This window comes from Paramisgurnus dabryanus, chromosome 4 (genome assembly GCF_030506205.2).
Source record: "Paramisgurnus dabryanus chromosome 4, PD_genome_1.1, whole genome shotgun sequence".
Classification (NCBI taxonomy): domain Eukaryota; kingdom Metazoa; phylum Chordata; class Actinopteri; order Cypriniformes; family Cobitidae; genus Paramisgurnus; species Paramisgurnus dabryanus.
In genome coordinates this window covers 17901481-18028633 of record NC_133340.1, presented here as the reverse complement: position 1 = coordinate 18028633, position 127153 = coordinate 17901481, and the positions used below count along the sequence as shown (strand labels likewise).

Here is a 127153-nt window from a genome sequence, read left to right as displayed (position 1 = left end):
CACTTTCACTCGTGGTCTCTCTCTCTGACACACATACATATCTCTCCCTCGCTCTTTCCCTCTCTGTCTAGGGATTTGAAGGCTTCATACTATAGCAAAAAAAGAAATTTTGGAGCATTAATTTCACTTGCAGTGTGCAGTGCTGTTGACACACATGCTGATGATGTCATATCCTGTGGAGTGTTGAGTTGCACAACAGGGATTGTTGGACATCTGCTTAGACAAACACACTAAACTAGCTTAAAGTTGAACACTTTAGGATGGGGTTTGATTTAATCCATAGAGAATTGATTTAATAGTGAACAGTGTCTTTATATAAGAGGTTGTTGGAAGGATTGAATAATAATAGGGTGTGTAATACATCCGAGATGAAGAAATCCCGATACCATGAAGAAACCTTGAGATTATGAAGCAAAAAAAGCTTTACAACATACACTATCGAGAATACAATGCAAACCCTTACAAAAATGAACCATGTTTTTTGTGGTAAAAGTTTAGTTACAAAAGTTTTTTGGTGTATTGATTACTTTTCGTAAACTATGGTTAATTTTTGTAAGGGAGTCAATCTTGAAGTGTTGCGATTATCAGAGTTAAAACTGAATAAATATAATAAATTTAACTATACAGGAACACTATCTGTAAACGAGCTCCTGGTGGTTTCCAGTTACAATAATGAAACTTCATTCCACACAGGCTCTGTTGTGATGGATATATGGGAATTGAAGCTGTGCCCTGCATAGACACACACAACGCTGGGTCATGAGAAAGTTCACAGTTAAATGCACACAATTTCAGTTCATTTTAAATCATCATTATTACATCACTAATTTGATTTCGACATGCCTGTGTGTGTAAGAACTAAACAGATTAAGAAAGAGATAGAGACTTCTTTAAAGACACATTAAAGAAATAATCTGTTTGACAGGAAGGTCACAATAGCATAAGTCAAGACATTTTTCCCACACAAACAGATCGTTGACTGACAAGAATGCATGGTTTTGTATGTATGTGTGTGTGTGTGTGTGTGTGTGTGTGTGTGCATTACGTTACCATAAACCGTTATTTTAATTCAACCCTCCGCACTGACTGCCTGTAAACATTTATTTTCGTGTCGGGGTAATGTATGCGTGACGCAGATTTCGTCATCAACAGGGTACGTACTGTCATGCGTGCTGCCCACATTTTTACTGAGCATGCTCACCGCGTCATTCGTCACCTGAGCGTCCCCACGTTGAAAAGTGAAATTTTAGATCTAACTTTACACAGACATTGCTGGTAAGCGAGTTTGTCACACTAAAATCATGTTGACTGGCAATTAAAAAATGTGGCATTGAAACGACGTTTGTAAACAACTGGTAATTTAACTGGATGTATAAAGTCAGTTTGCAGCTGACTAAACCTAAGTTTAAGGTGTAAATCATAAAAAACACAAAACATTACAATGAACAATAAAGTTTCTGTTGTTTTTAAAAAGCTGCATCATGAATCTAAATCAGTAAGCCTATATAAAAATGCTACATTTGAAAACACATTTGGTTTAGTTGTTGGTAGCCTAATGTTTAAACAAGTAAAACTGGTTGAAAAGTCAGCTGCGTTTGTGTACAGCAGACTCTTAATGACATCAATATCTTGTGTTTACATAGAGGACTTGAGGAGGAAAGAGAATGAATCACTTAACCGAAGATTTTAAAAGAGGAACAAGGAATTCACATTGTGTAATTGTACGTAAGCACAATGTTAACATCATTCATATTGATCACGTCAAAACTACACTTGGACAGAGAACTAACAGACTTCCTTTTTGTAGGCATTTGGTAAATAAGCAAACCGGACCAACTGTTGTGTAATCTGTACAGGTAATATTTTTGGGATATGGGGTTTTACTCTTTTGTGCAAATGTTGACAAACCTCATTATTTCCAGGTCACACGTAAATAGTGCAAAACTGTTTACAAATCTGTGTAAAAATGACAAAAAAGTTTACAATTCCTTTTAGGTAGAAAACTCAAAGACTAACAAATCAAAATAGCCCCATTCAGACGGTAATTGTTTCTTGTGGAGATGTAAGGTATTTTCATCATTTACAGGGGTGGTCAGTGTGATCTTATTGCTGTACAAATTCAGAATCTCTGTGTTTTTCTTCGACCATCCACGTTAAAGTCCCCAGATGAATTATCTACTGTTTTTGACAAACACCAAGGTCGTGTGGTAAAATTCTGCACTTCCTTTCAGACCACTGAAAAGCACCGTATGGTCACGCGATTCATGTTTATTCTGCACTAGTGAAGCGTCTTTCTTTGCGTGCATTTTAAACATTGACATCTTCATAACTGAAATGAGAAGTATGGGCATAAATTCGTTTTTGCACTTTTACAACGAGTTGGAGCTGATATAAATAAAGACAAGAAAATCACGTTTCAATGTCTATTATCAACAAGTGCTGAATACAATTTTTAAATGTATTCAATTACACAACAATATTCCATATCACACATTTAACCAGACGTGCTGCACATTTCCAGGTGTTTTGGATTACAAACTCACACATCCACCGCAAAGTTATCTTCATCTGGATGCATTTATTGTGGAGGAGGCATGCAAATGTATTTTTACAAACATCCTCATAAGAAACAATAACCAGCTGTATAGGTGTTGTAATAAGTAATTATTACAGGGTTATATGGCTGCTGGACACATTTTTATTATTATCTGTGCCTTGTCGCTGTCATTCTGTTTGTGCTGTGGTAGCTTCTGTCACCAAAACAAATTCCTCATATGTGTAAACATATCTGGCAATAAAAGCTCTTCTGATTCTTTTAAAATGTGTTTCACATTGGCTCTTTCTAACAAATTAGAAAATTGGCCCTAATCCATCTGAAGTCAATCATATTTTTAAATGTATTTATTTAGCAGACACTAAATCAAACGCAACTTAAAAATGGAAAGGCATTTAACATTTTGTCAATGAGCTAACATAGAGTGTGGCTTACAAATCCAAATTTTTTCAAGTAGAGATTGACACCGAAAGGTGAACAACATAAGCGTTGTGATTGATTTGGTGCTTCGTTGTGATGGAGCAGTTAGGTGTCGGGCGTATATTAGGGGATGTCATGTATATCTGTAGAAGAGAGTTGAGGTAAGAGGGTTAATTTTCTGTTATTGTCCTATAGATTGCAGGAAGTTCAGCCAATAGGGAAGTGCAACCGATCTTTTATGACAAAAGCCTGGACCAAGAGCTGTGTAACTCAGACAGGTACACAGACAGGAAAGTACCAGCATGACTGAGCTGTTGTTGTGATGTGGGTAGTAAATGTCAGCTTTTAGCTGGTCAGCAATCAGCACCCCTAGGTTCCTCACTCACAGACTTGAAAAGTTTTCTGTCTTGGCATGTTTAATTTAAAGATAATGTTTCCTCATACAGGAAGAAACCGAAATGTAGCTGGCTATTGATTGTTTGTTATGTAAAAGAAAAGCAGATAGTTGGTTAAATACAATACGAGTCTTTGAAAGGAATGGTAGGAATGAGACGTGTGAAGAACACAGCTAAATGTATTTCATTATTTGCTGAAAATCTTTCTTTCCATTAGTGGTTCTCAAATCTTTTCAAAATGTATTTTGTTCATGATAACTAAACTGAAATCCACAAGTGATTTTGGAAGAAAGCAATAGTGTGTGTAGATCTAGAAAAGTTTTCCATAAAACTTAACAGTATAAATGACAAATAAAGGAATAGTTTACCCAAAAATTAAAATTTGCTCATTCACTCACCTTAATGCCATTCTTGGGTGTATATGACTTTCTTTCTTAAAGTTATTATATTAAATAATATCTGAATAGTAGCCCATCCATCATCAGAAAAATGCATTTGGGAGGGGGTTTTAATATTATAATTTTTTTTAAGCAAAAGTTTATAAGAGATATGGATTGAGCATATGTAGTGATCAAAATGTTGTGTTTGATTGTAAAAGATCTCAAATGTTGGCTCGTCAAAAATAATGGCACGCAGGCTCCATAAGAATCGCGAGAACCAATGATTACCTTAATCTCTGGTGTGGAGCTGGCATGCCATTATTTAGATGTGTTTACAATCAAATGATGGGTTGATCATTATATTTAAAAACCTACACTGTAAAAAGTGAAAAGTTGGATTAACTTAAAAAATTACTTTAATTGGTCACACCTAAAAAACTTTGTTTATTTAAAATTAAATTTCACTTTAGTTTCACTTTAGTTTTTTTAGGCATTACCAATTCGAACCAACTTTTCACTTTTACAATGAAGAGCCCAGATATTATATAATAAAACTTTACATGTATTCTGCTAAAAAAGGAATTTGTGTACAATCAGGAGGGCATTAAGGTCAGTAAATTCTTTGTAGAACAGTTGAATGACATTGCATACAGACTAACTAGCCACATTCACTTCCTCTGTTTTCGTCTGCATGGCGCCAATAGGGGAAACAGTTACCATGGAAACAGAGGGGGCCCGTCACTGAAGTATTCGTGAGTTCCTCAGTTCATTTAGGTCTGCATGGATTAAGTAAAGTTTCACCCTTGTAGATTTTAAAGGGGGTTGGCACTGCTCTGTACGAAGCCCTGCTTTAGAGATTTGTGTGTGAATGTTAAGTGAGCTAAACAATACTTGTCTCATTAAATATTCACATGCATTGTACATGCTGTGTTTACTTTCAAAGGCTGGACTTAAATGTGTTGAATGAAAAACACATTCATAGTTTTTGTTTTATTTATAATGGACAGATTAGAATTACATGGTTACAGATGGTCAGATGCTGTATGTTGTTGTATGTTGTTTGCCATTTTATTAATTGTAAGTACTTTCATGTTTCTTATGTAATTTGTTCTGTGTGGTTATTACATTGCTTCAAGTGTTAACCATGCTAACACCACATATACGCTCTTCAGGAAATTATTTATACAGTCATCACATCCTGATAAGAATCAATTTAAACAAGTACAAGCGTCATAAAGCAGTTTAAAGTCCAAAAGCACAAACAAATAATGCAAAATGTTTATTTTTGGTGATAGGAGAGGAGGTTTAAATAAAAAAAACATACAATATAATCTTTACAGTCAGAAGACAACAGGGAGAGTTAATAGGCTGCATGCTGTGGTTATATGGTAAGCATTGATAAATCAAAAGAGAGTGAAAGTGTCTTTATATCTCTTTGAGAAGTGAGGGGGTGGTATTGCAAACGTGCAGATGCTTCCGGCTCTTCTGTGTAATAGATTTGCATCACTAACTGTGTGTCTATAGCTGTTTTTTACCATCTGTTCGAACGGTTCTGAGCATGGTGAGGAATGCTATGATTATATCTAACCTTACACAGCCATGCTGGTGAAATTTAAGTTCATTATTGGCTACTAGTTAGTTGCCAAGGTTATTCAGTTGTTTCTCTGTGGTTTGCTTATATTTGGGTGAACTCATGTGTCATTTCCCTTGCAAGTATAACCTGACCTTTGATCAGCAGGAAGTAACCAGACTGTGACCCATTAGGAGACAACTTAAATACATTTCCCATCTGTCAATCAGAGTGAATGATCAAATAAATTCTTCAAATCAAATCTTTTGCAGAATGAATTAGAGAGATATATATTTTACATCAGCTTTAACTGAAGTCTTTAGTAGAGACTTCATGTGTATGTATAAATAAATTCTGTAAGCCGTACTTTAGTGGAGTGGAGGTTTAATTTAATGATCTCTGTCCATATTTGCTTTTAAAACACGCTCTTTGTCTTTTGGGAAGGGAATGGGGCTGTTAAGTTGACATCATTACTCAACATGTTTCCATTTTAATGGAAAAATTTGAAAGAAATGGTGCTTTTAGTCGATTCGCTGTAATATTCCAGACGGTGATGTCACGATGCCAAACATTCCATGAATGCCCTTTCAAATCATTGAGCTTTGTGTTTACTGTTCCGATAAGTTCATAGTTTCAGTCACACTCATGCGAACAAGCTTTCAAGCATCTATCTGTTGCTTTATATGACATATATCGCCATCAAGTGTTTAAAACACACATGCTTTTACATTTGAGATTTTCTATACTGAAAACATACAGTTTCATCAGTGTCTGCATGATCATCATTGTAATCCTTGCATTACTTTAAGCATAAACTTTATGGGGTGGTTTCCCGGACATGGATTAGTTTAAGACTAGGCCTTAGTTGAATTAGGAAATATAACAAACATGTCTTACTAAAAACATAACTTATGTGCACTTTGAAACAAAACAAATGGCACTGATGAATTTTAAGAGATGTCAGTGCAAGATGTTTTCAATTTATTTTAGTCTAGGACTAGTCTAATCCCTGTCTGGGAAATTGCCCCTAAATATTTGTTGTTTAATGCCGATTAATCACCTTGATATTGCAATTTCGATTAACGGTACTATTGACGGTTATTATATTTTACATTGAAATTTTGAAATGTTTTATAACTTTCTGTAAAGCAGCTGCTTGGTAAAACTAATTCAAAATTAAATAATATAATATTAATTACAAATAATTATGTCAGTTATGTTGTTATGTATGACTTAAGGACGCATCAACTTTTCTTTGATTCAACACTGTATTTTGGTGCCCAAACATACTGCTGAAATGCACAAATGGACCGCTGTAATTGAGGCGAATATGTTATTGTTTCAGACATTTCGATTAATTGTGCAGACCTACTGCACTTTACAATACTGTACAAACTCTTAGTTTCATGGATAATATGAGTTTTAGATGTTCTACAGTATTTAATTTTTTTTTATACATTAAATAAGTTTTAAGTTTAAAAATCTTCAGATTGATAGTTATTGAATGGGGAACAGTTAGATAACGATGTTATGGATACCTGATGATGTCATATCTTCTGCTCAGTGTCCCATTCCTCTCTCTCCAATGAAAAAGATCCATGTGTCTCAATTCGTTCCCTAGCTCCCCAGGTCGTGAATCAGTATATCGTGTACACGGGTTCGGCACTGGAAAGGACCCTAGCTCACTTGACATTGGGACACTGTTCACTTATTCTCCTGTGACGTGGCTGCTTAAGCGCCTTGTGATTATTTACTGTTACTCAACAACCGCCAAAACCAACATCTCTCTTAATTTTAAACAGTACATTGTGAAAAACTGTCATTATTCTCTTACATATTCTCTTACATATTCTCTTACATATTCTCTTATATATATATTATATAGTCACTTACTGTCTAGCGATGTGTGTTTATATTTAAAAGTAAAACATTCTGTCACATTTCATAAAGTTTATTGAGTTGGATCACTGTTGGTGAGCTTCAGAAAAGGTCATGTGATTTCCGGTAAGGGAACACTGTTTTTTGCGATGCATTGTGGGAATTTTCAGGGAATGTTCCAGTGCATTGAAAGGATTTTGCGGTTGAGAAAGCCCTTAAAATGACTCCCTGATCAGTGCCCTGACTACTGAACAAGGGGGGTGATTGAGACACACCCCAAGTAAAATATGATTTCCTGACAAGCACCAATGTTTTATTTAGGAAATGCATATTCAGTTGTTATCATTTACTGATAAATGACATTTGTAATGTAACTTGTCCATTGACTTTGGAATCTTCTGCAGTTAAATTTGTTGTGGAAATGCAGAGGACTTCAGTTTTAGTATCTCACTGTTAGCAGGAATGTGCAGATCCACTAGATATAAACACTATAAACACACAGTTCGGAGACCTTTATTATGTGTTTGTTTGACAGAAAGGCAGATTTAAAGCATATGATCCCGCTTACAATTTGAGAAATATTTAAAGTAACATTATACAAACAGAAAGACCAAATATCTTCCTGTTTGGATGCTTTGATCACCTGAACATCATCAGGTTATTTTGTCTCTTCTTGGCAGATCAGAAGTCAGTAATGTCTGGTAAGAGGTTATGGTGACCTCATAATTAATTGAGATTTTTCAGAATCTGCATGAAATTGTTGAGCGTCTGTAGCTCTGAAATTAAGCTGTTAGGAGGGGTAAAGGAGAAATATGAATTAGAAGCTCATTTTTTATTATAATATAATATATTACTTTGGAGCATGTATTAAAAACTTCTGCCCACCTTTAACAGTGACTTTTGCTAGGACTTCGCTGGATCCTACGTGATTGGTCGCAATGCATTTATACGTTCCGCTGTCTGTCACTTTCAGCTGACTAATCTTCAAAATGCCATCTTTGGTGGTCTCCGCCCCCGGAGACATTTGTCCAGAGACACGTGTCCAGCGGAAGCGGATTGGATGAGTGCCATGGGCGAGACACTGCAGTCGCAAAGCTTCACCGCGACGGGCAACGATTTCATCGTTCAGAGTGGTGGCGTAGGGAGGTGCTGAGGAAAGAGGAGTGTCAGTCAGCGTCTATACACTCAACCAGGTATAAGGTTTTAGTTATTTGAACATCTAAGTTATATTTCACCACAAAATGAACAAGCAAAATGAGAGAGTTTTTCTCTTTTAGAAAATTTGTAGGCCTATAACAACATTTCTTGTTGTTTTATGCCTCAAATATTAAATTATATAAAATAATATTTGTCATAAAAAAAATCGATTTTGTGTTGAAATGTGTCCTAGATGTGTTTTTGTGAGATTCACAATTATTGATTATTTTGCTGCAGTCCCTCATTATTCAAACACAGCTCTTTTACCACACTCCCTAACTGTGCCTCAGTCCAAAGTTTACATGGTCAGTGTTTAGTGCTCATGTCAAACAAACACTTCTGTTGTATAAATGATTCTCTTGTATTTACATTCCATTTAAGTGGCAACTCCAGACACTGATGAGTCTTAACATTCAAGTTCAGAGACTGTAATCTGGGTTAAGCTAAGATTTCTTATACTATTGAAGCTTTGGTTTACAGCTAGCTGTCCTCACTGACTGTTAATCAACATGCATGAAGTCTTTAAATGTAGGTGTCTACCTCCCACAACAAAGTCAACAGAGATAACAGCATGTTTCTGTTACTCACAGTCCACCTCCAGCTGCACGTACGCTTCGCTGTAGCCCATTGAGTTTGTAGCGTTACAGATGTACTGGCCTGAGAGAGAGAGAGAGAGAGAGTGAGAGAGAGTTATAGAGTAAACACTGCTGAAACCCCCTATAGAAACCCCCTATAGAAACCATCACAGAAAATCTAATGGTTTTAATGGAAATTTTATTGGTCCCTCTACTGGTATATGTTGGGATCTATTAGTGGGATGTTGTCTGGTGGATGGGTACCAGTACAACACCATACCATCCTACTGGAATAAATCCCAAAACACACTACATGAGGGAACTGTGGGTTTCAATGCTTTTGAAGTTCTTTTCAGTTTTGCTGTTATACTGCCTCATTCTTCTGTAACTTTCTGTATAACGCTTTGTTACATTGTGAGAGATTCAGAGCTTAAAACTGTTGAGATTACACTGAAATGATGTAATGTTGTTATTTTTCAAAATGATTTGGAATTTCAGTAATTTCTGGTTTTGGTCTGGTTTTGAAGTTGAGTTACAGTATGTTTAAATGCAGCATAAAGTTTAAAAACAACTTGGTTTTGCTAGTCAATTCAACATACTGTTTTAAGTTTTGATTAGTAAGTAGTTGATATAACTTAAAAAATTAAGTTAAACAATTTTAACTTGTTTTTATAAGTTAAAGAAGCATTAAAATATGTTTCTTTGACAAAATGTTCTCCTGTAAGTACAGCATCTGATATCTTTCATGCACATAATGATCTTACCAGAGTCCTGCCGTCCCACATTATAGAGAGTAAGACTTCCTCCGGTCACCTTGTGTTGCCATGGCAATGGCGCCCGCAATTTAGACCAGGAAATTACTGGAGTGGGCGAGCCTGAGAAAAAAAAATCAAATTTAATTAATATTTTAATGATAAAAAACTAAATACAACTAAACAATTAAAAAGTCATAGGGTAGCTGTAAGTGATTTGATGTATGCATGTAGAAGATGAATTTCCAAAATGATTGAAGTAGTCAACACACATTTAAATTACTGTATGCACTGTAAAAATTCCTTGCTGCATTTAAATGTTTAAGTTTAAACTACTTGAAATAAGTCATTTCAAATGTAGTTAAAAGTTGCTATAAATTATAAAAATAAAGTTGTAAGTGTGCTTATCACCATTTTTATTTTAGGGTGAACAATCCCTTTAATTCTTTAAAGATATAAAATAAGTCTTTGGGGTCCCCAGAGTGCATATGTGAAGTTTTAGCTGAAAATATCCCACAGATAATTTATTATAGCATGTTTAAAGCAACACTATGTAGTTTCCATGTAAAAATGACTTACAGCTCCCCCGTGTGGTTGAAAAGCGCAACAGTGCCTGGTATCAGACACTCTTCTGCTGGCAGGGGGAGGGGCGGGGCTGTGTGCTCTACCCTCCACCGCCACTTTCAGAGTGTGCTTGTAGCAGCTAGGAGGCTGCTCAGGTTGCAGCAACAGTACAATTTGTCCAGTTAAAAGTTGTTCTATCACTGAAATAATTTTAGAGACATTAATTTAAGGTAAAAAAACTACATAGTGTTGCTTTAAATTGCCACTTTGTAGGTGTGAGCAAAAATGTGCTGTTTTCGGGTGTGTCCTTTAAAATGCAAATGAACTGATGCTATGCAAACACTGATCGCCATAATGGCGGTTTGTTGATATTGAAATGCAATTGTGCTGTCAATTATCTTTTCTCTCTGCAATAAATGTCAGTGCCATGGTTGGATAGTGCAGATTAAGGGGTGGTATTATTGTAATTGGTCTTGCTACCTACATCACAAAATAATAATCTAAATAATTTTTTACATGCTTGCAGAGAATGGTTTACCGAAACTAAGTTACTGGGTTGTTCTTTTTCACATTTTCTATGTTGACAGAAGCACTGGGGACCCAATTATAGCAATTAAACATGGAAAAGGTCAGATTTTCACGCTATGACCTCTTTAACATGCACATTGTCAGTAAATCACACGCAGAAATGTTCACTCCAATCAGCACTTTTTTTTTAAATGATCCTTTTTAGTATTTTTGGCTCTTTGTAACATATGGAGGGCTCACAGGGACACATTTCCTTTTACTAACTGATGTCTGTTTGTTAATAGCAACGTCTTAGGTAATCCCCAATTACAGCACTTACAGCACCTTTAACTTTCAGTTCGATTTCTTAAAGCGATTTACCACTAGATTGGCAGTGCATAGTCACCGTTCGGCCCTCCACAGCTGTGAGGTCCGTGTCGGTTACTGAAGCCTCTGGCATGGTGCCAGTAGAGACTCCGCCCTGTATCTTAAGCTCCACCCTCTCCTCAGCAGTCCCTTCCTTGTTCTGAGCACGACACACAAATATTCCAGCATCCTCTGCTGTCATCACTGTCACCTACAGTTACATAAAGAAATAAATGTGAGGTTAGGTTGAAAACTGTCTTGTAATGGGGGATTCCTCCTCTTTTTTTACTGACAGCCGCACTGTTCGCCGCATGAACCAAACCTGGTGGTCTGTGTTCTCCAGTAGGATCTGAGGATGTACTGACGAACATCTCATGTGCTTCAATGCACAAAAGGTCAGATTGTTTTGATTCCAAAACAGTTAAAATGCTCCATGTCAAACAGTGCTGGGATTTAAGTGTTTCTCAGAATTGAAGTAACGTTTATTTGTTTTAAAAAGTAATGAGACTTAAACTTTATAATAAACTTTAATCTATTTCATTTTACCTTTAATTTTAAATAACATGAAAGATTTCTTTAAGGTTTTGTACCAGTGTGGATTGTTTATTACCTTCATACACACACGCACACACGCATGCACACACCTGTAGAACAGCTTTGGTTTCTGTTGTTGTGGATATGAGAGCAATCTCACTTCCTCCTTCCTGTTTGAACCAGCTGACGGAGGGGCGTGGCTTCCCTGAACCGATGCATTCTAGAGATGAACTCTCACCCGCCATGAGGATCACTGGCCCTGATGGTGTGATTCGAACCTTCGGAGGCTCTAAATGATATCATACGTACACGCGTGAACACTTACAGTACAGGATGATACAGGTGACTGGTATCAGGATTACTGTCAAATCATACCAGTGTCATTTTAATTCTGATCTGTATCTATATTTTTATTATTCAAGTTTTGAGTTTATTTCATTTCAGCTTTAGTACCCTGTTCCATCTGCCTGTGATATAACATGCAACACTTTAAAATCAGCCTGTTTATCTCAATAGTTAATTTTTGCCAGAATTAAAGTCTGGATTTCACTAAATGAAAAAATAATAATTTAGACTTGTGTTGCATTTTCCTTCATATTTTAGCCAACATTATTAGTTTGAATTGTTTGCTTTTGTACATTTTTATTTTTGTTGATTACAATATTTTTTCACTTAATATTAATCAACTTCACAAGCGCTGGTGGCGCAAAATCAGTGCACATTAAACTCACGCTTGATGGTCAGAGAGGCGCTAATGGTGGCTTTTCCTTGTGCATTGGTTGCGATGCAGCGATAGTTCCCCTGGTTATTGGGTCGGACGTTAGTGATAGTCAGCACAGCACTGTCAATCTTAACATTATCTGAAACAGAACAAACAAATCAAATTTATTTATGTATCACACAACATTACATTGTTTCATATAAAACACATTTACCATGTAAACCACAAAAGCTTTTAAACTCATAATTGTAAGGTTAGATGACATCTGTCCCCAACAAAACTGACCAGAGGAACATTGTAAATCTCACAAGATTAAATAGCGTTAAAATACCCAGCAAGTAATTTTCTGCTTAAAAGACGTCTAATAGGCGTCCAACCACAGCCCAGACATCTAGCCTTAAACAAGGCAAAATTGGGGCTTTCTGTGAAAAATTTATTAAATAATATAAATAAATGAGAGCAAACACCTTGTAGTATCTGTTGACTTTGCTTTTATAATGCTAATATCGCATATTATTTTGCCAAAAACGACATGTAATCAAATTCATGTTGATTTTGGCTAGAAGCGAGTGACTAATAACTGGACTATATTGGGTCTAGTAGGGATGCACCGATACCACTTTTTTGAAATACGAGTACGAGTACTTGCATTTCAGTACTTGCCGATACCGTATACTTAAAGGTGCAGTGTGTAAATTTAGCGGCATCTAGTGGTGAGGTTGTGAATTGCAACCTTTAAAACACATAGAGAAGCTACTGTAGCCACCACCGGACAAATAGGTCATCGTATGAGACAACTTAGTAAAAAAAATTGTCTGTTAAGGGCTTCTGTAGAAACATGGCGGCCCAAAATGGTGACTTCAATGTAAGGGGACCCTCTGTGTATGTAGATAAAAACGTCTCATTCTAAGGTAATAAACACATAACGGTTCATTATGAAAGGTCTTTATACACCACAGATAATATAGTTTTGTATATTATTTTGCATTTCAGTCAAGAGATCCTTCTAAAAATTACACACTACACCTTTAATAAAAAACATGATTTAAATTTACAGGTAATAGCTTTAGTCATATAATTTAACAAAAAAACAAGGGACTAGTTTTCCAGTTTGTTGTAAACTCTGCCTCTTTGGACAACACAAGAGGCATTAACCCCTTACACACCGCTCAAACATAGACATTTCTCAGACCGTGGTATCGATCCCTGGTATCGGGTGACTTTTAAGGAGTACGAGTACTTTAGAAAATGTGGTATCGAGGCCGATACCCGATACCAGTATCGGTATCGGTGCATCCCTAGTCTATAGTTAACCTAGACAGTAAATTGGCTATTGCTTACTGGGTATTAACTTTGTATCATGTATGCACTCTTTACAATAAATGTCCCTTTCACAAAAGGTTTTTCCTTTTGTGGTGCAAGGAAAGAAATGGTGATTTTTGACTGAAAGTTTCTTTGGGAAACCAGAAAAGCTCTTTTGCAAAATAACCCTTTTTACAACCTTTATTTTTAAGAGGATAGAAAAACATTGACATTAAGGGGGGTTTCCCAGACAGGGATTAGACTAGTCCTAGACTAAAATAAATATAAGAGCTGTCCAAACTGAAAACAACTTGCACTGACAGATCTAAAAATACATCAGTGCCCTTTGTTTTGCCTCAAAATTTACACAAGTAATGTTTTTAGTAAGGCATGTTTGTAAAAACTAATTATATTTGATAAATTAAGGCCAAGTCCTGGTTTAAACTAATCCCTGTCTGGGAAACTACCTCAAAGAGATTATTTCTATTAGAAAGCTGGTAATTTGATGTAAACTCACCTCCAAGCGGTTGGTTGTTGGTCTTCTTCCACTCGAACTGGAAGGGCTGTGAGCCGCTCGTCACCCTGCAGTGGAAGGTCACCGTCTCGCCCGGTTTAACGGCAGCCGTACGAGGTCGGACAGACACAGCTGGGTTCTGAGCCCATACTGTTAAAGTTCACATGAGATTTGCTGTAGTTTTGCTCGATAACCTGATTTTAGACACCTAAGCCAACAGACTAAACATTTTTCCCTATGTTAAAAGGTAATTACCCAAGCTTTTATTAATCGTCATAGGCAGATGGAACCATTTCATTGACTACGTTTACATGTACACCAGTAATATGATTATTAAGTCAGGGTAAGGACTTAATCGCAGAAAGATGTTTACATGACTTCAGCAATTTATTTGCTAATAGTTGTGGTTAATTTTTACATAGCCCAATGCACAGCACAAATAATGTTAAAATAATATAGTTGTGTTACTGGTCACTGTTTTATTTTATTTACGTTAAATGACAAACACGTTCTTATGGACGTATTTCATTATTCAGTGCTGTGATGAAGACAGAAATATTATGACAATTCCTCTTTATGGTTTTAAAGAGCTTGAAAAGAAATCCATGATCATATATATTATTGGTAAAGTTACGTTTAGAATTTTTTTATGTGGGAGGTTTTGTTGTTGCTGTAGGAAGCCAGTGTTGTCCACCAACCAGAGTAACATTAAATACAGTATTGGATGCATTAACAAATATGACATTTAATTAATATGACAGAGAAGTGCATCTGTATCTAAAATAAAACAGACAGTCTCATCCAATTTACATGATGTTTGCATTCGGCATGAAGCAGACTTTCAAATAGAGATTTAAAAAGTGAGGAAGGAAAGCGTGAAGATTTGTCATTACGTGCATCTTTATATGTGTAGGAAAAAAAAGTAGGCTATAATAATGTATAATATAATGTATATAATAACAATATAGATCATGAATATAATTATATAAAATACAGACATATTATAATATAAGATTTTATGTATCAACATTATTGTAAACATTATAATTATAGCCTTGTATTTGATTATAACGTATGTAATTATTGCGTACGAGTGGTTTTAGGTTTTCTTAAATTTTTGCGTACATTTAGAAGAAATTTTGATACGAAAGTTTTAGTTGAATCATGATTTGTTCGTGCAAACATCCTTACGTACATCTCGCACATAAATTTGTGTGCATGCATGCTTAGTGAATGAGACCCATTGTCTTTACTTAAACAATGACGTAAACATTACTTAATATTTTGTGTTTTGCACATACTTTTAAAGAATCTTAGTACATTTAACTTTTAAGCATATAAATAATTTTTTAAGTTTACTTACATGAACCCTGTTCTGTTCAGCACATTTTATAGTTCTGCACAGTACCAACAATTCATGTAAAAAATTCAAAGACTGACGTATAGTCAGTCATAAATTTTGTATTACAAAATACTGTTTATAACACTAAAAGTAATAAAAATGATAAAACATAGAAAACAAGTAAGTGGAGATGATGGACAGAGCAATTGATATTAAAATTTATTTCAAATTAAATCAACTTAAAATTAAGTTTGATGAACTTGGTGAGTTTTATTTCAATTACTAGAAATTTTAAGTGAAAGGTACTCTTCTTTTAGTTCACATTACTTTTTTTAGGGCAACAACTTCCCTTAAATTTAACTTTTTCCGGGTTTACAGGGTACTATTAAAATTGTCACATGCCATGTTTTATCACGATAACACTTGCTACGATTATAAGCTTAATAGCATTATTTTGATTGAAGTATTTAGTTTGCATAAGATGAAGTGTCTATCACAATATTTTCAAAATCTAATTATAATCGCATTATAAGGGTGCATGAAAACATAGTCAATGATGTGCTGTACTGACAGCTAATTTATACAAGGATATTCAAATGAAATGAAGTATATGAACTAAATGAATCAATTAAAAAAAATACAAATTTGAGTACATTTTCTAATACTGTAATGAGCTTAAGATAAATTCACCTGTGTGCAGAAGAACAGAAAGGACCAACGCTGCCGTGTAGAGCTTCATCATGGACTGACTGGAGATCCTTCTTTCTTTCTCTGAAGAACTGTTTTACCTCTCTCTGTCTACCTCTCTGTGTTTCTCTCTCTTCTCTCTCTCTCACACAAACACACTTGCACACACAATGTAATTTGCATGGAGAGGATCTTTCCACATCAACACACACACACAATCACACACACACATTACTAAAGAGAGCTTATCTGCTTTTATTGAACTCAAAGTGAATTTCACTGATTTTAAGGAAACTGATTGTTGTACAGTACAACCCTAAAATCTATTCATGTTTATGATGTCCACTTGGGAAAACAGCTTCAGAAAGAGACTTGGTAATTAGGGCTGGGCAAAAAAATCGATTTTCCGATTAATCGTTTTTTTAAATGTGGTCGATTCAGAATCGATTCTCAAAGAGCAGAATCGATTTTTTTCTTTCATATTTATTTCTGCAAACATTGAACGAAAGGTTAACGTTAATCGAATTACTAGTCTTCTTCACTAGATGTCACCCTATTTTTTGCTTTGCGCGAGGTTACCAAGGAGCGAGAGGCAAGCCATTCATTAATTCAGTGGTTAAAATGGCGGTTTCAGGTGCTTCATCGATTTTAATAATTAATTACCCACTTGAAACCTGCTGTTCACTGTTCTTTTTATTAGTATAGTATTTGTATTTAATCTATATTTTTTGAGTTGAATCGAGAATCGAGTATAAAAACTGCCCTGAGAACCGGAATCGAAAATTGAATCGAGAATCGAAATCGAATCGATTTGACAGCTTGTGAATCGAAATTGAATCGATCTGGAAAATCTGAATCGATACCCAGCCCTATTGGTAATGCCTTATTCCACATTAATAGATGACAAAACATGTAGGCTTAGGAAACTCTAGTAAAGAGCATTTATATATACATACACATTAGATAGTAATTAATGTTGTTTCAGAAATTGCATCTTTTGTTTATCACACCACTTAATTCACATTTCAGAAATAAAGGTTCATGTGAGTTTCATTTGAACCGTGTGTCTGATCTTCTGTTTGACAAGAGTTTCGTCATCTGCAAACAGGAGTTCATAGTCTGACTGTGATGAGAGGGTTGCATGAGTTGATCAAAGGAAAGCACTTTTAAATGAAGAGCGGAGGCGCACGTACATCTATACAAACACACACACACACACACACACACACACACACACACACACACACACACACACACACACACACACACACACACACACACACACACACACATACAGACAGGAGCGTTTACAGTACGACACAGTTCAGCCAAAAAGCTCTTGGTCATTTACCTTCTCTGAAAACACAATGTAGATAGGCTCTGAGGGGACAGATCTTTCAAAACCTCCCCTTACACATCAAAAGAAGGCCGATGTTCTCCAAGCCTATACGTATTAGTAAATGTGCTGAACATTCCTTAGATAAAATACAATTAGATTCAGAGGAGACATTTAATGATGTCACACAGTATTTAACCTGAACAATAGTTGCTAGGAAACACTGATCAATTTAAACCATAAAGCTCTATATATAATGTTTATAAGAAAACAATACTAACTTTCAAGTTGAATGATTGATACTTACTGTGAGTGATATTGATAACATTTCATTTTATCCAAAGAGACTTACCGTACAAGGTATAGATTGATTAACCAGCATGTGTGTCCCTTGGGATCACACCTTAGTTTTGCACTGCTAATGCAATACTCTATCACGCACACATATTGTATCTAGCATTTTGCCTTTTAATACTAATGTTTTTTATTATTTTAAAAACAATTGCAGTTTAATATTAAGAACTTCACAGATACACAGTTGTGTTAGGGCCCATTTTTTGTGATTACAAAGCACATTGTTTTGTGTATTTGGTGTAGTACAAATTATTTGCATGGTTTATGGTTAAAAAAAAAACGCATTATTTTCCACATACCGTACATTTTTTTAGCACCTCTCAGTCCCATCGATCTGTAACAGGTCGTTTTGGTCAAAGCTCATCGTTCTGAGAAAGCGCGGTGTGAACTGATTGGTCAACTGTCCAATGCGTTGTGATTGGCTGAATACCTCAATTATGTAAATGGAAATGTAATGCTCCTTGCCATGTTTTGAAAGATGAGCTCCCAAAGCAATAGTGAAAGCCAGGAGATACTATCGTCTTTACTACTTTATCAACACGAGCCTGAATTTGACCCAGAAAACACAGATGAGCAGTATGGTAAGGCTGGTAAGGTAAGGATACTAAAACATAAAACCATGTTTGCATTTGTGATTATAGAAACAACAAAGAAGCACAAATCTGCACTGCTTCAAAACTCGCGTTTGAATCGTCAGTAGGAAATTCTTTAAAGGAGCATTTCACCCATAGAAACATTAATCTTTATTGAAAGTGCGTCATATTTGTAGTTGAAATGTAACATACATTTCGAATTTGTTGCCTGTTTGACTGAGAAAAGGGGTGTTTGTAGTCTCACCCCCTCAACAAAGATATTGGACTTCATTCTTTCAATGATGCAAAATGATGATTTTTACATCATTGAAAGAAGGATGTGCAACACTGAAATCTGTATTTCTCCTGTCTCAGCTGCAACTGAGGAAATGATGCATGACCATTCAAAAACATGACTGGGGTTCTAACTATACAAAGCTTAATGCAAATGGGTGAAGTGTCCCTTTAAATATGAAACCATCGGCTCCTTACAGGATGTCAGTCAGCAGAACCAACGTAGTTGCAAAGTTGGAATTGCTTCACTTTTTTTAGACGAAGCCTTTGTGTACATCCAGCCTTGTAACTCCCCCGAGTTTAGAAAGTAATCCTTTTGTAAAATGTGCAGCACACAATTGAACATTTGAGATGTACTGTTCTGAAAGAGTGTTGTAAATAAAACCTAACCCCTGGTTTCTTAATGTTTACTATGTTGGAAGGCCAAACAAAGTAATTTTGCAACGAAACAAAAACACTACAGGGTTATTTAAAGTAACACCGTCTATCTTTGCGTTAACATTAGGGCGGTGTTATTCAAATGTTCAAACCAGTATGACGTCTTAACTGCAGAGGCTTCACTTTTAAAGAAAAGATTAATTTTTGAATCATTTAGCACTCTAAAAAAAAGGAAAACATGACATCGGGTCATATGACTCCTTTAAGCACAATATTTTGATGATTTAGCAGCGCTTCAGTTTACGGAAATAACTCAAAATGTGTTTAATTTACATGAAAGAATAGGGTAATTGCTCATTTCTGATGGAAATAAGCAAAACATTTGGGTACTAGTACCACTAACATGCAGCAGCAGCTGTTATGAAGATAATTGGGATAGTTCACCCAAAAATTCGGTCATCATAAAAAAGATGTTTTGATAAATAACGATAAGCATACGGTTTATGGGACTTCTGTATTTGTTTATCCTACTATGCATATCAATGGGAACTATCAACTGAATGCTTATCCTGATTTATCAAAATATCTTCTTTTGTGTTTACAGAATAAAGAAACTTAAACAGGTTAAACATCAGAGTGAGTAACTGAACACAGGATATACATTTTCGGTGAACTGTCTCTTTAAGACAACTTGTATGCATCAGTCCCATTAGGACTAATTATATGGCTGCACATTGTTTTGTTTCTGTCGTTATGTAATCCCTCCTGGCTTTGTGAGTAACCAAGGTGGAACAGGTATGACGGGATTTTAAGTTCTCATCGATGAGACAATGAAAAAACGCTGAGTCTTTTTATGCTTTACGCATTTATGAAGCTATGCAACGTTATCAGATATTCATTTATTTAAAGTGGCATGATCAAAATGATAGCATTGTGTAGTTTAATTAAAACATTTGTTAATCCAGTGAAATTTTTTCCTTTTAGTCATTTATTAAGAAAGAGGGGAAGCAAATGTTTCGCCCATTGTTACAAAATACATCTGCTGCTGAATTTCTAGTAAAATGGGCAGTTCCATCATTGCTACTACAGGAACAATGCAATTTGATTATAAAATTGACTTGAGAAGTGAAAACTTATAAAGAAATGCAGCAAAGTTTAATATGCGCAGCTAAAGTAATCTCAAATGCTTTCAAATGGCAACAAAAACTGAAAGCGCATGGAAGAAAACAAGCAACTTCTGTTAAAACAGATTGAAGAATAGTTAGGAAAGCAACAATTCAGTCTTTCATCACCTCTAGATCTAAAATGATTTGTAAGTACTGTGAAAGTCAGAAGACATCTGATTGAAGCTAAGTGTTTGCAAGAAGCTCCTGTAAAGCAACATTGTTGAAATAAAGACGTGCAGAATCACATCAACTGGCCCAAAGAAGCATGGCGTAACATTTTGTGGCCTGATGCCAGATGTTGGTTAACTCGATTTGACACAGATGTGCAGCAGCAGTTATCAACAGAGGTTATGCATCTAAATATTAGTAATTCAATAGTTTAAAGTGAAGTTTAATCTTAAAGTCCTTCAGTTTATAAGTGTCTAAAGAGAATACACTGCTATTTATTTAATATTCTTTTTTTTTTGCTTCCCTTAAAAGAACAAGACAGACTTGGACATTTTGTTAATATTTTCATTTGGAATTGAATGTGTAATGTTCTAAATACATTTGAAATAAGGAAATAATATCTATTTATAACATTTGTGTATGTTTTTTCACTTTTATTATTACACTGCTATTTTTTTAACACAACTGTAGGTGGTTGAGATAGACTGCTTGTCAAATGGTTTATTTAAGCCACTGCACTGATTTTGTTATGTTCTTCTTTTTGTCATTATTAACAAAGTGTTCAACAGAGTTAATAGTTTGAAAGCTTTATTTGACAAACATAGTGTGATTTATACAGATTAAGGAAGGGCAAAATATACAGGTCAAAAAACTTGTTGGTATGAAATTAAGTTATGTGACCCGCATGTTTTAACTAGATTTTCTGGTTATTGTTTTGAATAAAAACTTGCATGTAATATGTAAAGTTGAATGACATTTAGCATATTTATATAATAACATCTTACAGTTAACATGTTTTTATATGAACACTGCTGTTCTTAATCTTAAATATGTTTATTTAAGTTGATTTAAATATATAAAGTGTGTGGTAATTTTAACAAGTAACCCACACTGCAAAAATATATATATTCAAATATAAGTTTAAAATATTATTTCAAAATATAAAAAAAAAAATCATAAATATATATTTTGGCCATATTTGATATATTATGAAATATATTTTTAAAAGAAATATATTTTAAATTGTTTATATTAATGTCGCATTGGATTTTGGAAGAAAACTTTACATACCTGTAAACATAACATGCAAAAATGTACTTTATAAAATTTTATATTTCATACATACTTGACTTTTTTTTTGACCTGGAAAAAATATAAACTTTGCTGTATAGGTTGTAAAATTAGAAATGTAGGCCTATTTGTTGCCCCAGAAATACATTTTGATTAATATATGAAGGTTAAAACTAAATATATTTTCAAATTCAAAAATGAATTAATTAAGCTTTACTGTCTACTAAATGTATTCAGCATATGTTTAAAACATATTTTTGAGAAATACAGACCAGAGAAATATATTTCTGCCGTATGGGAAGTGCCTGTGATGTACGAGACGCTTGGTGGGCGGGGTGCATTCTCAAACCGAAACTGAGAACTACTCCCTACACGAGACATTTTTGAGAATCGTCGAGTAACCAGACAAAATTGTCTGCTCGTAAGTTTGTTAAAATCTTTATCCGAACATTTTCTTTTATTAAATACAGAGTCTCAATACAGAGACCATCGTAAGACTACAGAGTGACGAATTAATGCACATGCTGTATTTTCAAATGCAAATATTGTGACGCATAGAAGTTGATGGTCGGTGGGGAAAACGTACAGAAATGTTCTCAGGAAAGGAAATTTATTCAAATGTAAACAAAAAGGCGTGGTCTGTACTGATCCTGTTGAGAGCATGTATATGGAAGGGGTTTCAGAAAAGTAGTTGTCAGTCGCAATTAGAGCTTTTTTTAGCCGCAAATCTGTTTCGTCTAATGTACGCGCATTCATGTTTTTGATAAACCCAGCAACATGAAGTTCCTATAATGTTTTTGGTTCCCTTTTAATTACTTTTGGAATCAAATAATGACGTTCTGGGAACATTCTTTGTAGGTTTTATTTTCAACCAATGTTCCCACAACGTTGCAGGGTGGATAATTTAAAATAAAATATTTAGCAAGTTCAGAAATACCATTAAAACTCGAGTAATATACAGTTGTTCATGCAGTGATGTCTGGTGGACTTGTATGCTATGTGTTGTGTTTTTGTGTGCATGGACGGTGAAATTGTGTCTCATTCAAAGTGTGTGTTTACAGACCTGATGCCTTTCTAAAAATGAGTCTCAGTGAAAGGACAATGGTGGGGTCTTCTGTTCAATCCAGGAGTGAAACACCGGACATCAGCTGTTTGTCTATGAGAAGTGAAAAATCAATGCAAGGTCCCCCTTATTTCAGTGATGAATCCGTGACCTCTGATGCTTTGTAAGTATAAATGTGTAGATAGTGGTTCAACCTTTTAAAAATTATAGATAGTGGTTAAACTTTTAAAAAAATAATTTGTTTGTGTACTGCATTACATTTCCATGTGATCTACATTACGAGAAGACATAGGACTTGTGTGGCTGTCTGTATACATCTTTTTAAAGATTTGCAATATATTCTACATTCTGTATTTTATTATTTTCCTTGAGGTGGAGAATGAGCATCTTTTTTACCTAGACCCATGATTTGAATAATCTGAAGAAGCAGAAAATGCGCGTTTGACATTACAGTAATTGTGTGCCATGTAAACACCTGATTACAACATTTGAAGCTATTTTTAAATGCCTGCCCCTAGCCTGTGTCCCCCAGAAGCAATGTTAGATGGACTTCTTTATTAATTTCTTCACAATCTGCTTAATTTGGCTGCTTATCTGCCTGGTAGTTTCCGCTTTTTGTAGGCCAGTTACATCACATAAAACAATATTAATTTTTGGAACAGCAATGAAATGTTATAGCTGCAGTCAGTAAAGCTATGCATCTTTCACCGTTTAAAACATTCCTCATGCACTTGACATTTGCCTCAAAACTAAAAATTTGATCCAAACATAGTTATAATAACGCATTATTATATTCCCTGTTTATTCAACAAAAATTTGCATATCAAAATCTCTTTTTAAGTCTTTATTCAGTTGCCTAAATCTGACACAAAATCAAAACCAACCGTTTTAACACCCTTAAACATGTCACCTTTTAGTTTTTTAGGTGTTTAGTGCTGGTTGGAACTTGATTATGTAAGGGATAATGTAGAGGCAGCCGGTAGTTATTGGGAAATAAGCCCCGACAGTGTGATCAGGACCCGACGCGAAGCGGAGGGTCTTGTATCACACTGAAGGGGCTTATTTCCCAATAACTACCGGCTGCCTCTACATTATCCCGCTTATTACACGGCTACTTGCCACATAAGAAAAAAACTGGACATGAATATGAATTTGAAACATTTTATTGGCATATTTGTTTTAAATTAACATTTTTATCCTTCCGCGAAACTTTGCACAGATAAAAATGATCGTAATACCTTATTAAGATCCTCTGCTTCATACTTGTCTGTCTCCATTTTTTTCTCTTTTAGCCAGTCTTTGAGAAGTTTTAATCCCCATTCTGTATTTTTGTGTGTGTTGGCTTCGTAGCTGTCATGCTCTATTTTTTCAAGTTCAGTCTCAGTAAGCTGTCTGTGTCTTGTCGTGGTTGTCGAGTGTTTGTCACAAGATGGCGCCAAACAGACAGTAATCTTTATTGATCTTTATTGGCGCAGAGCGATTTTACTCGTGCAAGTAGTCCGGCTATGCGTTATTATTTTGGAGCGGTTATTATTTGAAAAGAACGAACCTGCAAATGTCTCAACTGACCAATCAGAATCAAGCATTCCAGAGAGCCGTGTAATAAGCTGATATAAATTCTGATATAAATGCTGTAACACTGTTCATGGTATTATTGGAAATTCAATATGTATTTTTTTATTTTTAGGGGCCATTTCCATGTTAGATAGAAAGGCATGTCTAGTTGAATGTAATACTTGTCATTTATCAAATGAATTGCTATAATTTAATATATACTATATATTTAATATAGTTTCTCTGTTTTCTGTGTTTTTTTTTGTCTATAAAAATATAAACTGCTATATAAATAAATGTGACTTGATTATTGGCTTTGAAGTACATGATTAAAAAAAGTCAGGACTAAGGTAAAAACATCATCAAATTTTCATCAGCGAAGTAAATCATAAAAAACAGAGTAGTTAACAAACACTTATGCAATATGCATTTAATAACATTTAACAAAGTATTAACTTGACTGTTATTCTACATATTTGTTTTATTCCAATTATACAGTAATGCTATTAGATATTGATAAAAATATTTCTCTAAAAAAATTGAATCATCATTCTGTTTGAAAACCACTACCTTTCAACATGAAGTGAATTCAAACAGGCCACATTGGCGAAAGTTAATTTGTCTCTATGCTAATGGGTCTGGTGTGGGTATGGGTGAATTTATTCAGCTGTCACTGAAAATGACCCAGACACTTATGCTTATGGCTCAGCCCACCTCTCACTTCAAACACTGCTGTTCACCTTTTAACACCTAAACCAGCCAGGAAATATCCAAGACCAGGGCCAGCTCGTGGGGCTCTAGGCAAGTTCATGTAGATAAGTCCCAATACTGTAATTACTCAGATCTTATTCTAATACTTAATCTTTTTAATAAAATAAACTATCTTCTGACTTCACAAAACTTCTCACATAATGGATGCTTTCCCCTTCACATTAAATTGGCAAGGCTTAAACAGTGCCTGTTCTGCAAACTGATTCTGTTAACTCTGATGTAGGCCTATATTTTGCAGAGTTGTATAAAGCATTCATGCTCTTTAAAAAAAAGCAATTAGCTCCACCTTAAGCTTATTGTAACATATCTCATTCTGGCTCAGTCTTGTCCCTGTTATTTACTTTTTCTACTTTTACAGTTGAGTAAATATGTTCCGTTGTACAAAAATATAAATCTGGTAATTGTCAGCTTGACCCTTTACAAACTCATTTGGTTAAAGCTGGGTTACATTTCCATTCTTCTTTAATCAATGACATTATGCATATAGCGGCAACCAATAACCGCTCAGGGGCGAAGTATCGAGAAGAAGCATTTGCTGACGCGTTCCAGTTGTTCTTTGATGATATTTATTGTAGAGACATTCATGTATACAAACAAACGAAAACAACAAACTCATAAACAAAAACGCATACGATGATGCAAAACTCTAAGTACAGACATACTTTTAACTGATGATGAAGTCCATAAAGTCACATTAAAATAGACCAATAAAGTTTACGGTAACCTACGATGTTTTGACGTCCAAGTTTACGGTCAACAGAAAGTAAGCTTTCCCGCTTACTTCCCCCCTGTTCCAATACACACTAACAAACAGGAAATGGAGTGAAATACTTATACAGGTGAAACCAGTGAAATACCATGACCCGGAAGTGAATACTCAAAATTACAAAATAAAGGTTCAAACATACAGTGCACTTACATTCCAGCCCCTGATTATTACACAATACATCTGTAATAATCATCAAATATAATTAAGAATAAATACAAACATTTACACTGCAGTATGGCACATACATTTTCATTGAGTTTTTTTTTTTTGTTCTCCCTTTTTTTTCTTTTTCAATAAAAGTTTGTTTAGTTCATCTTTGTAGATACAAAGTTTGTCCTCAATAATATAAGAATTGTCATGTCCGTTGAGAGCTCTCAAATGTCACTATAAGTTGTTAGTCCGTAGATTCATGATGTTCCTCAGCTTCAAGAAGACAAATAGTTTTTGTAATTGGTCTAGTTAAGAGGGAACTCTTAGTCTTGATTTTGACTTGTCGTACAAATCCTTTTTTGTCCTTTGTGGTGTCCACAATTCTACCCATATTCCAGGAGCTCCTTGGTGCATTGTCGTCCACTACAAGCACAACATCTCCCAACTGAAAGTTGCGCGTTTTTACAATCCACTTCTGTCGTTCCTGTAGTAGAGGTAGGTAATCGGTTATCCATCGCTTCCAAAAGAGATTTGACATGTATTGAACTTGACGCCATCTTCTACGCGTATACAAGTCCTCTTTTGTGAAGGTTCCAGGAGGTAATGTCAAATTTGTCTTTAATAGGAGAAGATGATTAGGTGTTAAGACTTGTAAATCATTAGGGTCAGAAGAAGCTCTTGTTATAGGTCTATTGTTAAGTATTGATTCCACTTCACAAAAAAATGTAAGAAGACCTTCTTCGTCCAAGCGCTGACCTTGAACAATAGCATTCAGGATTTTCCTTATCGATCGTATAAGTCTCTCCCAAATTCCTCCATGATGCGAACCAGTAGGTGGATTGAATGTCCATTTTATCTTCTTTTGAAGAAGAACGTCGTTGATCTGATTTTGATTCCAATTTTGTATTGCTTCTCGTAATTCACGTTCAGCTCCCACAAAATTTGTCCCATTATCTGAGCGTATTTCAGCCACTTGTCCACGTCGTGCAATGAAGCGTCTTAATGCATGAATAAATGAATCTGTATCCAAGGATGCAGTCATTTCAATGTGAACAGCTCTTATGGCAAGACAAGTAAAGATAACGCCGTAGCGTTTTAGTGTGACTCTTCCCCGTTTTATCTCAAAGGGACCAAAACAATCTACTCCAACATGAGTAAACGGTGGTTTATCTGGTAAAACTCGATCTGGTGGTAAATCTGCCATTTGTTGATGTCCTGCAGTTCCATGGAACTTTCTACATACAACACATTTTGATAGAATTCTTCTTATGGCTGCAGCAGCTCCAGTGATCCAATATTGTTGTCGAAGGATAGCCAGCATGTAGTTTCGCCCACTATGTCCAACTTGTTCATGAATGTGGTGCAAAATCAGGTTAGAAATGTGCATATCCTTAGTCAGTACAATTGGGTATTTAGCTTCTTCAGGAATTTCTGCATTACTAAGACGACCACCAACTCTTAAAATACCAGATTGAAGTATGGGATTGAGATGGTAGAGAGAACTACTTCTCTTGACTATTCCATTCTTTTGCAGACTTGCCAACTCATCATAAAATTTCCACTCTTGACACAGTCGTATGATTTCCATTTCTGATTTTTCCAACTCCTCCAGTGAAAGCAGGTCCTTGTGTCCAATAGATGTTAACTTTTGTATTCCTTTATCAACAGTTGTCATCTGCTGAGATGGATCCACGGCCTGTGGCTGTTTCCGCTTTCTGACACGATCCAACAGTATTGTCTTAAAGCGAAGAATCCATGCAACGGCCTTTTTCAGTCGCATCCAAGAAGAAAAGTAATTAAAGAAGCGTAATAAGGAGTCTGATTCTTCCTTGACTTCTATCCTGTTTACCAAGACACTTACTTTCACTTCAGGATCATTAGCCATCATTACATCTTGACATGTAGGATCTACTGGCCATTCTTCTTGTGGCTAGACAAGAAATGTAGGACCAGTAAGCCACGTACTATTTTGTAGAAATAAAGCCACTTTTACTCCTCTTGATGTCAAATCCGCTGGATTACTCAATGAATTCACATATTTCCACTGTGATATGTCAGAGTTCTTCAGAATTTCTGACACTCTGTTAGAAACGAAGCACTTGAATCTTGTGGTCGTATTTCGTAAGTACTTAAGAACTGAAGTACTGTCTGTCCAGAAGATTGATTCCTGAAAGGGCATCTTAAGCTCTCTCATCCATATGTTGTTAATGCGACTAGCAAGTGTGGCAGCTGTAAGCTCCAAGCGAGGAATTGTAGTGGATTTCAACGGCGTAACTCTTGCCTTGCTTGCCAGAAGAGTTGAATGTGTCAAATTATTGGCGTTGTGAATCAACAGGTAAGACACCACACCGAATCCTTGTTCACTTGCGTCTGAAAAGTGGTGCATTTGAGCAGATGTTACTTCACCAAATCCATCAGGCTTTATACACCTTTTGACCTTGAAACTTTCCAAATGATGCAGGTCATCTAGCCACTTCCTCCAACGTTGTATATAGTCGTCAGGAATAACATCGTCCCATCCAATTTCCTTTCTGCATAGATCTTGTAGGATTATTTTTGCAGATAGAATCACAGGTGAGAGGAATCCTAGAGGGTCATAAATGGAACTAACGACAGAAAGAATTCCTCTTCTGGTAAAAGGTCGCTCACGGACTACCACCTTAAATTGAAAGGCGTCTGACTCAGCACACCACTGTACTCCCAGGGCTCTTTCTAGTGGTAATACATCATGATCCAAATCAAGGTCCTTTACCTTGCTCTCTTTGTCCTTTTCAGGTATGGCACTCAATACGGCACGACTGTTACTCATCCACTTAGTTAAGTGAAATCCTCCATTGGCACACATATCAGTGAGGTTCCTGTACAGATGTATGGCATCAGATTCAGATGTTACAGAGACAAGACAGTCATCCACGTAGAAGTTATTAAACACAACGTCCTTTGTCTTGTCATCATATAGGTCCTTTTGATCTGTTGCACATTTCCTTAATGCGAAGTTTGAGCAACTCGGTGAAGATGTAGCACCAAATAAATGTACCACCATTCTGTATTCCTCCAAACTGTTGTTCATGTTACCTTCAGGCCACCAAAGAAACCTTAAAAGATCACGATCTACTGGGTGGACTTTCACCTGATGAAACATAGACTCAATGTCGGCCATCAGGGCAACAGTTTCTAGTCTGAATCGTACAAGTACGCTAACTAGTGAACTAGTTAGATCAGGGCCATGTAAGAGATTACCATTCAACGATGTACCTTGATAAGAAGCGCCGCAATCAAACACAACCCTTATTTTGTGTTTTTTAGGATGGTATACACCATGATGTGGTATATACCAAAGATGTCCATCACATCTTTCCAACTCGGCCATGGGTACTCTTTCTGCATAACCCTTACTAATAACATCTTCCATGAAGGTGGTGTAGTTTGCATGAAAGGTAGGATTCACTTTGAACCTTCTTTGCAGATGTACAGCACGCTGCTCCACAACTTTACGATTAACTGGCATGATAACATCAGTGTTTCTGAATGGCAGTCCAATGTGATAGTGACCATCAATGAGTTTTGCTGAACGGGACACAAAATCCATAAATTGTTGATCTTCCCTCGATGATCCAATCTGTTCATCATGAGCAGTCTCAGGAAAATCTGCCTTAAACTGTCGCTTCCACAGTTCTTCCAATTTCAGCACCGAAATCCTACTCACCATTACAGGAGATCGATTCATAGCATCTTCCTTTGTGACCGTTCCTTTAAGTGGTCCATTAATCGTCCAGCCAAACATAGTTTTTATTGCATAGGGACCATTATTCTGACTTCTTATGATCTGCCAAGGTTCTAATGCCTGTGGAACATTGGCTCCAATCAAGAGTTCAACATCAGAGTCGATTGCAGGTAAGTTGAGGTGACACAAATTTGGCCAAGACTGAAGATCATTTTGTGAAGCTATATTAGCTGTAGTTACAGGCATAGCATCTTGAGTATATACCTCAGGTATTAAACAATAATGTTCCTGATTCAACCCAGACACTTCCAAATCATTCAGGACATAACTGCTGACTGATTTGTCTTGACTTATGGTCCTGAGAAGAATATTCACTTTTTTACCAGGGAGATTGAGCTTATGCATTAAACTTTCAGTACAAAATGAAGCAGAGCTGCCTGAATCCAGAAAAGCGTAAGTTTTCACAACATTATTTCCCTTTTTTGACTTGACACACACAGGAACAATGGATAATGCACAGCAGTCTGTACCAGCCCCAGTATGAGCATTGGACTGTAGGGAAATCATAGCACTACCAATAGCAGTTTTCAATTCAGATTGCTTGTGTGAAGTATCTGACCTTTCACGCTGGAATATGTGAAGAAGATCTGGATGATTAAGATTACATACAGTGCAAGTTCTTCTCTTCTTGCAATCTCTGCTGATATGTCCAGTCTGTAAACAACCAAAACATATTCCTTTAACTTTCAGGAAGTTCATCTTTTCTCTGTGCCCTTTTTTTGAAAGTTTATGACAAACACTCAATGCATGCTCTCCATCACAAAAGATACAGTTGTTGTTGGTTACTGTCTTACTGTGCTCCTTTACATTGGACATGGAAGAAATTGTGGTACCAAAACTACTTCTGGACTTTTGCGGAGTCATTCTTGCATTCACTTTGTTAGTTCCTGTGGAGGGTGTATCCTGTATATTCCCAAACACAGGATCTGAAAGGATTTTCACATGTTTCTCAATAAAATTGACAATATCAACAAAGGTAGTCTGACTGTTGTTTCGTTCCTTTAACTCGTATGCAACAATTCTCCATTTATCTCTGTATTTGTATGGAAGTTTTGAGAGAATGATCTGCATGTTGGAAGTGAGGTTTAACTCATTCATGTAATTCATACTTTGCATAGCATTGCAACAACTCCTTAGGAAGAGAGCATATTCTTGCAGAGCCTTTGCATCTTCAAATTTAATCACTTTCCATGAAAGAGCCTTGTTCATGTAAGAAGCAGCTATTTTCACCTCATCTCCAAAATTCTCCTTGAGTAAAGTTTTTGCCTTCAAGTAGCCTTGTAATGGAGTCATATGTTGGCAACTTCGAACGATTTCTTTGGGCTGTCCTCTTGTATATTGTTCCAAAAAATGCAAGCAGTCACCTGGGCTATCTGCCCTTTTTTCCACCACTTCCTCAAATGAGCGTAAGAATTCATGAAAGCGTAATGGATCTCCATCAAAGTAAGGTATTTCTCTAGGTGGAAGTGAAGATAGGGTATTCTGTTTAACCAACAAGGTAGTTATTTCATTCTGCTTATCAATAAGTTGTAGCATATTCATGTAACTGAGATCATTTTGAGTACTCGTTCCATTACCAGTTCCATTATTCCGACTGTCCAATAATGACATGCTAGATGCAGGAATCTGAGAATGTTGTATTTTGGGTCTGATTGATGATTGTTGTACTTGAGCTGAGATCCCCTGTGCAGCATGAGCTGAGATCCCCTGTGCAGCATGAGCTGAGATCCCCTGTGCAGCATGAGCTGAGATGCCCTGTGCAGCATGAGCTGAGATGCCTTGTGCAGCATGAGCTGAGATGCCTTGTGCAGCATGAGCTGAGATGCCTTGTGCAGCATGAGCTTGAGATGTTCCATAAGCAGTCAAAGTTTGTGATACAAATGGCTCAGTATCTGAAGGAATCAATGCTTCCACATTAATATGACGAGAACTGGATTTAATTCTATTAGCAGAGGTATATGATCCTAGTTTTGCATTTTGATACACCTTTAATTTAGCCATTGACTCAGCCAGTTTGGTTTCCAACTCCAGATTTTCTCTTGTTTTCCTCAGTTGCTCTTCTTGCTCCTCCAATGCATGTTTCCTTTGTAACATTTGTTGAGTGGCTAATAATGCAGCCAATTCTGCTTCAGCCTTAAGACGTGTAGATGACACAGAAGAGCGGCTGGATCGAGATCCATGAGACATTACTCCAGAAGACCCTTTTTTGCTTGTGTTTGAAACACTGTCACTTGGTTGAACATCGTCATTACAATCACCAGACTCAGTTTGTACAGGCTTGTGTTGAATATTACATGCTGTAGCAACAACAGAAGTAGATAACTCTGGTATACATGTCATTTGTGATACGATGACTGGTTCATGAGGGTTAAAAGCTTTTGTGTTCTTAGCTTCAAAGAGCCAAAATTCCAAATCCTCCACAAAACTATGATAACGGGTACAGATGGCATCAAACCATTCATTTTGTTTGCTTAGTTCATCCAGAGGTACAAGAGGTAGTAAACATTTGTGTGACACAATAGCTTCAGACATAGTCAGTTTCATACTTTCCAACATTGAGCTCAGTTGAGACGCATTTTCATCACATTTCATCAGTTCCATCATGATTCCAATCATACCTTTCACTTTGTTCACTTTAATCTTCCGATCCTTTTGTAGCGATTCAATTTTTGCCAACAAAGCCTTAGCCGTGAGCTTACGCTCTCGTTTGCCACCACCAGCGTCTTGGTCGCTGCCATTAGCATTTTGCACGCCCCCTTTGGCGTCTTGCATGCCGCAATCGGCGTCTTGCTCGCCGCTATCAGCGTTGTGCTCCATTTAGTTCATCAACACTACAACGGTGTGAACTTAATTCCAAACAACGCTGTCTTCGGGTACACAGAGCAACATCCACAATCATGAGCTCATAAGCAAACGCACCTCAAATCCAATTCCAATCCAACGTAGCAGTAGCATATAGCAGCGTCTTCCACAGCAACAACAAACACAGCTCACAAATAATTGAAATCGCGGACATACCTCAATTGCCGTTTTCGTGCGACAAGTATGTGTGGTGATGAGTCTCCTTATACAAACACAGGTGAGCAGATGAAGCCATTTCCAATTGCGTCCAAACTTCCAAACAGAGCCAGTTTCTGTTGACTTATATATAGCGGCAACCAATAACCGCTCAGGGGCGAAGTATCGAGAAGAAGCATTTGCTGACGCGTTCCAGTTGTTCTTTGATGATATTTATTGTAGAGACATTCATGTATACAAACAAACGAAAACAACAAACTCATAAACAAAAACGCATACGATGATGCAAAACTCTAAGTACAGACATACTTTTAACTGATGATGAAGTCCATAAAGTCACATTAAAATAGACCAATAAAGTTTACGGTAACCTACGATGTTTTGACGTCCAAGTTTACGGTCAACAGAAAGTAAGCTTTCCCGCTTACTTCCCCCCTGTTCCAATACACACTAACAAACAGGAAATGGAGTGAAATACTTATACAGGTGAAACCAGTGAAATACCATGACCCGGAAGTGAATACTCAAAATTACAAAATAAAGGTTCAAACATACAGTGCACTTACAATGCATGTGTTACGAGTGAAGCTCCTGCTTCGCTCCTCGATCTCCACCAGAGGGAGCCATCCTCTGGGTATTATTCCGACTACATTTCCCATAAGCCCACATACCTGAACTGATTTCACTTGCACCTGATTCTCATCACTCTGCCTATTTAAGACTCTCAGCATGGACTCTCTTCGCGAAGTCTTGATTTCCCCCGGCATCATTTCTAAGCGTTATTATCTGGCTGATTATCCCGTGCCTGTTTGGAGTGTTTACTGATTATTCTGATTGTTCGCTGCCTGCCCCTCAGCTTTGTGGTCATCTTTCATGCAATAGTTTGTATGAGCAGTTCCAATCAGGGTTTTATCCTTTACTCAGTGTTGAGACTGCACTGCTGCTAATTCTGGTCGGTTATCAATATTTATTCTTCCCGATCTTACTGCAGCATTTAACATCATTTCATATTCTATAGGAGATTAAAATCTCTAGGATTTACTGGTACTTTTTTTTTTGTTTTGTTACTATCTTACTGTTCACACTCATTTTGTATCTGGTGTTCTACAGGGTTTTGTCCTGGGACCTTTTTTGTTTCTTATTTATTTTTAACCTATTGACACTATTTTCACTATTTGTAAGTTGTCATTGAGTGCCATGAAAGGCACCTATAAATAAAATGTACAATAATAATAATAATTTATCTTTACTAATTATCTCTGCAGTGGGGAAGATTATCATCAGGATTCTCATGAACCAGTAGATGATGTTCTGCAGAAAGTCAGAGATCAACACAAAACCATCATGAAGAACAAGTATGAGAGTTTATTTGAGGGAATCAAACACCAAGAGAATCAAACCCTCCTGAAGAGGATTTACACACAACTGTACATCATAGAGGGAGAAAGTAAAGGAGTGAATGAAGAACATGAAGTTTTACATATGGAGAAAAACACCAGAACACAACACTTACAAGACACAACAATCTACTGCAATGACATCTTTAAACGCTTACCTGAACCAGAATATAAAACAAAGAAAAGAAGAGAGAGGAAAGACAAAATCAAGAGTGTTTTTACCAAAGGCATTGCTGGAATTGGAAAAACCGTCTCTGTACAGAAGTTCATTCTGGATTGGGCAGAGGGAACAGCCAATCAGGATATAGATTTCATGTTTGTGTTTCCGTTTCGAGAACTGAACTTGATTCAAGATGATCGGTACAGTCTTCACAAACTTCTGCTTGACTTTCATCCTGAACTTCAAGATCTGGACTCAAAGATTTATGATGAGTGTAAAGTTGTGTTCATCTTTGATGGTCTGGATGAAAACAGAATGACACTGATGTTTTCAGATACTGAGAAAGTTTCTGAGGTGACTGAGACTTCATCAGTGCCTGTGTTGATATCAAACCTCATGAAAGGAGATCTCCTTCCATCTGCTCTCATCTGGATCACCTCCAGACCAGCAGCAGCCAATCAGATCCCTTCTAAATACATCAACCGTCTGACAGAAATCCAGGGTTTCAATGACGCTCAGAAGGAGGAATATTTCAGGAAGAGAATCAGTGATGAACATCAAGCCAGCAGAATCATCTCACACGTCAGAAGATCAAGAAGTCTCCACATCATGTGTCACATACCAGTCTTCTGTTGGATCTCATCCACTGTGCTTCAAAACATCCTGAAACAAGACAATGAGAGAACAGAAATCCCTAAAACTCTGACTGAAATGTACATCCACTTCCTGCTGATTCAGATGAATATGAAGAATGAGAAGTATGATGAGAGAGATCCAGAGAAACTCCTGCAGTCCAACAGAGAAGTGATTGTCAAACTGTCTGAACTGGCTTTCAAACAGCTGATGAAGGGTAATGTGATGTTTTATGAGGAGGAGCTGAGAGAGTCTGGCATTGACATCACTGACGCCTCAGTGTATTCTGGGATTTTTACTGAGATCTTTAAGGAGGAATCTGGGATACATCAGAGAAAAATCTACTGCTTCATACATCTCAGCTTTCAGGAGTTTCTGGCTGCATTCTATTGGTTTTACTGCTGTGCATGTACTGCTATGAAAGCTCTTGCATTTTTTGATCCATTGAATAATTTGCTTAAAGGTGCAGTAGATAAAACTCTTCAGAGTGAAACTGGACATCTGGATCTTTTCCTGCGATTCGTGCTGGGCATCTCACTGGAATCCAATCAGAGAGTCTTACAAGATCTTCTGACACACAAGGTGAAAACCTCAGAAACCATCAGGGAAATCACACAGTACATTAAAGATAAAATTAAACTTGATCATCTCTCAGCTGACAGATCCATCAATCTGTTTCTGTGTCTTCTTGAAGTGAATGATCAGACTCTGTACAGAGAGATTGAGGAGTTTGTGAGATCAGACAAACACTCAGAGAAGAAACTCTCTGCTGCTCACTGTTCAGCAATAGCCTACATGCTTCAGATGTCAGAGGAGGTGCTGGATGAGCTGAATCTGAAGAAATACAACACAACACAGGAGGGGAGAAGAAGACTCATACCAGCTGTCAGCAACTGCACAAGAGCTATGTAAGGTTTTACAATACAGTAGTATAGTTTTTATTTCTTTATCTAAACTGATTTGATGAAGTAACATTTTTACATGGTAGGAAATAGAGGGATAATATATGACAACTTATGACACTTTCAATCAAATCTGATATTGAAATACCCATAAAAGAGTCCCACTAATTACATGTGTTTATGTTTAGACTTGCTGACTGTGATCTCACAGTTGAGTGCTGTAAAATTGTGGCCTCAGCTCTACAATCCTCAAACTCACCTGTGAGAGATCTGGACTTGAGTAACAATGACCTGCAGGATTCAGGAGTGAAGCTCATCTCTGACGCTCTAAAGAGTCCAGACTGTAAACTTAAGATACTGAAGTAAGGATTAAGTATTTTATGAGTGTTCTGGAAATAAGATTTTATAAACATACTAACAGAAATAATCACAACCTCTATATGCAGATTATGCGTTTGATGTGTATCTTTATTTTTTAGCGGTCTGTAGATTATCTGTCTGTTGATGTGTGTTTTTTAGATAATCTATCTGTTTGTCTGTAGATTATCTGTCGGTTGATGCATATGTCTGTAGATTAGCTGTCTGTTGATGTGTGTCTGTAAATTATCTGTCTGTTGCTGTGTGTCTGTAGATTATCTGTCTGTTGATGTGTGTCTGCAGATTATCTGTCTGTTGATGGGTGTGTCTGTAGATTATCTGTCTGTTGATGTGTGTTTCTTTAGATTATCTATCTGTTTGACTGTAGATTATCTGTCTGTTGATGCATGTGTATGTAGATTATCTGTCTGTTGATGTGTGTTTGTAAATTATCTGTCTGTTGATGTGTGTCTGTAAATTATCTGTCTGTTGCTGTGTGTTTCTTTAGATTATCTATCTGTTTGTCTGTAGATTATCTGTCTGTTGATGCATGTGTTTTTAGATTATCTGTCTGTTGATGTGTGTCTGCAGATTATCTGTCTGTTGATGTGTGTCTGTAGATTATCTGTCTGTTGATGTGTGTCTGTAAATTATCTGTCTGTTGATGTGTGTCTGTAAATTATCTGTCTGTTGATGTGTGTCTGTAAATTATCTGTCTGTAGATGTTCTGTTTGTTGATGTGTGTGTCTGTAGATTATCTGTCTGTTGATGTGTGTGTCTGTAGATGATCTGTCTGTTGATGTGTGTGTCTGTAAATTATCTGTCTGTTGCTGTGTGTCTGTAGATTGTCTGTCTGTTGCTGTGTGTCTGTAGATTATCTGTCTGTTGATGTCTGTGTCTGTAGATTATCTGTCTGTTGATGTGTGTGTTTGGAAATTATCTGTCTGTTGCTGTGTGTCTGTAGATTGTCTGTCTGTTGCTGTGTGTCTGTAGATTATCTGTCTGTTGATGTCTGTGTCTGTAGATTATCTGTCTGTTGATGTGTGTGTTTGGAAATTATCTGTCTGTTGCTGTGTGTCTGTAGATTGTCTGTCTGTTGCTGTGTGTCTGTAGATTATCTGTCTGTTGATGTGTGTGTTTGTGTGTGTGTAGATTATCTGTCTGTTGACGTGTGTGTGTTTGTATATTATCTGTCTGTTGATGTGTGTGTGTCTGTAGATTTATCTGTCTGTTGATGTGTGTGTGTCTGTAGATTATCTGTTTGTTGATGTCTGTGTCTGTAGATTATCTGTCTGTTGATGTGTGTGTTTGGAAATTATCTGTCTGTTGCTGTGTGTCTGTAGATTGTCTGTCTGTTGCTGTGTGTCTGTAGATTATCTGTCTGTTGATGTGTGTGTTTGTGTGTGTGTAGATTATCTGTCTGTTGATGTGTGTGTGTTTGTATATTATCTGTCTGTTGATGTGTGTGTGTGTCTGTAGATTTATCTGTCTGTTGATGTGTGTGTGTGTGTGTGTGTGTGTGTGTGTGTGTGTGTGTGTGTGTGTGTGTGTGTGTGTGTGTGTGTGTGTGTGTGTGTGTGTGTGTGTGTGTGTGTGTGTGTGTAGATTATCTGTCTGTTGATGTGTGTGTCTGTAGATTATCTGTCTTTTGATGTGTGTGTGTCTGTAGATTATCTGTCTGTTGACGTGTGTGTCTGTAGCTTGTCTGGCTGTTGACATGTGTGACTGTAGATCATCTGTGTGTGTGACTTTAAATTGTATGTCTGTTTTTGTGTCTGTAGATTATCAGGTTGTATGGTGACAGATGAAGGTTGTTGTTATTTGGCTTCAGCTCTGAGTTCAAACCCATCATTACACCTGAGAGAGCTGGATCTGAGCTACAATCACCCACAACACTCAGGACGACAGATGCTCAAAGAAAGTCTTATAAACTGTGCTCTCAAGTATGTGTGGTATTGTGTGTAATATAAAAATACATAAAAATATATCCTAGCTTCTTTTATAAATAATAAAGGTTACATGTTTCATTTTTTTCTGAAAATATTAAAATCTGTTTGTAATGAAATGTATTTGTTTGTCTAGTTTGGACCAGGGAGAACACTTCAGGATCACACCAGGTCTGAGAAAATGTAGGTCTTTCTGTCCTTTACTCACATTCTCCCTCGCATTTAACCACATTGTAAAAGTATCATTGACTCTGTTTAATCTCTTCTCTTGTATTCAGATTTCTGTGATCTCACACTGGATCCAAACACAGCAAACGTTCATCTTGTTCTCTCTGAGGACAACAAAAAGGTGACACATTTGAAAGAAGAGCAGCTGTATCCTGATCATCCAGACAGATTTGAGTGTTATGAACAGGTGCTGTGTAACGAGGGTCTGACTGGACGCTGTTATTGGGAGGCTGAATGGAGCGGCTGGTCTGATATAGCGATGGCATATAAAGGAATCGGTAGGAAAGGAAAGACTGAAGACTGCGATTTTGGACTCAATGAAAAGTCTTGGGCCTTGAGCTGTGTGAATGGCCGATTCACAGTGTGGTGTAATAAAAACAGTATTGACATATCTGTACCTTCACCACAACCTAAAATAATAGGAGTATATCTGGACTGGTCGGCCGGCACTCTGTCCTTCTACAGCGTCTCTGACACTCGAACACTTGCACACTTACACACAGTCAACACAACATTTACTGAACCTCTATATGCTGGATTTGGGGTTTTTTATTCTGATTGCTCTGTGTCTCTGTGTCAGAATAAATAAACAATAGCAGATAGCAATTTAAAATGTAAATGTCTCTATTAATACACACTCTTTTACAAACACTTTTCTATTAACACTATGGGCCCTATCTTGCAGCCAGCGCAATTGACTTTGTCAGTGACGCATGTATCATTCGTATTTTGCACCGGCGCACAGCGGGTTTTTCCCTCCACAGACGCACGTCGGCAAACTAGGGAATAAACTTGCGCTCCCTGGGCGGTTCAGCGCAAAAAAGGAGGCGTGTTCCGGCGCAAACCATCCCTGATGCTATTTTGCAGTTTCAAAAAACAATTGCGCCACTGACCAGAAAAAACTATTCTAAAGTCAGAGGCGCATTGCGCGTTGTTCATTATGCTATTTTAGGGGGCATGCTTGACCATAATGTATAGCGTGCACAACGCGCACACACTTTGCTTATCTAATCTAGACAGATGCAACAGTTATTTTTGCAAATCATAAATTGTTACAATAAAAAATATTAATACATGAGATAAGGGAAATCATTGTGGTGAGCATTGTGGTGAAAGTTTTTATTTATTTTGTGTGGCTGCGTTAAAAAATTATCATGCAAATAACGATTAAAATATTTTCATAAGTTTGTTGTGTGGCTTTATTACGTTTATTTTACGTAAATAATAATTCAAATGTTTTCATAAGAAACCTTTATGTATGTGAACTTGATTTGTAAGTGTACTTTGGGGTGGACGCAGCGATGTCCTCTGCTGGCCTCCCGTTACACGGCGTGGCCGATTTATGCTGGCAAGCTTGGGATTCCCCCGTCTCCTGACATCATTGTAGCGCTTGCGGCGTAACGTCCCGGGGATGCCAGCTGATGAGACAGTTGTGGCTATTTCCTCCCACGCCTGTTTAACTGACGCTGATTTGGGCGGGTTTCTCCTATCCCCATACAAAACAACTTCTCTGTCTTTGACTGGTCTTACAAGGACGTCGGTCTCCTCGGCTGTGAACCGCTCCTGGCGTGCGCCTGGTAAATCCCTCATATAGCAACCCGCCATGGAACTTGCGCACTTGCGTTTAAAGGGAATGTTGGATGACGTTCTGATTGGTTTATTTGACGTTACGCCCAAACCACACCTATGAATAATGAACCTACTTCAAACCAACCCCTTATTGATTTGCGCCTGGCGCAAGAGTTATTTCTCCCAGCGGGAAAATAGCAACAGCGCCCAAGATCCACCCACAAACTCACTTGCGCTTTGCTCTTTGCACTTGCGTTTCAGATCGTTAAAATAGGGCCCAAAGTGTCGTCTATCAGTACCAGGTGGTATTTTGTACAAATGTAGAACGACTTCATTTTGAACATAAGTTGCACATTGTTACTTTCAACCCTCTCAGTTGGGACGAAGGTAACACACACACAAGTGGGTCAAAAGTGACAATAGCATCTGAGCTTTGAATACATCAAAAGTTTATTAACATCATAGTTAATTGAGAGCTCCATAAACTGAGCTGAAGCGTGTCAGGTAAGAGAGACATACAAAATGTGCAGAGCAGTGCATCACCAGGAACATGATTGAAAATCAATGCAGTAAAGTGTGTAATATGTTGGTGGAGCATGACTGATGTTTACATGCACCCTCATAATGCGATTATAATGGGATTTGGGCAATATTGCGATTATACTTTAACTCATGGAAACACAATACTTTGGTAAAAGTAAGCTCATAATCTCTGCAAGTATAATCGTATTATAACGTATAGTATAACATAGAGTTTTTAATCGCAGTACAGTATGTGGCCATGTAAACACTTTAATCGCATTTATACTGCACTATACTGGATTTATACTGTGTTTTTGTCACGCACCTTAAGCGCAAATTCATTTAAACTTGACAATGGGAACAGCAGGAGTGACAGCATCAGTGTATGGCAAGTATTCAAAAATATCATTCTCAAATTACCCAAAACAACAATACACAAAAATGTTGTTACTTCGACAAATGGGATCATGGCATATTTTCAAGTTCCCATTGTGTCCTTATGTGCATTGCGTAACTTTTAGTGTCAGACGCTCTCTTGACAGAAATTCAATATAATCTACATACATTAACACTTTACATAATTAACGGTATTGTTTTTATTTCCTTAGAATAAGCAGTTTCTATCTAAATACACTGCGGGTCCCCTTACATGAAAGTCACCGTCATGTTTCTACAGTAGCCCTAAATGGAAAAACTGTTCTACAGAGCATGTTTGTTCTGCGGTGGCTACCATAGCTTTACTATGTGTTTAGAAAGTTAGGGGTGATATGTGGACTAAGCTGTTGGTTGGCAACTGAATTGTGTGTTTTCGTTAAATTTTCTTGAAATCCTCCCAAACAACTTGTGGTACTTTTTTTGAAAATGTTATCCCCTGTTGGTAAATTTCTGATTCTTTAGTTACTTATGGATGCATTAATACAAAAATATTAGTAAGAAGGATTTTAAATCTAAATAAACTTCTGACATGCATGAACCTCTGGTGCGGAGCAAAGTGCGAGTAACCTATAAACAAATCTTACTATAGGTCTGAATATCAGAAACTAAAAGAGAGACTGCAGAGGTCAGAGAGAAAGAGAGCATGTGCTGACAATACCCAATATTTTTTAAAGAAAGGTAACTTAACATTATATATAATTTATGCATGGAGCTTTCTTTTGCCGTAATGTTAGCATCAGTTAGCCAACCGCTAGCAGTTACCTAATGGTCAAATCAATAGGTTATGTTTATCACCGCTAAAAATTAAGATATACTTTTTGTCCAGATATAGTTCTTGAATTTGTAGCCACTTACCAGCATTCTTGTGTTGGCAAATAATGCTAGCAGACTTCTACACATGTGAGACTCAGACTGTGAAACCAAACTAAAGTCTCAAATCTAAGTGAGATAAAGAGCATCAAGGTTTGATTTCAAACATTTATTTCACTATGATTTCAATTGCTGATATGAACTTACTCAGAAAATATTAAATATATCAAGTTTATATTTTCACTGAATGTTCTTTATATTTCTGTAGGATGATTTTATGTAGAAAACAGTAAATAAAAAATAAATACTTCAGCTGGGTTTTCTCAGGCAGGCTCCGATTATCTAGTGTATGAAGCTTTTTATATTTTATATTTATATATTTATATAAACTTTGCTAAAACAACAGTGGTGGCCTAATGGGGCATACACACCAAACGCAAGTTCAATGATTTGCGAGAGTAGATTACATACATAGTCAATGCAAAGATTCCATCAGACCCATCCTCGCGCTGGGCAATGCGAATGACAAGAATTGTGCGGTGCGATTGCTGCGAAAACAAGCGCTATTTGCTTCAAACGTGCCTTCGTGCAAGTTTAAAATATTCAACTCAAGCGAAAAATTTGCAAAGTAGAAAAAATAGAGCAAAGTTAAATCCCACAAGTAATCTAGAGCGAGCAACACGATGCTACGCGTTTGGTGTGTACGTAGCATAAGACTTTTGCACAGTACTATTCTACAGTATTCTACTATTTTACAGTATTTTCTTCCACCAAGCAATGTAAAGAAATCAGTTGTGGGTGCAGCAATGTAGTTGCCACGCAACACAGACACAGCAACAAAAACAGTTGAAAGGTTTGTTACTCGACACCCTGGTTTGACACGTGGCTGCAGAAGATGCAGGTAAGGTTAATGCGGAGCGAGTCGACACCTTATTTATTTCCAAGCGATACGAGCGTAGCATTGCTAGGCAAACGGAGACCATGCACAGGCAGTGGCGCAGAATACTGATGTAAGTGGTTAGAACAGTGGTTATTTCAGTGTTTTACAATGGCTTTGAACGGATTGGAATCAAGGATCAGAACAGTTTCATAAACTCACTTTTAAAACTGTGATCAAACAAACGCACTCTTCTGATGTGAAATTAACCAACTTTTTACCCAATCAGAATTTCAGAAGCATCATCAGAATTCTCCAGGCCCTAGGTGATCATTGGAGATTGCATCGCGATTGATAAGGTAAAAATGACTGTAAAGTATTTCCTGCCACCTGCTCAAAATCTATAATGATCACGTGTTTATTGTCAATTTACAAAGGGTTTTGTTTGGATGTGTCAAGGGGATTTTCTCTGAGAAGAATAAACAGGGAAATAAACAGACAAAAATCTGTCTTAGAAACGTCTTGAGACAGGCCTACAGGCTACACTAAAATAAAACTCAGACAAAGTGACATTAAGCAGTGGGATTGTTTCTCATGGTAGGTACACTTACATTATAAAGCTGTTTTTGTTACATTTTTTTTTAAGTTTGTCTAATCTCAAAGATTTTTCCGGATCAATGGGGTTTCCCTTCTAAAATTTGCAAACTAAAAACTATAAAAAAATAATTTTGAATTAGATCAACTTTGCATGCTGAGAAATTGTGTCTGCTGACTAGTGTCTGTCTTCCAGAAAGAGATACATTTCTCATTTTAACATGTTTACATGACAACTATTGCTTTATTCTGAATTGTGTGTCCATTTTTATCAGTCCTTTTGTTCCCTAAGATTAAAAAACCCATACCATTGGTGTCCCAGATAGCAATATTTAATAGGAAAAAATGTAAAATAAGTCTTTGGTGTCCCCAGGGTATGTGTGTGAAAATACCACAAATATAATGTATTATCTCATGTCAAAAATACTACTTTGTAGGTGCAAGCAAAAAACCGTGCCATTTTGTTATTTTTAAATACAAATGAGCTGATGAAATGCAAACACTGATCACAATAATGGTGGTTTGTTAAAATTGTTGAAATTGCAGTGCCGTGGTTGGAAAGTTTAGATAGAAGGTATTATTGAAATAATACTCGCTTTCTGCATCACATAAGGAGTGAAATCTGAATGACCTCATTTGGAAAGGTTAACCAAAACTAAGTTACATTTTCTAGGTTGATAGAAGCATCAGGGATGTTATTATAGCACTTAAACAAGTGAGAGTTTCATGATGTGTCCCCTTTAAAAATGGTTGATTTGTCAATGTTAATCCCACTGAGTCAATATTAGGTTGGCACATTTGTGTTTTAATGTTATGTTTTTTTTCTAGCTGATGAAGCATAATGTTGAATTATATTACAGTGCTAGTTAGAAGCAGTGTCAGGTCTGTTGTTTTTAGAATTATAAACACATTTAGAAAGTTAAATTACTGAATTAACCTCTGACATCATGAATCAGTTCTTTTTAAATGATCAATGTTGATGATCAACAAAAGAAAGCTTCATGCTGGAATACATGCTGGGTACTAACTAAACTAAAGCTGTGGTCACATTTTTCATTCCATATGCATGAGAATGCTTCAGACCAGAAACACAAGCTTATGCGAGAATATGTCACTGGACGCGACAAAGCAAAGTTCAAGTCTGGTGAACTCTGATCTGTGAATCACGTGGAGCATTTGTGACCAGTACAAAACCAGTATGTTACTGGGTGACCTTTTTTTCTGGATGACCTTTGTCTCTACTGAAAAGCACAAATGGACGAAGCCAAATATCATATTGATGAGCTGCTCCCCACAGCAACGTCCGACAAACACTTGCATGCTCAAAGTCTAGTGCAGGGGTCTCCAACATGGTGTCGAAGTAGAATTTGTTTGGTGATTGTCACCATTGTTGAGATTTGTAGGAAAAGTAATGTCTGAATGTGTCAGTAGTTATTTTTTGTTTACCTTATCACAGTTAATGTATAAATAAGAACAATTATAGCAGTCACAGAAAGAGCAAGTTAAAAAGGGAAACCCAACCGGACCCCCAAAATCTTTGACTTAATTCAAACACATTGTGCTGTAGGCTACCTGTTAAATTATACAAAGTCTAATATACTAATATTTGTATGTGCAGGCATAATAGCTCCTCTTTGAATGAAAAGCAGAACTGACTTTAAAAACTCATCACTATAAGGAGAAGAGGAGCCAAAACCTCAAAAATGAGTCTTAAAAATAAGAACAAATCAGCTTCTTCAGAACCTAGCTGTGTGTCTATGAAGAGTGACAACTCCATTCATTATCCCCCTCATTTCAGTGACGGAACTTTGACCTCTGACCTCAGGCATCTCAGCAAAGATGAAAACCTTCAAAATAAATCTAAAGACCTTCATCAGGATTCACATGAACCAGTAGATGATGTTCTGCAGAGAGTCAAAGATCAACACAAAACCATCATGAAGAACAAGTTTGAGAGTTTATTTGAGGGAATCAAACAACAAGAGAATCAAACTCACCTGAAGAGGATTTACACACAACTGTACCTCATAGAGGGAGAGAGTGAAGGAGTGAATGAAGAACATGAAGTTTTACACATAGAGAAAAACACCAGAACACAACACTTACAAGACACAACAATCTACTGCAATGACATCTTTAAACGCTTACCTGAACCAGAATATAAAACAGAGCAAAGAAGAGAGAGAAAAGACAAAATCAAGAGCGTTCTTACTAAAGGCATCGCTGGAATTGGAAAAACCGTCTCCGTACAGAAGTTCATTCTGGATTGGGCAGAGGGAACGGCCAATCAGGATGTAGATTTCATGTTTGTGCTTCCATTTCGAGAACTGAACTTGATTCAAGATGATCGGTACAGTCTTCACAAACTTCTGCTTGACTTTCATCCTGAACTCAAAGATCTGGACTCAAAGATTTATGATGAGTGTAAAGTTGTGTTCATCTTTGACGGTCTGGATGAAAACAGAATGACACTGATGTTTTCAGATGCTAAGAAAGTTTCTGATGTGACTGAGACTTCATCAGTGCCTGTGTTGATAGCAAACCTCATGAAAGGAGATCTGATTCCTTCTGCTTTCATCTGGATCACCTCCAGACCAGCAGCAGCCAATCAGATCCCATCTAAATACATCAACCGTCTGACAGAAATCCAGGGATTCAATGACGCTCAGAAGGAGGAATATTTCAGGAAGAGAATCAGTGATGAACATCAAGCCAGCAGAATCATCTCACACGTCAGAAGATCAAGAAGTCTTCACATCATGTGTCACATACCAGTCTTCTGTTGGATCTCATCCACTGTGCTTCAAAACATCCTGAAACAAGACAATGAGAGAGCAGAAATCCCTAAAACTCTGACTGAAATGTACATCCACTTCCTGCTGATTCAGATGAATATGAAGAATGAGAAGTATGATGAGAGAGATCCAGAGAAACTCCTGCAGTCCAACAGAGATGTGATTGTCAAACTGTCTGAACTGGCTTTCAAACAGCTGATGAAGGGTAATGTGATGTTTTATGAGGAGGAGCTGAGAGAGTCTGGCATAGACATCACTGACGCCTCAGTGTATTCTGGGATTTGTACAGAGATCTTTAAGGAGGAATCTGTGATGCATCAGAGGAAAATCTACTGCTTCATACATCTCAGCTGTCAGGAGTTTCTGGCTGCTCTTTATGTGTTTCACTATTATGTGAGTACAACAATGGAGACACTAAAACATTTTGCTTCAGTACAGAATTTGCTTAAAGGTGCAGTGGATAAAGCTCTTGAGAGTGAAACTGGACATCTGGATCTTTTCCTGCGATTCCTGCTGGGCATCTCATTGGAGTCCAATCAGAGGCTCTTACAGGATCTACTGACCCACACTGTGGACACCTCAGAAACAATCAGGGAATCTATTACATATATCAAAGACAAAATCAATGATGGACAGGGTCTCTCTGCTGAAAGATCCATCAATTTGTTTCTGTGTCTTCTTGAAGTGAATGATCAGACTCTGTACAGAGAGATTGAGGTGTTTGTGAGATCAGACAAACACTCAGAGAAGAAACTCTCTGCTGCTCACTGTTCAGCAATAGCCTACATGCTTCAGATGTCAGAGGAGGTGCTGGATGAGCTGAATCTGAAGAAATACAACACAACACAGGAGGGGAGAAGAAGACTCATACCAGCTGTCGGCAACTGCACACGAGCTATGTGAGAGTTTTATTCCTTTAGAAATCCTGAAGTCTCTCTTAAAAGTATTGATTTATTGTAAACAATATAATTGTTTAATGGCAATACAGAACTTGTAAGTTCTTATAACGTTGCATTAACAGCTCTGACAGCATTTTGCAAATGCATAGTAATTATAGTTTACATTTAATATACATCCCATGTAGCCATTGAATCGGCCCAAGTACACTGGCACATGTCTGGGTTCTAAACATGAGCTGACACTGCCAGCTGGTGTCATTCATTATTTTTTGTGGCCTGCCAGATTTGGTCCATTAGTGGGCCACACTGTTTTGGCTACCTAGGATTTATATTAAATGTAAACTATAATTACTATGCATTTGTAAAATGGGATAGCTATTAATTAAACTCCCCTGCAAGCAAGCCTACGATGCTCACTGGCAAAACGTTGGCCCCTTAGCGCTGGCCCTGCACGGGCAGCCCTCACTTAGCCCCCAGGAAGCCCTCACATAGAGAAATCCCCAGAGTTAAATGAACACTGCTGGATGTAAATTTTGTCCCAATCTTACAGAGTATTAAAAAGTAACACTGAAGCAGAATTAAAAGCTCTGTTATCCTCTTTCTCACCATCTCTGTCTGTTTTTTTTAGTTGAACTTGACTCTTGACTCTGCTCTTGTTCAGTCTTTTTGATTGCTATAACTTTGTGTGTTTGAGACATGTTTGTTATGACAGAGTAAAGACAACATTGCAACTCTTTGGTGGTTGTTTGTACATAATATAAAACATCATGGTAACACTTTATTTCGATAGTCCACATTAGACATTTTACTAACTATAAGTAACTTTGCAACTACTTATCAACTACCATTCTTTAGAGAATTAGTAGAATGTCTGCTTAATATCTACTAACACTTTATTGTGATGAAATCTCAACAGACATTCAACTGTCTATAAGTATCTTTGCAGGTGCATGTCAACTTATTCCACTAACCCAAACCTCTTCCCTAACCCCAACCCTTACAGTCTACTAATACACTAATGACAGTTAGTTGATGTATAGTTGCAAATTATTGAAAGTTAGTTGACATGTAGTTGCAAAGTTATTTATAGTTAGTAGAATGTCTAAAGTGGACTATCAAAATAAAGTGTAACCAACATCATATATATATATATATATATATATATATATATAAATATATATAAATATATATATATATATATATATATATATATATAAATAAAAAAATAACAAACCATTTCAAATATATATATATATATATATATATATATATATATATACATATATTTATAACGTTTCGCCAGTGAGCAAACCTGCGCTGGGCCTTTAGGCTAAGCCCATACAGGGCCTTCGTTGGCTGACTTGCAGGGTCACTAAACATTTTATTCTGGTATCCTTTAGACTTACAGGCTGTAATCTCATGGTTGAGTCCTGTATAACTGTAGCTTCATGTCTCCAATCCTCAAACTCACATGTGAGAGATCTAGACCTGAGTAACAATGACTTGCAGGATTCAGGAGTGAAGCTCATCTCTGATGCCCTCAAGAGTCCAGACTGTAAACTACACACACTGAGGTATTTATCTCTAGATACTGATTTACTGATTTATAACTAAAGAGAATGAACTGACTGATGTTGATGTGTGATCTCTCTGTAGATTATCAGGTTGTATGGTGACAGATGAAGGTTGTTGTTATTTGGCTTCAGCTCTGAGTTCAAACCCATCATCACACCTGAGAGAGCTGGATCTGAGCTACAATCACCCACAACACTCAGGACGGCAGATGCTCTCTCAAAGACTAGATGATCCCAAGTGTACACTGGAGAAACTCAAGTAAGCAGAACACAATAGGAAAATTTAAGAGTGGGTTACAACAAGAAGAATTAGAACTTTAATCCTTGTTTTAAAAGAATCTTGGTTACATTTAAATAATCACTTTGATCCAGGTTTTAATTTTTAAAGTTTATAGATCATCTTTAACCCCGTTACACATTACATTACAAATCTCATTAAGGTACCCAGATTGCAAAAAGCTATTGAAAAAATGTTTAGAATTGTTCATGTTTGTCAATGTTAATCACATTGAATCAATATCATGTTAACACCCTCCATTAATATTGAAATAATATTGAAATTTTAATAAACCACATTGATGGTGATCAATGTTTGCTTTAGTTAAGCCCTTATTTCTTTTTTTAGTGTTTGTATGTGTTAAAGTAGACCATTTAAATTGAAACTAGTTGTTTTATTTTGAAGACATCAAAATGAGATAAAGTTAAACTGTTCTACATGATGATGTTGATCCTTTTGTGACTAATATAATTATTCTGGTTTGTAAATGCCCTGTGACAAGATAAACACAATAAATTACTGACACATTTAGACACCATCACTCATCCTACAAACCTCAACAATGGTGACAATCATCAAACAAATTCAGATTTGAATTCGATCAACTGCAATGCATGCTGGGAGTCATGGATCAGTTTAGTTCTATGTTGATACCCAGCATGATTGAATCATGTTCTTTCAAATGAAAACATCAAGTTAAGCCAACAAGTTACAAGTTGCCACTTTGTAGCTGTGTGCAAAAATGTGCCGTTTTGTGTGTGTGTCCTTTAAAATGCAATAGAGTGGATGAAGTGCAAACACTAATCACAATGATGGTGGTTTGTTGCAATTAAAACTCAATTGTGCCGTGAATTATTTTTACTCTCTCTCTTTCTCTGCACTAAATGGCAATGCTGTGATTGGATAGTGCAGATTAAGGCGCGGTATTATTATAATTAGAGCTCTTTATGACATCATAAGGAGAGCCAAATTTCAATGACCTATTTTTTCATGTGCTTGTAAAGAATGGTTTACCAAAACTTATAAACCAATCATAGCCAATCATTGCACTTAAACATGGAAAATCAGATTTTCATGCCATGGCCCCTTTAATATGTGAATGTTTGTGTGTTTGTAGTCTGGAACATGGAGGACCTTGCAGGATTACACCAGGACTACGAAAATGTAGGTTACTCTAAACACATGCATATGTAGTTCTTTAAATGTTTTGATGTCTTATAGATGTCTAAATGCTTTAATATTGTGTTCAGATGCCTGCAATCTCACACTGGATCCAAACACAGCAAACGTTCATCTCGTTCTGTCTGAGGATAAGAAAACAATCATTTATGTGAAAAAAACCCAGCCATATCCTGATCATCCAGAGAGATTTAAAGGTGTTCCTCAGGTTCTTTGTAAAGAGAGTCTGACTGGACGCTGTTACTGGGAGGCTGAATGGGAAGAGTGGACTCGTATAGCATTGACATATAAAAACATCAGCAGGAATGAAGGGAGTGACAGTATGTTTGCACTTGATGAAAAGTCCTGGAGGCTCTTTTGTACTGTCGATGGATATGATTTTTGGCACAATAATAAAAGTAAAGCTATACCTGCTCCTTCATCTCGCTCTAATAGATTAGGAGTTTATCTGGACTGGTCAGCTGGCACTCTGTCCTTCTATAGTGTCTCTGGTACACAAACACTCACACATATACACACAGTCAACACAACATTCACTGAACCTCTATATGCTGGATTTGATGTCCGTCACAGAGCGTCTTTGTGTCAGATTTAACTTAAGCAATCTAATTTTGAGTAATTTATTTACATGGTGCTTTTATCATTCAGATTTGCCTGGGTGATTAAAAACACAATTTTTTGTCATGTGGCATGAATGCTGACATTCGCTCTTTGATTGCGTTGTCTGGATCATTCCCAGCTCACAGAGAAAAGTTCTAAGAAAGTTCCCAACATTCGCAAAATGTTCTGCCAACATAAAAGGTGTGAATTTTTTATATTTTAAGAACATTTTTTGATTGTCTGAAAGTTAGAAAATGTTTTCAAATGTTATGACAATGTCATGTTTTAATATTCACCCAATGTTTAAAATGTAAATTTCTATTTACCTTTTTTGCTTGTTATGTGAAAGAAAGAGAAACATTGTATTTCAAAACTGTTATAAAACATTATTTCTAAATGTTATTAGGTTTAGATGTTGATGTTTTGTTTCATTTAAAGCCACAATTATGGTGATCAGTGTTTGTTTTAGTTGGACCCTTGATCCTTGACTATTGCTTACTTGTTTTCCCTGGCTACATTACTTTGTGTGTATGAAGCACATTTGTTATGGCAATGTACAGTAAAGTTAATTGTGCAATTCTGTGGTGGTTGGTACATAATGGTAAAGATCATCATCTAATTAATTGAATTAGTCACTCAACAAAAAATAATTCTGTCAAAATGAGATCCAGCAGTTTGTATGTTCACTCTGTATTTGGGATGCGCAAACATCAATAATAAGAGTATAAATCTCAACACTAAGATATGTCAGTGCAAGTTGTTTTTAAATTATAGCAGCTCAAACATGCATTTTAGTCTGGGACCAGGACATGCTCTGTCCGGGCAAACTACCCCTAAAAGATGGCATATTTGGGGGGTAAACATCAAAATGGAAACCAATGAAAACATGCAGGCCAATCTTATTACTCTCAGCAAAGGTGGACACTTTTTCATAATTTCAAGTTTTTGATTTATATTTAACATTTTAAATACATTAAACATCTATTAATATTTTTACTTTTACTTAAGTAAAAAGTACTTTCGTACTTTTACTCAAGAAAAGTACACAATTTTCATGTAATTAGGTATTAAATCAATTTGAATATGCAATATAAAATGAATACACAGTATGATTCTATGCTTTAGAATTTAGTGAACATTTTAAGTAAAGTAAATTTTTTTCCCAAGACAAACACTCTGATAAAGCACAGATGCTTGGAAAATGTAACTAAAATACTCAAGTAGTGTCCACCTCTGTTGGTACCAGAGTACTTCTTTTTCACAATCATACTAAATACTTGACACTAGCTTGTTAATTTATTGTTTTTAATACTGCATATTTTATTTTATTTATGATCATTATAGCATTGCTTAAACAACTAATGTTGACATAAAGCTCTAAGACTTTGTTTAGTACTGCAAAACAAACATTCACTATGCATAGTGCACCTTCTAGTGGTTATTTTATGAAACACCAAAAGAGAAAAGTTTTGCTCACTTTCGCTTTTCTAATTTTGACCAAAAAACTTTACTTAATTTTATTCATTTGCATGTGAAAATATGTCTAAAATAAGTCTACTGAATAAAGAATCTCTTAAAATCAACTCATAAGCAAAACAATTTAAACTAGAAACACACTTTTTACTAAAATCTACAGTATTAGAATAATAACAAAGGGATCACTGTTTAAAGGCAATGATTTTGGAGTTGCTGATGCAAAGCAACTTTGTTTTGGTAAAACATTCTGTGCAAGGAAGTGAAAAATTTGGTCATTTAGATTTCACATTTAGATTCAGGCTAAATGACCTAATTTTTAGGTAGGTAGTCCAATTACAATAATACTGTACCCTTAGTTTGTTTCCAACCACAGCACTGCCATTTAGTGCAAAGAGAAAGAGAGAAAGAAAAGATTATTGACAACACAACTGAGTTTCAATTTCAGCAAACCACCATCATTACAATCAGTGTTTGAATTTCATCAGCTCATTTGATCTGTCACCATTGTGATGTATGTGTTGGTCATGCTTAAACATTGGTTAACATTTTTATGGCGACATGGATTTAAAACTCCATGTTATTTTCAGATTGAAACAACTTCCCTCAATCTCACACTGTTTATAGGGAACAAAAGTATTGTGTACTGTTTACTGTATCATCTTATGACTCATCATAACAATCATGCATTTTAAAGACATATTTACAGCAACCAGTTTAAAAGCCCACGTTAATCACACATTGATCACAATAATGCTAACTTCAAATAAAATCCCATCCAAACCTCTGCTAAAGGGGACATATCATGAAAATCTGTCTTTTTCTATTTTTAAGTGTAAGTGGGTCCCCATTGCATATTTCCAACTAGTAAATGTAAAAAAGACAACCCAGTAGATTAGTTTGGGAAACTATTCTCTGCAAGCATGTAAAAATGAGATCATTGAAATTAGGCTCGCCCTATGATGTCATAAGGGCTGGGCTGTACATTAACCTTTCTTGCACAGCACTGGTACAGAGGTTGAAAGTTTATATTTTGATGATTTGTTTCATTTAAAGTCACCATTATGGTGATCTGAGTTTGTTTTAGTTGGACTCTGGACCCTTGAGAATTTGTTTGCTAGTTTTTCATGGGTTGTATTAACTTTGTATGTATTAAAGGCGGGGTGCACGATATCTGAAAAACGCTTTGGAAAAGAGGGTTGGGCCAACTACCAAAACACACTTGTAGCCAATCAGCAGTAAGGGGCGTGTCTACTAACCGACATCATTGTCTGAGTTGCGTATGTATGGGGCGGGTCTATCAACAGAAGGTCCAAATTCTATTAAGGTAGGGGCGTGTTTGTTTTGGTGTCTTCAAATGTCAATATTGGCTTTCAGAGATTATGGACCCTGCCTTTAAACACACTTGCTGTGTTAATGTAAAGTTAATATTGCAATTATGTGGTGGTTGGTACATAATAGTAAAAATATTATGTTTATATTCTTAAACACACTCAAAAGTATATCAAAGTTTAGAATTTAAGACATAATCTGTACTCCTGCGAGGGACAGATGGTTAACAGTCTCATTTGGTGCTCCTTCAGGTCATGAGAATTGACCAACCAAATCCTGATTTGAGATTTTATTATTCTTCGTTAAATCTGACACAGAGATGCTCCATAATAAACATCAAATCCAGCATATAAAGGTTGTGTGAATGTTGTGTTGATTGTGTTTATGTGTGTGAGTGTTAGTGTATCAGAGACGCTGTAGAAGGACAGAGTGCCCGCTGACCAGTCCAGATAAACTCCTACTCTATTAGTTGGAGGTGAAGGAGGAGGTATGTCTGTTTTCTTATTATTGTGCCAGGTGGTAAATCCTTCATCAGTACAGAAAAGACACCAGGACTTATCATCAAGCCCAAACAAATTATTCACTGCTTTACTGTTGTTCCCTTTCAGTCGGTCACTACGACGTCACGTCGTGACCGACGAATTGGGAACCGCTCCGCGGGTGACCTATCTACTTCGAGAAACTATAAAAACGCCAATGAACTTGGCATGCAGGTATTTGCATAATGCCGGCGCCGCCCCGCCAGGTGCGTATATAAGCCGCAGGTGCACAATACCAAATTAGCTTTTTGCTTCGAAGCCGGCAGACATCTGCTCTCGAGAAGCGTATACTGATCTTCGTAGATCCCTGTTCTTGGAGGAAAAAGATCTCAGCTTGCTGAAGTTGGTTGGGCAAAGACACCTCAGCGGAGGCTCGCAGTGTTTTCTCCACCCTTTCTCTCTCTCTCTCTCTCTCTGTCTCTTTTAGGACTTGAGTTGAGTGAGTGCGTTTGCCTCTCCCTGTGTGTTTCACCAGCTCGCACAAAAAGAGTGATTTCCCTAAAAGAGCAGCACGTTTGAGCTTTGTGTCTTTTTAAAGACAGTCACTCATTCGTGTCACGGTCGGGTGCGTCTTTTTAAAGATGGCATTCCGTCCGTGTTCCGTTTCTGGATGCGGTGTGTTCATCGCCCCCCGGGATGGCCACGAGCGCTGTGTTTCGTGTCTGGGGCTCCAGCACGCAGAGGCAGCGTTGCGTGATAGTTCATGCTCCACTTGTGAGGGCATGACTATGGCGGATTTGCGGAGACGGGTGTCGTTTCTCCGGGAACGGCACCCGCCTTCCAAGTCTGGTGCTGCTAAGGGCGCAGCTACCAAACTTGCGAAGGATGACCTCCGTATAACGGTGCTGGGTCGGTCTGCTGGTTCGTCCAGCAGCTCCCAGCGCCCTGATCCGTTGCCAGCGGAGGTCCCGATGGAGACGAGCGGCCCGTGTTCTACGGTGTCCTCGCGCTCTGTCGAGCCTCCACCGGACGCGATGTCCACCGTAACGTCGGAGGGGGGGTTGTCAGCCTCGGACGTCGATCCAGATCCGCTCCCGCCTTCGGGTCGGGTTGCGGGTCCTGCGTTCGACCCCGAGATGGCAGCCATGCTCGCTCGGGCGGCGGCGGCGGTCGGCTTGGAGTGGACTGAACCTCCCCCACCTGAACCGTCCCGCCTCGATGATTGGTACTTCGGGGGTGCCAGGGCTTCTCAGTCCTCGCCCCCGGTGCCCTTCTTCCCCGAGGTACATGAAGAGCTGACGCGGTCGTGGAAAACCCCGTTTTCCGCCCGGAACCGGCCGTTTCAGCCTTCACCCCTCACCTCTCTCGAGGGTGGAGATGCCAGGGGGTATACTGGTATCCCGTCAGTGGAGCGGCCGGTCGCGATGCAGTTGTGTCCGGCCGGTGTCGCTTCCTCCTGGCGGGACCAGCCTACTCTCCCCTCACGGGCTTGTAAGCAGTCTTCGGCGCTGACCGGTGCTGCTTACAAAGCTTGTGGGGAGGCAGCCTCTGCCCTGCATGCCATGGCATTGCTGCAGGTTCATCAGGCTAAGGCTCTGAGGGACCTGCACGCGGGAGGTCACGACTCGGCGGAGTTCTCTGAACTGCGTGCGGCCACTGATCTGGCGTTTCGTGCGACCAAGGTCACCGCACGCGCCGTCGGGCGTGCGATGTCTACCCTGGTAGTCCAGGAACGCCATCTCTGGCTGTGTCTGGCGGACATGAAGGACGCTGATAAAACCCGGCTCCTGAATGCTCCGGTTTCCCAGACCGGCCTGTTCGGCGAGACGGTCGAGGAGTTTGCGCAGCAATTCTCCGCGGCCAAGAAGCAGACTGAGGCCATAGCTCAAATCATGCCACGTCGGAAGCGTCCTGCGCCTGCCCCATCCACGTCGGCGCCTCAGCCTGCTCCTCGCCGAGGGCGTCCTGCGGCGGCCGCCTCCGTTCCTCCCCGGGGCTCTTCTAAGAAGCGAGGAACCGGTCGTCAGCAGCCCGCCCCGCCCGCTCAGCCCGCTCCGAAGGGTGGAAAGAGGAGATCGAAGCGGCCCTGAGACGGGCGACCTAGAGATGGAGGGGATCGCTCTTCGGGAGATGGTGAAGGCACCACTCCCCCCACCGGAGGAGGGCCGGTTGGGGAATCTTTTGTTTCATTTTTCTGTTCCGCCGACTTTTCAGTCGGCACCCACAAATTCACAAAAGGAGCGAATTCCACTTCCATCTCTAGGTCTTCAGATGAGCGCCGGAGATACGAGCGGGCTCATAACCCCCCCTCGTTCTCCGACTCATCAGAGGAGAACGAGAGCGGCGCTCGGGCTCATAACCCCTCCGCGCTCTCCAACTTCTCAGGCGGTAGGAGACAGCTACGGGCTCATAACCCATCGTCTCCCTCCTCCTTCGCCAGAGGGTGCATCGAGTGGCGAGAGGTGTCTTCAGCAGAGCCTCCCTTACTCAACCACCCAGCAACGGACTCAGGTGAGTGTTATCACACACAACACTGCTGTCGGTGCGGCCGTTACGCACACACCGGCGATCACCTCCGTTGCGCCCGCCGCGGGTACACCGATCGTGCCTTTAGTCCCCCTCGCACGGTGTCTGGGGGCGTGGAAACAGCTTCCCAGCCCGTCGCGTTGGCTTTACGCACGATTCGTCTCGGCTATGCGATCCAATTTGCCCGGCGTCCCCCCAAATTCTCCGGCGTTCGTTTCACTACGGTGAGAGCTGCCGATGCGCACGTCCTCCGTGCGGAGATCGCTGTCTTATTGGCGAAAGACGCGATCGAGCCGGTCCCTCCAGCCGAGATGAGGTCGGGGTTTTACAGCCCTTACTTTATTGTACCCAAGAAAAGCGGCGGCTTGCGACCGATCCTGGACCTGCGTTCGCTGAACCGTGCACTTCACAGAATGCCGTTCAAGATGCTGACGCCCAAGCGCATATTTCCATGCATTCGTCCAAACGATTGGTTCGCATCCATCGACCTGAAGGACGCGTACTTCCACGTATCGATTCTCCCCCGGCACAGGCCGTTTCTCCGCTTTGCGTTCGAGGGGCGAGCATACCAGTACAAAGTCCTCCCATTCGGGCTCTCTCTGTCTCCCCGTGTATTCACCAAAGTAGTGGAGGGGGCTTTAAAACCCCTGAGAGAGAAAGGTGTGCGCATTCTCGCGTATTTAGACGATTGGCTCATAATAGCTCAAACACGTCAGACGCTGTGCGATCACAGAGATTTAACTCTAAAACACCTCGCTCGTTTGGGTCTTCGGGTCAACTGGGAAAAGAGCAAGCTTTGCCCCGTGCAGAGAATCTCTTTTCTCGGGATGGAACTGGACTCGATCGATTTGACAGCTCGTCTAACAGAAGCGCGTGTACAGTCGATTCTGACTTGCCTGAATACATTCAAGAGCAAGAGCGCGGTCCCGCTGAAACAATTTCAGAAGCTCCTGGGGCATATGGCAGCAGCCGCAGCTGTAACTCCGCTCGGACTGCTTCATATGCGACCGCTTCAGCATTGGCTTCACGATCGAGTCCCGAGGAGAGCGTGGCTGCGCGGCATTCACCGTGTTATCATTACACCTGCGTGTCGTCGCACTTTCACTCCGTGGTCAGACCGTGCGTTTCTCCGAGCCGGTGTGCCTCTGAGACAGGTCTCCAGGCATGCAATAGTATGCACAGATGCTTCGGACACGGGGTGGGGGGCCACGTACGATGGGCTTGCGGCTTCGGGGGTCTGGACGGCACCCCAGCTGCATTGGCACATAAATTGCCGAGAAATGTGGGCTGTATATCTTGCGCTCGTCCGTTTCAGCAACGAGTTACAGGGCAAAGATGTATTAGTTCGCACAGACAACACTGCGACCGTGGCGTACATCAATCGTCAAGGCGGTTTACGCTCGCGTCACCTGTCGCATCTCGCCCGTCATCTCCTCACTTGGAGTCAGAAGAATTTGAGGTCTCTTCGTGCCATTTACATCCCGGGCGCGCTCAATGTAGAGGCGGATGCGCTCTCTCGGGCTGCGCGTCCCGGCGAATGGCGACTCCACCCCATTGCGGTTCAGCAGATTTGGAGACGTTTCGGCAAAGCGCAGATAGATCTGTTTGCTTCCCCAGAGACGACCCATTGTCGCCTGTTCTATTCACTAGCCGACGACTCGCTCGGCGTGGATGCATTGGCACACAGCTGGCCGCGAAACATGCGCAAATACGCGTTCCCTCCGGTGAGCCTCATTGCGCAAACCCTATGCAAAATCCGGGAGGACGAGGAGAGCGTGCTGTTGGTGGCACCGTATTGGACAACCAGGAGTTGGTTTCCAGAACTCTCTCTCCTCGCGACAGCCCCTCCGTGGAAGATTCCCCTGAGGAAGGACCTTCTTTCTCAACAAGAGGGCACATTATGGCACCCGCGCCCCGACCTGTGGAACCTCCATGTGTGGTCTCTGGACGGGGCACGGAGGATTTGAGTGATTTACCGCAAGAGGTATCTAACACTATTGCTGCAGCGCGAGCGCCGTCTACGAGACAGGCTTACGCGCTTAAATGGAACCTGTTTGTCGACTGGTGTTCTTCCCAAAGTGAAAACCCCCGAGAATGCCCAATTAGTGTTGTGCTTTTATATCTCCAGCGTCGTTTGGAGAATAGGCTGTCACCATCCACTATTAAAGTCGATATCGCTGCGATATCAGCTCACCATTCACCCGTAAACGGTAGAACAGTGGGTCAGCACGACCTGGTCATTAGATTTCTCAGAGGCGCTCGAAGACTGAATCCTTCGCGTCCTCCCTCTATTCCTCCTTGGGACCTGTCCTTGGTGCTGAAATCACTCCAGGAAGCCCCATTTGAGCCTCTGCATAGTGTGAGTGTTAAATTTCTTACTATGAAAACTTTAACTCTCCTTGCTTTGGCTTCTGTTAAGAGGATAGGGGATATTCATGCATTTTCGGTCGACGAATCGTGCCTTCAGTTCGGGCCGGCTGCATCCAGCGTAACACTGAGACCCCGGCCCGGCTTTGTGCCCAAAGTTCCCACCACTCCTTTCAGAGATCAAGTGGTGAACCTCCAAGCGCTGCCTTTGGAGGAGGCAGACCCAGCCACGGCTTTGTTATGCCCTGTTCGTGCACTACGTGTGTATATAGACAGGACGCAAAGCTTTAGGACCTCAGATCAGCTCTTTGTTTGTTACGGTGGTCAGCAGAAAGGAAAAGCTGTCACCAAGCAGAGGATGTCCCATTGGATTGTGGATACTATAGCCCTTGCATATCAAAAGCAGAATGTGCCTTGTCCGTTTAATTTACGTGCCCACTCTACACGCAGTGTGGCATCATCTTGGGCACTGGCTCGCGGTTCCTCGCTAACAGATATTTGTAGAGCTGCAGGCTGGGCGACACCTAATACGTTCACAAGATTCTATAGTGTTCGTGTCGAACCGGTTTCCACTCGGGTTCTTTCTACTAACTAGTTAAGAATGCCGAGGGTCGGCTCGTGTGTCGGCTTGGAGCCTCTATTTTGGTGCTGCACATCTGCACCAATATGGAAGGCCATCGGGGCAAAAACGTCTAAAAAACTGTTTTTGCCTCTCCTCCACCGCCCTGATAGCCGATGTTGCGGAGCATCCGCTGTCAACCTATCACTGATGTATTCTCTGTAAACCTGTGTAGGCTAGGCGTCCACATTTGTCCCCTACGTGGGGTTCATTTGTGTGTATACTCCGTGGGGTACTAATCCTCCACGTTTTCCTTAGCAGAGCCTGTTCTGCATCTCTCTGCATACTATGTTTTGTTCAGAGACTTTTTATGAGCAACCTATCGGTTGTTTCATATTTTATGTCATCCGTTCAACCTTCTTAGGGGATGGCTTCCGCAGTGTTCTAGCTCCGCTCAGTTTAGACGCTTCCCCAGTTCGCTGCTTCACTATCGTGGGTTAAGGAACAGGTAGTGACCGGCCTTCTGCATTTCGCCTTAGGTTCCGCCCCTTACGTGGAGGGCGGAGGGCTTTTGCAGGCACTGGAAGGGTTCAGCTGCAGTGGCGTTTTGGTAGGGATTCCCAATTCGTCGGTCACGACGTGACGTCGTAGTGACCGACTGAAAGGGAACGTCTCGGTTACGTATGTAACCCTCGTTCCCTGAAGGAAGGGAACGGAGACGTCACGTCCCGTCGCCACAGTTTGCTGTTCCATTGCTGTTTTCAGGCCGGGCACTGCTGCTCGGCTTCTCAGCAATAATATAGCTAATTTGGTATTGTGCACCTGCGGCTTATATACGCACCTGGCGGGGCGGCGCCGGCATTATGCAAATACCTGCATGCCAAGTTCATTGGCGTTTTTATAGTTTCTCGAAGTAGATAGGTCACCCGCGGAGCGGTTCCCAATTCGTCGGTCACGACGTGACGTCTCCGTTCCCTTCCTTCAGGGAACGAGGGTTACATACGTAACCGAGACGATTTCTTTATAGGTCACTGCTATACGAGTCCATTTATCCCATTCAACTTCCCAGTAACAGCGTCCAGTCAAACTCTCTTTACACAGAACCTGCAAAACATCTTTAAATCTATCTGGATGATCAGGATACGGCTGAGGATCTTCTACATGTGTAACCTTCTTGTTGTCCTCAGACAATATGAGATGAGGGTTTGCTGTGTTTGGATCCAGTGTGAGATCACAGGCATCTGAACACAACAAGAGACATTTTGTTTCAGTTAGTCACCATTATGGCGATCTGTGTTAGTTTTAGATGGATTCTTGACCCTTGAAATTTTGCTTGCTAATTCTTTCCTAGTTGCATTAATGCTATGTGTGTAAAGCACATTTTTAATGGTAATCTAAAGTTAATAGTGTAATTCTGTGGTGGTTGGTACATAATAGTAACGATCATCATTTAATTTATTGATTTACTCTCTCATAAAAAGTTTATTTTCTGTCAAATTGATAACTTGCACTCTCACATCAATTTGTCATTTATGCTTTTTAGAAACTATGGACAAAAATAACTTGAGTGTATTTGGGACACACAAACATCAAGAATCAGAGTATGAATCTCAACAATGGTGACAATCAAATGAAGAACTTCATGCTGCAATGCATGCTGGGTATTAACAAAGTACATATATCATCCAGGACTCCAAGCATGCACGGCAACATGGATTTATATTTTTCATTGACACCATTGCTGAAATTCATACTCTGATTCTTGATTTTTGTGCATCCCAAATATATTACCTAAAAATTCCATGTAAACATTGCTTAGAAAATTCTAGTTAAAGCTGTTGATAATGGTGTTTAGCATTTACTTGGCAATTCTTTTAAATTGAATAGCATTTTCTAAGTGAAAATAGTTTCCTAGCTTTTTTCAAATAAATCCTACTCCAATTTTTCTTCGGTGTATGGAATGTCCCCACAAAGCATGGAAACTAATTTGTATGCGTGGGTGTGCTTACATTTGCGTGGTCCTGCTGTAATTCTGAACTCTCCTCCATGATCCACACTATGAACACAAATAGACAGAAATAAAACACACAAACATGATGTCACATTCTGCTTCTCTGATAAACAATAAAGACACTGTGAATAAATAAATATATATATATATATGCTGTGTGGATAAAAGTACCTATATTAATAAATTGAAAAACAAAATGCAGACATTTAAACTCCATCTGTTTCTCTGTCACACACACACACACACGCACACACGCACGCAGGCACGCACACACACACACACACACACACACACACACACATAGTTATTCCTATCTTTGTGGGGATAATGTGATAATGTGATAATTACCAGGTACACACACACAGTAGAGTATAGTGAGTATAGTGTTGAGTTCATACTTAAGTTTGATGAGTGCGCAGTTTGTATCATTGAGTATCTGAGAGAGCATCTGCCGTCCTGAGTGTTGTGGGTGATTGTAGCTCAGATCCAGCTCTCTCAGGTGTGATGATGGGTTTGAACTCAGAGCTGAAGCCAAATAACAACAACCTTCATCTGTCACCATACAACCTGATAATCTACAGAGAGATCACACATCAACATCAGTCAGTTCAACCTCTTTAGTTATAAATCAGTAAATCAGTATCTAGAGATTAATACCTCAGAGTGTGTAGTTTACAGTCTGGACTCTTGAGAGCATCAGAGATGAGCTTCACTCCTGAATCCTGCAGGTCATTGTTACTCACATCCAGATCTCTCACAGGTGAGTTTGAGGATCTGATACATGAAGACAACATTTTACAGGACTCAACCGTGAGATTACAGTCAGCAAGTCTAAAGAAAGTAAAAGAGTTTTAGAGAATAAAATACACATTTTATTGACGTTTCCACAATATTGGCTTTATAAGATGTAACATGTAGAAATAAATGTACAAAATAAAACTCTCACATAGCTCGTGTGCAGTTGCTGACAGCTGGTATGAGTCTTCTTCTCCCCTCCTGTGTTGTGTTGTATTTCTTCAGATTCAGCTCATCCAGCACCTCCTCTGACATCTGAAGCATGTAGGCTATTGCTGAACAGTGAGCAGCAGAGAGTTTCTTCTCTGAGTGTTTGTCTGATCTCACAAACTCCTCAATCTCTCTGTACAGAGTCTGATCATTCACTTCAAGAAGACACAGATACAGATTGATGGATCTTTCAGCTGAGAGACCCTGTTCATGCTTGATTTTGTCTTTGATATATGTAATAGTTTCCCTGATTGTTTCTGAGGTGTCCACCGTGTGTGTCAGTAGATCCTGTAAGAGTCTCTGATTGGACTCCAGTGAGATGCCCAGTAGGAATCGCAGGAAAAGATCCAGATGTCCATTTTCACTCTGAAGAGCTTTATCTATGGTCTTTCTGTGCAGACTCTGAACAACATCAAGAAACTTTATTGTGTCGACATTTTTTATGACATAATAGTAAAACGCATAAAATGCAGCCAGAAACTCCTGAAAGCTGAGATGTATGAAGCAGTAGATTTTCCTCTGATGCATCACAAATTCCTCCTTAAAGATCTCAGTACAAATCCCAGAATACACTGAGGCGTCAGTGATGTCTATGCCAGACTCTCTCAGCTCCTCTTCATAAAACATCACATTACCCTTCATCAGCTGTTTGAAAGCCAGTTCAGACAGTTTGACAATCACTTCTCTGTTGGACTGCAGGAGTTTCTCTGGATCTCTCTCATCATACTTCTCATTCTTCATATTCATCTGAATCAGCAGGAAGTGGATGTACATTTCAGTCAGAGTTTTAGGGATTTCTGCTCTCTCATTGACTTGTTTCAGGATGTTTTGAAGCACAGTGGATGAGATCCAACAGAAGACTGGTATGTGACACATGATGTGGAGACTTCTTGATCTTCTGACGTGTGAGATGATTCTGCTGGCTTGATGTTCATCACTGATTCTCTTCCTGAAATATTCTTCCTTCTGATCGTCATTGAATCCCTGGATTTCTGTCAGACGGTTGATGTATTTAGATGGGATCTGATTGGCTGCTGCTGGTCTGGAGGTGATCCAGATGAGAGCAGAGGGAAGCAGATCTCCTTTTATAAGGTTTGCTATCAACACAGGCACTGATGAAGTCTCAGTCACCTCAGAAACTTTCTCAGCTTCTGTAAACATCAGTGTCATTCTGTTTTCATCCAGACCATCAAAGATGAACACAACTTTACACTCATCATAAATCTTTGAGTCCAGATCTTGAAGTTCAGGATGAAAGTCAAGCAGAAGTTTGTGAAGACTGTACTGATCATCTTGAATCAAGTTCAGCTCTCGAAACGGAAACACAAACATGAAATCTACATCCTGATTGGCTGTTCCCTCTGCCCAATCCAGAATAAACTTCTGCACAGAGACGGTTTTTCCAATTCCAGCGATGCCTTTAGTAAGAACGCTCTTGATTTTGTCTTTCCTCTCTCTTCTTTTCTCAGTTTTATATTCTGGTTCAGGTAAGGGTTTAAAGATGTCATTGCAGTAGATTGTTGTGTCTTGTAAGTGTTGTGTTCTGGTGTTTTTCTCCATGTGTAAAACCTCATGTTCTTCATTCACTCCTTCACTCTCTCCCTCTATGATGTACAGTTGTGTGTAAATCCTCTTTAGGTGAGTTTGATTCTCTTGAAGTTTAATTGCCTCAAATAAACTCTCATACCTGTTCTTCATGAGGGTTTTGTGTTGATCTCTGACTCTCTGCAGAACATCATCTACTGGTTCATGAGAATCCTGATGAAGGTCTTTAGTCTCCTCCAGCAGGTTTGGTTCTGTGCGGAGCTGCCTGAGGTCAGAGGTCATTGCTTTATCACTTAGATAAGGGGGAACTAGATGCATTGATTCATTACTCTTCATAGACACACAACTGAGCACTGAAGATGTTTCTGTGTCCTCCTCCATTTTATTGAGACTTATTTTTAAAGTGGTGCCCCTCCTCACTCTTCATATAGAGTTCAGTTTTAGATGCTGTGTTACTCTTCTTTAACTCTGTAACTATTACACCTGCACCTACCTGTAAACAGTTCACGTTAAACATGTACATATAGTGTGAAATGATTAATTATTGCAAAGATACTCATTTGTATTCCATCTGTACCTTGGAATGGACCTTGCTGAGTTTTTATATTCTACTTCAGTGTAATCCACAGAAATTGTTGACCAAACACAAATACATATATGTTTAATCAACAAAGAATGCACATACATTACAGACAAAAAAGATTTGAGATTAAAAAGCTCTAATTGTGACTGACAGCTACTTTTCTCCTTCACCAACAAAACTGCATTTCTGTGAAGATGTCGAGTTTTCAAATCTTCATGTTTCAACAGAATTGATATAGACCATGATTTTAAAAGTGAATTTTAAAGTTCCCTTCTTGAGAAAATAATTACAGTAAGTTTTCCACGTCAATCATAAACGTTTTGGCCATAGTATATGTGTCGTACTCTTTGCATTTTTAAATACTGCATGAAACTTTTAGCATACACATAATTCTGTAATCTGCCTTAAATTTCTCGGATTAGAAAAAGTTTAAAAGCTACTCAGCCAACCTCCTATTATTGTATCAAGGAAAAAGAATGTCATTATTACCACCGTTGTGAGATTTTTATATACTTTCCAGTAAATTGTCCCAAGCAAAATTAAACAATTACAACATATACAGTATCCCTTAGATATTATAGTAATATGTTATTATTAATATCATTTTAAAGATCACCAAACTTACCAAGAAATATGTATCTGCTGTACAGTATTATAAATGTACGTCCCGTAAGAAACAGTCTTGATGCTGAGTGTTGATTTTTCGGCTGCACTTTTTAGATTGAACTATCTGATCTGGTTTGAGTTACTTGTTGCATACAGACCTGTCTAACAAGCTGATTTACCTGAAATAGATATTTACACTATATGTATTTACTGTTACACATCTTTGTTTTGGGTCATCAGACTCATCCGTATCTGATGACATGACAACACATCCTAAAATAACCCTTTATAAACTTACAACTTTTATGAGTTTTGTATGAATTGTTCAGTACAAATCTTGAGAAGGTGGCAGGACATTAATAAACCCTTTAAAAAGCCCTGCCAAATCACCAAACCAAATAATATTTAAGTAATTGGGTCCCCAGTGCTTTTATTAACTTAAAAAAATGTGAAAAGATCAACCCAGTAACTTAGTTTTGGTAAACCATTCTCTGCAAGCACCTGAAAAATTAGGTCATTCAGATTTCGCCTGTTTGTGAGTTAACCTCTTGAAAAGCACCCCCATTCTGGCCCGAAACCATGAAAATACCTACTTTCACTAAAAGGGCTGTTTTTACTAAACCATTTATAGGCGGTTTCATCGGACGCACGTGATACACGTCTGGATCCGAACTTTACTTCCGGTTTCGTTTTTTTAATGGTCAGTTGCTAAACTGATCTCTTGAACAAATTCCTCGTCGAAAATAACAAATGTTTTGGTCTCCTAGGTAATCTGTGTGTTGTTGTTTTTTTTTTGCTTGTTATATAAATAAACTACGTTTAAAGTACTTCGTTGTTATTTATTATTAGCGGAGTTTAGCGGAAGTTACGTGCGGACCGCGACAGCGGCTTGTTTATGTTGTTACTGCTGAAACCGTCTATAGTATAAGCATAACTGTGGTATCATTAGATAGAAGACACTTTGAGCTTCGTTTTCCATGTTTCAAAATTATTTTAAGATAAAAATTTAAAAAGTTACAGAGGCTTTTTTAACACTAAAAATCTTAATGATAAATATATGTGTGAACCCTAGAAATGCAATGAGGGCAAAGCCACAAGTCTAAAGAAGTGATATTTCACGTTTGAAGTCAATAGACCCAAAAATGAGGTTCTTGCAAGAGTTTTTGTAAGACTAGTGTCTTTTCTAAGTGCCAGTCAGCCACAAAATAAAAGTCTTTTGTTTACATGCATACACGTTCGTTCGTTTTATTGTTTATCCTTATATAAGCGTATAAAATGCCGTATCCACACCAGGAAATAAAGCTTCACACAAAGATCGTTGAATTCGTGTTCTAATTGGCTACACGTTCTGTCTATCAATATTTTCCATGAAGTCACTGGAGGAACGCGCGAGTCAGATGACGTCACGATATTAGACAGCGCTGTTTGGATATTATGTATTATACTCCCACCTACTTGTACAATCAAGTTTGAGCGCTGGTTTTGAACGCGAGTGTGATCTCATATACAAGTGTTACGATGTAAATAGTCCTCAGATTGTATATTATAATCTATTACAAGACGTGCATCTGAAATCTGATATAAACAATGGAAAATATATCCATATTTCACGGATTATACGCATTTGTGGACAAAAATGGCCATTGGATGTACTTTGTTGGAGAGTTTTTATGGGTTATTCACACATCTGAAACAGACTGGATTCGATTCGCGTTCCTTATACCAGCACAAAGGTAAGGAGTCAGTTTATATTATGCATGTTGTTATCTGGACTTCTGTAATAAAATACTTTATTTATGATACTAGAGCAATTTAATCTCAAAACGGACACCATACACTGATGCTAAACCCTTAGACCTTTTAAACGATGTATAGTAGTGTTATTATTATTGTTGTTTGTACACAGTAGGCTATATATATATATATTATTAGTAGCATTAAAAAAACTGACGTCTTTCCGTCCGCGAACTAGTGCGCGTCGAGATGTTTTTAAGTAGCAAGGTCAATTACAATAATACTGCCTCTTAATCTGCACTATCCAACCATGACACTGCCATTTAGTGCAGAAAGAAAGAGAGAGAAAAATAATTGACAGCACAATTAAGTTTCAATTATAACAAACCACCATCATTGCGATCACTGTTTGCAGTTCATCCACTCATTTACATTTTTTTAAAGTTATGTTTTTTGGCCGTTTTTGCCTTTATTATTAACAGTGAATGAGGAAAAGACAGAAAATTACAGGGAGGATAGAGGGGTATGGGATCGGCATATGACCATGAGCCGGGAATTGAACTGTGGTCGCCGTAAGTGCAAAAGCACCACATGTCAGAGCGCTGCCCACTACACCATCAGCTCTGACTAAAAAACAGCACATTTTTGCTCAGGCCTACAAAGTGGCAATTTTAACATGCTAAAATTAATTATCTGTAAAGTATTTTGAGCTAAAACTTTACATATGTTCCCTGGGGAGACCAAACACTTATTTTACATCTTAGAAATATTTCATAATATGACCCTTTTAGGTGTAAATGTGGCAACAGCGAGATACAAAGACATCTTGCCAGATTCTCATGGCAGAATATTTTTAAAACATATTGTAACATCCAAGAAAAATGTCCAGACATTAATTTATAACAGAACTCTTGCTGAAGGCTTTATTCACACAAGCACCCATAGGCCAATGTTCACGCTTTACACAACGTGCGCAACCGCACCACAGAGAAAAAATCCTCTCCCCACATTACAACAAACACTCACAATTAAGCATGACACTGAAGAAAAGTATAGGAACTCTGTTTTAAACCTTACAAAACAGAGGTGTAATGAACAAACAAGAACATAACTTATAACATAACATACAAAGCAATTTTTTACTGTCAATGTTGATGTAGCAGAGAAAAATGTATGCAAAAAAATAATTTTACAGTACTAGTTGGAGACAGTGTCAGGTCTGTTATTTTGAGGATTACAAAAACACATTTAAAAAGTTAAACTACTGTACCCAATCTATCTCTGACATCATGAATCGGTCTATGAATCTCATCAATGGTGATGATCAACAAAAGAAAGCTTCATGCTGCAATGCATGCTGGGTATCATCATAGTACTAAACAAATTTATAACTCCCAGCATGCATTGCAGTTGATCGTTTTATATGAATTTGTTTGATGATTGTCACCATTGTTGAGATTTGTAGGATGAGTAATGATGTCTGAAGGTGTCAGCAATCTTTCTGTTTGTCTTGTCACAGTGTATTTACAAATCAAAACAATTATAAATGTCAAAAATGGATCAACATAATCATGTAAAGCAGCTTAATTTTATATAATCTTGACTTCTTCACAAAAAGCAAGTTTCAACTTAACTTTGAAACACATCTTTCTTTTCCATTGCACATGTATTTCTACATAAACACATACAAACACAAAAATAAGAAAAGAAAGATTTAACTTAGTGAATGTCATGAGTCAAGGACCCAACTAAAGCAAACACTGATCACAATAATGGCAATTTGTTGAAATCTCAATCTTTTTTCAATATTAATGGAGGGTGCAAACCTTATATTGAATCAATGCAGTTAACATTGACAAATCAACTGTTTTTAACATTGTTTCAATGGTTTGCATGCTATCTGGGTACTTGCTATACTGACAAATTAAATAGGCCATTTCTTTTTACAGAAGTACTTTTAAAAGACCACATGTGAACCCTAGTTTTTGTTACTATTTGCTAAGCTGCCTGCTCTGAATGATTGCTCACAATCTGACACAGAGATGCTCTGTAACGAATCGTAAATCCCGCATACAGAGGTTGTGTGAATGTTGTGTTGATTGTGTGTAAGTGTGTGAGTGTTTGTGTATCAGAGACACTGTAGAAGGACAGAGTGCCCGCTGACCAGTCCAGATAAACTCCTACTCTATTAGATGGAAGTGAAGGAGGAGGTATGTCTGTTTTCTTAGTATTGTGCCAGGTGGTAAATCCTTCATCAGTACAGAAAAGACACCAGGACTTTTCATCAAGCCCAAACAAACTTTTCACTGTTTTGCTGTTGATTTCTTTATATGTCACTGCTATACGAGTCCAGTTATCCCATTCAACTTCCCAGTAACAGCGTCCAGTCAAACTCTCTTTACACAGAACCTGCCAAATATCTTTAAATCTGTCTGGATGATCAGGATACGGCTGTGGATCATCAACATGTTTCACATTTCTGTTGTCCTTAGACAGTATGAGATGGTTGTATGCTGTGTTTGGATCCAGTGTGAGATCACAGGCATCTGAACACAAATTTAGAGCATTATAACAACTGTAAGATATTACAACATTGACTATAGCAGGGGTAGGCAAGTTCGGTCCTAGAGAGCCGCAGTCCTGCATATTTTAGCCTAAGCACTGATAATCTAACCTGATTTCTAATTCCTAAAGACATTGATTAGCTTGTTCAGGTGTGTTTGATTAGGGTTGTAACTAAACTCTGCAGGACTGCGGCTCTGTAGGACCGAACTTGCCTATACCCGGACTATAGTAAATGTGCACATGTGAGAATGAGGACTTACATTTTTTTAGTCCTGTTGAAATCCGGATAGGCTCTCCGTGATCCAAACTTAAAAACAAAATATAAATAAACACAATAGTAAACAGATATTTAAAGAATAAATCAAATTGTAGAGTACTTTAAATGCATTGTAAATTGCTTTGGATAAAGGTAATAAAAAAAAATGATTTCTCTCTGTACTAAATGGCAGTGCCATAGTTGGAAAGGGCGGATTAAGAGGGTGGTATTATTACAATTACCTAATTATCCAATGCTTGCAGAGAATGGTTTACCAAAACTAAGTTACTGGGTTGTTCTTTTTCACATTTTCTAGGTTGATAGAACCCAATTATAGCTCTAAAACATGGAAAAAGTCTGTTTTTTGTGTTATGGCCCCTTTAAAACACAATAGTCACAGGCCAAACTAAAGCAAACACTGATCACCATAATGTCAGTTTGTTGAAATGTACATATTTTTTAATATAAATGGAGGGTGCAAACTGGATATTGATTCAATGGGATTAACATTGAAAAATCAACAATTTTTTATATTTAACATTTAATGGTTACTTGCTAACTGGGTTAGGTCTTTAAAAAATGCAGTCATCATTAGTGTTTCAGTTCATACTTGAGTTTGTCCAGTGTACACTGAGAGAGCATCTGCCGTCCTGAGTGTTGTGGGTGATTGTAGCTCAGATCCAGCTCTCTCAGGTGTGATGATGGGTTTGAACTCAGAGCTGAAGCCAAATAACAACAACCTTCATCTGTCACCATACAACCTGATAATCTACAGAGAGATCACACATCAACATCAGTCAGTTCATCCTCTTTAGTTATAAATCAGTAAATCAGTATCTAGAGATAAATACCTCATTATCTCTAGTTTACAGTCTGGACTCTTGAGAGCATCAGAGATGAGCTTCACTCCTGAATCCTGCAGGTCATTGTTACTCAGGTCCAGATCTCTCACAGAGGAGTTTAAGGATTGAAGACATGAAGCCACAATTTCACCGGACTTGGCAGTGAGATTACAATCAGCAAGTCTAAAGAAAGTAAAAAAAGAATAAAATACCCATTTATTGACGCTTCCACAATATTGGCTTTATAAGAAGTAACATGTAGAAATAAATGTACAATATAAAACTCTCACATAGCTCGTGTGCAGTTGCTGACAGCTGGTATGAGTCTTCTTCTTCCCTCCTCTGTTGTGTTGTATTTCTTCAGATTCAGCTCATCCAGCACCTCCTCTGACATCTGAAGCATGTAGGCTATTGCTGAACAGTGAGCAGCAGAGAGTTTCTTCTCTGAGTGTTTGTCTGATCTCACAAACTCCTCAATCTCTCTGTACAGAGTCTGATCATTCACTTCAAGAAGACACAGAAACAGATTGATGGATCTTTCAGCTGAGAGACCCTGTTCATGCTTGATTTTGTCTTTGATATATGTAATAGTTTCCCTGATTGTTTCTGAGGTGTCCACCGTGTGTGTCAGTAGATCCTGTAAGAGTCTCTGATTGGACTCCAGTGAGATGCCCAGCAGGAATCGCAGGAAAAGATCCAGATGTCCATTTTCACTCTGAAGAGCTTTATCTATGGTCTTTCTGTGCAGACTATGAACAACATCAAGAAACTTTATTGTGTCGACATTTTTTATGACATAATAGTAAAACGCATAAAATGCAGCCAGAAACTCCTGAAAGCTGAGATGTATGAAGCAGTAGATTTTCCTCTGATGCATCACAGATTCCTCCTTAAAGATCTCAGTACAAATCCCAGAATACACTGAGGCGTCAGTGATGTCTATGCCAGACTCTCTCAGCTCCTCCTCATAAAACATCACATTACCCTTCATCAGCTGTTTGAAAGCCAGTTCAGACAGTTTGACAATCACTTCTCTGTTGGACTGCAGGAGTTTCTCTGGATCTCTCTCATCATACTTCTCATTCTTCATATTCATCTGAATCAGCAGGAAGTGGATGTACATTTCAGTCAGAGTTTTAGGGATTTCTGTTCTCTCATTGTCTTGTTTCAGGATGTTTTGAAGCACAGTGGATGAGATCCAACAGAAGACTGGTATGTGACACATGATGTGGAGACTTCTTGATCTTCTGACGTGTGAGATGATTCTGCTGGCTTGATGTTCATCACTGATTCTCTTCCTGAAATATTCCTCCTTCTGATCGTCATTGAATCCCTGTATTTCTGTGAGACGGTTGATGTATTTAGATGGGATCTGATTGGCTGCTGCTGGTCTGGAGGTGATCCAGATGAAAGCAGAAGGAAGCAGATCTCCTTTTATGAAGTTTGCTATCAACACAGGCACTGATGAAGTCTCAGTCACCTCAGAAACTTTCTTAGCATCTGAAAACATCAGTGTCATTCTGTTTTCATCCAGACCATCAAAGATGAACACAACTTTACACTCATCATAAATCTTTGAGTCCAGATCTTGAAGTTCAGGATAAAAGTCAAGCAGAAGTTTGTGAAGACTGTACTGATCATCTTGAATCAAGTTCAGCTCTCGAAACGGAAGCACAAACATGAAATCTACATCCTGATTGGCCGTTCCTTCTGCCCAATCCAGAATGAACTTCTGTACAGAGACGGTTTTTCCAATTCCAGCGATGCCTTTAGTAAGAACGCTCTTGATTTTGTCTTTCCTCTCTCTTCTTTTCTCAGTTTTATATTCTGGTTCAGGTAAGGGTTTAAAGATGTCATTGCAGTAGATTGTTGTGTCTTGTAAGTGTTGTGTTCTGGTGTTTTTCTCCATGTGTAAAACCTCATGTTCTTCATTCACTCCTTCACTCTCTCCCTCTATGATGTACAGTTGTGTGTAAATCCTCTTCAGGTGAGTTTGATTCTCTTGGAGTTTAATTGCCTCAAATAAACTCTCATACTTGTTCTTCATGATGGTTTTGTGTTGATCTTTGACTCTCTGCAGAACATCATCTACTGGTTCATGAGAATGCTGATGAAGGTCTTCAGTCTCCTCCAGCAGGTTTGGTTCTGTGCAGAGCTGCCTGAGGTCAGAGGTCATTGCTTTATCACTGAGATTAGGGGGAACTAGATGCATTGATTCATTACTCTTCATAGACACACAACTGAGCACTGAAGATGTTTCTGTGTCCTCCTTCATCTTTATATCAAGACTCATTTTTAAAGTGGTGCCCCTCCTCACTCTTCATACAGAGTTCAGTTTTAGATGCTGTGTTTCTCTTCTTTATCTCTGTAACTATTACACCTGCACATAAACAGTTAACTTTAAACATGTACATATAGCAGATATACTCATTTGGATTCCATCTGTACATTGATGTGAAATAGAATATTTGTGTTTATAGTGATGACTTTGCTGCAGAAATAGACCTTGCTGAGTTTTTATATCCTATTTGTACATAAATTCAGTGTCACCCACAGAAATTGTTGACCAAACACAAATACATATATGTTTAATCAACAAAGAATGCACATACATTACAGACAAAAAAAGATTTGAGATTAAAAAGCTCTAATTGTGACTGACAGCTACTTTTCTCCTTCACCAACACAACTGCATTTGTCTGATTTTTAAAGTTAGAATTTGTACAGCTACTCAGCCAGACTCTTATTATTTTATCAAGGAAAGTAAATCTCATTATTACCACTGATGTGGGATTTTTATATACTTTCCAGTAAACTGTCACAAGAAAAATTAAGCAATTACAACATATAACTATAATATCTAAGGCATACTGTATATGTTACAATTAATATCATTATAAAGATCACAAAACTTACCAAGAAATATGTATCTGCTGTATAATATTATAAATGTGCATCCCGTAAGAAAGACTTGATGCTGAGTGTCAGTTCACTTTTTAGAATTAACTAATCCAATCTGTTTTGAGTTACTTACTGCATAAAGACCTGCCTAACAAGCTGATTTACCTGAAATAGATATTTACAGTATATGTATTTACTGTACACACATCTTCGCTTTGTGTCATTAGACTCATCCACATCTAATGACATGACAACACATCCTAACATAACCCTTTATAAACTCACCACTATTGCAAATGTTGGTTTCTCATCCGTCCCGCATTCAGTTTTGTAAGAAGAATTTGTCTGAAACTCTGAGTTTTATCTGTCACGATTCAAGAGCGACGTTTATCCGCTTTTACTTATGTTATAATAAATTATCTGTGTGGGGTATTTTGAGCTAAACTTCACATAGGCACTCTGTGGACACAAAAGATTTATTTTACATCTTAAAAAATCTCATAATATGACCCCTTTAAAATGTCTGTATATCAGTCCATAAAAAATAATTCACTCCATCTCAGTTTACCGTTTTACACTACATGAGAAATGCACAGCAATAACAGAACAATCTGCTCCGAGCCACCTGAGGATGCGATCATGATCTGCGCCACTAGAGGGAGATGTTCACATATAGTTTTAGTGGGAGAGACGAGCCAGTAAATCTGATTCCTCGACAAACAGCGCCATCTAGAGGTGAATGTGTTTAGTGAGAAACACCTGCGGGATTATTGAGGCTACACTTGTCTATAATAATTTTAGGTATGTAATCAATTTATTCTCACAACAATTAATTCAAATATAACTTAAGTCTCATCACACAGTAGCAATAATAGGTAGCATTAAACAACAACACAGGTCAAAAGTTTGGAAACATTTACTAATTTTAGATAGTTTCCACATTTCAGAATAATAACTCATCAAAACTATAAAACAACACAAATGTAACTGTGGGAATTATGTTTTGATTTAAAAAACCCAAAATAATTCATGAGTCTGTTATATTTTGTCCCTTTTGTCTTTCCCTATAATTTGCAGTTTTACAATTTTATAAAGCAGCTTTTCGAGGTTTCCCCGAGATGAATTTTAAATAATAGAAGGAGTTCATTACATTTCCATAAGACTTTGCATTCTCTCATAATCTCTCTCAATAATCTATCTGTGTATAACATGAAAGGTTAGCATAAAGGTCCCAGTGGCAAATGTGAAGTTATCCAGAAGGGAAATTACCTCACAAAAAAATCTAAAGTTGGTGTGCATTTGCATTGTGATGCTGTGGTTGATACATATTGATACACGGATTCTATTTAAGTGACCAAGGCTATATGCAAATGATTGTTAACATGCAAAAATACGATCATCCAGTCGATCACTGGGACATTGGAAGAATTTTAGAGAGATTTGCATGAATGTAATGCAGCCTTCCTCACGCAAATGATAAACGATGACAATGGAATTATTTTTGAGCCCTGTGATATTGCTCATCCTTACCTTAGTAAAACTGCCAGTAAAATATTGATATGCACGCTTTCATTCACGTTCCCTTTGATCTATCTATCTATCTATCTATCTATCTATCTATCTATCTATCTATCTATCTATCTACCTATCTATCCCTATGATATATACAAATTATATTTATACAAATTATATTTAGAGAGAGGGAGAGAGATTGAGAGAGAGAGAGAGAGAGAGAGAGAGAGAGACTCCTGGTCACGCCTGCCGCATCCAGCGCAAAGGGGAATAGCATTTCTTCCCCGACAGGAACCGGCACGGATCCACAATGAACTGATTTTGCTTATTTTTTATCAAAACGCCGAGGGCCATGTTTTTCGTTCTCGACGCATAGCGTCGTCGCCTTGTGTCTCTGCTGTATGCAGCGGCGGGATCGACGACAGCCGCATCTTCCATATTGATCTGTTGATATCTGCTGGGATCTTCTGCATCTGGAAAAGCCTTCCCCATCGCGCTCCTTTATTGCCTCCGTAACATCTGGCCGCGATCACGAGCTCTTCTGTTCTGAGCTCCACCGATTGAGTGATTATAAAAACAAAGAATTCGTCGCCCTGTAACCTGGTGACTGTGGATGCTAACGTAGCGTTATCTTATTTAATATAAACGCCAAAAAAAAATCGCGTAATAAGTGTGCTATTTATTCATCAGCCATCGTTCTGCGCAGGCCGTGCTTTTCATCACGGTTGTCCACGAGGGGTTTCTACGTTTATTATCGGGGATGTTGTTGATCATTCGTTTTATTTGTTACGGATGAAAGCCGTTGTTATCGCTGTTCGATTCATGTGGACGGGGTGAGGCGTCGAATAGATTTTCTGCGTCCGCATCCATTGACGCGCATTATTTTACCTCAGCTCAGTCTTCTAGTAATTTGTTAACACTGGTTTTGATTTTCCATGAAAATTACCAGTGCATCAGAAAAGAATCAGCCCTGGATGTGTTGCCGTGGATGGGGAGCGGCGCCAGGAAGGATTTTATGACGCAAATATTTTTACCTCATCTCATTTTTATCTTCACGTTGTTGCAGTTATTATTTTAATTTTCAGTTTTCGAAATCGACATCCCCGTCCATCAGAAGAAGCTCATTCTCACCTCGTCGTCTTATTGCAATACCCTTGACGATCAACAGTTCATCTCTTGAAGGCGACATGCCTCTAAATCAGCACCATTGATCCAGAGCGGTTCGGCATAATCGAACCGAATTATTTCTGTTCCGCTCATGATGACTAATAAACCGAATCATTTCTTATCTACAGTAATGGATGCTTAATTGTAATTTTGTCTTATTGACAATATCAGGAGACTGTGTTCATACTGGATAATTCCGTCTTCCGATTTTTATTTATTCATACTACTGTATGCGTTACACTCCAGCGACGATCTTTAGGTGGATTTTTTTTATCGGAATATTATGTTAGGCCCTTTATTCGTCTGGAAGATGGCAGCTGATTAAATTTTAATCTTGATGCATTCTGGCGACACGGGAGGAAAAGAGGAGAGAAGATTGAATCGGGAAGGAGTGGAGAGAAAAGAGGAGAGAATGTAGGTTGGATACGGCAAAAGCATAAGGTAAGAATGAACGGCGTGTGTTCAGTAACAGCTTCTCTGTATCTGTTACACACATAGATGCGCATGTATTAGCAGACATTGTGAATATAGATGCTACACAACGTGGGCGCATGCACACAGCACGTACAGAATTATTCTGAACACACACATCCACATACAGTACATGTTCTAGTCGTTTATCATTAAATTGAGTTACAGGCCAAAGGCTAGCCGAGTGATGCTGCGCGTGAGCGGTGTTTAAATGTGCTGGCGCCAGTGTCTGCTGGTGCATTCTGACACACCACCATCTCTCCCCACCCAACACCATCTCGCATCGTTCTTTCATGCATTTAGATAAGTGTATGTGTATTGGCCTAGCTACACAACAAAATGATCCCAATAAGTCAGTTAAATCAGAAAAATCCTGTATTTGTGGATAACCCCGTTTGCAAACATTAAATGTTTTATTCGGAATACCGTCCTTTTGCTACACTGACAAAATTGGAGTAGGATTTACTTGACAAATTTCACTCAGAAAAGGCTATTAAATATAAAGAAATTGTCAGGTAAAGGCTAAACACAATTATATGGAAATAATTTACATAGGAATTTAAGTAATGTATTTGGGAAGCAAACATCAAGAATCAGAGTATAAATCTCAACAATGGTGACAAGAAAATTATTTATCCATGCCACCATACATGCTGGGAGTCCTGGATGACATGTAATTTGTTAAGATCATCGCCTAATTTAATGATTGCATTACCCGGACAAGAGTCCAACTAATATAAACACTGATCCCCATAATGGTGATTTTAAATAAAACAAAAAAACTAGACACTTTCTATGCTGGCAGAACGTTTTTGGGAACATTGGGAACTTTCAAGGAACATTCTTATAGCTTTTCTCTGTTAAGTAGTCATGCACATCTATTATCTGGGTTAGGACTTATCTTTTACTTGCGTTTGTCGTTTTTCCCCACCAATACATTTGGATGACAAAACACAAGTTAATATTACTTGAGCAATCTCATTTAAAATTATGAATGTATTTGAACACAAATAATTATAAATAAACTGCCAGTAAGTCATTGAAATAAACATGACGTTTTAAAGTAGAAATATACTTAGATAATGCTAACTTTCTTAACAAATTAAAAAAAAATTACTTTTACAGTGTAATATTTTTTATTTTTTTAAAGAAAAAGTCTGTTATGTCTTCATTTTAATATGTATGTTGACGTGTTTATAATGGAACAGATAATAAATGGTGGCTGAATAAGCAATACCTGATTTGAAAATAGTGATAAATAACTACAGTTATAATTTCATTCAAGTATTCTTTGTCTTTCTGCTTTTGCAGCCAAGCAGTCATACAATAGGTTTTCTTCTTGGTAGAGACAGAAAGAAAAAAGTTCTAAGAACTTTTCTTGAAAGTTTCCAATGTTCCCAAAAACGTTATGCCGACATCGTAAGTGTCCATCATAAGTTTGTCTCATATTTTCCAACTAAAACAAACACTGATCACCATAATGGCGACTTTAAATGAAACCAAACATCAATGGCTTAGCCTAATTGTGAATTGTGTTTTCTACAGCAATATTTTTAACGAAATTCAGAAACATTGTTTTATTACCGTAAAAAATTATAAAATGCAATGTTTCTCTATCATTTACATAACAAGCAAAAAAGTTAATATAGAAAACAGTTGTTTTAAACATTGTGTGATAATTAAAACATGATATTGTCATAAAGTTTGAAATGGTGAAGTGTAAAGTTTCTCTAACGTTCAGACAACCAAGAAACATTCTTAAAACTTTTAAAAAACTGGACACTTTTTGTGTTGGCAGAATGTTTTGGGGAACGTTGAAAACGTTCAAGGAACGTTCCTAGAACTTTTCTCTTTTAGCTGGGAAGCCTCTGCTACTAGATGGCATAAGTACACAACTCTGCTTCCAAAAGGATCTTTCTCTATTGACAGTTATTGAAATGTACACAAACTTAATGAAATTATATATAAGGGGTGGATTTAAATGTCAAATTTGCACCCGTGAAGGCTATACTTTAGCAGGGGATGCCAGATAAAGAGAAAGTGACATTGTTTTTATTACTCCCTTTGCCAAGGGTATTCCAAACGGCTATCCCAATTGCCCCTCTCCCTCTAGAGATCCCACTTTAGGGACTCTGTCCTATTAAGTGAGTAGGACATAAGGATGCTCACTTCTGATTGAAATTTGCCCAAATGTTTTAAAAATCATGAATTAGATTTATATTTGTCACTGTCTGCTGCAGTGGTCATTAGTAAAGTGTTTGATATATTCATATAGTGCCATCAGCCAATCACGCTGTCATGATGTCATATTCTTGTGGCTCCAGTGTGTTTAGTCACATAGTCACGATATTTATGGCTTATGTGGTTGGCTTTAAATGGAAACCTGTCGCTAAAACTGAACACCTTTGGGGTGGTGTACCAACTGAGCAACTGGTATTATTCTTGGTATTATAGACCTAACATGTAACTGGTTGCATGTTGTAGTGTTTCGTTATGATATTCCTGCTCTCATTGTGCATGTAGCTTTATTTTGTATGATCCAGATTTTTCTTGTTAAATATTGATTGAGATGTAAATTAGGTTACAGTGTTTGGTATGACTGCACAGATTGAGCAGAGCACATTGCGATGTTTTTGATTATTATCCAGATCATATTAAAGGTGACATAGAATGATTGAATGGAGTATTTATCCTTGTTCTGTGATGTGACATGTAGACAAAAAAAGTTTTGTTTGGGTCTGTAATGCCTTAGAAGCTTCCTAAAAACCTCTCTCAGATAGCTCTATTAGGGTGGGGAGTTTTAAACAAGTGGTTTTGCACCTATTTGGCTCCCCCTACTGGTTTAACTTGCAATCTCATTACTGATTGGCTGACTTTGCTGCCACTCAAAAAATGTAGCCAATTATTTTAAAGTGGAGGGGCAGTTAGATGTCTGTGATGTCTTAAAGGGGTCATATGATGAAAATGTTAGCATTGCCACTTTGTAGGTGTGAGCAAAAATAGGTCATTGAAATTTGGCTTTCATTATGATGTCATAAGGATATCTTATTAGAATAATACCGCCTCCTTAATGTGAACTCTCCAACCACTGCACTGCCGTTTAGTGCAGAGAGAAAGAAAGAGAAAGGAAGGACTTGACAGCACAATAGAGTTTGAATTACAACAAACCACCATCATTGTGATTAGTATCTGCACTTCAGCCGCTCATTTGCATTTTAAAAAACACACCCAAAACGACACATTTTTGGACTTGACAGCACAATAGAGTTTCAATTACAACAAACCACCATCATTGTGATCAGTGTTTGCACTTCATCCGCTCATTTGCATTTTAAAAAACACACCCAAAACGACACATTTTTGCTCAAACCTACAAAGTGGCAATGCTAACATTTTCATCATATGACCCCTTTAAGCATCAGTTTTTCAGATTGGGCCGTATTCTGGCTGACATTTCTAAAAGAGGAATTTCTATGAGACTGAGATGTTTAGCATGTTTAGCACTTTTTGTATGTTTGTGAATTTGGGTAGACTACCATTATTCAACAAAGACAAGGTAAAAATGGTTTTTCATTCTCTGTCCCCTTTAAGGTTTTTTTTTCTGGCTGCTGATACTAATGGACTAAACCCACTTTAATTTTTTAAATTTTAGCATGGCACTTTCTGCATTTTCCAGGTTTTGATTTTCCTCTTTGTGCATTTGTCAGTGTTGTGTAGAGCATTGATGAGTGTGGTGTGTTTGTTTATAGCGACAATTCGGAAAGAGGAGTTTTCTCGGCATGAGGGTGAATTATAGCAATTACTCTACCCTGATCATTACACACAAACTAACAGTCGGTGTTTGTGCAATAAGGATTTTGGAAGCTCTCCAGATGAACAACTCTGTTGGGTTTAATTCCTCAAAACTATAGAGAAGTGAAAAAACACTGGTTTTAATCGCAACATTAAATTTCAGCCACTAACACAGAGCCTTATGAAAGATAGACAATACCACAAAAATCATATTCTGTTTTGCTGATATGGATAGTAGTTACTGTGTTTAATAATTAACCTAAATAATCAAGTAAGCATTTTGAAAAATGTAACATTATGTAAACCTTTCTGCACAATTCTAGGTCACTAATCAAATTTAAGCAAATGTTTGTCATTGACCATGTAAAGTCCTTCATACAAGAGGTCAGATCTACTTTGTTCCACTGAAGCACACAAGTTTCTAGAGCATTCTCATATCCAATTGGAGAACATGGACCAACAATTTTTGTTTAAATATTAAGATAATTTTCAGTGTTTCTATAAATCATCTTGTCTGTTGATAATGTAATTTGTAATGCAGAAAAAAAATCACTAGTAAGGATTTTAGACCCCTGTAGTACATGTATTCAGCTTGGGAATAATCCTTAATATAAAATAAGTAGCATAGCAATATTTCTAATGTTGTAATGCTTTATAATATGTTGGTCAGGCTGTACCGTATGTGCATGATGTTTTGGTGTTTTTTAGACTTGGTGTTTGAGCTTTAAATGTATGTCTGTGGGCGTGGCAGTCTGCCGTGTTTGCCTCTACTAAAGTAAGTGTTATTTGCATAAGTCACTTTTCCATCAGGGAATCATGGGTAAGAGTGTGTGTGGTACAGAAGCTCATAAGGAAACTGAGACAGGTGCAGGAGTATCATTCTGTCATCTTAACTTTAAATGACCTAAATGCGTTGTCACATGTCAGAATTGCATTCATGAACTCTGTCCTAAACCTCAAAGAACTGCTTATAGGAGCTGTATTGTAAAGTCTGTAGTCAAAAATGTTCTCATTTTCCTTGCATCACCTTGGACTATAGATATATGTAAATAGATGCTACATTCGGCAGTTTCAGACACATAACTGCCATATAAGTTTGGTTTCACACAATGCATACATGAACTGTGCGTGTGCAGCACTGATCTTTTAGTGCTGATATTGACAGGTTACAGCACTCACGCTGCCTGTGGCATCCAAACATAATGGATGGTTTCTCAAATGCGAGGATGCATCATTTTCTTCCTAGTACAGTCCTTTTGACAGTTCAAGGTTTGAGTCCAACAACTTTAAACACAAGAATAAGAATAAGGTCAAATAAGTGTCCACGGTAATGTAATAACAGTCCCCGCCCCCATGGTCTTGTCATGAACATTTTTAAGTTAGAAGTTGAAGGTAATGCAAGTATCACCACAAAAAAAGTTATTACAACTTTCCATTAATTCAGTACTGTAAACGAGAATCATATATCAACTGTTTTTGGTCTACCAGTTTTATACAGAATTTACAGTTTAACATTGTAATTAATTTAAATACAGTTCATGCATCCTTCAAAAGTGGCTCAATGAAGAGCATAAAACAGAGACTGCCTTCGAAGCATCCTTCAGATTAAGATGTCCTTCAAAGATGTGTGATGACATGGCAGCCAAAATGTGATATGTCAACTGTGATATGTTTGGTTACGTTTTCATGATTTTAAACCGCGATAATGACTCCAGTTTTATGGAGAAAATACTCAGCAATGGTGTTAAATTATGAATTTGCACATGCCTTGTCTTAAAGGGACACTCCACTTTTTTTGAAAATATGTTTATTTTCCACCTCCCCTAAAGTAAAACATTTGATTTTTAATCCATTCAGCCAATCTTTGGGTCTGGCGCTACCACTTTTAGCATATCTTAGCACAATCCATTGAATCTGATTAGACCATTTGCATTGCGCTAAAATATAACCAAAGAGTGTCAATATTTTTCCTATTTAAAACTTGACTCTTCTGTAGTTACACTGTGTACTACTAAGACCGACGGAAAATTTAAAGTTGCGATATTCTAGGCAGATATGGCTATTCTATGCCGAGTGCTATTTTCAGTTGTTGATGTTGAGTATTTTACATCAGTCACTTATGAGGCTTTACAGGTATCTCTGTTAGGATATTGACTTAGTAGTTAACAGCCTATGTACCTAAAAAACAGCCAATGACAAAGCCAAAGCGCTGAGTGTTGAGGTTTACGTCTAGCTAGTTGGTTGCAGGTGGGGGGTTTTTGTAGGCAGATTCATTTTAAATTAAAAAATCTAATTTTAAAGATTTGAGTGGAGAAAGTTGTGTAGTGAAGGATGAATCATGATTTTGGTTCATAACATGCATACATATTTGACAATGCAGCAATAGACCAATCACAGTTAAATATTCCAGAGAGTCGTGCACTAAAGCGTTATTGTATTAAATTAAATGGTTTGAGAGCAGTAATGAATGAGGTGTGGGTTTGTCAGGTAGGTTGCAGAGAGGCCCGAGGCTGGATTTAAGAGCAGGGTAAGATAAATTGTCTGATTCTGTCTCCTGGGATCAGGGAATATTTTTACTGCACCGTCTATAGAGACCGAGGCCGCAGGGCTTTCACAACACTATGTGTATGTGTGATGGTTACTGTGAACTCAGACATGGATCATAGCAGGAGAAAAGTATCCAGACAGCAAAGCCGACCACAAACAAAGAGAAAAACCGAATGAGCGAAACTGTGAGAGAGATCTCAGTTGCCGCTGCAGCCCTTATTGCAGCGTTGCTATGGTGACAGTGTAGAGAGACTGGGCACCGACCGATCGATGTGTGTGTGTGTGTGTGTGTGAGTCTGTCTGGAGGGATCTTGGATTACTGATCCTTAAAAAATTATTTTTCCAGAGTCACATAAACAGACCCACACAGACTGTAGTAGGTGGTTTGGAGCGAAGTATTACTGCAGAACCAGCCTGAGCAGGTGCTAGATACACTGGATATGAATCTATGAAACATAATAATTTAGGCTTGCTAAAAAATACTGAGCGCTATTTTCCAGTAGCAATTAACGATGTGTTACAGGGTGCGATTTGTGAAAAAAACAGAGGGGGGGATGTTTTCAGAGGCGTCGATTTCGGCGACGGTGGGTACTCACCATATTTCGTCATGAGTTATTTTGAACCCACCACTAGTTTTTACTTTTTTGACTGTTTTCAGTGGTTATGAAGAGCAATATGAGAGAAAAATTTGGTAATCATTGTCCGACCTAACAAAAATCCATTATAATATATTTTTTTTATATATATTTCTAATTAAAATATTTCTAATATTCAGAAATGCGCTCTCCGCTCACGAGCTCTGATCGGAACAAACCCGAACCTCACTGTCTGCTGAACTTGCGCAGAAACATCAAAATAACCAGCTTTTTAAAATGGTTTTAAACTAAACATTTAGACTATTTTAGCGCAAATTATGAGCTTATTGACGATTTTTTATCATTCTTGACATAATGCGTCTGTTCACAGCACATTTCAAAACATTTTAATTCATAAAAATAAATCATGAGAACATTAACTTCATCACTGCATTTGCAGGAATTGTAAAAAAATTCTTAACTCATGAAGCAGCCTAACGCAATATTTTTACACTAATAGTTTATCTTTCCCCACACATATGAACTGTGATCATGCACAACGAAAAAACACGCAAGAATTAAATCTTGAATGGCAAAACTGTATGGCACAACGTAGTGTCAACTTAAACATATATGAACAATGTATTGATTGCAAAGTTAAACCATTACAGTAGAAACAGTTTTACTGCTGCTTTTAAAGTAATAACATTAACTTTACACCGCAATGCTGAGCTACAGTGAAATGATAGAAAAGACAGATGCATTATGTCAATTAGCCTCATTTGCGCAAACTGGACGCGCCCGCGCCTCGCTAAACGCCTCATCTGCATTTATCATGTGTCACTTCTGCCATTCTCAGTGGTGTGACTGGGACACTTACTCTGCTTGTCATCATAAACAGATTATCAGATTGTGATGTTTATTCTCGCTTTATTAATATGCGGATGAATATGCTGCCTTCCATCGTTTCGACACACAGCTCCATAACCATCTCGCATGTGTTGATAGGCTTTTACTCGTGAGGTGTAACCGGGTCTGTAACCAATCAGGTAGCGCCGTGGGTGGGACATTGAGCAAGTCTTCAGAGTGGTGAATACAGAGAGGCTGCGCGGCAGCTGTATCAGAGCCAGCCAAAGCAGCGCATTTTAAAACAAAATTGACTTTATCCAAACCACGGATCCGTGATAAGTTTTGTGATCCGTCTCGCCACTAGTGTAGTAGCACTGATCACTTTGAGGGGGGGATAAATTTATCCCCACCGGGGATAAAAATTATTAAGCAGAGGCAGGGATACATTGACCAGAAAGGGGGAAATCCCACGCATCCCCCCCAGCAAATCGCACCCTGGTTATAGCCACCCACAGAAAGCGGTTAATCAAATATTATGTCAAATAAATGTTTGTTTACAGTTTCTTGTAGTCGTTGCTGCAGTAATTCATCAAATAATGGAGAAGAGTATTATGACCAAGTATAAATCCTGAGGTCAAGCTCAATTTCGACGGTTTCCTGATCACAGCGATAGAGCGATGCTGTATCATCCATGATCTACAATCAACATGTAAAATGCCAAAATTACTAGAAACATTCTTAAAGCAACACTATGTAGTTTCTATGTAAAAATGACTTACAGCTCCCCCATGTGGTTGAAAAGCGCAACAGTTCCTGGTATCAGACACTCTTCTGCAGGCAGGGGGAGGGGCGGGGCTGTGTTTCCTACCCTCCACCGCCACTTTCAGAGTGTGCTTGTAGCAGCTAGGAGGCTGCTCAGATTGCAGCAACAGTACAATTTGTCCAGTTAAAAGTTGTTCTATTACTGATAATTTTAGAGACATTATTTAAAGGTAAAAAAACTACATAGTGTTGCTTTAAACTGACCTTCTGCTTACACACAGAAGGACAAGTGCTTTGGCCCACATTACCATATTTTGAACAATATTTTAAAACATACTCCCCAGAGTACGTATGTGAAGTTTTAGCTCAAAATATTCCACAGATAATTTATAATAACATGTTAAAATTTACACTTGGCAGGTGTGAGAAAAAATGTGCCGTTTTTGGGTGTGTCCTTTTAAATGCAATGAGCTGATGAAATGCACTGATCGCCATAATGGTGGTCAATTTTTTTGTCTTTTTTTTCTTTCAGCACTTAATGGCAGTATGTGGTTAGATAGTGCAGATTAAGGGGCGGTACTTTTGTAATGAAACTCGCTACCTACGTCACAAAAGAGGCAACATTTTTCACATGCTTGCAGAGAATGGTTACCAAAACTAAGTCACTGGGTTGACATTTTCACATTTTCTAGGTTCATAGAAGCACTGGGTACCCAATTATAACACTTAAACATGGAAAAGCATTTACCCCACACTATTTTTATAAAAAAGTAGCTAAAGCCTGCTTGGAAAGTTGCTAAACTTCGCTATAGATATTGCCATTACGTAATTAGCCTATCAGTGATGTCATTATGTGTATTTGCATCCTGACTACATTGGCACTTCGAATCTGATTCATGTTCTCTTACTCTCTGAACTGTCACAAACGATATTTTAATACAGACACATGCCTTTAAAACATTTTTTTATTCATTGTATATTCTACACTTCTGTTGTCAGACAATGGAACATGTATATTTGTGTACAGTTGTGTAAAAGTTGTTTAAGGTGGTTGTCACTATTCTTTGGAAAAGTATTTGATGCACACATGTGGGATAGTTTGGGTCTTTTTGCGTCCGTTTGGCAAAAATACATTCATTTAAATAACCTGAGACCGGATGCTGCTAATATTATACCCAATTCGTGTCTAAGGCACATGCAAAACTTTTAGACCCAAACCTGCTTGGGTCTCGGGTCAGACCTCAGGTTTTCGGATCTAAGTGACCATGAAGAGCTTTAGTCCAGTGTGTCCTGTACTTTCAGAAATCACTGTTGTAGTATATTCATATGTGGAAGTATGTAGGGTGCTTCTGAATGGAGGGTGATGATACAAATGTGGGATTTTGCTGTAAAATTGTTCTTTTATTTATTGTTTTGGTGTTTGTGTTAATATCACCCCGGGTGCTGCTGTGTCCATAGTCAACTTTTGTTCCCTGCTGATCAATAAATACATCGATTAAAAACAGCAATCATATTAGTTTGAGCAGTGACCTTTTTCACTGTAATTAAAACCAATCACATTGACCAGTGTGTGTAGTCTGTTGTGTTCTCATGTGTCTATTGATCAGTGTCCAAATGTACAAACTAGATGTGCATGTTAGTGATTAAAAAATAAGAGATTGTTGATATTCTGCTTAAGGTTTTTTCTAAACTTGAGTGTAAAAGTTGAGCAACATATTTAGCGTGAACCGCTTAACATAATTAAACCATTTTTTAGGTAATGTCATACAGTATTAATTTTACATTTAACTTACTTCTGTGCGTGCGTGTGTGTGTGTGTGTGTGTGTTTTCTTTAGGGTTCCTTAGTAATGCCATCAGACAGAATTGGGTCACTCCTCATTAATTCTCTCTCTCTTTCTGTCTCCAGGTAAATCTGACTTTAGAGGGAGATTGTTCTGCCCTTTCCACCTTGTCCGTTCCTCTGTCGTTACCATGGCGCTGTCACCTTGGTTACTGTGGATGTGTCCTGTGTTGCTTAGCAACATTGCTCCTTCGGAACAAGGTAGGTACATCAGCCTAAAGCACCCGCGTTGTCATGGCAAAATGAATGGCCCTACCCACCCTTACGAAAATTAACTATGGTAGTAAAATGTTATTATAAATAAAGATGCTTTTGCTAATTGTAATTAATACACCAAAAACATTGTTAATTTTCCTAAGGGCAATGCACCACTCAAACCAAAATCATTCATTGTCCTGCTTGTTGAAGTTGTCTTTAAAACCACAGTGTATAAATTCATGACTCTGAAAATATAAATAAAAAAATTATATAATATAAATATTTCTGCCCTTAGTGTTTAAGATTTAGCTAAGGCTAACATGCTATTAGCCTGCTTAGCCAGCACACATTACTTTAAGTCAGGGGTGTCATGAACCAATTGTTTTAAGGGGATATTAGACAAACACATTTTCCATTATTTTAGAAAATGTCCTAGCTCTTCCAAGCTTTATAACACTATGGTCCACTTCCTTCAAGTCCAAAGAATGTGCATCCATCCTTTGCAAAAGTAATTCAAACTGCTCCAGGGGAATAAATAATGGCCTTTTGAGGGTAATTGATGTATCCATACTTAAAGCAACACCAAAGAGCTTTTTTTACCTTAAAATAATTTTTATTTGAAAATAAAATTTCCAAAAAAGTTTCAGTCGTTCATCCACTCGAAACAGGGTAAACGGTACTTTCACATTCGCTTTGCAGCCCTCTATCAGCCAAAACCACACTAAAGAAGTTTCCAACCATCAGGTCGCGGTCCTATAGTTCGAGTGAAAACTACAAAAACTTGCTTTACGTCAGTGGAGCATCATACAGGCTGTGGGTGGAGCATTCTCGGCAGGTACATATAAAAGAAAGATACCATTACCTAGCGTTCATGCAGATTTTCAATTGTCATCATGGCGGAGCCATTTCAGAGGAGGCGAAGGAAAGAAAACGGGAGCATGATAGAGAAAGAGCTCGAACTAGAGTGAACATAGGGCGGGCTTATACTCGTTAGCGAGAGCTGAAGGAGGCTAGGAGTTGCAAGACTGATGTTGACCTGGCTTTGCTGCTACTAGACTTGTGAGTAATACTGGTTTACAGATACTAAAAATGCCGACTTGATCACTTTTTTGTACAATGCATTGTAAAATTATTTACGACAGTGGTAATGGACATTCCGCTTCCAACCTGTAGGGGGAGCAAAGAGCAAAAACACTTTAGTGTTGCTTTAAAACGCTACTTTTTAATAATAAAATGTATAAAGTAAAATTTCCCTCCAATGGCCATGGGTTGCATGTGAAATCCACTTGGGGACTTGCCCCTTTAGTTTAAATCTGCCTTAACTTACATAGACACTTGTAAATACATTTCATATTCGCGCTAATGTATGTATCACAATACTCTAATTTCTCTATAAATCTATAGTGATGTTCATTTGCTACAGGATATATAGTACAGCATATCAATTATTTGACCTATAAATCTATCAGGATGTAGTGTGTTATTACCCAGGCAAATTATATGATGCATATGTTTGGAAGAGCATCTATGGAAATGGTCATGGAAAGCAGAGTAATAATTATAAATAATTCAGTCTGTGAAATCTAAAACACACACTGATCACCATAATGGTGACTTTAAATGAAACAGCCAGCATCTAAACCTAAGTTAAAAAATTAACTCTACAAGTAAGATGTAAAATGCAATTTTAACTGTAGTAAAAACATGGTTAATTGTTGTAAGGGTAACACTGCTGGTGTATATACAGTAAAATCCACACGCAGATGTTTTTTTAACTACATAGTGTGAGTTACACAATTATACAGCAAATACATTATATACTAACATCAACATTTCACAGAGTCGTGACCGTTACACAATACAGCTCATCAAGTAACAAAACAAGCCCCATGCACCCAGCCAAACTCAAGTTAGTTCCCTTTCAGTCGGTCACTACGACGTCACGTCGTGACCGACGAATTGGGAACTCGCTTAGAGGGACCAATCTGCTTCGAATACTACTAAAACGCCAATGAACTTGGCATTGAGATATTTGCATAATGCTGGCGCCGCCCCGCCAGGTGCGTATATAAGCAGCAGGTGCAAATAGGGAAATTAGCTTTTTATCGCTTCGAAAGCCGGCAGTATCTGCTACTGAGAAGCTACTCTACTCTGGTGGGATTCGATTGCTGAAGTTGGTTGGACTAGCAGTACCACAGCGGACGCTTCGCTTAATTCCACGACTCTACATCTGTTTATTGTTTTGAGTTTAGTGTGTGCGTTGCCTTCCTGTGCGCTCATCAACTAAGCATCTGAGTGAATTTCCCTAAAAGAGTGATACGAGAGAGCTTTGTGCCTTGTTAAAGGCAGCCACTCTCTCGTATATCCGGACATCAGCGTCCTTTTCAGGATGGCTTTTCGTCCGTGCGATCTTGGGTGCGGCAAATACATGGGTCCGAAGGACGGTCACGAGCGTTGTCTTTCGTGTTTGGGCATCGAGCACACAGAGGCAGCGTTCGCTGGGGGTAAGTGTTCTCACTGCGAGAACATGTCCCTTGTGGATTTGCGCAGACGGTTGTCTTTCCTCCGGGAAAAACGCAACCCTCGTCATGCGAGTGCTGAACGCCGCCACGGTGCGGCTGTGAAGCTCTCAAAGGACGACCTGCGCATCACTGTGCTGAGCCGAGCGGGGGATTCGTCCTCAGGCTCTCAGCCTCCTCATCCACAGCCGGTTGATGTGCCGATGGAGACTTCAGCGTCGTGTTCTACGATGTCTCTAGAATCCATCGTGCCGCCCTCCGGGTCCACCGACGCCGCAGCATCCGAGGGTGGGCCTCCTCCCCCTGACGTGGACCCCGACGCCCTTCCTCCCTCTGGTCGGGTTGGGACGCCGGAGTTCGATCCAGAGATGGTGGCCGTGCTCGCTCGAGCGGCGGAGACCGTAGGGTTAGAGTGGGTTCCCCCCCCTCAGCCCGAACCGTCCCGCCTGGATGATTGGTTCTTTGGAGCTGCCCGGGTTTCACAACCCTCTCCACCGGTGCCTTTCTTCCCCGAGGTGCACGAGGAGCTGACTAGAACCTGGAAGTCGCCGTTTTCCACAAGATTACGGCGGTTTCAGCCCTCCCCCCTCACCTCCCTCACCAGCGGAGCCGCTAAGGGTTATACGGGGATCCCTCCTGTGGAGCGCGCGGTCGCGATGCAGCTGTGTCCGGCCAACGCTCCCTCTTGGAAGGACCGCCCAACCCTCCCCTCTCGTGCCTGCAGACAGTCCTCCGGTTTAACGGGCGCTGCCCACCAGGCATGTGGAGAGGCGGCTTCAGCCCTGCACGCTATGGCGTTGCTGCAGGTTCACCAAGCGAAGGCCTTGAGGGATCTGCACGAGGGAGGACACGACTCGCCTGTCCTTTCGGAGCTCCGGGCTGCCACTGATCTGGCTCTTCGTGCTACGAAGGTGACAGCGCAGGCAATTGGTCGTGCCATGTCCACGATGGTGGTCCAGGAACGCCACTTATGGCTATGTCTGGCGGACATGTCGGATGCGGAGAAGAACAAGTTCTTGGACGCTCCAGTGTCCCAGGCTGGCCTTTTCGGTGAGTCGGTGGAGTCCTTCGCCCAGCAGTTCTCCGCCGCCCAGAAGCAGACAGAGGCGATCGCTCAGATCATGCCCCGGCGCAAGCGACCTGCATCTCGCCCTCCAGCGCCGGCGGGCCCGTCTGCTCCTCGCCGAGAACGCCCTGCGGCGGCTGCCTCCGCCCCCCCCACTAGAACATCTTCCAGGCCACGGAGGGGGAACAGCCGTCGACAGCCCGCCCTGCCCGCCCCACCCGCTTCCCGTGGTAAACGGAAATCGAAGCGGCCCTGAGACGGGCGACCTGGATTCGGATGGGATCACTCTACGGGAGACGGTGATGGCATCGCTCCCTCCACCGGTAGAGGGCCGGGTGGAGAATCTTTGGTTTCGTTTTGTTTCTGTTCCGCCGGCTTCTCAGCCGGCACCCACAAAACCACAAAAAGAGTGCATTCCTATTCCTTCTCCAGGTCTCCAGAGGATCGAGAGAGATGTGAGCGGGCATTTACATGCTCTTCCTCCCTCTCCTCTATCGCCAGCGGGTGTTCTGAGGAGTTCCAGCTCTCCGCTGAGGAGACGGGACCACCAGCACCCTCCTCGGAGTCTGTGCTCTCCGCTGAGGAGACCAGACGACCGTCACCCTCAGCGGGCTCAGGTCAGTGTCACACACACACATACTGTAGATACTTATGCTGTCCCAGCAGACGTACCGGCAGTACCACCTGTCCCGCTCAGCCGCCCCACCGCGGGTACCCCGACAGTGCCGTTAATTCCCCTCGTACGGTCCCTGGGGGCGTGGCTTCAGCTTCCCAGCCCGTCTCGTTGGGTTTTACGCACTGTTCGCCTCGGTTACGAAATAAATTCAATTCATCCGGCACACACCCAAATTCTCGGGCATTCGTTTCACCACGGTGAAAGCGTCCGATGCACACGTACTGCGTGCAGAGGTCGAAGTCCTGCTGGCGAAGGACGCGATCGAGCCGGTCCCTCCAACCGAGATGAGATCGGGTTTCTACAGCCCGTATTTTATAGTACCCAAAAAAGGCGGTGGGTTGCGACCGATCTTGGATTTGCGCGTTCTGAACAAATCTCTGCAGAAGAGGTCTTTCAGGATGATAACACCGAAGCAAATATTCAATTCAATTCGCCCCCAAGATTGGTTTGTGGCAATAGACCTGAAAGACGCGTACTTTCATGTGTCCATTATCCCTCGTCACAGACCGTTTCTCCGGTTTGCATTCGAGGGACGGGCATACCAGTACAAAGTTTTACCGTTCGGGCTATCCCTCTCTCCCCGTGTGTTCACGAAAGTAGTGGAGGCGGCGTTAAAACCCCTCAGAGAGAGCGGCGTTCGCATATTGGCTTACCTCGACGATTGGCTTATAATAGCGCATTCTCGACGGACGCTGTGCGAGCACAGAGATTTAACGCTTCGGCATCTCGCCCGTTTGGGTCTTCGGGTCAACTGGGAAAAGAGCAAACTCTGCCCCACGCAGAGGATCTCTTTTCTCGGGATGGAACTGGACTCGATCGATTTATCGGCGCGTTTGACAGAAGAGCGCGTCCAGTCAATTCTGACTTGCCTCGGTTCATTCCGAGGGAAGAATGCGGTCCCGCTGAAACAATTTCAAAAGCTCCTGGGGCATATGGCAGCAGCAGCGGCCGTGACACCGCTCGGACTGCTCCATATGAGACCGCTTCAGCGTTGGCTTCACGATCGAGTCCCGAGGAGAGCGTGGCGCGCCGGCATCCATCGTGTAGCTATTACACCTGCGTGTCGCCTAACATTCCCCCCCGTGGTCGGACCCCGCGTTTCTCAGGTCCGGTGTGTCCATGAGACAGATCGCTCAGCATGCTGTTGTACACACAGATGCGTCCGACACGGGCTGGGGTGCCACGTACGATGAGCTTACAGCTTCAGGGGTGTGGACAGCACCCCAGTTGCACTGGCACATCAATTGCCGAGAGTTGTGGGCAGTATATCTGGGACTTGTACGCTTCGCTACGGAGCTGCGAGGAAAGGATGTACTAGTACGCACCGACAACACTGCGACCGTTGCGTATATCAACCGTCAAGGCGGTTTGCGCTCCCGTCACCTGTCGCATCTCGCTCGTCATCTCCTCCTTTGGAGTCAGAAGCATCTGAGGTCCCTTCGTGCCATTCACATTCCGGGCTCGCTCAATACAGCGGCGGACGCGCTTTCTCGAGCTGCGCGCCCCGGCGAATGGCGACTCCACCCCCAGACGGTCCAGCTAATTTGGAAGAAGTTCGGTCGTGCGCAGATAGACCTGTTTGCGTCGCCGGACGATACCCACTGTCGCCTATTTTATTCACTAACCGAGGGCAGCCTCGGCGTGGACGCGTTGGCACACAGCTGGCCTCGGGGGATGCGCAAATACGCATTCCCCCCAGTGAGCTTAATCGCACAGACACTGTGCAAAGTCAGGCAGGACGAGGAGAGCCTTTTACTGATCGCCCCATATTGGACGAGCAAGAATTGGTTTCCAGAGTTAATGCTCCTCGCGACAGCCCCTCCCTGGCGGATTCCCCTGAGGAAAGACCTTCTTTCTCAAGGAGGGGGCACATTATGGCACCCGCGCCTCGACCTATGGGATCTCCATGTGTGGTCGTTGAGCGCGCGCAAGGTTTAGGTGATTTACCGCAAGCGGTATCTAACACAATCGACGCGGCTCGAGCTCCGTCCACAAGACGGGCTTACGCGTTTAAATGGAACCTTTTCGTCACCTGGTGCTCTTCGCAACGCGAGGACCCCAGAGAATGCCCTATTAACATCGTGCTTTTATATCTTCAACATAGGTTAGACGGTAGGCTGTCACCCTCCACCATTAAAGTTGATATCGCTGCTATTTCTGCTCATCACTCACTTATCAACGGCAGATCAGTTGGCCAGCATGATTTAGTTATTAGATTTTTAAGAGGCGCTCGTAGGCTAAACCCCTCGCGCTCTCCTTCTATTCCTCCCTGGGACCTGTCCATGGTGCTGAAAGCCCTTCAGGCCCCCCCGTTCGAGCCTTTGCAGTCTGCGAGTCTGAAGCTTTTATCAATGAAAGCTCTGACCCTGCTAGCATTGGCTTCAGTGAAGAGAGTAGGAGATTTACATGCATTCTCTGTTGACGACTCGTGCCTTCAGTTTGGTCCTGCTGCCTCAAGCGTAACGTTGAGGCCCAGACCAGGCTACGTGCCCAAAGTTCCCACCACTCCCTTCAGAGACCAAGTGGTGAGCTTGCAAGCGCTGCCTCCGGAGGACGCAGACCCAACCATGGCTTTGTTGTGCCCCGTACGCGCACTGCGACTCTACGTGGATCGCACGCAAAGCCTCAGGACCTCAGACCAGCTCTTTGTTTGTTATGGCACCTGGCGGGGCGGCGCCAGCATTATGCAAATATCTCAATGCCAAGTTCATTGGCGTTTTAGTAGTATTCGAAGCAGATTGGTCCCTCTAAGCGAGTTCCCAATTCGTCGGTCACGACGTGACGTCTCCGTTCCCTCCTTCAGGGAACGAGGGTTACATCCGTAACCGAGACGTTTTCTCCCTTGGCATGGAGCTTTTTGGCAGGTGTGAATATAGCAATCGAACTCTGGTGCGTGACCAAACAACCATTTTTTGCACAAATTTCTAGTAATTACCGCCACAAAATTATGATCGCTAAAAAATAAATAACGAAATCCTGGAGGAACTGAAATAATTGTGTTTGAAAATAAATTCTAGTCATTTGAAACATTCACAACAAACATGGAAATTCGCATCATGGTAAGGGCCCTTTGTGACTTTGCTCGCTTCCTGAAATCACGTCACTACTAGAGCAAGCTCCTGATTGGTTAACGTGGCGCGAAAATCCGCCAAAGTTCAGATTTTTCAACTAAATTTGTGTCTTCCGCGAATCCCGCACCATTTGGCCCACACCATTCGCGCAGGCCGCGTCGTAGAATGCCTATTCGCGTGTTTGCATTGACTTTACATTTAAATCACTCACGCAAAGCTGCAATCTTTCACTTTTTCCTCTCTATCACCATCTCTGTTTGAAACCTAAAATTACAACTTGCATGCAGAGCCTTGAATCTCACACAACACATGTATGTGAAATGTTTGTGTAACAGTGTAGCCGTGTGTCTAAGTGTTTGTGTTGTGGTTCTCAGGTTTGAGTAGGGCAGCGATGCCTTTCGGCCTCATGAGGAGAGAGCTGGCATGTGAGGGTTATCCTATTGAGCTGCGCTGTCCGGGAAGTGATGTCATCATGATTGAAACTGCTAACTACGGACGCACGGACGACAAGATCTGTGATGCTGACCCCTTTCAGATGGAGAATGTGCAGTGTTATCAGCCGGACGCGTTTAAGATCATGTCACACAGGTGTGTATGCGTGTGTGTGTTTGTGTACCGTATGTCAGGAGCTGCTCTGCCCCAGCGAACCCATCAATTTAAAATGTTATAGAGAAAATTATAGATCATTTTTATGTCTGGGCACTATTAAAACAAATAATAAATGATAAGAATGGTTTATTTTCGAAAACATGGTTACTGTTTGGTTAATGGTAATGGCCATCAAGCAACAGGATTTCTGCAGCAGTGTAACAGTACAGTAATGATTTTCTACCAGCAGGGGGCAAACTGATATGAAAACCAGCCAAACCTCGATTGTGTGTTCTGTGTCTGCTTGTGTGTGGGTCTATGTCTGTCTGTGTCTTTGTCAATATCAATGTGTGTATCTATGTGTGTGTGCGCATGTGTGTGTGTGTGTGTGTGTGTGTGTGTGTGTGTGTGTGTGTGTGTGTGTGTGTGTGTGTGTGTGTGTGTGTGTGTGTGTGTGTGTGTGTGTGTGTGTCTCTCTGTGTCTGTATTTCCGTGTGTGTGTGTGCGTGTGCATGTGTGTGTTGGCGTCAGTATGTCTCCCCAGTGTTTGTGCTGCTGCTCTTTCCTAGAAGAACAAATCAATGTAGCTGCACTCTCCATTTTCAAACAAACGCGTAGAGAGAGAGAGAGAGAGAGAGAGAGAGAGGGAGGGGGATAAACAGATCTTTTTGATGTAATTGAGTGATAAACTGACATCATCACAGTTAAGTATTTTATCATGACAGTGGTGATATCTGTTGATCTTTATCATCTGTAACTTTAAAGTCCCCTTAAAATCTAAATTTAACTTTTTTCTTTTATTATATATACCTTAGGCTTAGGGATATTTATAAACTGATATAATCCAAAACACAGACAAAATTTGATCTCAAATCAAATTTTCTCAAATTACCCTAAAATCACAGGTGCTTGCAAATGAGACACTTGTTAATACATTTACTAGTTTTATGTGGGGAACGGCACATAGGGTAATATGCAGGGAATAAGAAATGATTCAGACCGTGCAAATATGCTTTCCATTGGGGTAAGTGAAGACTGATATGGTGTCATAATTTAGATTAATGTATCAGGACTCTATTAGACTTCATTTTAATACATCTGTGGTGCTCACAAGCTGTCAAGTGCGGCTTTGCTGGACTATGCCATAAATTAAAAACTATTGGTTATTTTTAAAAACGAGGGTCTTCTCAATACTGCACAGATAGCAACCAAACATTTAACAAAATGTAAAAAAATAGTTGATTTGTCGATGTTAATTGCATTAAATCAACACCAGATTGGGACCTTCCCTTAATACTGAAAAAATATAGAAATTTCAAGAAACCATCATTATGGTGATCAGTGTTTGCTTTAGTTAAGCCTTTGACTCTTAGCATTCACTAAGTTAAACAAACAGCACAAACAAGAAATATTATTTAGTTACTTCTACAACAATTAAATGACTTGATCACATTAGTTCTTAGTGTCTTTGCGACAGTGGCGGCTTGTGACTGCTCTTCCGAGGATGCGCTAATTCAAAATAAGTGTTTGGATTGTCACGTGTATGGTTCCCTTTTCCAAAATCTGGCAAACGCGAGCGTCTCTTTTCAAGTTCAAGGCAGCAGGCACTTATTTTGGCATGACACGTGATGCACACATCTCTTAAAGCGCAGAACACATATTTTGAAATGACGAACCACACACATGACAAGCTGTTGTGACGAACTTCGCATCGTGCGCTTCAAAAAAAGAAGTCACCAGCTGTCACTGCTTTGCAACAACAGATGTATTTAAAAAAAATGCTTCAACACCCAAAGATGTAACATCAAGTCAAGGGCCCAACTAATAAGCAAACACTGATCACCATAATGGTGGTTTGTTGAAATTTCATTTTATACTAAAGAGGATTAACATTGACAAATCAACCATTTTTAACATTGTTTCAGTGGTTGCTTGCTATCTGTGTGACTTAAGTCTTTTATCTTTTATCTGGTTAAAATGACGCTACAAAATCGAATAATGCTGCACATTCCAAGGTACTTCCGTTGGCTTTTAAACTCCTCACTCAGGTTGTGTTTACAAAACACATTACTTTTGTCATGGCATACACACTACTCTGAAGTTTTCAACCCTTGTAAACAAAGACTTTTTTAAATGCTACAGACCTTGTTTTAGTTTAAAAACTCTGTTGATGCGTTGCAGTGTATACTCCTAACCTGACACTTATGTAAACCAATGCATAGATGCCCACATTTCTTAATTTTGGTGACATTTCTGACACTGCGTGACAATGTTTTGAGTCAACACCAGTGCTAAAATTGGTTCAAACGAAAGCAGGAGAAGTTTGTCATTCATGTGTTCTGTAGTCCAGTGTACAGTAGGGTTAGGAACTTACAGTAGTTGTGATGTTTGGGGTTAGTGTAAGGAGGGAGGGACTGCATTACGTCTATTAGTGTCCTCACAAAGATAGCTCTATAAATGTGTGTGTTTCAGGTGTAAAAACAGGACTCAGTTTGTGTTTGGGTGTGTTTGTGTTTCAGGTGTAATAACAGGACTCAGTGTGTGGTGGTCGCTGGTGCAGATGTGTTTCCTGACCCTTGTCCAGGCACATACAAATATCTGGAGATCCAGTATGAATGTGTTCCTTACAGTGAGTATTAACCAATACAAACACACATTTACACATTCTCAAGCACACATACAAGCATTCACACACTTTTGAAAATATTATTTTACATATTCTTTTCTCCTCATTTCTCATCTTTTCTTTATTTGTGTCTTCACCTTTTCGTTTCATTTTTTTCTTCTCTTGTTTGTTTAGTTTTTGACTTCTCTTGTCTTTTTTGGTTATAAGTTTTATCTTTCAGTTCTCAGTTTATCTTGTCTTCTCTTGTTTTGTCTTTTTGCTTTAATTTGCTCTTTTCATTTGGTCTGTTCTCGTCTATTTTCTCTTGCGGTTTTTCGTTTCACCTCATCCAGTGTTTATTTGTCAACTTTTCTTGTTTTACCTTCTCCTTTTTTATGTACATGTCTCATTTCACCTCTTTATTCTCTCCTCTCATTTTCTCTTATCATCTCCTCTCCTTATCATTCCTGGGTTCACCTCCCTATCTTTTATTTACGGTATATTCCCTCCTTCAGTCGCTCCCTCTCTCCACTCCTCCAATGGGTGTAGTGCTGTTGGGGTGAGGGTTGTGTTTCGTGTTTTTCTTCCTATAGGGTGGTGCTTAAATGACCCTCAGCATTTCTTCTTACAGTTAGGAGTAACGCGCAGCTAACCTAACTTCATCATTCATTCACGTCATTGATTTCTCTCCTTTTTCTTTTGCAGTCTTTTCACGTGATGTGCATACGCTTTTCTAATTGCAGATGTAAAACGAATGCAACCTGAGTGTTGTAGGTTCTGGCTTAGCTGTGCACATCTGAACTTTACTGATGTTTTCTTTCTGCTTTTATACAGGATCAACACCCAAGTGTCTGTGTGTTTAAGTTTGCTGAATCTAAAGAGACCAGACTGTTTGTGGCACACTGCTTAATCTCAGAGGAAAAGTGTGTATATGTGTGTGTTGTGTGTTTCCATCACATTTAATGGTTTGTCCTTACTTAGAATTCAACAACTGTCAATAAAAGTAATCCAGTGATTTTTTTGCCCCACAGCGATTCACATTGAGGCCAATACAAATATTCATTGGCCCCTGCAAAAACGTATCACACCTGGACACATGTGAATTGCTCTCGGCCCATTCACGTTCTTCTTGGTTTTTATACTAGCCTTACTAGTTCCATGAGACTTAAAGGGGTCATATTATGAGATTTGTTTAAAAATTATAAAATTAGTCTTTGGTGTCCCCAGGGTGCATATGTAAAGTTTTAGCTCAAAATACCTCAAAGATAATTTATTATAACATGTTAAAATTGACACTTTGTAATTGCGTGCAAAAATGCGCCGTTTTTGGGTGTGTCTTTTAAAATGCAAATGAGCTGATGAAATGCGAAATTCAATTGTGCTGACAATTATTATTTCTCTCTTTTTCTCTCTGCACTAAATGACATTGCCATGGTTGTATAGTGCAGTTTAGGGGTGGTATTATTGTAATGAAACTTGCTACCTACATCACAAAACAGGCAAAATCTGAATGACCTCATTTTTACATGCTTGCAAAGAATTGTTAATGTTTTTTCTTTTGTTCACGTGTTCTAGGTTAAAAGAAGTCCTGGAAACCAATTATAACACTTAAACATGAAAAAGTCAGATTTTCACACTATGACCCCTTTAAAACATACTTTACAAAATGAATATTTTCATTTCTTGTGAACTTTTTTCCCTCTTCTTTAATTCAGCTCTGTAACCATCTACAGATCCCGATTGATGGATGAATGGATGGATGGATGGTGGGGGGTGGAGGGATGGAGAGTGGACAGAGTGATAGAGGGCAGATAGGAGCGAATTCATAATTTTTAAGTAAATATTTCAACAATAATTGGGAAAATTAAAAGAAGCACAGCTAGAGTTCCTATCCCTTACCCAAACATATCATCACTCTCTCTCTCTCTCTCTCTCTCTCTCTCTCTCTCTCTCTCTCTCTCTCTCTCTCTCTCTCTCTCTCTCTCTCTCTCTCTCTCTCTCTCTCTCTCTCTCTCTCTCTCTCTCTCTCTCTCTCTCTCTCTCTCAAGTTCATATTCTCTTGCATCTAATAATTTTTACTTGACCTTTAAGCTTGAATAGAAACAGACGACTGCTGTTAAACTGAAATGTCTCTTTTTTTTCTCTCCTCTTGCATTTTCTGTCTCTCTCACTCTCTCACTCTCTCTCTCTCTTTCTGTCTGTCTGTCTCTCTCTCCCTATATTTATTCCTCTCTCTCCCCTGCTCTATTTCAACGCTTGAATAGAAGTGGACCAAAAAGGTAAAGACCATGTAAACGCCGCAGTTTCTCTCTCTGTCTGAACTTCTCTTTCCCTTTACTCTCTCTCACTTTCTTTTTCTGCCTCTCTTTCTCTTTCTCTCTCTCCCTCTGTCTCTCTCTTTGTCTCTGGCCCCTGTCTTGTGCTCTAGTTTGATGAATCTCCTTCATCTTTTCCTCCTTCACACTTTAAAACACCGGGAAGAACTGTCCATCTCACTCACACACACACACACAAACATTCACACACACACTCGTTTTCTGCTCTCCCTTTTTTATTTGCTTGCCGTATGAAACTCATTTAATCCTCAGATCTGAACGACACCTGTCTCGCTCTTTATCTCTCTCTGTTCATTTCTTTGCTTCCCTCAGGATCGACCTGTTGTCAGTTTTTTCCTTTATAAAGGAATCTGCTCCTTCTCTTTTAGTAACTGTGTGCACATGCTCTGTTCCTGACCCGACCGTGTTGTTGCTCATGCGAGTGTGTGTCTGTACTGTTTGGCAGCCCTCCCAGCCAATCCCTGCCCTCTGTGTCAACTAACCCGCATCTCATTGGCTCCAAAAGGTTCCTGTAGCCCCACCCCCTTTCTCTCATGAGTCTACCTCAGATTAACCAAAAGTTAAATGTAGCAAATCTGTCTGACACAACCAAACAAACGAACACAACTATCTATCTATCTATCTATCTATCTATCTATCTATCTATCTATCTATCTATCTATCTATCTATCTATCTATCTATCTATCTATCTATCTATCTATCTATACACTATGATGTCATTTTATTTTCATCAAAATGAAATCTCTCTCAAGCGCACACAGGCATAGAGCAGTAGGTAGCATAAGACAAGCATTTGTTCGTATGCGGTGTGCTGATAGATCTTTTCATTAGATCTATTGCTTCATGAGTCTAAAAAGGTTCCGTCTCACACTCTTTCTCATCTGCTATCGCCATCTTTCTCTCTGTGTAGTTTTTGTTTGTCCTGGGACATTAATACGAGTGTTGGAGCCCAGTTCGGTTCGGGAGGCGGAGCATCAGTCGGGGGCGTGGTGTAAGGACCCTCTGCAGGCTGGCGATAGGCTGTACGTGATGCCCTGGACACCATATCGCACAGACATGCTGTATGAATATGCTTCCTGGGACGATTACATCCAAAACAGGGTCACGACTACTTATAAGTGAGTGTGTGGATGTCACATGATATGTTTATGAATGCAGCCTGTTTGGGGTTTATGTACTGACTTGAGATTATACAACTATCTTCAGGTTGCCCAGTCGAGTGGACGGCACAGGTTTTGTCGTGTACGATGGGGCCGTGTTCTACAATAAAGAACGCACACGTAACATCGTGAAATACGATCTGCGGACTCGTATTAAGAGCGGCGAGGCGATTATTGGGGCTGCAAACTACCACGACACATCCCCGTACCGCTGGGGCGGTAAGTCAGACATCGATCTGGCCGTGGATGAACATGGCCTCTGGGTTATATACGCTACTGAAGCTAATAACGGGCGTCTGGTTGTTAGCCAGGTGAGAGAGATATGAAATATCTCGATTAACCTGATTGGCTGTGTGCCCATATTATCGTAATCTAGTGGCTTCTTTGGCCTTTAGGTGAACCCATACACGCTGCGCTTTGAGGGGACTTGGACGACAAATTTTGAGAAACGCATGGCGTCAGACGCGTTTATGGCGTGTGGAGTGTTGTATGCCGTGCGTTCGGTGTACCAGGATGACGACAGCGAGGCAGGCGGAGATCTGATCCTGTACGCCTACGACACGCGCCATAACCGAGAAGAAACGGTCAGGATCGCGTTCCCGAACCCGTACCAGCACATCTCCTCCATCAGTTACAACCCCAGAGATAACCAGCTGTACGTCTGGAACAACTACATCGTCCTGCGCTATCCACTGGAGTTCAGCCCTCCACAACCTACCACAGGTGAGACTTATAGGTCTTTCTGCCATTTATAAAGGTCAATTTATTATTGTTATTATCTTTATTCTCCTCCCCTGTTGTCATAGATTCTCTCTCCACACCTCTCCTCTCCACCACTCCTCTGAACTCTCTATCCTCCACGATGTCGATGGCCTTCAGTCCCACGTCTGTGCCGTCTGTGACCTTTCACCCCGTGGGAGCGATAAACAGGGCTCCAGCTGGGCGACCAATCACAGCGACTGTACCGGTGACCGTAAGACCCCCGCGCCGGCCCCAGGGCCCGCGAACACCCATGTGTGAGGGACGGGTGACCCGAGGGGTCCAGTGGCCCCCTACGCATCGAGGAGAAACGGTGGAGAGACCCTGTCCTAAAGGATCACTCGGTCAGTAAATCAATTCAATTCAATTTTTCAATTCAATTTTATTTATATAGGGCTTTTCACAATTGTTTAATTGTTTCAAAGCAACTTTTAATAAATAAAAGCAGGTGAAAAAAGAAAAATCAGTGGACAACATAAGCAGCAGAGAACAGCAGCTAAGATTAAACCGTACTAGCGAGCGTAGTAATGATGTAACGTACAGGAGAGCGTGCTAAGTTAAGCCAATGTCTGAAGACTCCCTAGGGGTTGGAAAAAACTCCTAGGAGAAAAACCCAACATCAATACACTGTGCTTCTTAACAGCTGAAAACAATCAGATTTCATGTGACTGAATAAAATGTAAGGTGTATGAAACAGGTTGATGAATGTTTCTAAGTTGTTTTAGAGCAGTGGTCTGCTGTCAAACATATAGCATAATCCGGCCCGCAGAAAGATTTTTATTTACTTTGTTTTATATTTGTTTGATTATTGTCAACGTTTCAGCGGCCATTCATGTGTCACGTCTAAAAATCATGTTAAACGCAAGTCAAGTCCCTTCTTTGTTCTTTCAAAGGTGCATGACAGCGAGGATCACGGAATGCGTGATCGGATTCCTCATCTGCACCTCACATAAATCATATCATTGACACAATGCGATTAGTTAATCTGGTGGGGAGTGTTCGTTCATAGAAGAGCTGTGACTTAGGGTAACTTAGCTGTTACTTATAGAAGAGCTGCAGAGGGGTTTGTTAGTTTAAGTCACAGCCTCCACTGGCGACACAACCGGGAGATGTAATGCAACACATATTAAATTACAGATAAGGAAAAAGCCTTCAGGTGCCCCAATTATGAAAAGAGGAAAGATGAGGAGACACGTGCCAAAAATAAAAGTATAGGCTATAATAGTTCATAAATGTATTCAGGAACTGAATTTGTTAGGTTAGTGCAAGGTTTGGTAATACTTTACTTGAAGGGGTCTTCATAAGACTGACATGACACATTCATAATCATGACATGACACATGCTACACTGTAAAAAAAAAATCCGTAGTTTTAACGGTGAAATACTGGCAGCTGTGGTTACCAGAACAATTCTGTAAAAAATACATCTTAAAACTGTAAAACACCACCACCACAGTTGGATGCATTACAGCGAACTTTTGTAAATTTTACAAATCTTAACTGTATACAGAATTTCTTTGATTTATTAACTGTTTAGAAACTCTTATTTTTAAATGGTAAAATGCGGATGAGATTGCCAGAAAACTGCCTTAAAAATATATGAACTTGTAAACAACTTTTTGTATTTCATTAATTAATATAATTTTATTCATATTTTAATATATGCAAAAAAAAACACTATAATCTAGGTGATGGAAAAGACGGCTGCACAAAGAAACAAAGTTTGTTGTGAAATTGCACAAATTGTTTTCTAATTATTTGCCAACAACTTGAACAGAGACTGTGGACATACACAAAGATTGTATCATACAAACAAATACAAAACAACATCAGGGTAAGTTATTAATCGCTCAGTGTCTACATGAGTCCATTTTACAGAGTTAAAAAGTGACACTTAAATAATGACATGATGAATGAACATTAATGATGAAATAGAGAGCAGTCAAAACACAAGTACAACTGAACTAAAGACAAAATGAGACAAGATCTCACCATAGGAGAATTAAACACAAACACCATTAACATCTACACTTATTACAAACCAGTTTGACTTATTTCAGTCATACAATTACATAATCTCTTATTGAGAATTAACAGAGGGTTAGATGATGATTTATCAAAAATGTTGTGTTTGAAGTCACCATTATGGTGATCAGTGGTTGTTTTAGTTGGGGTCTTGAGCCTCAATGGTTACTTAATTCCTTTTTCTTTTTGTCAATTGTGTTAGTGGGTGACACAGAGCACTTATTGATGATGAAAGGGGTTGTAAAAACAAGTCTCCAACACTGCTTTACTTTTAAGTGGTTTGATTTATCCACATGAAAGTTGTGATCGACTGGTAGTTACAGTAAGAGAAAAATTGGTTTAATGTCTGGTGTTTGTAGGTTCTGCAAATATAGCTGTTGGGCTAGAAAGAGTTTTGTAAAGTAATGGTTTTGGGACTGGTTAATAAGTTTTTTTGACACTTCATATTCATATCAAGATTCAACCTACAAACCTCAATAGTGGTGACCATCAAAAAACTAATTCAGATTAAGTGCAATGCATGCTAGATAAGTTTGTACTATGGTAATACCCAGCATGCATTGCGGCATGCAGCTTTCATGTTTTGGGTCACCGTTGTTGTGATTTGTATGCTGATTCTTGATGTCTAGACTAACTTTGTTTAGTCACAGAATCGTCTGACATTATTTTTACTGTTTATAAGTCTAATTATTTAAATCCATTGCCACTCTGTAACATTGTCCCACAAGAAAATATTTGTATGGGAACAGAGAAAACTTAATGTTCACAGTTAGAGATTTGATGAGAACACCTGCTTGGTAAACTTTAAGATGGCTAGACAATTATTAAAAATGTACCATCATCACCTGATTTTATTTACTTCAGCTTCTTAGACCATAGCTTATGTGTATTGACACATTATTTTAACAGTCAGAGAAAGCTTAACCCAAAGACCTACGAGCCAAGTGCCCTATTTAAGGAAACAATGATCACCATAATGGTGACTTCAAACAAACCAAATAAAGTCAAACTGGTTTGTAATACTGTAAGTGTAGATGTTAATGGTGTTTGTGTTTAATTCTCATCTGGTGAGATCTTGAGCGATTGAATGTGTTTATATGTTATATTTATACAGTTAATGTTCAACTAAGATTTTGTCTGTAGTTCAGATGTACTTGTGTTTTGACTCTCTATTTCATCATTAATGTTCATTCATCATGTCATTATTTAAGTGTCACTTTTTAACTCTGTAAAATGGACTCATAGACACTGAGCGATTTAATAACTTACCCTGATGTTGTTTTGTATTTGTTTGTATGATACAATCTTTGTGTATGACCACTGTCTCTTTTTAAATTGTTGGTAAATAATTAGAAAACAATTTGTAATAATTTCACAACAAACTTTGTTTCTTTGTGCAGCTGTCTGCATCACCTGGATTATAGTGGTTTTCTACATATTTTAAGAAATGAATGAAATTATATTAGTTAATGAAATACAAATAGTTGTTTACATGTTCATATATTTGTAGGGTGGTTGTCTGGCAATCACATCTGCATTTTACCATTAAAAAATAAGAGTTTCTAACCAGTTAATTAATCAAAGAAATTCTGTATACAGGTAAGATTTGTAAAATTTACAAAAGTTCTCTGTAATGCATACAACTGTGGTGGTGGTGTTTTTACGGTTTTAAGATGTATTTTTTACAGAATTGTTCTGGTAACCACAGCTGCCAGTATTTCTCCGTAAAAACTACGGATTTTTTTTACAGTGCATGAAGGAGATTTTATGTACGTTTATAACAACTGCCATAAAGTGTCATTAGTTTAATTATGTCATTTTTTTAATGCAAAGATGACATTGTGTGAGATGTCTTTGTTATGACAACTTGACAAGAACCAATACTTCATAACTTGTCATGACAACTTGAAAGTACCAAGACAACATAACTGACCACTTTTACCAGTGATACAAATGGAATTTTTCATTAAAATGTCATTAAGTGTTAATACTTTGTCATATAGTTTTATAACAGCGTTATTAATGAATATTTTTCCTTGACCTCAACTACAGTGGTACAAATATAATTTTTCATTAAAATGTCATTAAGTGTTAATACTCTGTCAAACAGTTTTATAACAACATTATGAATATTCTTCGGTTCATAATGTTTTTTAAGTTAAGTTTTCAGATAAAATTAATCATTCAACAATAACAACAATAATAATAATAATTAAAATTTATGACATTATACTTTATTGCATTTGGAGACCGATTTACCTAAAATTAAATGGAAACAGTACAATAATGGGTTAAGCCATGCAGCGTTTGGTACATATTGCTGCAAAGTTAATTTATTAAATGTTTTGTTCGTTTTTTCTTCTATGTCAGAAAATTTCAGAACAATCTGTGTGAGAAAATAAACACATTTCGTTAGTTGTCACTTTTTATGTATTGTATTCTGTTAAGGTATTTAAAATTATTTGACATAGTATTAACACTTAATGACATTTAAATGACAGTTTAATGAAATGTTAACTTTGATAATTATTCTGCCATTATTATGTCAGAATATTTAAGTTATGATGTATTGGTTCATGTCAAGTTGTCATAACAAAGTCATTTTGAACAATGTAATCTTTACATAAAAATTACATAATTGAACAATTTACACTTAATGACAGTTGTCATATGTGCATAAAATCTCCTTCATGTCGCCGTGTCATGTCATGATTATGAAGATGAACACCCCTTCAAGTAAAGTGTTACCCAAGGTCTTAATAGAGAGTTATTTGAGATAAGTTATTTAAGATAAGGTTTACTTACTGTTATAAAATAATGTATAAAAAAGATTGAAAGCACTGCTTATATTTTTTTAAGTATTATATGTTAAATAATAGAATTTAAATGCAGTAGATGATTTTTATGTTAAATTAGCTCTGCGGCCCTAAGACGAGATGTCATTCTCAGAAATGGCCCCTATCTAGTTTGCGTTTAAGACCCCTGTTTTTAGAGTATTGTCATGTGTGCATACCCGAGATCAGATAAAAGAAAAAAAACTTTTTACATTTGAGCTTATTTACACGTGGTGTATATGAGATGGCAAATTAAAAAAATCCTGTAGGACATGAGCCAAAATCACAGAAACACAAGAATATTTTACACTGGAAACCACCAGAACATCCTAGGAAAACTTTTCCTGGCGTCATCATGTAGGACTGTAAATGTGAGAGAGATGTATTAAAGCAATAGTTGAAAATTACCCCATGATTTAATTACACTCAAGCCATCTGAGATACATCCATCATCTTTCAGACGAACACCAAAGAGTAGGGTAGCAAGGCCCTCAAATCCTCTGCCATTTTTTTAAATTCTTGGTGAAGACTTTTTCTTATTCGTGACTGACATTGTTTAGTCTCTCTGCTGTGACTCTGCGTTTCTTCACCACGCATCGTACACTACATACTATGCTAAAACTCTCTGGTGAATGCACATTGGCTGCTAACGTAAGCTAGTTTTTATGGAGCAATGTGGATTACCTTTGTGAAGGATGGGCTTGAAAAATTGTGGACCACGTTTTGTACTGTTATAAAGCTTGGAAGAGCCAGGACATTTTCTAAAATAACTTAAATTGTGTTTGACAAATTATGGACCTGGATGTATCTGGACGATGGATGTCCCATACGACAAAAATATATATTTTAAACTATACAAAACATACATATTTTAAAATATACAAAAGTATATGTACTGAAATATATTTTGAAATTTGTTTGCCCAAAAATTTCACCAATATATTTTTGGCTATCACAGCAAAATCCCCAGTGTTAAATTAACACTGCTCGGTGTTTATATAATCCACACCAAGATTGGTGTTAAAAAAACACTAAATCAGTGTTAAAGTTAATAAGATAATGAAGTGATTGAGTCATTAATGATGAACACCTGCTGGTCATTCCATGTCAAATCAACTCAATTTTGGAACTGTTCCTGTCTTAAATATTTTATTTTGTTGACTCTTTTTCTGGAGAAAGTAATACTAAAATGTTGAAGAAAGCCAAATTATTAAATGCAATAGATGAAATCACCATATATAGTTAAATGAACACTATCATAATCTCTGTTTGAAAACTAAAATTACAACTTGCTTGCAGAGTTACATGGATGATAGGTTTAACTTCTAAAGAAATCTGGTTAATAAAGTAAGTCACCATTGGTCCGATTAGTGTTTCCTTTAGTTGGGTACTTGGGTCTTGAAGTTTAGTATTAGTTTCTTCTGCTAATTGTGGCAATGTGTTATAAAACACATCTGTTAAAGCAGAGGAAGATGAGAGAAATGTAGTGTATTACTGTTGCTATGTTAATTATTATGAAAGTGTAAGTCTAGGGATTCAATGACATCATAAAAAAAGCAATCACTGCATATAAGTGTTTAATTTATGTTCTGCAAACCCTGTGAGGCTCCCATGAAATCCAACAGCGCTATAAAAGTCCACATACCCTGAAGAGTTAAATATTGTTTACCCAAATCTAATCTGTGGTGTTAGTCAGACACACTGAGACATCAACAATCAGCCTATAAAACACAATCATGGTGACAATCAACAACAAAGCTTCATGACGCAATGCATTCTGGGTCCCAAACTCAATCATACATCCCATCATGCATTGCAACATGACAAAACTTTAGCAACTTTCTTACCATTAACTGTCACCATTGTTGAGATTTGTATCCGAAATCATGAAGTCTCTCTTAAGCAAAAACAACAACAAAAACACACTAAAGCATTTCGGCAGCCTTGTTCAATACAATGTCATTTGCGTAGAGCTTTTTTATATGCCTGTTTCTTCATAATTTGTGATCAAATGTGTCAATGATTTGTAGGGTGGAATATAATATAAATAAACTGAGAAGGTCTGGAAGGTTTTCCCTCTACATGAAGCAATGAACAAGTGGTCTTACTAAAACATTGTTGCTATTGCTAAAAGAGGAGAGTTAGATCAGTGAAAGTCAAGGGACAAATGCCTAACTAAATGAAACACTAATCACAGTAATGGTGACTTCAAATGAACTCATAACAAACACAAACTTAAGATTTAATGTGATACATTTTGTGATAAATGTCTATTTGACTTGTGAGACATCACGTCAGAAAGAAGATTTGTCTACTAAATCACGTGTGTGGATGCTGGAATAGTTGAGCACTTGTATTTTGTTCTGACAGCTGTTTATCAGTCAAACTTATCCATTTAGAAAATAACTCTGCAAGTTATTTTATTTTTCAAACCGAGATGCTGATAGAGAGGCAAACGTGAAAGATTGCAGCTTTTGGAGGCATACACCTAACAGTATTCATCTATTGCTTTTAGTAATTTGTCTTTCTTTATTATTTTGAAATTTTCCCCAGAAAACGAGTCATCAAAATAAAAATTTAGAGACAGGAAAATGTCCAAAATGTAATTGATTTGAATGACCAGCAGGTGCTCACCATTAATGTCTTAATCATCACTTCATTATCTCATTAACTTTAACACTGATTCAGAGTTATATTTTTAACACCAGTCTTTTTTAACACCGATCTTGGTGTGGATTATATAAACACCAAATAGTGTTGATTTAACACTGGTAGAGTTAATTTAACACTGGGGATTATCCTGTGTGTATATTTTGAAATGTATTTTAACACATTTATACTCATGTCTCAAACATAACAGGTTTGAAAATGTTCAAATTAAGTATATTCATATAAAATTGTATACATACTGTACAGTACCTATACCTACTGTACTTTATACATTTTATACAAACTTTGTAAGGAAAAAATTATTTTTGCAGTATGGGATCTAAAATTAGAATTGTGTTTGTTGCCCCTTATATATTCTTAATGAAGGTTAAAACTAGATATATTTTCAAATTCAAAAATATATTTAATTAAGCTTTACTTTCTACAAAATGTATATATATATATTTAAACGTATTTTTGGCCAGGGAAATGTATTTTTGCTGTATGCGGTGTCTTGGATGGCTTGAGGGTAATTCATAAGGGAATTTGTATTTTTTGCTGAACTATTCCTTTAATACAGACTGTTGTTTGTGAGATGATTATAATCTATCTTTGTTGCACTCTTTATGAACCCTAGAGTGGGTCTGTTTGCGTGTTACACATCAATTCACGCTTGCACGCACGCACACACACACACACAATCTTCTGCACTATGAATAAGCCATGAATGCTGCATGAAAACAACACACCCATGTTTATATGCTTAGAGGGTTTCCAGTGGAAAACACCACAGCAGAATCAGATCTTACTTCATCCTGATCTCAAATGTTGAACTCTGAAACTTGGCTGATCATGTTTTGTCTTTCTGTCTCTGTGTTTACAGGTATTGCATCATATCAATGTATGGCTGATGAGGTGGTGTGGAACCCCAGAGGTCCTGATCTCAGTAACTGCACCTCACCGTGGGTCAACCAGATCGCTCAAAAGGTCAGGGGTTATCAGGGGTATACAGAAATACATAACAAGGCTAGACAGACAGACAGATGTTTGATCTTTTTTCTCTGTAGATCAAGAGCGGAGAGAACGCTGCACATATCGCTGCTGTACTTGTCAATCATACAAGGGGAAGGGTCTATGCTGGTGATGTCACTTCCTCTGTGCGTCTGATGGAGCAGTTGTTAGATATTCTGGACTCACAGTTACAGGCTCTCCGACCTGGAAACAAAGAGTCAGCCACACGAAACTACAACAAGGTGCTCACACCTAAAAACACATAACACACACACAAACAAAAACTCACGCACACAAGCATAACAGTGACGATGAAGAAAACCAAGAGAACCAATACAGCTCCGCGCCTATAATAGGTTATGCCAATAAAATACAAATAGCAGTACATAAAAACACACACAAGCAAAGACACCAGAATAAGTGTTTTGTTTGTGACTTTCAGCTGCAGAAGAGAGAGAGGACGTGCAGAGCATTTATTCAGGTAAACAATCATCACAAACACAAACACACACTCTTATCTGTCAATGGTGTGATGTCACATGTCTGTGTGTTTGTTAGGCCGTGGTCCAGACAGTGGATAATCTGCTGCGTTTGGAGGCGCTGGAGTCATGGCAGGACATGAACACAACAGAACAATCTCATGCTGCCACCATGCTCCTGGATGTCATGGAGAAAGGAGCGTTCCTATTGGCCAATAATCTATACGGGGGTCACTTCAGTGATCGTGCTCCCAATGTTGGTAAGGCAGTTCAGATGAACCTCGAACACAGTAACTCCCTGTTTCTAGACGAATCTGTATTATCTTTCGAATCGACACACTGTTTGTGTTGGGTTCCTCCAGGAACAAAGACGAGACCCAGATAGCAAGCAACCATTGAAACAATGTTAAAAGTTGTTGATTTGTCAATGTTGCTCTTATTGAATCAATATCAGGTTTGCACCCTCCATTAATATTGAAAAAAGATTAAAATTTCAATAAACCACCATTATGGTGACCAGTGTTTGCTTTAGCTGACCCTTGACTTTTTTCAGTGTTTGTATGTGTTTAAGTAGAAACACATGTGAGATGTGTTTCAAAGTTAAGTTACCATCAGGATGAGATAAAATTAAGCTATTTAACATAATGAGGTTGATCATTTTATGACTAAGGATAATTATAACTGTTCTGGTTTGTTAATGAATACTGAATGAAATACTGACAAATTTAGACTTCATCACTAATTATACAAATTTCAACAATGCTGACAATCATTAAACTAATTCAGATAAAACTGCAATGCATGCTGGGAGTCATGGATTAGTCTAGTACTATGTTGATACCTAGCATGCATTGCAGCATATCATCAATTTTTTTCACATCATTAACACTGTGCCTACACACAAGAAATATTATTTAGGTAAATCTACAATTAAATTACTTAATCACATTAGATCTTAGTTTTCTTTGTAGTAGCAGATGTATTTTACAACAATGCTTTAACAGCAAAATACAACGTAACATTAAAACACAAGAGTCAAGGACCCAACTAAAGCAAACACTGATCACCATAATGGCATTTTGTTGATTTTAATGAAGGATGCAAACATGATATTGATTCAACGGGATTAACATTGACAAATCAAATATTTTCAACATTGTTTCAATAATGTCTTGCTATCTAGAGAACTTCTGCACTAATCAATATAATTGATTTACACAATGTGTTTGTATTAGAGCCATCACTACTCTGTAAAGTCAAGTGTAATGCTTTCTGTTTCATTTACCAACAAATTTATTTATAATCTCTTCATTCGGTGTAACATATAAAATATATATTAGTTTGTTGTACTGTGTCAATTAAAAGATTAAATGTCTGAACTTTTGTTTGTCAGATCTGGAGGTGTATGTGCTGAACACAGAGATGGAGTTAAAGGATCTGTCGTTCCCTAACACTTACGACAGTGACAGCACCATACATGTGTCCTCATCCACAATCAAACAATACAGCCGCAATGGTCAGTGATTATCTCTCTCTCTCTCTTTTTCTCTCTATGCCTGTTTTTCTTTTGTCTGTCCCTCTCTTTTTTCTCTCTCTCTGTCTGATACTGTTTCTCCTGCCTGTCTCTCTCTCTTAACCCTTTTTTATTTATGGACTTACTATACATTTTCTTGTGGATAGATTGTTAGGTCTAAACCAGACAACATACAGACCAACAGAAAGTATTAACACGTATCCGAGATGGTTCTCTAATCGCTGCCATGGCAACAGTCACCATGGTTACCCTCATCCCATGGCTGCCGTGGTGATGAGTATGTGTTTGATGCTGAAGGTTATTCTGAGAGCTTGTGCTATCAATTTATAGTGATCTGAGCTAAATGTGTCTGTGGCAGTGTAATATCAATAATAGATCATAATCTCTTCCATGTTTTTTTAGATGTCGTACAGTGACATTGAGCTGCTGTCTTGTTTTTTTGTCACATTGTGTTGGGTGGGTCCACACATACTGACATGTCACTGGTCCAAAATCCCATTCCATATAGCTGCATATTAAACATTACTAAGGTTGAAAATCAGCACAGAGTATTCATGGTTTTTTACAATACGTTTCTAGTTATATAAAAATTTGATTCTTTGTGATTTTGTATACACTTTATAATCTGTATTGGACTTCTTATATATTCTTATATTATTTATTATCGGTCTTTATGTGAGAACAGTATTTTTACGTTTAGTATCTTACAGATACTTCATTATTGTAAGCTGAAATAAAGCTCTTTCTCTAGTGTGACGTATCCAGTGGTCATATGTACAGACAGTGTCTTCTGCTCTTTATCAGGTCAGGTGAAGGTGGTTTTTACTCTCTATAAGAATCTGGGTTTGTTTCTGACCACTCAAAACGCCACAGTAAAGACAGAAGGGGAGGTGAAAGCTGGTGGACACAGTCTTGCCGTCAACTCACACATCATCTCTGCGTCTATGAACAAAGAGTCAAGTCGAGTGTTTCTGACAGAGCCTGTGGTATTTACTCTACGACACCTGCAGGTATAAACACACATCACACAGAATGTGTTTGCAACGTTTAAAGGGGTCATATTATGAGTTTTTTTTAAGATGTAAAATAAGTCTTTTGGGTCCGCTTGTGAAGATTTAACTCAAAATACCCCACAGATCGTCATAATGGTGGTTTGTTGAAATTGAAACTCAATTGTGCTGTCAATTATTTTTTCTCTTTCTCTCTGCACTAAATGGCAGTGCCTTGGTTGGATAGTGCAGATTAAGGGGCGATATTATTGTAATAAGACTCACAACCCACATCACAAAAGAGGCGAAATCTGAATGACCTATTTTTTCACATGTTTGCTGAGAATGGTTTAAGAAAACTAAGTTACTGGGATAATCATTTTCAGATTTTCCAGACCCACAGTATAAATTAATGTCAACATAGGCAGGCATGTGTTCACAAAAATAAGTCTTGCACAAGAAAATCTAAATGAGAATCCGACTCTTGTGAAAACAAAAAGGATGTTTGTGTTATTACAGCTGGAGAATCACTTCAGCCCCAACTGTTCCTTCTGGAATTACTCAGAGCGCACGATGAAGGGTCAGTGGTCTTCTCAGGGCTGTAGACGTCTACACAGTAACAACACACACACCACCTGTGCCTGCTCACATCTCACCAACTTCGCTGTGCTTATGAACCACCAGCAGCCTGCTGTGAGTTAAACACCACACACATGTTTCTGTTTGTACACCTGTGTCTCTTTAGCTCAATGCTCTTTCTCTCTCTCTCTCTCTCTCTGTGTGTGTGTTTAGTATCCGGGCGGCATGCAGGGCTTGATTCTGTTCGTCATTACGTGGGTGGGGATGGTGATCTCTCTGGTGTGTTTGGCGTTGTGTATCTCCACCTTTTGCTGCCTCCGTGGCCTCCAGAGTGACCGCACCACCATCCACAAGAACCTGTGCCTCACCCTCTTCGTCTCACAGCTCCTCTTCCTCATCGGCATGGATAAAACGCACTACACAGTGAGTTCAAGAGAATGGATCACATCGGACCACATGAGCGCTCGTCAGAAAAATCTGATCTCATCAGACCAGACAAAATCACAACAGACCATGAAAAAGACCCCACCAGTCCACATTAGACAAAACAAGACCACATCAGTAAGAGAAGATCACAACATAAAAAACAAGACCATGCCAGACCACATCAGATTATACAATACCACAACAGGCAAAACAAGACCATACTAGGCAACATCAGACAAAACAAGACCCCGCCAGACTGCATCAGACAAAACAAGACCAAACTAGGCCACATCAGACAAAAGAAAATCACACCAGATCACACTAGACCACATCAGACAATATAAGACCCCATCAGACAAAACAAAACCACACCAGATTGAAACAGACAAAACAAGACCACATCAGACAAAACAAGACCCCGGCAGACCACATAAGACAAAGAAAATTACAATAGATCATACTAGACCACATCAGAAAAAACAAGACAACAACAGACTAAACAAGACAACATCAGACAAATGAAAATCACTCTAGACCACATCAGACAAAACAAGACCCCACCAGACCACATCAGACAAAAAACACACTAGGCCACATCAGAAAAAGCAGATCACACTAGACCACATCAGACAAAACAAGCCCCCATCAGATAAAAAAACACACCAGATCAAAACAGACTAATCAAGACCACCTCAGACAAATGAAGATCAAACCAGATCACATAAGATAAAACAAGACCTTACCAGACAAAACAAAACCACACCAGATTAAAACAGACAAAACAAAACCACATCATATAAAACAAGACAACAACAGACAAAACAAGACCACATCAGACAAATGAAGATCACTCTAGACCACATCAGACAAAACAAGACCCCACCAGACCACATTAGACCAAACAAGACCACACTAGGCCACATCAGACAAAAAAAGATCACACTAGACCACATCAGACAAAACAAGACCCCACCAGACCACATTAGACCAAACAAGACCACACTAGGCCACATCAGACAAAAAAGATCACACTAGACCACATCAGACAAAACAAGACTCCACCAGACAAAACAAAACCACACCAGATCAAATCAGACAAATCAAGACCACCTCAGACAAATGAAGATTAAACCAGATCACATCAGATTAAACAAGACCACATCAGACAAACAAAGATCACACTAGACCACATCAGATAAAGCAAGAGCACAAAAGACCAAAACCAAACCCATAAGGTCAGAAAAAATAAATTCAGACTAAATCAAACTGCAGACTAAACCAGATCAGATTAGTGTTCACTAGACAAAATCTGATCTCATCAGATCAGACCAGATGTATCAAAACCACAGTAGATTATCAGCTGACTAAAGAAGATCACATGAGACCACATTAGCTGATATCAGACCTCAGATCAGCTGCAAATTTGTAATCCAGCTTAATTTACCTCTCCAGCATTGTGCCGGTGTGTTTGAATTGATTGGTTTGTGTTGTTTTGTGTGTGTAGGTTGTGTGTCCCGTTTTGGCTGGTCTTCTACATTTCTTCCTGTTGTCTGTGTTCTGCTGGCTCTGTATGGAGACGGTTCAGCTCTACGTTCTCATGGTGGAGGTGTTCGAAAGCGAGACGTCTCGTCGTAAATACTACTACCTCTCTGCATACGGCTTCCCCACACTAGTGGTGGCCATCTCTACTGCCATCGACTACAGGAGCTATGGAGGAACTAAAGCGTGAGTCTCTGGAGGCTTGTGAATCTGATGTGTGCTTTGTAGAAATGAGATCGGTTTTCGCTCTACTTTTTTAGATAAAAGTTCTAGAATTGACTAAATACATGACAAATATTCATTTACACAAAAAAATAAATCATTGAATGTTCACAAAACACTCATCTCTGTCTTAAGCCTATAGTAATTATGATTCGGGAAACATAATGAATGTGAATGAAAAGTTCCCACAAATATATACGGTACTGAATACAGTATATGTAAATATATATCAATATAGTGTGTTTATGTGTGTGTGTAGTTGTTGGCTGAGGGTGGATAACTACTTCATCTGGACATTCATTGGCCCTGCCTCCCTTGTTATCCTGGTGAGATTTAGTCAATATAACAAATAATCCTCACATATACTGTACCCTAATTGTGTTCAGATTACTGTACTGCTATACTATACTACAGGGGTTCTCAAAGTCCGGACTCCGGTCCGGATCCGGACCCGACGGAAACTTGATCCGGACCCGCGTCCACTTCATAGTACAAGTGCATTAATTTCTATGTGATTGATTAAATGTGTGCATTTGCTACTTTACAAATGCATATTAAGCTTGTAAACCATTCGTTTAGTTTTTTTCTTTTTAGATTTGAGAGTATTCCTGGTCCGAAAATAAAACGAGTTATTTAAAAATTTCCTGTGTGATGCTGTAGCCATCACACCCAGATATTATGCACAGCTACTTCATGTACTACGGCTTTTGATCAGTAAGTCCTTATCAATCTGAAATCACTGTTGGTTTGAGTCGTTTAAAACATGCATTTAAAAAAGCACCACTCGTCAAACATAATCTTATACATATTCTTTATTATCATGAAAATACCTGAAAAGGTTTGAAGAACAGCAATATAAATATATCCAGACATTTCCTGGAGCTGCGTGTGTCTAGTTCTTCGTCTGCAGCGCATATTGAGTTTCTGCACGAGAGCGCCCCCTGGCTTTTGGATGTAGCGGCATTTCACCGTAATTCATTGAGAAGCATAGCAAGAATCATCAGCCAATTTATAGGCGCACCCCTAATTTTGGTCAGTGTCTCTGCCTACCAACCACACTTTTTTGCCACGGTTTATGCATCTGATGGAGAACAAACTGTGCCATTTCTCTAATTAGGTTGCTCTGTATTTTGCACCTGGTTACTTTTGGCATATTTCTTGTGTTTATGTTTAAAAAAAATTTTTTACTTTAAATGCAAAATACACTTACGTTTTTCCCAAACTATTTGTGTTGATTTGTTATATAAACAAATGATTTACATAAAGTTTTTTCCGGACCTATGAAAATGATGAGAATTCAGATTTGGACCTTTGAATGTAAACTTTGAGAACCCCTGCTATACTACATTTTCAGTATTCAACCAGCAACAGACGACTCCAGTGCAGATCCGGCCCAGAGTCGTCTGTTTGGGCAGAATGTATACAGTGCATGCAGTATGCATACTTTTAAAATATATATGGTTGCATCCTGCATGCTGTCTCATGTGCACACAGGCAACTTACTGTATAAACTATAAAATGAGGTAAATTTCTCTTGTAAATGACGTGTGGCCTTTGATTTTTAGCTGAACCTGGCCGTGCTGGTCATCACTGTACACCGTATGCTCAGACATTCAACTGTACTGAAGCCAGACTCCAGCCGATTCGACAACATAAAGTAAGAGCGCAGGGGTCAGAGGTCATGCCTCTATACTTCACACTATCAAATATAAGATGGAGATCTGATAATCACATTGTTTCTTCATGGACAGCAGGACTGTAATGTGATTTCTCTCTGTGGTTTCTCTCCAGATGTTGGACGCTCAGCTCCGTCACCCTGCTCTTACTCGTCTCTCTCACATGGATTTTTGGCCTGTTGTTTATAAATGACAGCAGTGTGGTGATGGCGTATCTTTTCACCTCCTTCAATGCATTACATGGCATGTTCATCTTCCTCCTCCATTGCGCCCTGCAGAAGAAGGTTTGTCTGTTTTATTCCATTTATTTTAATATAAGACATCTGCTACTATCTGCTGTTATTGTGTAGATCAAAGTGTTATAATAGGAGAGTTATTAAAGGGGTCATAGCGTGAAAATCTGCCTTTTTCCATGTTTAAGTAATTGGGTCCCCATTGCTTCTATCAACCGAGAAAACGTGAAAAAGAACAACCCACTAACTTAGTTTTGGTAAACCATTCTTTGCAAACATGTGAAAAATTTTGTCATTCAGATTTGGCCTGTAATTTGTGACGTAGGTACTAAAATAATTAACAGCACAATTGAGTTTCAATTTCAACAAACCACCATTATGGCGATCAGTGTTTGCATTTCATCAGCTTATTTAAGGTGACACACCCAAAAATGGCACATTATTGCTTGCACCTAAAATTGCCATTAAAAATTGGAATTTTTAACATGTCATAATAAATAATCTGTGGGGTATTTTGAGCTAAAATTTCACAGAAGCACTCTGGGGACACCAAAGATTGTTTTTAAAATATTCCCTTTTATTAGTCTTTTATTTGCTATAACATAATAAACGCCACAGCCAGATGTTTCAATGCTCCTCGTTTTTCCACAGCTGTCATGTTTTTCATTGAAGTCTAACTGTTTTGCGGAAAGTTACATACTGAATCTAAACCCCGCCTCCAAAAACAAGAGGGGTATATAATATGAGTATACTGGAGCCTACAGCATAGACACAAACAATCTCCATTCAGTTTACATAAGAGGGATTTTACAAGCAGTTCAGACTAAAAGGGTTCTGATATTGTTTGTTAAATGTGTCATATTTGTCTGTGTGTATTAGGTGCAGAAAGAATACAGCAAATGTTTGCGACAGTCATCCTGCTGTGGCCACGCCTCCTCAACCAGTTCCCATGGTTCCCTAAAGAGCTCCGCCCACAGAGGCAACAATCGCTATTATGGCGGTAGCCAATCACGACATGCACCAGCGCAAAGACAGGTAGCACACACACATAGGCTTTGTCAGAAATAACCTCTATACCCTCATTCCCTACGTTAGTTTGCTAATATAGTGCACTTGAATGAGTGAATGAAAACGAAAAAATTCGAACATTAAGCAGCGGAAGTGCTGCAAGTGCCATCTTGTATCTAAACGCGGGAGTTTATTTGTTACGCGCCTCACAGGGAAAGGGGCTAGCCATTGAGTGTACATTGGTTGTACATGCATTGTTGTTGTGCGTTATGAGATTAAATAGGTGCACTTGAAATGTCCACTATAATTTCAGACACAACTACAAATGGATGTCCCCTAAAGTGCACTTTTTAAGGGTATAGGGAGCTTTTTTGGACACAGCCAAAGTGTGCATTTAGACATATACTATTGGGATGAAGTTGTATTGGAAGACGTGGTCTGAGAAGTGTTAAAATACAACAATTATTTTACACATCCCTGTGTCAAGGGAGAGAAAGAAGTAAAGAAGGTTTTTTTATTCCATGTCCGCTACAATGTTTTTGTGACATAAAAACAGTAAAAGAATTAATAATCATTGTGAAAAACACAGCTATTGACCAATCAGCATTAAGGACTGCAGCTATGGGTTTAATAAAAGACAGTGAGCATTTACTACAAATGTAAAAGTGATTTGATAAAAGCATGTGGAACTTGAAAACACGTCATTTGATTATTTTCAAATTAGACACAAACAACTCAACCTTACCTTGTGTGTTTGTGTGTGTAGAGTCGTATCAGGAGGATGTGGAACGATACTGTTCGACGGCAGACAGAGTCATCATTCATGACAGCAGAGATCAACAACACACACACACTCACCAGAGGTGAAATAAACACACAGACTTACTCGGGATCAAATACACAAACACCTGAGGCATATCTGTCAACACTGGGTTTTAAAAATAAGGGAAATTTTCTATTTCCTAAAACTATAAACCAAAACAAGCACAAAAAACTGTCAAAGTGATAAGATAAAAATCTTGAAATTTTACTTTTTTCTTAAACACCTAATTGCAGAAAAATGAATGTAACATTTTCATACCCCATTAGCAGATTTTTTGCTTAAGTGACCTAAGAAATAACCTAAAAATTAATTTGAAAGTTAGGTAAATCTGTGTTTAAACACAAACTTTTTTTCTTAGGTTATTTTGCTCATCAAGAAAATGCATCTTGATTTAAGAATTTTAAGATATTTGTACTGAAAAAAGACAAAAGTACTAAGTAATTCATTTTTGCAGTTTATACCCTATGTCATTTTTTTGTATGGCTCTCTTGCATAGGTTGCAGACGTTGCATACCTTAACACCTTCTGATTTAAGAAGTAAAGTACAAACAGCAGTGTTTCCCTACACGCAAAGTTATAATAGAAAAATGGACACCCCACCACACGCATCAGCCCGCACATCCAAATATGCGAGTTTGTGTACGATGGGGGCAGAAGTGCATGCTTATGCTCATGGCGGTGGTAGCTTTGCGCACAGCTCATCATTCTTCACCCTTATTCGGGAAGCTTTTCTTCTTCTTGTTTCATTGGCAGTTTGTTTCAATGTTGTTTGAGTGATGTGTTACAGAAATACGGAGAGTGGAATTTTTAATAGAAAGACTAAAAATACGAAAGAAATACAGGAAATTGTTTAAAAGGGATGTTGGCGGGAAAGAATGGTATAAAACAGGAGGGTTGACAGGTATGCCCTGAGGTGAAATACACATAGTTATTATAATATATAATATAGAAGTAATTTGCAGTTCCATGTGTTAACCATAGATGGCAATAGAGGCACACATTCTGATGTTTAAGTCTTTGACTATCATACTCGCCGTGACGTTTATGAAATAACGCAAGCTGTTTTTCCCCAGGAACTATGAGTAATCACCTCTTGGCCAATCCAATGCTGCAGAGCCGTTCTGGCTCCTCCCCTTACAACACTTTATTGGCTGAGACGTTTAATCCGCCATCACCAGCAGTGTTTAATGCTACAGGTCAGTGTGTTTAAGAGCAAATGTGTTGGTGTATTTACGGTGTTTGTTCTGAATGTTTTTATCTGTATTCACTTCTTCTTATTCTGTACTTCTCTCCTGTCTTACTCTCGTTCTGTTTGTCTCTCTGTGATCTGATCTGCAGGCACATTCAGAAACTCAAGTATGGATCATGTGTTCTAATGTTTCTCCTAATTTAATGATGCATCTTCATCCCATTTCATTCACTTAACCAAACCAAATATATTAGTACTTAATTCATTTCACTTGTCTGTTCCACGTTGCTTGCCATCATGTTTAAAGGGGTCAGATTTTTTCTTAAGATGTAAAATAGTCTTTGGTGTCCCCAGAGTGCGTATTTTAGCTCAAAATAGTCCACAGACAATTTATTATAGCATATTAAATGTGCTGTGGTTGGATAGTGCAGATTAAGGGGTGGTATTATTGTAATAAGACTTGCTACAAACGTCACAAAACAGGCGAAATCTGAATTACCTAATTTTTCACATGCTTGCAGAGAGGGGTTTTCCAATACTTTAGTTCTTTTTATATTTTCAAGGTTGATAGAAGCACTGGGGAGACAACTATAGTGCTTAAACATGAAAAAAGTCAGATTTTCACACTATGACCCCTTTAATCAGACATACAAATTTGAATTTACTCTTTGCAGCCATAAAAAATATATTTGCAGGACATCAAAAGAAATTGACACAATAAATTATTCTTGTGTTTTGTAAAACAAATAAAAAAGGTTAATGTCGATGTTATGCTAATATTATCATCTCATTGTCTGTTTCTTACATGCTGTTTCTTCACTATAAACAATACTTTTTTACATTAAGAACAAAATTATCTTCACGTTATTGGCTAAAGTAATTGCAATTTCTCTCTCTGTCCCATAGAGGGCACTCTGTCACGCAGTCGTGAGTCTTGTGGATTGGAGGGAGTTCGTCTGAACGGAAACTACAACAACAGCTACTCGCTGCATGGAGGAAGCGCTGATCTTCTGGGGGGCGTTCCTGTGGGTTCTGGAGGCGTGTCTGGAGAGGTTAGCCCTGGCCTTTTGACACCCAGAGGGGCGGAGTCTACTAGCGGTCTGCGACGAAACCTTTCCGACGCAGCAGCATTGGAGAAGATGATCATATCGGAGCTGGTGCAGAGCAACCTGCGTCCTTCCACCGATCGCTACGGCAACGGAACCAATTCGACGATGCATCGACAAGATTACGCCACGTCGACGGGTCACAGAGAGCCTCCGCAGCGCCCTCTGCCCCGCCCTCCTCCCCCACCTCCGCAGGACGAGGAGGAGTTATTGTACAAAGCTTTGGAAAAACCACGTCTGCCGGACAAACCTCGGCTACCTGACAAACCCCGCCTGCCGGATAAGCCTCGCCTTCTGGAGCACGCTCAGTCTGTGTTCTACCAGAGCGAGGAGGACTCGGAGAGCTTCTCAGCGGAAATCGCAGACGGAGTAGGCGGGACCGGACCTGACTCCACCTCTCTGTATGCACGAGACCGGGATTCGTCCTATCCCGATAGTAGTCCCGAGGCGCTGGGACCGGACCCGCACTCGACCCTCCCACCGGACGAGCTGTACTTTAGTGCAGGACGCCAGGCTCACGTCTCTGCTTTTTACCAGCCTCCAGCACGTCGGACCGGTGATGAGAGTCGAATGGCGCTGCAACCGTCGCAGGGAGAAGGTGATGGACAGATGCAGCTGGTGACGAGTCTGTGACTAGGGCGCTGGTGACCAGGACACGCAGATCTGGAGGAGGACATTGAGGATAAACATCTTCATCATCATCGTAATTAGTAAATATTATGGAAATGGTCAAGAACATGTCTAGGTCATATTTTACCACAAAATCAAAAGAAAGATTTTAAAACCGTTTCGCTTCTTTTTGTGCGTTTTTCAGCCTTCTCATACTCAACTGTATTGAGAAAAAAATCCCGTTTATCCAAAACTATTAACAATTAATTCCTTTGTGAAAATCTGGATGCAACACCTGTTCCATTAGAGTAATGATAATTTGGTGAAAAGTGATGATGTCATAGTGAATTAATGTAAACCTCAGAGTTCCATACACAAAACAACTTTGATTTTGCGGTAAATATGAGATGTAGTTGAGTTTACAATATGCATCTGCGTATTTTCACATTGCTAGTACATTGATAAATGATTGTTTGTGGTTAGATTTTACTGATAAGCACTACAGCCTTAAATTAAATCTATGATAGATCTCAGAGATGATGATGATGATGATGATGTTGGCTTCCTCCTCCATGTCTCTGTTTCCTGGTCACCCACACACCCACCCTGATCATCTCACTGCCATTCAGATGCATCACTGTTTCATCACATCCTCAACCTCTGCCATCTCTCGTTTCTAACCAGACTATCAAAGCATTTATCCATTATCTCTTCCATCCCCTTCCAGCTGAAAGTAAAACAGCTGACACCAGTCTAAGGTGGTTAGCTGGTTTCACAGTCTGCTCAAGCTAGTCTGGCTGTTTATTGATCGATGATGACGCTGCGAGACCTGCTGGCCGAACACCTGCTGGCTGAGACCAGCAAACCACTTCAGTCTGGTTAAGGCTGGGTATTTCTGTACATGGGGATTTCCTCTTGTTTTCAGGGTGGTGTGTTGAATGTGTGTCTGACTTTACAGAATGTGATAAAACTGTACACCAGACACTGCAGCTCTTGATACTGTACATGCCAAAAATTCACACACACACTCACTCTTCGAGAGGGATTACTGTTTGGATCAGGCTCTCATCATAGAGGTTAAAGTCATAGGATCACAGAGTACAGTAATTTTATCAGACTGTGGTAGTGTGGCAAATAAAAATGACATAAAAAACTGCTATGCCACCTGCCTAGACACAGACCAATCATCTTCTGTGGTGTTGAAAAACCGACCAATCATTTCGTTGCGTTTTGAGGACGTTGACTCAACGCCTCTCCCTCTTCCTGCGTTTAAGATTGTTGAAGTTCAAAGTGTATTGTTCAACAACAAAACGAACGCTGTGTCTTCTGGAACTTTTGTGTAAATAGAACTGAGAGACGTTGCGTCTCTAGATGAGCTTCTCTTCACTTCCTGATTTATGATTGAAAAACATCGTAAAGAATCTGTAGATGAACTGACGACACGTCTGCTTCCTCTTTCTCTGTCCATTTCTGTCTGTCTGACTGTGTTTCATGTAAAAAGATAAGAAATGTTTTTTAATCAAAATAAAACAAACTGCTACAGCTAACTGAGTTTGAAGTCTGTACTTACTCTTCTTTAACAATTTTGATAGTTGACGCAGTACTTTATAATTTTTTTAATTGAAATTTAAAAAAAATGCAGATCATTAAATTTCAAAATCTAAAAATACAAAGTTTACGTGTCAAGGGTAAAAACATTACAAACTGCTAAATTCCTTGGTTGAGAGTAGAGTTTATTGTTGTAAACTGTTTGTCGCAGTAAGATATGACTTAGTGCCAGAATTTGCTGAGACATGCATTTATATTCAAAGCCTTTGATTATGACTCATCCAATCAGAATCTTGTTAATGACATTTATAAAGATTTTAGCTTTTTCAAATACAACCAACATAAGAAGACTCAGGCGACAATGTTGCAGTAAAATACAGAAACGTTTTTTCTTTGCCTTTTTGAAAAAATCAATGTTTACACAACACGCTTTACATTAAGGCAACACAATTTCCTGTATTACGTGTGCCAGGCCAGTACTGTAGATGGCGCATTTACTTTGTGAAGAAACACTACATGCCTGTGCACATACACATTCTTCTACAGAGTGATAAATGCAAATGATCAAGACCTCGGAGCAATTTTATTTAGATAGACAATGAGGTAGATTGACCCTGGTAAATAAAGCAACAAAATTTTGTAAACTTTATTGGAGAAGCATTTGATAAACTCAGTATCTTGAACAAACACAGTCCTGTAGGTCGCCATTGTTGTTTTGTTTATACACATGCGCATGTCGTTATCAAAAACGTGCACTTTGAAACATTATCTTTAAATGTTAGTGTTGAAAATGTTGTAATGTAAAGTGTAAATGTCCCATTTGTGTTTGTGTTACTTAATCTTGCTGTTGTTTTCTGAACTTAACCCACTAAAGATTCCTCAGTCTTTATGGTTTATACGTCTCAGGATACATATGTAACCCTTGTTCCCTGAGAAGGGAGCAAGACGCTGCGTCAGAGCTGACGCTATGGCGAATGCCTACAGCGTGACGGCGTCTGAGTATGTATATCATATTCCACCAATGGTTAGGCGTGACGTCATAGACGAGCATAAATACGGCAGAAAGGAACGCCCACTTTATCTGGCATGAGCCAAAACGGGTATTCAGGCACGCCGGAAGTATGGCCAGGAAGACACAGCATCTCGTTCCCTTCTCAGGGAACAAGGGTTACATACGTAACCTGAAACGTTCCATTTCGAGGGAACTTCGACGCTGCGTCAGAGCTGACGCTATGGGGAACGTTATACCCAATCCGCCAGACTACAAGTGCCTGTCTGTGTGTAGAAAGCACAACTGAGACCAAAGCGATCACCAGGAATAGAGTTGAGATTCAACTCAAAAGTGTACAAAATTGAGCGGTGAGGACCTGCCTGCCGCATCACAGATATTGCGGATCAAGGCCCCTGCCCACAGGGCCCTATATGCTGCCATACCTTAAGTTGAATGGGCTCTGACGGTTAAAGGAAAGGGCCGTCAAGAGGCTTCATAAGCACATGGGATAGCCTCGGCTATCCATCTACTTAAAGGCTGCTTGGTGGCCGGGAACCCAGTCCGGGCCGAACCCAAGCATTTAAATAACTGCTCTGTTCACCTGAACCGGGCAGTACTATGCACATACATGTCCAGTGCACGCACTAAGCATAGCAAATTAAGCGCCCTCTGGCTAAATCCTTTAAAGGTGGAGGCCTGAAAGCCTGCAATATTATGGGGCGTGGAATATTATTCCGAACCTTAGGGTAGAAAGCCTTCACCATACCTGGAGCGAACTCGAGGCAGGTGAGTGAAAACGATAGTGCCAATAAAACTCTAATAGCTAGGAGAAATAGTTTCCAGAGTAAGAAACTTTCTGAAATGGTATCAATGGCTCAAATGGTGCCCCTGATAAGTCCTCCAGGAACACAGACAGGGATCCTAAAATGACTTGCAGGCCTCAAGCTCCGAATGCCACACAGGAAACGCATGAATAGATGTTCTCTACTTAATGAGGGACCAACCACTAAGGTATGAAAGACAGATATAACTGCCACATAAGCCTTAATGGTCAAAGGAGGCAGCCCTGCTGCCACTGCTCCTACAAAAACTCCAGAACTGTACTAAGGGGCAGTTAACTGGGTCATATAAGTGCTCTTGGCACCATGTAATTAAAGTCCGTGCCTGCTATCATTGAAATACATATTACACCCAGAAAACAGGTCCTCTGTAGTGGAGAAGCACACTTTTCCTGGCGTTTAAGCTGATTGGACATTTTTTTCCCCTTTTGGCCTTCCATAGCTGATCCTCAGCTTAAGAGAGATGCATCTGTCATTAATGTCATGCAGCGACAGACCACACATCACCTCGGGCCTTAAGACAGAAACACGAAATCTTTACATATTCTATAGTACGAAGACATGTGCGCGTAACCCTGAACATGCAAATGTGCGATTAACCTAGCTTCATCTCATTCACTTATGTGAAAAATGGACATGACACGAGCAGGAGACATCTGTGCCTGCATCATCGTTGTGTTTCATATTATCCCCAAAATGTGATCACCTGTGTTGGGACTAACATACTTTTCTTGGTGTTCAGTCTCAACGCTAGGTGTCTTTGATGTGCAAGCACAACATCTAGATGCTGTGCTGCCATCTGTGCTGACTGTGCTAATATTAGCCAATCGTCAATATAAATAATATGCAAATGCCCTAAAGATGCAATGGCGCCAGGGCAGCATTTACACATTTTGTAAATGTGTGAAGGGATAGAGCTAGGCCGAAGGGAAGGCTGATATTGGTATGCCATTCCCCCAAAGGCAAACCTGAGATTCTGTGAGCAGGAAAAATCCATTAACAAAAACCAGTCCTCGGATCTGATTTGAGACATAATGTGAGTGACTGTCAACATCATGAACCATAATTTTGTGACAGTTTTGTGTAGCCTTTGAATAAAAGGAAT

The 127153-nt window shown here is 39.0% G+C and overlaps 6 protein-coding genes across 9 annotated transcripts; 3 read left to right on the top strand and 3 right to left on the bottom strand.

Moving 5' to 3' along the window:
- Nucleotides 1–7694: 7694 nt before the first annotated feature.
- Nucleotides 7695–16421, bottom strand: LOC135752363 (basement membrane-specific heparan sulfate proteoglycan core protein-like). The gene is made up of 9 exons (XM_065270855.2): nt 16262–16421; nt 14233–14379; nt 12424–12552; nt 11803–11981; nt 11174–11369; nt 9734–9844; nt 8983–9051; nt 8083–8346; nt 7695–7984 (listed from the first exon to the last, which is right to left on the bottom strand). Exons 1-9 carry the CDS (start codon nt 16311–16313, stop codon nt 7980–7982), a joined length of 1152 nt encoding a protein of 383 aa, XP_065126927.2. The 5' UTR covers nt 16314–16421; the 3' UTR covers nt 7695–7979.
- A 1981-nt stretch (nt 16422–18402) lies between these two features.
- Nucleotides 18403–40049, top strand: LOC135750629 (NLR family CARD domain-containing protein 3-like). The gene is made up of 7 exons (XM_065269556.2): nt 18403–18543; nt 22659–22823; nt 33972–35804; nt 35987–36160; nt 37937–38098; nt 38238–38284; nt 38380–40049. The coding sequence occupies exons 1-7, from the start codon at nt 18518–18520 to the stop codon at nt 38916–38918; spliced, it is 2946 nt and encodes a 981-aa protein (XP_065125628.1). The 5' UTR covers nt 18403–18517; the 3' UTR covers nt 38919–40049.
- A 1362-nt stretch (nt 40050–41411) lies between these two features.
- Nucleotides 41412–50859, top strand: LOC135750631 (NLR family CARD domain-containing protein 3-like). 3 transcript variants are annotated; one of them, XM_065269560.2, is made up of 8 exons: nt 41412–41533; nt 42832–42901; nt 42980–43139; nt 44755–46830; nt 48231–48404; nt 48487–48663; nt 49799–49845; nt 49932–50859. In XM_065269560.2, exons 4-8 carry the CDS (start codon nt 44840–44842, stop codon nt 50453–50455), a joined length of 2913 nt encoding a protein of 970 aa, XP_065125632.1. In that variant the 5' UTR covers nt 41412–41533; nt 42832–42901; nt 42980–43139; nt 44755–44839; the 3' UTR covers nt 50456–50859. The 3 variants fall into 3 exon arrangements, with proteins under 3 accessions (XP_065125632.1, XP_065125638.1, XP_073670598.1); XM_073814497.1 differs by lacking the exon at nt 41412–41533 and having other exon boundaries at nt 42819–42901; XM_065269566.2 differs by lacking the exons at nt 48231–48404; nt 48487–48663; nt 49799–49845; nt 49932–50859 and having other exon boundaries at nt 44755–47569.
- Nucleotides 50860–52202: 1343 nt separating this feature from the next.
- On the bottom strand, nt 52203–65058 carry LOC135750694 (NLR family CARD domain-containing protein 3-like). Its single transcript, XM_073814540.1, has 8 exons — nt 64966–65058; nt 62154–64250; nt 61865–62038; nt 61606–61782; nt 61206–61252; nt 60211–60437; nt 54196–54206; nt 52203–53856 (listed from the first exon to the last, which is right to left on the bottom strand). The coding sequence occupies exons 2-8, from the start codon at nt 64136–64138 to the stop codon at nt 53568–53570; spliced, it is 2910 nt and encodes a 969-aa protein (XP_073670641.1). The 5' UTR covers nt 64139–64250; nt 64966–65058; the 3' UTR covers nt 52203–53567.
- Nucleotides 65059–67649: 2591 nt separating this feature from the next.
- On the bottom strand, nt 67650–74863 carry LOC135750630 (NLR family CARD domain-containing protein 3-like). The gene is made up of 6 exons (XM_065269559.2): nt 73260–74863; nt 70634–72723; nt 70353–70526; nt 70112–70270; nt 69506–69552; nt 67650–69226 (listed from the first exon to the last, which is right to left on the bottom strand). Exons 2-6 carry the CDS (start codon nt 72634–72636, stop codon nt 68679–68681), a joined length of 2931 nt encoding a protein of 976 aa, XP_065125631.1. The 5' UTR covers nt 72637–72723; nt 73260–74863; the 3' UTR covers nt 67650–68678.
- A 168-nt stretch (nt 74864–75031) lies between these two features.
- On the top strand, nt 75032–124205 carry LOC135750626 (adhesion G protein-coupled receptor L1-like). Of its 2 annotated transcripts, XM_065269548.2 has the most exons (25): nt 75032–76364; nt 86827–86961; nt 94665–94878; nt 97398–97507; nt 100731–100938; nt 101027–101291; nt 101376–101703; nt 101787–102083; nt 110131–110234; nt 110315–110500; nt 110701–110739; nt 110817–110997; nt 112131–112253; nt 113076–113281; nt 113780–113953; nt 114053–114262; nt 115770–115990; nt 116286–116352; nt 117592–117683; nt 117818–117986; nt 118815–118970; nt 119710–119806; nt 120840–120962; nt 121105–121122; nt 121862–124205. In XM_065269548.2, the coding sequence occupies exons 2-25, from the start codon at nt 86892–86894 to the stop codon at nt 122692–122694; spliced, it is 4491 nt and encodes a 1496-aa protein (XP_065125620.1). In that variant the 5' UTR covers nt 75032–76364; nt 86827–86891; the 3' UTR covers nt 122695–124205. The 2 variants fall into 2 exon arrangements, with proteins under 2 accessions (XP_065125620.1, XP_065125621.1); XM_065269549.2 differs by lacking the exon at nt 121105–121122.
- Nucleotides 124206–127153: the final 2948 nt, after the last annotated feature.

Excerpts from the sequence above, each read along its gene's own strand:
- LOC135752363 (XM_065270855.2), bottom strand. The coding sequence starts at position 16,313 with ATGATGAAGCTCTACACGGCAGCGTTGGTCCTTTCTGTTCTTCTGCAC. Across the intron at positions 12,553-14,232 it reads CAACAACCAACCGCTTGGAG|ATAATGTTAAGATTGACAGT; the intron begins GTGAGTTTACAT and ends GTTCTGTTTCAG. Across the intron at positions 8,347-8,982 it reads CGTGCAGCTGGAGGTGGACT|CACCTCCCTACGCCACCACT; the intron begins GTGAGTAACAGA and ends CTCTTTCCTCAG.
- LOC135750629 (XM_065269556.2), top strand. The coding sequence starts at position 18,518 with ATGAGCAGTATGGTAAGGCTGGTAAG. Across the intron at positions 35,805-35,986 it reads AGCAACTGCACAAGAGCTAT|ACTTGCTGACTGTGATCTCA; the intron begins GTAAGGTTTTAC and ends GTTTATGTTTAG. Across the intron at positions 38,285-38,379 it reads CACACCAGGTCTGAGAAAAT|ATTTCTGTGATCTCACACTG; the intron begins GTAGGTCTTTCT and ends TCTTGTATTCAG.
- LOC135750631 (XM_065269560.2), top strand. The coding sequence starts at position 44,840 with ATGAGTCTTAAAAATAAGAACAAATCAGCTTCTTCAGAACCTAGCTGT. Across the intron at positions 48,664-49,798 it reads TGTACACTGGAGAAACTCAA|TCTGGAACATGGAGGACCTT; the intron begins GTAAGCAGAACA and ends GTGTGTTTGTAG. Across the intron at positions 49,846-49,931 it reads TACACCAGGACTACGAAAAT|ATGCCTGCAATCTCACACTG; the intron begins GTAGGTTACTCT and ends TATTGTGTTCAG.
- LOC135750694 (XM_073814540.1), bottom strand. The coding sequence starts at position 64,138 with ATGGAGGAGGACACAGAAACATCTTCAGTGCTCAGTTGTGTGTCTATG. Across the intron at positions 62,039-62,153 it reads AGCAACTGCACACGAGCTAT|ACTTGCTGACTGTAATCTCA; the intron begins GTGAGAGTTTTA and ends TACTTTCTTTAG. Across the intron at positions 61,253-61,605 it reads TGCGCACTCATCAAACTTAA|TGTGGATCATGGAGGAGAGT; the intron begins GTATGAACTCAA and ends TTGTGTTCATAG.
- LOC135750630 (XM_065269559.2), bottom strand. The coding sequence starts at position 72,636 with ATGAGTCTTGATATAAAGATGAAGGAGGACACAGAAACATCTTCAGTG. Across the intron at positions 70,527-70,633 it reads AGCAACTGCACACGAGCTAT|ACTTGCTGATTGTAATCTCA; the intron begins GTGAGAGTTTTA and ends TACTTTCTTTAG. Across the intron at positions 70,271-70,352 it reads TGTAAACTAGAGATAATGAG|ATTATCAGGTTGTATGGTGA; the intron begins GTATTTATCTCT and ends ATCTCTCTGTAG.
- LOC135750626 (XM_065269548.2), top strand. The coding sequence starts at position 86,892 with ATGGCGCTGTCACCTTGGTTACTGTGGATGTGTCCTGTGTTGCTTAGC. Across the intron at positions 113,282-113,779 it reads TTACTCTACGACACCTGCAG|CTGGAGAATCACTTCAGCCC; the intron begins GTATAAACACAC and ends GTGTTATTACAG. Across the intron at positions 113,954-114,052 it reads TGAACCACCAGCAGCCTGCT|TATCCGGGCGGCATGCAGGG; the intron begins GTGAGTTAAACA and ends GTGTGTGTTTAG.